At 40.5% G+C, this 142629-nt stretch overlaps 8 protein-coding genes across 26 annotated transcripts in view; 3 read left to right on the plus strand and 5 right to left on the minus strand.

Annotated features, from left to right (window-relative positions):
- Window positions 1–25470: 25470 nt before the first annotated feature.
- On the minus strand, window positions 25471–35776 carry LOC113421765 (mitogen-activated protein kinase 1-like). 2 transcript variants are annotated; one of them, XM_026682342.2, is made up of 9 exons: window positions 35336–35776; window positions 33549–33731; window positions 32782–32971; window positions 32535–32651; window positions 31866–31980; window positions 31548–31679; window positions 28436–28545; window positions 28128–28270; window positions 25471–27103 (listed from the first exon to the last, which is right to left on the minus strand). In XM_026682342.2, the coding sequence occupies exons 1-8, from the start codon at window positions 35497–35499 to the stop codon at window positions 28151–28153; spliced, it is 1131 nt and encodes a 376-aa protein (XP_026538127.1). In that variant the 5' UTR covers window positions 35500–35776; the 3' UTR covers window positions 25471–27103; window positions 28128–28150. The 2 variants fall into 2 exon arrangements, with proteins under 2 accessions (XP_026538127.1, XP_087801129.1); XM_087945003.1 differs by having other exon boundaries at window positions 27017–27145; window positions 35336–35545.
- Window positions 35777–43437: 7661 nt separating this feature from the next.
- Window positions 43438–67018, plus strand: CORO1A (coronin 1A). Of its 2 annotated transcripts, none has more exons than XM_087944994.1 (11): window positions 43438–43544; window positions 52649–52851; window positions 55703–55825; window positions 56712–56841; window positions 56937–57121; window positions 59739–59858; window positions 61319–61423; window positions 61546–61691; window positions 62015–62072; window positions 64574–64789; window positions 65376–67018. In XM_087944994.1, exons 2-11 carry the CDS (start codon window positions 52654–52656, stop codon window positions 65478–65480), a joined length of 1386 nt encoding a protein of 461 aa, XP_087801120.1. In that variant the 5' UTR covers window positions 43438–43544; window positions 52649–52653; the 3' UTR covers window positions 65481–67018. The 2 variants fall into 2 exon arrangements, with proteins under 2 accessions (XP_087801120.1, XP_026538031.1); XM_026682246.2 differs by lacking the exon at window positions 43438–43544 and adding an exon at window positions 51024–51535.
- A 1246-nt stretch (window positions 67019–68264) lies between these two features.
- On the minus strand, window positions 68265–86854 carry LOC113421709 (bolA-like protein 2). The gene is made up of 3 exons (XM_026682251.2): window positions 86700–86854; window positions 84952–85049; window positions 68265–68552 (listed from the first exon to the last, which is right to left on the minus strand). Exons 1-3 carry the CDS (start codon window positions 86772–86774, stop codon window positions 68450–68452), a joined length of 276 nt encoding a protein of 91 aa, XP_026538036.1. The 5' UTR covers window positions 86775–86854; the 3' UTR covers window positions 68265–68449.
- A 50-nt stretch (window positions 86855–86904) lies between these two features.
- Window positions 86905–92390, plus strand: LOC113421707 (structure-specific endonuclease subunit slx1-like). 3 transcript variants are annotated; one of them, XM_087945017.1, is made up of 8 exons: window positions 86905–87150; window positions 87728–87858; window positions 88464–88671; window positions 89062–89113; window positions 89746–90072; window positions 90349–90482; window positions 90782–90869; window positions 91144–92390. In XM_087945017.1, the coding sequence occupies exons 3-8, from the start codon at window positions 88499–88501 to the stop codon at window positions 91171–91173; spliced, it is 804 nt and encodes a 267-aa protein (XP_087801143.1). In that variant the 5' UTR covers window positions 86905–87150; window positions 87728–87858; window positions 88464–88498; the 3' UTR covers window positions 91174–92390. The 3 variants fall into 3 exon arrangements, with proteins under 3 accessions (XP_087801143.1, XP_087801142.1, XP_026538035.2); XM_087945016.1 differs by having other exon boundaries at window positions 86913–87168; XM_026682250.2 differs by lacking the exons at window positions 86905–87150; window positions 87728–87858 and adding an exon at window positions 87866–88058.
- Window positions 91431–104752, minus strand: LOC113421744 (zinc finger and SCAN domain-containing protein 31-like). 8 transcript variants are annotated; one of them, XM_087945000.1, is made up of 7 exons: window positions 104663–104752; window positions 103014–103084; window positions 101679–102588; window positions 100076–100196; window positions 95843–96154; window positions 95674–95758; window positions 91431–93483 (listed from the first exon to the last, which is right to left on the minus strand). In XM_087945000.1, the coding sequence occupies exons 3-7, from the start codon at window positions 102489–102491 to the stop codon at window positions 93468–93470; spliced, it is 1347 nt and encodes a 448-aa protein (XP_087801126.1). In that variant the 5' UTR covers window positions 102492–102588; window positions 103014–103084; window positions 104663–104752; the 3' UTR covers window positions 91431–93467. The 8 variants fall into 8 exon arrangements, with proteins under 8 accessions (XP_087801126.1, XP_087801122.1, XP_087801127.1 ...); XM_087944996.1 differs by having other exon boundaries at window positions 101679–102615; XM_087945001.1 differs by lacking the exon at window positions 104663–104752 and adding an exon at window positions 104062–104089.
- Window positions 104753–109209: 4457 nt separating this feature from the next.
- LOC148129309 (uncharacterized) lies at window positions 109210–122983 on the minus strand. 6 transcript variants are annotated; one of them, XM_087947164.1, is made up of 6 exons: window positions 122688–122963; window positions 120598–120673; window positions 118443–119542; window positions 115275–115401; window positions 112552–112653; window positions 109210–111704 (listed from the first exon to the last, which is right to left on the minus strand). In XM_087947164.1, the coding sequence occupies exons 3-6, from the start codon at window positions 119319–119321 to the stop codon at window positions 110482–110484; spliced, it is 2331 nt and encodes a 776-aa protein (XP_087803290.1). In that variant the 5' UTR covers window positions 119322–119542; window positions 120598–120673; window positions 122688–122963; the 3' UTR covers window positions 109210–110481. The 6 variants fall into 6 exon arrangements, with proteins under 6 accessions (XP_087803290.1, XP_087803287.1, XP_087803291.1 ...); XM_087947161.1 differs by having other exon boundaries at window positions 120052–120673; window positions 122688–122947; XM_087947165.1 differs by having other exon boundaries at window positions 122645–122706.
- A 10480-nt stretch (window positions 122984–133463) lies between these two features.
- Window positions 133464–141818, plus strand: TACO1 (translational activator of cytochrome c oxidase I). 3 transcript variants are annotated; one of them, XM_026682247.2, is made up of 6 exons: window positions 133464–133636; window positions 134855–135090; window positions 136266–136372; window positions 137886–138016; window positions 138614–138791; window positions 140830–141818. In XM_026682247.2, exons 2-6 carry the CDS (start codon window positions 134874–134876, stop codon window positions 141028–141030), a joined length of 834 nt encoding a protein of 277 aa, XP_026538032.1. In that variant the 5' UTR covers window positions 133464–133636; window positions 134855–134873; the 3' UTR covers window positions 141031–141818. The 3 variants fall into 3 exon arrangements, with proteins under 3 accessions (XP_026538032.1, XP_026538033.1, XP_087802419.1); XM_026682248.2 differs by lacking the exon at window positions 133464–133636 and adding an exon at window positions 133710–133805; XM_087946293.1 differs by lacking the exon at window positions 133464–133636 and adding an exon at window positions 133771–133979.
- The window catches only part of TBRG1 (transforming growth factor beta regulator 1), a 16784-nt gene continuing 10796 nt past the window's right edge, over window positions 136642–142629 (minus strand). Inside the window, exon 3 of the mRNA XM_087946290.1 lies at window positions 136642–139011. The gene's annotated coding sequence lies outside the window, so the exon portion shown is untranslated. The remainder of the gene's footprint in view (window positions 139012–142629) is intronic.

Here is a 142629-nt window from a genome sequence, read left to right on the forward strand (position 1 = left end):
TGCAATCGAGTTTGGAGCCATTTACATTGAGTTTGTATCTGTTGTGTGCTCTTGTATTGTTGCAGTTGAAGCTGAAGTAGTCATTGACCGGTAGGACATTGTAGCAGATAATTTTATGTACTACGCTTAAGTCCAACCGGCGGCGTAGTTCAAGGTTGTCCAACTAAAGTCTCAAGCCTGGTGATATAGGGTATTCTGTTGCGAGCAGAGGAGTGTAGTACTCTTTTCATGAAATACTTCTGGACTCGCTCAACTATATTAATGTCCGATATACAGTGCAGATTCCAGACTGAGGAGCTGTATTCGAGTATTGGTCTAGCAAAAGTTTTGTAAGCTCTAGTTAGCAATTCAATATTTCCGAGGAGAAGCTTCGTAAGATTAGATTTACAACTCTTAATGCCTTTTTGGCAATGCTGTTACAGTGAGATCTGGTGCTTAGGTCATTTGATATGAGTACACCAAGGGTCCTTAACATAATGAGGATCGTCAATGAGGTCATATCTGCCTAATTTGAATTTGGTGTACTGATATTTTTTTACCAATGTGTAGGACGGAGCATTTGTTGGTTGAGATTTGGAGTTGCCAATTGTTTGACCTTTCAGACACATAATCAAGGTCGCTTTGAAGGACAGTAGCATTGTCAATGGTGTTGAATAGTTTTACGACTTACAGCAGTTCACATAGTGTCCATTTGAAGTTACAACAGCAGGAAAAAAAGGTATTTATGACTGTTTTTCACAATTACTGTACAACAATTGCAACCTCCCCATGGTCATGTGATCAACATTCATGTGATCAACCGCTGTCAGCTTGACAACTGGCATGTATTTATGACGGTCGCAGTGATCAGGGGTTCATATGATCCCCTTTTGGCATGTATTTATGACATGTATTTATTTGGCATGTATTTGGCATGTATTTATGGCATGTATGTATTTGTATTTATTATATATATATATAATGTATTTATTATTTATTGTATTTATGTATTTATTGTATTTATTATGGCATGTATTTATTTTATTTATGGCATGTATTTATTTGGCATATATTTGGCATGTATTTATGGCATGTATATATTTGGCATGTATTTATGTATTTTTGGCATGTATTTATGACAGTTGCAGAGTCCCAGGGTCGTGTGATCCTCTTTTGCGACCTTCTGACAAGCAAAGTAAGTGGGGAAACCAGGTTCACTTAGCAATCGAGTCACTAACTTATCAACTGCAGTGATTCACTTAACAACTGTGGCAAGAAAAGTTGTAAAATAGGGCAAAATTCACTTAATAAGTGTCTCACTTAGCAACAGAAATTTTGGTAAGTCGAGGGCTACTGTTTCGTATCTCACCACTTTTCATAAAACCTTCCCAGCCCTGAGAAAAAATAAGCCATCCTTCATCAAGCAACTTTTGGAAGAATAAGATGCTACAGTGACCTTTGGCTGGACGTTTCAAGTATTTTTTTTGAAGTTGATTATTTTGTCCAGTCCAGCCTGCTCCAATACTACATTAGCTTGTGTGCTGATACGATGTTAGTTGCCCTTGTTTCTGTTTATATTCTATTTGCTTAAGGGAGTAGGTAGGCAAGATATAAATGACAAAGCTAAATAAATGGAAAATAGGTATAAATAAGTGGAAAACAGTAAAGATCATATTTAAAAAGCACCAATCCAGTTAAAAAACAATGAACCACAATAATTAAGGACTATTAAAACATTAACAGTCTGATGGAGCCCAAAGGGCTTTGGGACTCCAGAACACATTATTATTAGTAAAGAATATTTAAAGAAATATTACAGAATAACAGAGTTGGAAGGGACTTCGGAGGTCTTTAGACAATTTCAGACAAATGTTGTCCAATCTTTTTTTAAAAAAAAAAAAAAACTTCCAATGTTGAAACATTCACATAATACTATTCCTTTGAATTGTCATTACTGGGTTATTATTTGTTGGGTTCTCTGGATGAAGAAAGTCCACCCACAGAGCACAAGCACTGAAAAAGGAACCTCGCATGCCATTAAGCGGTTTCCTCTAACCCAGTGTTCATCAACCTTGGCGGCTTAAAAATGGGTGCCTTCAACTTCCAGGCTGGCGAATTCTGAGAATTGCCAAGGTTGAAAAATACTCTAATTTGATACCCTTCGGGCAGGCTGACATATAACCTTCATTGCCGCCAGACAGTTCTCGTGTATTGCCTGTTGAAATTGCTGCTTTTCAGTAATTAGTTACATTTTTCTGAATTATCTCTCAGGAGTAGGCTAGATTCTTGATCTCCTTAGGCCTGAAGGTTCTCAAGGACGGCAATTTTATCATCTACCTGAAACTCTTGGATGACATCATTTAGGAGTGATAAATCTGTGGGTGTAAAAAAATATGTAGATGATACCGACACCTCTCTTGAAAAGTGTCAGTGTTCCTGCTGCTTTTCCCTATTCCATTTTCCCCTCCCACTTGCTGGCAAGAACATCTGCCATCAATTCCTCTCCTGAACTTGTAGCAGGATGGAGTTGGTGATTCAACGCTGCATTAATATTATTTCTTTGAATTGTCAATCATCCCAAAGATTAATAATTCTGTAAAATACTTCTGTGGATGATTCCACCTAGATGTCATCAAATTGCAGCAGGTTGGAATCAAAACAAAATTCCAACTTGCAATAATTGAGACACTTTCAACTTAGTAGTATCTATGAAATATTTCATCACAGTACAGGTAGTCCTTAACTTATGACCACAACCGAGCCCAAAGTCTCTGTTGCTAAGTGAGCCAGTTGTTAAGTGAATTTTGCCCCATTTTACGATATTTCTTGCCACAGTTGTTAAATGAATCGCCGCAGTTCTTAAGTTAGCAAGTTAGTAATATGGTTGTTAAGTGAATCTGGCTTCCGTATTGACTTTGCTTGTCAGAAGGTCACAAAAGGGGATCATATGATCCTTGACACTGTAACCGCCATAAATATGAATCAGTTGCCAAGCATCCAAATTTGATCATGCGATCACGGGTGCAACGTTTGGGTGAAAAATGTTTTAAATGAGGTGTGAAAAAAATCATTTTTTCAGTGCATTGTAACTTCAAATGATGGTTGTAAATTGAGGACTACCTGTTCTGATCTGATGTTAGGGAAAAATGTGTTATATCTATGTAAGATGTAAGATCTGGAGACATTATTTGAATTCCTGATTTATTTATTTTTTGACCAATGGGAACATTGGCCTTTAAGCCCATGTCTGGTCATCCATGAGATATCGCAATGCCCAACTCTTCCCAAAAAGAAGTAGGCTGTGCAAGTGAGATGTTCTGTCTCTCTTGTAACCAAAACCAGATATTCAAGAAGGCTCAATAGCCAGTGACTGGACCGAGTGATCCCATAGTCCAGGGGTAGCCAACCTTTTGGACCTCAGGGACCATCAAACTCATAATTTTAAATCCCAGGGACCACTAATTGGTTCTGAGGTGTGGCCTAATTTGTGGGTGTGGCTTAGTGGTCATGTGACTGGCTGGGCATGGCTTGTATATAAATTTTATAAATATTTATATAAATATTGAATTTTTTTATTTAAAAAAGAGCAACTTTTACCCAAAATCAGGCAAAGCAGGCAGGCAGATTGAGTTGCTCACAGAATCACAGATTCACTTAGACAGTGATCCCCAACCTTTTTTATGCCACGGCCCGGTACCGGCATCAGCTGGGCGCCGCGGCCCGGTACCTCACCGGAAGCACTTTTTCATCAAAAAGATGGCGGCGCCAAGCGCTTCGGTGAGCTTTTCCGGTAGAAATGGCTTTCTACCCGGAAAAGCTCACCGGAAGCACTTTTTCATCAAAAAGATGGCGGCGCCCAGCAACCAGCGGCCCGGTAGGACTTGTTCCACGGACGGTACCGGTCCATGGACCGGTGGTTGGGGACCCCTGCACTTAGAGATCTGTGTTTCTGCCATTGGCTAGCTCAGACTGCACTGCTTCAGTCCTAACAAAGATTTGGCTCATCTAAAGATCCAATGATTTCCTGCATTCTAGCTAATCTAAATCTCCCAGCACAGCAGAACAGCTGATGGTCAGAAAAAGGAAAAATAGCAATTTAGGAGGCAAGTTTGCCAGGTAAGGAGTGAGTGGGCAGAGAGGGTTCCCGTGGGCCATGGGGGCAGCGCAGCCTTGTGTTCCTGCGCAGCCTGGATTAATTGCTTTTGGGGTGGTGGTCTGGGGGTGACATTTCTCTGCGGACCACCAAATTTTTCTCGCGGACTACCAGCCACGGCCCACCGGTTGGCAATCGCTGCCATAGCAGACCTGATGTACAATTGGAACCAAGCAAATTGCTGATCTTGACTGCATCGTGCCAAGGCTTCTCCCTCGCCATGCCACCTAAATGGTCCATTGGGGATGTTTTCTGCTAGGATGAAAGGGAAAACACTACTTTCATATTAGAAGACCTTAAACTGACTTCAGGTTACCTCAGAGATGAAGAAACACTGTTTGGACATGTCCTCTGCAAACAACGAGGAATATTTATGGCATGGCAAACAAGACACCTGGATGAACCTTAAAGATTTGTCTATGGAGATTCTCGGTCATCCAGGCCATGGTTGTCCCAAATGTGCATTTTCAAAAGGCAACTGGATTTCCTTTGGTTTTTTTTCCTTGAAAACATTTTGCTTCTCATCCAAGAAGCTCAGAACTGAAGAAGCTTCTTGGATGAAAAGCGAAACATCTTCAAGGAAAAACAAAGGAAATCCAGTTGCCTTTTGAAAATGCATCTTTGGGACAGCCTTAAAGATTGTTCTCCTCCTCTGATAAACAGCTCTGAACAGATGCTTATTGTCATCTTTTCTGCTGCTACTGTTGATCTGTATATCTACAGCCTTCTTCCTTTCCCAAGCGGCATTACTACACTTCTTCTAAGCATTTCCATTTTGACACCTGCACATCTGTCCCCTTCCATCTGCACTAATTTTCCTCCACCCCTTTTCTGATTCTCATCTCCCCTTGCTGTTGTCCCTGTTTGATGATGCTTCTTACTTGGATTAGTAAACCTGGGAGGTGGAGGGGGGAAGGGATGATAAGAAAGTTTTGGATGCACAAATGCAGTTGCCTAGCAACTTTGGGGCCTATGATTACCCTTAATTCACTGTCTTAGAATAACCATAATGTATTCCCTTGGAAATTGTGAAAAATTAAATGAAACTTAAGATTGCTAGAAACATAACATGGGGATATCTTTTTTCTTACTTTAAATTAATTTAAACCTCCAAGATTAGATGAGGATCCTAGTTCTGAAAAAAATAACAGATAGCCTGACCAAGCTCTTATGTATTATGATCAGATAATATCTTTTAATCAAGGTGAACTCAACCTCGAGTTTAAAGAAGAGCTGAAAGCAGAAGGGTGTGTTTGTCAGTGGCTTATATACTTACAATGAAGGAAAGATTTAATTTAGGTTTAAAAAGTTACAGGTTAAACTAGTAAAAAATTAATTTGAGATTGTACTGTGCCCCAGTGATGAACATGTGTTTATAAAATACTAACATTTAATTTGGAAAATGAATATGTGAAACAGTATGATTAGATGATCAAGGAATAATGGGAAAACATGTGGATGAAAGATTTAAAATTTATACTGAATTATAATTTAAAAAACTGGAAGCTTATTAATATATATGCTGACTGCAGCGAGAATTCTTTATGTTCAAAAATGAAAAGATACAACAACCCACAATGGATGAAGAGATGGAAAAACTGGTGGACTTAGTAGAAATGGCCAGATTAACTGCTTTAATTAAAGAAAAGCTATGATGGCTGGGAAATTCTGGGAATTGAAGTCCATTCATCTTCAAGTTGCCAAGGTTGAAAAATACTGCTCTAACTTTCTTCAGACATGTTGATGTATAACCCTTATTCCAATTGTGGCATTTGATACACACACACACACACACACACATATATATGTGTGTGTGTGTGTGTGTGTGTATCTTTGGTTATTCGGGTTTCTCCGCGTAAGATTGGAAGTATCTAGGCAACGTTTCGATGAAGTCTCATTCATCATCTTCAGGCTTGTGTCTTCAGCTCTGTGCTTCTCAGAGTGAGATCACTCTGAGAAGCACAGAGCTGAAGACACAAGCCTGAAGATGAGGAATGAGACTTCATCAGCGTTGCCTAGATACTTTCCAATCTTCTGTGAGAAAACCCAATAACCAAAGATCCACATACTAATACCCGCGAAAACCTCAGAAAACAAACAAACAAAACAAACACACACACACACACACACACACACACACATATATATATATGTTCTGTCTCACCTTTCTTCTTTCCCAAAAGATGAAAGAGTACAAACTCACACAAACACAGGCAGGCAGGCTGGCACGGACTTCATAGAGTTAATTCTTTGGAACTGATAACGTCCTTGGCATTCCAACACGCTCTGCCTGCCAAATCCGAACTGGTAACAAGTAAAAAGCTACTTACAGAAAATTACAAGGCAGACCACAAAAATCATTCAAAAAGAAAACCTGAAGTAAGATCAAACTTTGTCCCATTACAAAGTTCCAGCCAGCTACACCCACTTTTATCCCCTGTGGGGTGTGGCTCAATGACTCAGTTCACTCTCTGACCCTCCCATGCTTCCTACGTTGCTGCTCACGTTTCTCCCTACGACGCTGCCTAGGATCAAGCCAACATTCTTCCTCTTGACTCCCTGTCAGGGGCTGCTCCGATATGCCTTCCTCCTGATTAATCTCAGGCTGTTCCTCTCGGTTGTCTGATGAAACCTGAGGCATTATCAAGGAGGAAGGCATTGCCAGAGAGGAAGGTCCTGGGGAGGAAGGCATTCCCAGTTCCTCCTCCTCATTTTCCAAGTCCTCTTCCTCTAACAGAACAGGCCCGGGAATCGAAGCCTCAAAACTATCCCTCACCGCAGGGCCCTTCCCCCGAGTCTGACAGTCAGAATGTGGTCTCAAGGGGAAATGGTCATGGAACATCTGTATAAGGTCCGGAGCATGGATCATGGAAGCATCCACCCAGGAAAGGGCCTCTGCCTCTCGATCAAATACTGGTACCACCCTTTCAGCCAGCGGGAATCCCTAATGCTGGCCACGTTGCCGTCTACTGCATCATCTTCACCGGGCACAGGTGGTGGATCATCAGCTGTGGGATGTCGGAGATCACACGAAGGGGCATCAGGGACCAAAAGGGAATGGTGGAAGACTGGATGAATTTGCATGGAGCGTGGTAGAGTCAGTCAATAGGCTACGGGGTTGATTACCGCCTCGATGGGAAATGGGCCGATGAACCGATGATCCAGCTTCTTTATCGGGTGGTTGACCTGAAGATGTTTTGTGAACAACCACACATGGTCTCCTACAGTCAGTGGAGGCATTGCCTGTCGAGAGCGATCTTCAAACTGCTTGTAATCTTCCTTGGCCCATATCAGTTGCTGCCGAACTAACTGCTGAACTGAGTGTAGTTCCGAAAGGAATTCCTGAGTCTCGGTAACAGGGGAATCTAATAGTGTCAATGGAAAGAACCACGGATGGTACCCCACATTAGCATAAAATGGTGTCATTTGGGTGGAGGTGTGCTGGGAGTTGTTGAATGCAAACTCCGCCAGAGGGAGATAATCAACCCAGTTGTTCTGCCGTTGGTTTACAAAACAACGCAAATATTGCTCGAGAATGCCAATGATCTTCTCCGTCCCACCATCAGTTTCTGGATGGTGTACCGACGACAAGCACACCTGCACCTGTAACGCGGTCATCAGGCTTTTCCAAAATTGGGCTGTAAATTGTATACTGTGGTCAGAAACTACCCTGTCTGGCAGATCATGGAGACAAAAAACATGCTGCAAGAACAAATGGGCAGTTGTACGGGCCGATGGCAATTTATGACACGGAATGAAGTGGGCCATTTTTGTCAATATGTCGACCACCACAAGCACAGTCGTAAATCCCAAGGATGATGGCAAATAAGTCAAGAAGTCCATGGAAATCGCTCCCCATGGTCTTTCTGGAGTCGGCAGAGGTTGGAGGAGACCAGGAGGCGCACCCGTTGCGGCTTTCGTTTGCCTGCATGGTACACAGGATGTGACATTAGCGTGGACATCATGCTGTACTCGAGGCCACCAAAAATTCCGCGTTACAAGATGGAGGGTCTTAAAAAACCCAAAATGGCCGGCTGCAGTGTTGTCGTGACACTGAGTCATAATAAGGGCTTGAAGCGGCCCCGTGGGTACGTACAACCGGCCCCGTTGCTTGAGTAAGCCCTCCTCCAAAGTCCATGGGGATTCGGGTCCAATCTCCCCCATCCTCTGCTGCGACCAAGCGTCTAGTCACTGCGCCTCTCGCACCTGAGTCCGCAAGTCCACCGGTTCCTGGACTGCAGCCAAGGATTCTGCTGGCAGCACTGTCTGTGGAGGAAGGGGGTCCTCGGGGCAAAGGTACTCAGGTTTGTCGGACAGGGCAACCGCCCTCCAATTGTGACCACTGGGGATATAGGTCACAGAAAAATTGAATCGGGCAAAAAACAATGACTACTGGATCTGCCGCTGGTTCAACTTTCTCGCCGTTGACAAATGTTCTAAATTCCGATGGTCCGTCCGGACCTCCACCTTGTGTTGGGCCCCCTCGAGATGATGTCACCAAGCCTCAAATGCAGCCTTGATAGCCAGCAACTCTTTTTCCCAGATGGTGTAATTGCGTTCGGAAGGAGTGAGTTTCTGGGAATAATAAGCGCGGGGAAAAAGAGTGACGCTATCCACTGGGGCTTGCAACAGCACCACCCCAATAGCCACGTTGGACGCATCCGTCTCCACCACAAAACGACGATGCGGATCAGGGTGCCTCAGGACGGGTTCTGCGATGAAGGCATTCTTGAGGGCTGTTGCAGGGGGGCCCATTGGAACGGGACCTTCTTTCAAAGGAGCTGGGTTATTGGATCCGTCAGCTTGGCAAAACCTGGGATGAAGGTCCGGTAATAGTTAGCGAACCCCAATAGGTGTTGAACGTCCTTCACGCCATGAGGGGGTTCCCAACTACATAAGGCCTCCACCTTACGTGGGTCCATGGAGATACCTTTGGGAGAGATGATGTGCCCAAGGAACTCAATGAAAGTCTGGAAGAAGAAACATTTCTCCAGCTTCGCATAAAGTTGGTGCTCCCGAGGGCGTTGCAAGACCAGACGAACGTGTTGAAGGTGGCAGTCCCTGGACCTGTAATAGATCAGAATATCGTTCAGGTATACCACCACGAATCGATCTAACATATCCTGAAACACATCATTCATCAGGTGCTGGAAGACTGCGGGGGCATTGGTCAACCCAAACGGCACCACAGTGTACTCAAAATGGCCGTATTGGGTGCCAAATGCTGTCTTCCATTTGTCCCCCTCCCGCATCCACACCAGGTTATAGGCCCCTCGAAGGTTGAGCTTGGTGAAGATAGTGGCCTCCCTCAACCTCTCCAACAACTCCGGAATGAGCGGCAAAGGGTAGCTATTCCGTACCGTGATGGCGTTTAGTTGACGGTAATCATAGCACAAATGTAAGTCGCCTGTTTTTTTCTTGACAAAGAGGACTGGGGCTGAGAGAGGGACGACGAAGGCCGGATGAACCCTCGAGCCAAGTTTTTGTCCAAAAAGTCCCATAGTGCGGCCAGCTCGGGCTCAGACATGGAGTACAAATGTCCCTTTGGCAGTGGTACATTGGGCAGAAGGTCCACTGGGCAATCATAGGGCTGATGCGGGGGTAACCGGTCCGCCTCCTTCTCACTGAACACATCTGTGAAGTCCGTCAGTTCAGGAGGTATGGAGATGGCAGAGGTGGTGATGTCCTGGCCAGCACAGGTGTGGCAGAAGTGGTCCATGCACTGCAGACTCGGAAAAGAAATGGCATTCCGTGACCATGCCACCTGTGGATCATGAATCCTAAGCCAAGCCATGCCGAGGACTAATGGGAAATGGAGGTCCGCAGTGACATAAAAGCGGATCACCGCCTCATGTTTTCCAATGACTAGGCGCAAAGGCTGGGTGGCGAATTTAATGGGTCCTGCAATAAGTTCCCGCCCATCAATAGTCTCGACCCTCATCGGAGGTTCTACCGGAACCAAGGGGACATCAAAATGGGCCGCAAAGGTCTGGTCCATAAAGTTAGTCGTGGCCCCTGAGTCCACCAGAGCATTCGCTGGAATCCCTTCCGACTGGTTAGCCAAGAAAACCCGAGTGTCCAAAATCAGATGACGAGGGGGCCCAGAGTCAACCTCCGCTAATTCAGGCGGGTGTTTGATATGTGCCCGGCCTAAGGGTTTCCCCTAGGTCGGGCCTGCCCTGTTTCCCAACTGATCACGCCGAGATTCAGGCACAGGCTTGAGCGACCCACCTCACTTTCAAGGACAAGAAATAGGGAAATGTCCTGCCCCCCCCACAATACAAGCACAAACCCCTTGGCATCTTCACGTTCGCTCCTGGGCCGTCAGGCGAGGTCTAACCACTCCTAACTCCATTGGCTCTTTGGCCATTGCCACAACACGTTGGGTGACCCGGGCGCTGTTAGCACAGGGTGCTGCGGTACAGATGCAGATGGCTGCTCCTGGATGGTACGATGGTTCTTTCGCCATTGGAGACGTGCGTCGATGCATAAGCATTGCACCACCAGAGCATCGAGGGTCGGGGCCGGTTCCACTCGAACTAACTTGTCCTGCAGCTCATCTGACAGGCCATCCTGGATGGCATCCATTAACGCTGCATCATTCCAGTTGGAGTCCAGGCATAAAAGCCGAAATTCAGAAATAAATTCTTGCAGGGGGCACTTCCCTTGTCGAAGATCCTTAAGACGCCTGGCTGCCATCTGCACTCGTATGGGGTCTTCATACATGTGGCGCATGTGTTGCCAAAAACCCTGGTAATTAGTTAATAACGGGCTGTTCTTGAGCAACAAAGGTGTGGCCCATCTGGCGGCTGAACCAGAAAGGAGGCTTATCACAAACCCTACCCAAGCCCAGTCATCTGGGAAATCCTCTGGCCTCATAGCCATAAATAACTGGCACTGTCCCATGAAAGCCAGGAACATCTCAGGCTGCCCAGAAAACTTATCCGGCACAGCCACTGGGCATTTCCGACGGGGAGGGGGAGGAGGAGGAGCATGAGCCTGCAGCAAAGCAAGTTGGGCTGTTAATTGAGCCACTTGCTGTTGTAGAGTTTGATTTTCATCTTGCAGCTGTTGTTGAAACTGCTGCTGGTGGTCCATCTTAGGTAAAAGATGGTTTAAATCAGGTACGGGACAAAAATGTTCTGTCTCACCTTTCTTCTTTCCCAAAAGATGAAAGAGTACAAATTCACACAAACACAGGCAGGCAGGCTGGCATGGACTTCACAGAGTTAATTCTTTTTTTTTAAAAAAAAACAAATTTTATTAATTTTACAATTAAAAACAAATCAACAACACATACACAAATAGAAGAGCAAAAAAGAAAAGAAAAAGAAAAAAGAATGGGAAAAAAAGAAAAAGAAAAGAAAAAGGAACACTTAAAAACATTCTCATTTTCGACAGTTTGTAAGACCTTTTCTCTTCTTGATTTATGCCATATACGCACACCTCATCCATGTGTATGTTTATATATCACTCATATAGATTTGTCCTATTCTTTTTTTGCCTGTCTTTGTTCTAACCATTTATAGCAGTAATTCCAATTGTTATAATATATTGAAGAATCTTTATTTTTTAAGGCTAAAGTTAGTTTGTCCATTTCTGCACAGTCTGAGATTTTTTGGATGATCATCTGTTCTGTAGGTATATGAGGTAGCTTCCAACATTGAGCAAACACTAGTCTGGCCCTGTTAATATGTGTATTGTTATGTACTTCACTTTTTTTTGATAGCTGTTTATCGAAAATCCCTAACAGGAAGGACTCTGGTTTATACTCAATCTGTTCTTTTGTTATATCTTCCAGCCAATTTCTAATTCTCTGCCAGTATTTTTGGGTTTCTTTACAGGACCACCACATATGAAAAAAGGTTCCATCTTTTCTTTTACATTTCCAGCATTTCAGACTCATGTTGGGGCGCATCTTCGCTAATCTCGAGGGAGGAAGGTGCCACCTGTAAAACATTTCATAAGCGTTTTCTTTATATGCTGCCGATTTTGTGATCTTATTGTTTCTACTCCAGATCTTTTCCCATTCTATTAAAGTGATACTCCGTCCTACGTTCCTACTCCAGGCTATCATATTCCCTTTAACTGTCTCGTCTTCTAACTCTACTTCTAATAGATAGTTGTAAAATTTAGTTATATTTTTCTTGTCTGATCCTAGTAAAATTTTGTCTAATTGCTGGAGTTTATTGTTAATTCCGAATTCTCTCCTATCCTGTTTGTATCTCACAGAGTTAATTCTTTGGAACTGATAACGTCCTTGGCATTCCAACACGCTCTGCCTGCCAAATCCAAACTGATAACAAGTAAAAAGCTACTTACAGAAAATTACAAGGCAGACCACAAAAATCATTCAAAAAGAAAACCTGAAGTAAGATCAAACTTTGTCCCGTACAAAGTTCCAGCCGAAAACACACCCACTTTTATCCCCTGTGGGGTGTGGCTCAATGACTCAGTTCACTCTCTGACCCTCCCATGCTTCCTACGTTGCTGCTCACGTTTCTCCCTACGACGCTGCCTAGGATCAAGCCAACATTCTTCCTCTTGACTCCCTGTCAGGGGCTGCTCCGATATGCCTTCCTCCTGATTAATCTCAGGCTGTTCCTCTCGGTTGTCTGATGAAACCTAAGGCATTATCAGGGAGGAAGGCATTGCCAGAGAGGAAGGTCCTGGGGAGGAAGGCATTCCCAGTTCCTCCCCCTCATTTTCCAAGTCCTCTTCCTCTAACAGCACAGGCTCGGGAATCGGAGCCACAACATATATATATAGGTATTTTCCCACATAATTGTAGTTGTGCTTTTAAAGTTATAGCAACGTTTCGGCAGAATCTCATCTGCCATCATCAGGCTTCTATATTGTGTTCGTCTGTGAGTCAGACTTTTACAGTTGTTTCAGTTTTAAATTTTTAAATTTTAAATAATCAGATTATCAGAGAAGCCATAGAGATTGAAAAAAGACCTGAAAGCATGAATAGAAGAGATGATTCCACCAGACTGTCAATTATTTGAAAGCCTGCACTCACAAACAAAAAAGTCTCCACACCACTAGCCAGGCAAACACCTGCGCACAAACAGATCCCCCCTGATACCTCCAACTCAAACATACCCCAACCAGGCACCCAGATGAAACCTAGCTTCCTAACAAATGATAGCCATCCATTTACTCGGAGCCAAGTACTGCACTAAAAGCCTCCAATACAGGAACACAATGTTGCCAGCCAATCAAGACACAAAAAGAGCCACAAAACAGACAGAAGATGTTAGAAACACCAATCAAGCAGAACACAGCAAACTCCAAGACCAATAAACACAGACCAAGACCCAACCAATCAGGATGAAGAAAAAAACCATTCTGGCACAGCAGTAGGCTAGCACCAAATTTAAAACTGAAACAACTGTAAAAGTCTGACTCACAGACAAACACAATACAGAAGCCTGATGATGGCAGATGAGATTCTGCCGAAACGTTGCTATATATATATACATATACATACATATATATATATATGTTTTCTTAAGTTTTTTGTGGGTACTTACATGTATGGTATTCAGCTTTGTTCGGGTATTTTCCCACGTCATTGTAGTTGTGCTTTTAAAGTTGTAGCAATGTTTCGGCAGAATCTCATCTGCCATCATCAGGCTTCTGTATTGTGTTCGTCTGTGACACGAGTATGTATGTATGTATATATATATATATATATATATATATATATATATATATATATATATATATATATATATATATATATATATATACATATACATATACCGCTTCTACTGGCCGATCAAAGTGGCTGGTGACTGCATTTGGGGAGCTTCCATCGCCCGAAAGAGACTGCCTAATGGCGAGGGGACACGGGCAGCCATGCCTCGGCCTGAAGCAGCTGGGGACTCTGCCTTCGGGGAGCTTTTGTCGGCTGATAGAAGTGGCCTTGCAGCGAGGTATGTGCGTATGGGCCGCTCTAGGTGGGGGAGGAAATTAAGTCACCCCCGAAAAGACGGCCTATATTGAAATTCAATCCCTTACTTTTGAAACTAATTACTACCCAGCGCTTCCCACACTCATTTTTACATGAGTAAAACAAACCCATTTAAGACTATGTATCCTAGATTAATCACCTCTGACATCTGTTTTGTTTGACAATGGATTCTCTTCCTTGTTTTTTTTAGCGCCCACACAGATATATGGAGGGTGAAGAGGTTCAAGCACCAAGCTAGAAACCAGGAATTGGGCTAGTCGCTCTCTCTCTCTTTTTCAGATACCATCTCACAGAAGTATTATTGAAAGGAAAATATGAGTCAGAAGTATTAAATATGATTGCCACTTTGAAATGACCAAAAATACCCAGTGAGATAGAATAATAATAAAGGTTGTTCTTGACATATGACCGCAATTGGGACCCAAATTTCTGTTGCTAAGCAAGATGGTTTTTAAGTGATTCATGCCTGATCTTAGGACGTTGTTTTTTTCCACAGTTGCTAAGCAAATCTCTTTAGTTGTTAAGTGAATTATGTAGTAATTAAGTGAATCTAGTTTCCCCGTTGGCTTTGCTTCTTGGAATCCAGTCGAGAAGGTTGCAAATATGACCCTGGGATGTTGAAACCATCATAAATACTTGCCAGTTGCCAAGCATCCAAATTTTGATAATGTGACTGTGGGGATGCTACAGTGGTTGTCAATGCAAAACCTGGTTACAGGTCACTTATTTCAGTGCCTTTGTAATTTCAAGCAGTTGCTAAATGAAAGATTGTAAATCAAGGACCTTCTGTATATAAATCTATTCTGTTCCAGTCCATGCACACATACACACACACATACGTAAGAGTTTATAGGTTTATATGTGTCTAAAGTATTTACACACATATGTAAATACTTTATTGAGGCACTGCAAACCCCTAAAATTATTCCCCAGATCCCACTCACAAGAAATGTAAAGTCCCAGTAAGCCTGAGTTTGTACAACTAAGGCACAAAGTTAAAGGCAAGTACAAAACCTAAGGGCAAGGGAGAAGTCTGCAAACCCACACCTGAAGTCTGAAGCTCGGGCACAGTCCAAAGTCAAGTACAATAACCAAAGTCAAGGTCCAACTCCAAACTACAAATTCAAAATCCAGGGGTGGGCTTCCAAAATTTTAGCAATGGGTTCTCTGGTGGGCGTGGCCTAGTCTGCATCCTGCACCACGGCAGGGGGCGTGCTTTTCTCGAGCCTCCAGGAGGGTGAAAACGGCCTCCTTGAACTCTGGAGACTCTCTGGAAGCCAGAAAAGGGCCCATTTCCGGTTTTCCCGAACTTCCAGGATGCCTGTTTTTCGCCCTCTCCGAGCCTCCACGCGCGCCCTGCACCTATCTGCATCCCAAACAGGCCACATGGGGATGCATGGGAGGGGTGGGCGGGGCCAGCCAAGAATGGGATTTGGGGGTTCTCTGAACTTCACAGAATCTTAGCTAGGGGCTTTCCTGAACCCCTGCAAATCCCACAGCAGCCCATCCCTGGCAAAATGCAAGGTCCAATCACAAGGTCAGCAAACAAGGCACTGGTCTGAATCACAAAAGCAGGAGTCACAAAGTTGGAACACACGCACAGCACGAACAGATGGCGGACTCCAACATCACTTTGCTCCACATGCCGAGCTGAGTAGCCGCCAGCCAGTGCAGGTCATTAGGAGGGACGAGGTTGCCTCCTTGCAAGTAGCCTCACTGACCTCTATTGCAACTCCCTCCATTCATCCCTGCGTGCCCTGGGATGTGATGGAAGAGTCAATTCTTTCTCATCCCCGCTAACCAACTGCAACAGCGTTTTTTCTCTCCATGTTGTGCTTTTGACTGGTCACCTGAGCCTCCTGGCAGCAACTGCATGTCTTTTCTCTCCTCTTCAGCCAGGTGCTCATCCGGTCATTCCTCTGACAACCCTCGCAAGGTTCCTGGCCTTTCCTCTTCCTCTTGCCATCCCCTCCTAGTCTTCCTGATGCTCCTCCATGCACCCCTCCAAAGTCTCGGGAGCTGGTTCCTCCTCATTGTCTGAGCTGGCATCCAGGGAATCCATCATATCTCCCCAAATTAGTGGCTGCATAATCTGTCTTAGTGGCTGAGCCAGAACTTTGAACTGCCCCCACTTAACAGTTTTGCCTTTATACATTATTACCACAAGAATATAGATATGGAGCCACCCTTTCTGATTTAGTTAATTTTATTATTCTTTAGGGGCGTTTAAAGATGCTGGGCTTGTCAGATGGAAAGTCGACAGCCCAGGTTTGAGACACGAGTGCTGTGTGACAGGGTGACCTCCCGTTACTCTCCACAGCTCCTGCTCACTTAGTAGTTCAAGCATGCAAATGCAAGTAGATAAATAGGTACCACTTTGGTCCTGCCACATGACTAGGGAAGCATGTTCTGACAACGAAAGATCCTTTGGCTAAGAAATAAAGGTAAGTATGACCCCTAGAGTTGGACATGACTGGGCAGGGGAAACATTTACCTTTATTACTCCTAAGGTCTAAAGCTATGCAATTTAGAATGGGAAGCAACCCTGTGTTATCTTGAATTCTACTGAATAAAGAGTATGAATACCTCACAGATACCCTGATCCTTTTACATAATCCTTGCTGATCAGAGGCAGTAGCAACTCTCTGGATAATGAAATGCTTGGGCAAGAGGGGATAATGTTCCTATGCTCCTATCACAGCTAGTTTAGAACAAGAGAAAATCTCCGCCTACGATCACCTTTGTAATGCAGATTGGTTTTAATGCTATTGTCAGGTTTGATTTGCCTCTTTGATGGCTACATAGGCTAATTAATGTTTTAAGAACTCTAATAGCAGTGGGAGAAGAATACAATAATACTTACACAATAATGTTAGCCATTTATTTATACAACATAATTCTCAGCTTAGCTGCACTCGCTGGGAATAAATAGATGTTATTGCTTTGTCCATACGCTAGAAGCAATTTGATTAACCGCATGGGAGTAGGAATAAGGAGACTTGAGTTCTAGTCCTATCTTAAGCACGGAAGTGAATTAGGCGATCATGGGCCAGGCAGTTTCTCTCAGCCCCAGGAAGAAGGCAGGGGCCGACCAATTGCAAAGATTTTGCATGGATTTTCCAATCAGCAATGTGCATACAGTATGTCTTCACCCACCCCATGCATTCAGAGAAAGATAGATGGATAAAAGCTGATATACATTTAAGGGTGAAAGGTGCATCCTTCTTTCAGATATGATTAATGAATATTTTAAACTTTTAAATAAGGACCTTTTTCCTATCTGACCATGGGCTTTCTGTAACAGTTGCTTTGCTTTCATAAGCACTGCTATCAAATCAAGATATTTGAATGAAATTGAACATCTCAAACATATAGAAGATATGCATGTTTGTTTGATGTCCTTTCATTCTTTTCAATATCAAAACCTCAGTTCTCTCCCCCGCCCCCATTCAGTTGTTATTAGTAACACAACTGTTAAGTGAATCAGGCTTCCCCATTGACTTTGTGTGTCAAGAAGGTCACAAAAGATGATTTCATGACCCCAGCATGCTGCAACCATGATAAATATGAGTCAGTTGCTAAGAGTCTGAATTTTGATCATGTAACCATGGGGATGCTACAATGGTTGTGTGAAAAACTGTCTTCAGTCTTTTTTCCCCCAGTGCTGTTATAATTTTGGGCAGTCACTAAATGAACTGTTGTAAGTCAAGGACTATATTTAGAGATGCAAAACTCTATGATCATATAGGAAGATTTTCAAGGACTTCCTCATTATCTTTACAATAATTCAGCCTACAAAGCAGGCCAGTTTCTGTCAGCTCAACAGCTACCTCAGTGTTGAGAGCTAACACTCCTGAAGTAGGCAAGGTAATTTCCCTTTTGACGGAGGAGGAGGTGGGTAGGGTGTTTAAAGGTGGAGTGAATGTCTTTCTGCTTTGCTTCTTAACACTTTCCCAAAACAAAAACAACAAGCAAACACTGAAAGCTTAAAAGAGGCCAAATGCTTCCTTCCCAAGCCATGTTTTTTGCACCCTGAAGTTACCCAAAGAAACCTTGAAGTTATGAGGCTCAGTACTGTTAGAACTGAATGTTCTATATAAAATAACCACTGCTATGTTTCTATATACACAGAGGTGGAAGGATATAGGAATTCTCACAATGAAAAAATGGTTTGTGAAGTTAATGGACCTGGCTGAGGGGACAAAATGGACCATTTTGATGAAAGATAATAAATTGATTGCTTTTATTCTATATGGAAACCATTTTTGAACTTTTTCCCTGATAAAAATGAAGTTCTGGCTTTGGGATTTGATGATTAGCTATTGTTGGATTATAGAAGTGTTGCATGCTATTGGAAATTAATTTGTGTGGGTCTTTATGTATTTGTTTAAAGTGCACATTTGATAATAGAAATATTTACTAGTAAGTGTTATTTATGGATTGATATTAATGGGTAATGTTTTATTTAGACTGGGAGTATGATATTGTATGTTGTTATTGATTGATTGGTATGCACTCTATATCTTTTATATTCTTAGTTTTGTATCTTTTGGTTTAAACTTAAAATGAGTGTATTTTATCCTATAACTTCAATCCGTATTGAAGAGAGTTGGAAGGAACTTTTTAAAATGTTATTTTGGATGTGGGATTTTTAATATCACTTTTTCAATTTTCCCTGTGGTCCCCTTTCTCCTTTTCCCTTTTTGTTGTATGATTTTGAACTTTTACTTATTTTTGAAGCTTAACAAAATTCTTTTTATAAAAAAAGAACTGCTATGATTTCTCAGGGTTTTAGAAATTAGAATAACAGAGTTGGAAGGCATCTTGGTGGTCTTTTATTCCAACCCTGCTTGAGTAAGAGACCCCATACCATTCTGGTTAAATGGCTGTCCAATTTCTTCTTGAAAACTTTTAGTAATAGAGCACCCACACCTTCTGGAGGAAAATCATTTTACTGTTCAATTGTCCTCGATATCATGAAATTTCTCCTTAGTCCTAGGTTAGGGTTAGGGTTAGAATGTATATTTTCTTTTTATGTACACTGAGAGCATATGCACCAAGACAAATTTCTTGTGTGTCCAATCACACTTGGCCAATAAAGAATTCTATTCTATTCTATTCTATTCTATTCTATTCTATTCTATTCTATCCTATCCTATCCTATCCTATCCTATCCTATTCCGTTCCGTTCCGTTCCGTTCCATTCTGTTCTGTTCTGTTCTATTCTATTCTATTCTATCTTTGATAATCTTCCACCATTACTTCTTGTATTTCCCTTAAGTGGTTTGGAAAATAGGAGAATCCCCTCCTCTCTGTGGCAGCCTCTTAGATATTGGAACTCTGCTATCATGTCACCCCTTATCCTTCTCTTTGTAGACTAGACATATCCAGTTTCTGCAACCATTCTTCACATAGAAGAATGGTTATTTTAGCTTCCAGTCACTAATCATCTTTGTTGCTCTTCTCTCTACTCTTTAGTCTCACGATCTTTTTTGTATTGTGATGACCAGAACTGGGTGCAGACTATATTCCAAGTGTGGTTTCATCTGCGCAGTATAAAGTTATACTATCACTTAGTGTGTTTTTGATACTATCTTTCTGTTGATGCAGCCTAGGTCTGCACTGACTTTTTTCGCAGCTACAGCACACTGTTGGCTCATACTTCAGTTAGTGGTTGTTAAAGAGGACTTCTAAAAAAAAGCTTCCTCTAGAAGTGTTCTGAATCTAACCTAGCATCTTCTGCACACTTAACATGTGCTTTGCCACTAAGTTGTAGCACTTCACACCTACAGCCTCTTATTTGCAGCCCAGCCGAGGCAAGAGAGAAGAGAGTGATTTACCCAAAACACCCTAATGATCACAACATCAGTGCTAAACTGCCCTCCGTTTTCTTAAGAGACAATAATAATTCTACAAATGAGTAATGCATTTAAGCATTGTTATGCTAATGATAACCAACCTACCAACCAGCCAGGTTTGTGGAGGAGAAACATACATTCTGTCTTGCCTCTGAAACAGGTGGACTGCAAAGAAATAGACATCTGCTCAAAAAACACCCTGTACTGGCTGTTAAGAAGAATGTATCTGATATTAAGAATGTATCTGATATTAACACAATTGAGAAAGTCCAGAAATATTTCACAAGAAGAGTTCTCCGCTCCTCTACTCATTGCAGAATACCTTATGCCACCAGACTTGAAACTCTAGACCTGGAAAACCTAGAACTACGCCGCCTCCGGTCCGATCTAAGTATAGTATATAAAATCATACATTGCAATGTCCCACCTGCAAATGAATACTTCAGCTTCAGTCATAACAATACAAGAGCATACAATAGATACAAACTCAAGGTTAACCAGAATAGCTAACACCCAAGAAGATAGGCTCAAGATCCAGATGGATCTTGACAGATTAGAACACTGGGCCATATCTAATAAAATGAAATCCAATGTAGAGAAAAGTAAAGTCCTACACTTAGGCAAGAAAAACCAAAAGTACACATATAGACTGGGTGAAACCAGGCTCAATAGCAGTAACTGTGAGAGGGATCTTGGAGTCTTAGTGCACAACCAACCAAATATGAGCCAGCAGTGTGCAGCCGCCGCCAAAAAAGCTAATGCAATCCTAAATTGTATTAACAGAGGGATACAGTCAAGATCAAGGGAAGTACTAATATCATTCTATAAAGCCTTAGTAAGACCACACCTAGAATACTTCATCCAGTTTTGGTCACCACATTATAAAAAAGATGTTGAGACTCTAGAAAAGTACAGAGAAGAGAAACCAGGATGATTAGGGGACTGGACGTTAAAATATACAACGAACGGTTGCAGGAACTGGGCTTGGCTAGTCTAGTAAAGAGAAGGACCAGGGGACACATGATAGCGGTCTTCCAATATTTGAAGGGCTGCCACAGGGAGGAAGGGGTCAAGCTATTTTCTAAAGCATCTGTAGGCCAGACAAGGAATAATGGATGGAAACTGAACAAGGAGAGATTTAACCTGGAAATAAGGAGAAACTTTCTGACAGCGAGAACAATCAACCAATGGAACAGAAGTTGCCCTCGGAAGTTGTGGGAGCGCCATCACTTGAGACTTTCAAGAAGAGATTGGACTGCGATTTGTCAGAAATGGTGTAGGGTCTCCTGCTTGGGTGGGGGGGTTTGGACTAGATGACCTACAAGGTCCCTTCCAACTCTGATTATCTGTTATCTGTAAACCGCACCAAACTTGACTGCAGGAAATACGACTTCAGCAACAGAGTGGTCAATGTCTGGAGTACTCTACCTGACTCTGTGGTTTCTTCCCCAAACCCCAAAAACTTTAACCTTAGACTGTCTACTATTGACCTCACCCCTTTCCTAAGAGGTCTGTAGGGGGCGTACATAAGCGCACCAACGTGCCTACCATCCCTGTCCTATTGTTTCTTTTTATTCTTCTTATACGTATCCATCTCATGTATTCAAAACTATGTTTATACTTATACCTGTTATCTTGTAAGCAATTGACAAATCAAATAAATCAAATAAATAAATAGAAGCTAAAACTCCTCTTGCCTTTTCTTTCTGCCAACCTTCCACACTTAGTAAAAATATTTTGCAGGCTACTAAATGTTGCAAAAGTCATTGACCAAATTTTTCTAAGAATTTCCCACAAAGCATCAGCATTTAGAACAGTATTCCTCAATCTTGGTGACTTGAAAGTGTGTGGACTTTAACTCGCAGAATTCCCCAACTAGCATAGCATAGCTGCCTGGGGAATTCTGGGAGTTGAAGTCCACATATTTTCAAGTTGCCAATATGGAGGAACATTGGTTTTGAAGGTCTGTATAATTTTTGCCTCTTTCAGTGTTAAGTTTGGGAAATAATGGAGACCAGACATCTGACCAGTGACTTCAACTCTTTAATAATTGTAAATAGAATAGAACAGAGCAAGGCTATGGGCAACAGCAACCCTTTTATAGGGTTATCTGCTACCTTGTTAACCAATGACATGTGCAATAAGTTCAAACTTATAACCAATGAGAAGTGTCAAAATAGTGGCCAATCAGGGACTACTTATGGACCAATCCCTAGTTGTTGTATAAGGGCCAATCAGGTATGCAGGTTTCCAAACCCTGATTTGCATTTATGCTAGTAACTTTTATTGATTCACAACACTCAGCTTCTTTCCCTACCTGCTGGGGTTATGGGAGCTATAATGCCACACACCTGGAAAATTCTTGCTTCTGAAATGCTACTGAATTTCATTTCATCTAAACCTTTTTCTCTTGCTCTCTGCATTTGTATATATGCCTGCTTCTTGTTGAAGCTTAATTGAGACATAAATCTCAAGCTGTTCTGCAATAAACATTCTGCATGATTTCCTCTTATTGTTTAGAGAAACAACAGTAATAAATGCTCCCTCTGTTGTGTTGCATAATAGAATATCTGTTTACAGGCTTGCTCCACTCAGCCTAGTGAGGTGACTGCCTTTAAAAGGTTCACTTCAAATAATGCACTTTTAATATTAATAGAGGAAAACGACTCATTTCCTGGCTGCAGAAAACTAGTTCTGAAGCTCCCAAATTGTTGGGAAATAAATTCTAGTGTATCTCATAGTATGTTTACACAGCTAAAATGGAAAGAAGATTCTTGGAAGAACACAAAGGACTGATGGTCCATATTATTTCTAGCATAATGGAGCAGAAAATTTCTGGAAAAAGCTGCCAGGAAAACAGCAGGCACTAGTCTCTGGCTGACTCCAAGGCATACACACACACACACGTATGCACACAGAGAAAATAGAAAGTACTGTATTATTTGCTATGTTGGTGGCGATGTGCAATAAATGCCTCTTTTATAAGGTATATATACGTGTGTGTGTGTTTGTGTAAAGATGTGCAACGGCTTTGTATACCACAATATGCTAACAATCTAACTGTATAGTTTTTTTTAAAAAAATGTGAAGCATTCAGAAATGCCTTGACTTAGATGTATGTCTGTGCAGGTACCTTGTGCACTGCCCAGATTTGCTAAGTCTGGCAGCGTACAAGTTTAATTTCAGTGAGGTTTTTTTGCCTGTTTCTGATCAAATCCTTTGGAGAGCTGTGAAGGCTGCCAGCAGTTGCTTTTTCTATCCTAACCCTATGGCATCAGAGATTTTTTTTTAAAGCATATATAAAGAAAACACCTCAACTGGATGGTAATAAGGAAGGAAGGCAGCAAAATGGAAGCAAAGATACAATTTGATTTGTTATAATTGATGTCAACATTAGGAAGTGGGATACTCTTTGGTCACCGTACATAGTCTAGATATGTTTTGAAGCAGATGGCACAAGCTTGGAATGTCATCAAATACTAATGAGTGAATTATAATGACCTGCAAAGTAATAGCCACAACCACAACCCTATAAACGTAATAATCTAGCTAGCAGACAAGATTGAGATCTGCAGGTGATGAAACTACCTTCCAGGCTTTTCCTACCTTAATGATCGTCTCCTTATGGATAAAATGCTTCGCATGATTTAAGATCCATTTCTCAAAGCACTGCAATATGGGTGGGTCTATCAGCATGGCTGACTGGGGAATTCTGGGAGCTGAAGTCCACACATCTTAAAGCAACCAAGGTTGGGAAACCCTGACTTACATGAATCGGCTGTTATTCTTCAGCTTGTGAAGGAAACTATTTAGATCACCGAGTTTGATTGCTTTTGCACACGAATATGCTGCTTGCGTCCTGTTGTATATCAATCTTTAAGGGACCCTTAGCTGTGGCAATGTTTCAAGTATTTTCTAAAACTTTTGTTTAAGCCATGGCTCTAGAACATAACGCTTGTACGTCATGAAAAAAATGTCTCATATTTTGTTGCTACCATCTTCAGATAGGGTTGGAGGAGCCTTATGGATAGCTGAACAGCAAAGGATATGGCAGCATGCAATGTTTTGGTAATGTATTAATATTTCTTTGTGGCTTGGAACTCAATCATCTTTCATTCGATCAAGGAAGCTGTGATGCCCAAATGGTAAAGCTCACTTCACCAAAATACAAGGCAGTAAGGATAATACTTGGAATAAAAGTATTCCACGAATAATGGTAGAGTAGGGCAGCCAGATTTAGGCTAAAAAACAGAGTTTTCTGTACCTTTTTGGCTCCTATCTAGTGGTCCTCTGGATGGATTTGGTTTTAATTTAATAACCTAACACCAATTACAGCTTTTGCATTACAGGAAGTATTTCGTTTATACAAGTTTTCTAGTTCTCTGTCACACGGGGAACACAAGTTTATCAACCTTCTACAGAATCCAAATTGAGAAACAGTGGAGCCAAGGTCTTTATTGTTGATTATCCATTTTTGCCAGTATATCCTGTCTTGAAACCCTTGCATCACAAATAGCTTCCTCTTACAGTAATTAGTAACAATCCCAGTTAATCATCACTGTAAATTTCCTAAGAAATTGCCCTAACCATTAGATAAGATATGCAGGTATCCCCAATTATTCTATAAACCACATTGAGCTGACAAACCAGTTCTTAATTCTTATTTGTAGCCTGACTGTTGTTTAATGTGTTTATTTTGTATTTTATCTGGGAACCTCATTCATGTTGACTCTGAAATAACTAGGGTATTCGCAGAAGGGGGATCACTTTGTGATGCAAAGGATAGCACTTGCACTGTGATGTAGTGATGCTTGTTCTGTTACTTTGGCAACATCATGGTATGATGTAAGAGACCGTATTACATCCCAGATAAAAGCATTGTTAGTTGCCGTTTTGTCTCTAAGGAAAATGCAAAGTTGATTTTAAAAATACACAGCAAAGTTGACTACACTTTTCTGAGGTTTGCTTACATTGCCATGAGTTTATCTGTAGCACCTTCTTTAAGTAGTCCTCGACGTATGACTTTATTTAGTAACCATTCAAAGTTACACAACACTGAAAAAAAAAAATACTTAGGACCATTTTTCACTCTTCTGACAACTGCAGCATCCCTACTGGTCACGTGATCCAAATTTGGACACTTGGCCATTGGCATATAACCGTTGCAGCATCCCCCTCTTGTGACCCTCTGACGAGCGAAGTCAGCGGCGAAGCTAGATTCACTTAACCAGGTTACTAGTGTAACTGCAGTGGCTCACTTGACAACTGCGGCAAGAAAGGTGGCAAAATGGGTGGAAAACTCACTTAACAACCATCTTGCTTAGCAATGGAAATTTTTGACTCAATTGTGATCCTAAGTTGAAGACTATCTGTATTTACTTTGATCTCTGAAATATGATGCCTGCTCAGATTGACTGACCTTGTAACTGTTTTTTTGAAAAGGGCTCTAGTGTAACGATCCATTCCCCCCAACCGCCCCCAAATTAAGACAAAGCAACTGCTGAAGGAATAAAGGAATGATTTATTTTAGGGTTTTTATACAATCCAAAGCAGGGAAAGATGGAGAAGCATTAATTCCCTTTAATGCAAGTTCCTTCAAATGGCTACACACCCTAGGAAGAAAGCTCACTGCATATCATCACAGCTAGGACAAGCAGGCAATGCTGTCTGAACACAGAAGCTTCTCCTTCATTCAATGGAAGGGTAAGGGAAACAAACAGAACACGTCCCAAATCCCATTGTTCTGCTTAGAGCATTTTTCATCATTGAGAACTAGAAGTTTCAGGGAAAAAAACCCGTCCAAACTGGTTCTGAAACATGGCACATGTGGAAGGGAGGGGAGAGGTGGGGCCATCTGAGCAGCAATTTTCCTGCAAGGCTAACTTTCAAGTGGGGGAGCGGTTCATTTCCACTCAAGACAGTGGACACCCAAATAACCCCCTGTATAACCCTTTCTACCTGGCACATTCTGGTGGTTTTGGGGTAGCAGGACTATCCCTTTAGAAAACAGAACTTTGATTAGTGATTTTCCACTTCCCAATTCATTCTTGCCCCAAACTGTAAGTTCCATTCCTTGAGGAACTTTGCTTTGCATGATGAAGAGCTGGAGTTAAAAATTGGCATCAAAAATATTGAGAAAGGAATGGACGGCAGCCATGTTAGTTCGTAGCAGCAAGAAGACAAAAGTGCTGTGCCATTGCAGAGGACAACTGATTTCTCAAGGTATGCAGCAGTTTACACACACACACACACACACACACACACACTCACTCAATTTATTAAACGCAAGGGCGGAGAAGGAAGGCAGACAACAAAAAATCTTATAGTCTCTAGGTTGAGGAAGCAGAAATGTAAGGACTTCCTTCTCATCTGCACAGTTTCTTACAGAACAGTTAGAAGCGGAGGGAAAGATATTTGTCTCTCTCAAACCAGACACTTTTTTCATCATCACAGGATCTTTCCTTGCACTGCATTTCAGAAGTTCCTGAAAATGACCGCCAAGGTCGGATGTGCATTTCAGGTGTTTCAAAAGTGGCATAAATCAGTTGATAAACACCAGCACAGACATGCCCTCTATTTGTGCAGGAAGGAATCAAGGCTCCTGGATTCTTAAGGAGTGCAGAAAAGTTGGGCAGTCAGAAAGTTTAAGGTTCTGCTCCCAGCGTTCAAAATGTAGTGGGGTTCAGAGGATTACAGGAGAAAGATACAAAGTGTACGTCCAGGAACCAGGATCTGATTTCAGTTGCCCTTGCTAATAATGCCCAAGGGATCAGAAAATGGCCCTGCTAAAGTATTAGTTTATTAATTCATTGACAAAAACAGTAAAATGCCCAAAAGGAGACGACACCCCTTTTGTTGCTTTGAAAAGGATAAAGGGAGGGGAGACTGTTTTCTTTTCCCTCCAATAGGGAGGGAGCAGCTCCCCCTCCCCCAACCAGGGTCTAACCCCAACACATCACATTAAGGGGGTCCAGAGGTGGGTTACCAGGGTTCACAGCCACGTAGCAAAGCGCAGTTGTACAGCAAGTCTACAGGGGCACCCTGGAGTTGGTACCCCTGAATCCTGTGCTCCCCTCGACATTCCAAAGGGGGAGCTGGGTACAGTTCCAAATCATCTCCCGGTGAAACAGTGACCTGAAAGAAGAAGAGATCCCATGAAGATTCACCTGCTGGTACCTGGGAGGCCCTGACCACAGTGCAGTTACCTATCTCGTACGTTAAGATGTAGCCACATTTAATCAATGAATAACAGTATGTTATAAAACACAGGCTTGTCATAGGCGGTTCTCTTCTCTTGCCACAAAGGATTATCAGTCCAGGAGAAGATCTGTGGCTTTACGCCCCCTGGAATATTGAATTCTTTGAGGCGAGATCAGTCCCCAACATTTTAGCCTTCCAGAAGGGTCTTAAAGCCTGGGCCTGTGGATTGGCCTGGGTCCCGATGCGGGGGGGGGAGGGCATTCCCGATTGAAGGTGGATAGAGAGAGGATTTCAGCTCCGCTCTGTTTGTATTTTGCTCTCTTCCTTAACCATCTTTCTTAATTTTGATGTTAATATCTGTCATTTTAATATTTTTTATGTTTTATATTGTTTTTATTTATTGTAAGCCACCTAGAGTCACCAGAGGGAAAGATGGACAAGCATGCACATTTAATAAATAAATCCATGGGGATTACCAGGGTATCTGATGATCTTTTTGCACAGGGCTGCTGTTTAATCTCATTTGTTCAGGAGTGAAATCGGCAATGGATGGAAACTAATCAAGGAAAGAAGCAACCTAGAACTAAGAATAAATTTCCTGCCAGTGAGGACAATCAATCAGTGGAACAGCTTGTCTCCAGAAGTTGTGAATATTCCAACACTGGAAATTTTTAAGAAGAGATTGGGTAACCTGAAATGGTATAGGGTTTCCTGCCTAAGCAGGGGGTTGGACTAGAAGACCTCCAAGGTCCCTTCCATCTCTGTTTTTGTGTTCTAAATGGATTCTTCCAAGGCAGAGGTTTCTGGGAATGGTGCCTTGCTTATGAAACCCCTTCCTCAGATTTATAAGTAATGTCGTAATTAGGGGATGGGATTCATAGGTAACATCCCAGGTTGAAAGGTTTTCTTGGGAGGGGAGGGGGCTAAATTAGCCACCCTTGAAGATGAACGGCTATACCTGCCACTGGCCTGGACAGGCTCTCAGGGCCCTGGATAGGCAGGCTGGAATCGTGCAGTTTCTTCAAATATCAGTTCTTTCAGCTTCTCTTTGGGCAAGTCATCCAGTTCCATGTCGAACCTGAACGGTTCCTCAGCAACTGGCTAGTGTGGGGGTAAAGAGAGAGAGAGAAAAAAAAACAAAATGTAGAAATTCTGCTTCCGAGCTGCGTTAAGGCCATATGCCAATTTCTGGCTCCTTCTCTGGTCATCCTTTTAAAAGATTCCCACACTCCACCCCTTCAAAAAAAAAAGAAGAAGAATCCACACCTCATCTGAAGGGTCGTAGTACTGCTCGAGGTAAGAGTGTGCCAAAGACTCCTCCACTGTGATACGCTTATTGGGGTTAAAGGTCAACATTTTATCCAGCAGGTCCAGAGCTGAAATGGATAAAAAAAGGTGAAAGGGTGCAGGATCAATTGCTGGACCACACGTGGCAACAAGAATATTCCCTTTGTTTAGGAAAGAGGTGGTTACGATGCATCCCCCAGTGGTAGCAGAGAGCAGTGCAGGAAAACAACTGTCTGATTTCTGAGATCATTTATCTCAGCAGGTAGATGAAATCTGAAGGCTGAATCGGAGGGCTCATCCTCCCCATAAGAAAAACGCTGCCAATTCAGACCAAGGATTTGGGCCTGCATCCTCTTGTAAGGTAGAGAGCCTTGGTGGCGCAGTAGTTAAAGTGCAGTACTGCAAGCTACTTCTGCTGCAGCTGGCTGCCTGCAATTTGGCAGATTGAACCCCACCAGGCTCAAGGTTGACTCAGCCTTCCGTCTTTCTGAGGTGGGTAAAATGAGGACCCAGATAGTTGAGGGCAACAGGCTGACTCTGTAAATTGCTTAGAGAGGGCTGTAAAGCACTATAAAGAGGTATACAAGTCTAAGTGCTATTGCGAAGTCCAAAACCCTCTCACATAACAAAAGCAGGATGCCTCCGAAGTGGATGACAGTCTTTTTCAAACTTGGCAACTTAAAATGTGTGGACTTCAACTTCAGAATTCCCTAGCCAACCTGCTGGAAGTTAAAGTCCAGGTATCTTAAAGATGCCAAGACTGAAAAACAGTGGCCACCCCTATCAGAAGAAACATAGTCATTACAGTTGTTATAAGTTATCTTTTATTTGCTTTCAGTATGATTGATGTTACTGACTTCTCATCTCTTCTCATGTGGCCAGAAATCTCATATAAATTATAATTTTATATGAAGCAGAATTTCCATTTCTTTATTCAAAATCTTGGTTGCCAATTTAATCTACTATCTGTATATCAGAGCACTGCTCAAAAAAAATCAATTCACCTTAATTCAAAGATCATCTTCCTCAGCTCACTTTTTTTCCTCAAGAAATCCAATGCTTTTCCTAATCCCCCACCCTTAACCAATTCTGTTGTCTTCTCCAGCTGCCATTTCAATTTTTGAAATGAGACAATTCAAAATTACAAGGTAGTATAAACCTGGATACCCCTAGTAATACACTTACATGCGGCAAATACTTATCTATTTTTTAAAAATAATTTGAAGTTTTTCATTAATATAGCAGCCTGAGTTTATATGAACAGTATATTTAATAGAAATTTTCCTGGTTATTCACAGTCTATTCAGATCCTTAATTCTATTTATCTTAAGTCTTATTTACAAATTAAATAAGTCTAACAGGATACCAATGTTTACCACTTTCTACTAGCGGTGCTGTCTCATGTCTTGCCTGGGAAAGACATATACATAAAAGCTAGATTAACAGATGATGGCCAGAACAGACAATAAAGAATAAAGGAGCTTTTAAAACTGATGGAAAGAGGTGATTTTGGAGAAGAAATACAGAATTGGGCAACATAAATTGGGTGGATCAATGGAAATAGGTTTCTATACACATGTTATTTACCACCTATAATTTCTTGCATTTTTTACTCTGAAAGGATAACATAAACCGGAGACATTGTTCTGAAGCTTTACAACCTAACTTGGTGTGTGTGTGTGTAATTCTGAAGGTGGTTAATGGACTAAGATCTCACCTCCTCCCTTTGTGCATCTTCTACTTTCCTTCCCATTTTGTCAATTTTAAATAAATTGTAATGTTAATATTTAGTGTTTTAACATTTTAATGTTTTATCATGTTTTTATGATTCCAAGCTGCCTTGAGTCACATCTAGAGAAAACGGGCAGCATATAAGTTTAATAAATAAATAAAAATATACTAGTATATAATATTATTATATATCATATAATAGTATAATGTAAGTAAGGTAGTACATCAGGGTACTCCTAGTCTACTAGAACCCCCTTCTATTGCCAAAGCAATACCATTGATATCTGAAGCTTAATGCAACATTTTGTCCAAAAAAAGGAACAAAACTTTTGACCCTCTTCCAGTAATATTACTTCACCATCACCGCATACCCTGCATCCTTCAACCACAGAAAAATTGCCTGCTTCTGTTTCAGATTAAGCTGCTCTGGTAACCAGCTGTATTTAAACAACTGCACATCAATGTCACACAGAAGAACTTTTAAAAGCCTTTAGAATTAGATACTGTTTGTATATCCATCTCTCTCCCCTTCAGCATGTATCTTCCACTGAAAGCTGGGAATGATATTGACTGTAGCATACCCATTTAGTTGTTATCATATTGAGGAAGGCTGATTTAAATGCATATTTTCAAATTGTGAGGTACAACTGAAGAGAGTGAAAGGAAGCTACTCTTCCTGCACTGAGTTACAGAGAATGCACATTTCAGCACAGACTGTTTAAATGACAGAAGAATTATCTTTTCTTGCTAATCCTTATTGGAACCCTAACCCTAATTAAATCAGGGGTGGGGAACCATGGCCCTTTTATGACTTATAACTCCCAGAATTCCTGAGCCAGCCTTTTAGACCACAATTCCCCACCTCTAACCTAAATGAAAATAGAAAGTTCTGCCTATACAGTATTGTGCCACATATATTGTTTTAGGCAACTGAATTTGCACATCATTCAATTTTTGCATAAAGATCTCCAACCACATTAAAAAGGATAACCAGTTTCTAAATGATGAAGTGTACAAATAGTCTTCACTCAAACTGGGCCCTACTAGTGGATGGATGGCTTGGTGAAAGTTTTACAAAATAGTTGAGGATACAGAAGTTTAACTTTTAAATAAAATAATAATGGGAAGACTGTAAATAGCACATACAGATGGGCTCCTCCATTTCTAAAATGTGCAATTAAAAAACCCTCTGATGTCAAAATATTGATTTTGATGGAACATTAATAGTGCCTACCAAGCTACAAAAGGGTGAAGAATTCTGGCTTGTCAGCCAGTAGCTGAAGACTGATTTATCAATAAAGAGCCAAACATGCCAGGTAAAGGATGAAGCCATACATTTTCAGCCTTCTTTCTCCCTTACCTTTGGAATCAGCCTTTGGGAACAGTTTAGCCCAAGGAACTTTGGGCTTTTGAGGCAATGACTGGAGATAATTGCGAGCCTTTGTATTAATGATGCAGTTCAGGTCATCCTGTGACGGGGAACCCAAAATACCTGTAGAGAGAGCCATTGCATATCTATGTAACTGCAAGCCCCGGAGGAAAACGGGCATTAAAGTTATAATGAGGGGGCCTTATGAGGAGAAAGACAAAATCAGCTCCCAATTCAAGAAGCTGCTCAGAACAAGACTTTTACTAGGCCACCCTGTCAAAACCTTTGTTCAGTCGCCTTCCCTCTTACCCAGGATGTGATTCAGCTGATCCAGGTAGTGCTTGCCAGGAAAGATAGGTCGATTTGACAGCATCTCAGCCAAGATGCAACCCACTGACCATATATCAATGGACTTAGTGTAGCCCTGGGAAGAGGGAAAAGACACAGAAATAAAAGCTAAGAATTTCTGACTCTAATCCACTCTGCTTTTAGCTGTTGTTAAGCCATGCACAGTCATCCTTTTATTGACATAGATATGTCTCCTTCCTAGCAAATAAACTTCTCAGTTTAATGTAAGAGAGGCATCTTAAACTGCATACTCAGCAAAGGAAACATTTTCAGGAAAACTTAAGTTCCTCCAGTTTAGCCTATGCAACAGTCTTCCTCATACTAGCATCCTTCAGTTGGGCCTCTGTGTGGGTTAGATATGCTAGAACTGTTATGGTCATTTGTACAAGTAAGTGAAAGAAAATATAAGAATTGTGATACTGTGGTTCTGCTGCACATTGAAACTTTATAAATATCAATTTGCCAAGTTGATCTGGGCTTCAGAATTGTGTTACAGCTTAATAATGTTTCTTAGGCATTATCTTTCCTTTTTTTGAGAAGCTGGGAAACTTTACACTGAACTATTGGAGGTATAATCAATGTATTTTGGGTGTTCTGGCTAACATGTTCTATCCATCCTGCTTAATTTACCTTGGAATTAAGCATGATTTCAGGAGCTCGATACCAGCGAGTGGCAACATACTCTGTTAAGAATCCTGTGTGATCGTGGTCTGGATCAGCAATTCGGGCTAAGCCGAAATCACAGATCTGTAAGAAGAGAGAGAACCATGGAGTAGCAACCCGCCAAATAAATGGAGAATTAATTGCCCTGCAGAATGAAGCGGGAAGAGATTTGTTGCCAGGTGCAGAAGGCCTAGCAAAAGATTTAGAACGCCACCTTCAGGTCACATGTGGTGTTGATGAGAAGATTGCTTGGCTTCAAATCCCGGTGAAGCACATTGGCAGAGTGAATGTATTTCAGCCCTCGAAGAATCTGATAGAGAAAGTAGCAGATGTGGTCGTTGCTGAGCTGCTGGGTCTTCAGAAGCTTATAGAGATCCGTCTCCATCAAATCCTGAACTATATATCTGAAATAAGACAAACAGTACCCCTCTCCACCAGGAAAGGGGAAGGAAGGGAAACTGTCAAGGAAAGTAACTTCCTGGAAAGAATATAGAAGGCAGTATCTCTAGAAGTGGCCAAATAAATGACAACGGTGGCCACAAATTAAGTTTCCTTTTAATACCTCAAATAACTGAAGCCAGGTTCAAACCAGGTTCAATTCATTTCCTGTATAAAGTAGATCATCATCACTTTACTAGCTGCTGTATAAAAATAAGCAAAGGGGTGTGATTGAAAAAAAACATAAATTTTAGAGACATAAGAGAAGCAGAGAAACTGTTTCATAAGTTCAATTATTAAGAAAGCAACACCAGGAGCCACGCCAGAAGGCAAATGGAAGCCAGCCCAGATGCTGGCATAATCATATCCTATTTTACATCATTATATTCAGAATGAGCTAAAGTTTCTATGCAGTGCATTTAATTAAAAATGGACCAGAATAAGATTGAATAGATAATAGAACATTTTCTCTATGCATACACCTTTCTCCAAGCAGATCTCCTTCCACAAATGAAATGACACAAGACTCATCTGCAAGGATACACATCACGCATCTGATCAATGGTAGGTGCACGAAGAATGTCATTAATGCCAATGACATTTTCATGCTTGAAGCGTAGGAGTATCTTGATCTCTCGCAGTGTGCGTTGACAGTATGTCTGGTGCTCAAAAGGACTGATCTTTTTGATTGCAGCTCGGATCTTGTTGACATGATCATATGCTGAGCTGTAAAGAAACAAATGCAAAATACACACTGGAATCCTCAGTATATTTTTATTTATTTTGACTTCATTTCTGCCCATCTCAGACAAGTGACTCTACAATTGTTTGCTACCAAAACTGATAAACTATTTCACTCTCCAATAGAAGAGGATCATTCTAGAAACTCAAAAGAAGAAACATTCTATGCACAAGATGAACCATCAGAAAGATTGAATGTTTATTTTAATTTTGGACTGCAACAAAAGAGCAAAGGAAGGAACGAGAAAACACTAATAACACATTATACCAATGTGGGACAACAACTATTATAATCTGAGAAAGAGCTGGCTGTTGCCAAGGCTACCGAACAGAAGTGAAACCTTTGAGATCTCAACAGCAGATAGGTTTTGCAAATCTAGAAAACTGGGTTGCTTTATAAGTATATCATGCAAATACAATTACCACCATCAAATATACATTCTACCACAGAAACATGGGATGTATATGTGTTGCACTGACTAATACAAAGTATATTAGTTCCAAATTTACAGATTGGATTATAAGCAATAAAAAATGGGAGTATTACAGAATATGGAAAGTCTGATACGATACTTGGGTTACGCATGTTAAATGAATGGCAGTTTGGAATAAAATAATTCTCAGTAAACATCTTGAGAATAGTTGTAGTAACAGTGCAGCACTGATGATAGTCTTAGCTTTAATGTAAACCAAAGGCTGAGCAGAGCATAGAAGCCAGCATATATTATAATTAGATCAATTAGTATCTATATGATACTTAGCCTAGTTAGTGAAGATATATCTGCCCTGAAGGAATAGTGATCTAAACAAGCCAGACGCCAGGCTGAAGTTGACACCCTGATAGAAGCTGCTGTGCAGCTTAATAACTATAATGCAGGAAGAGTTAATGGAGTGATACACACTTCAGAGAAATGCTGGTGGGGGGGGGGAGCTGTGATTTGTGGTACTAAATGAAGTTCACCATCAGGATGTTTTACTGAACCTGCTGCGCCCACAGAGGAAAGGAATGTGTTAACCTTCGCGGTGTTTTATTTTGTTTTGTGTTGGCACCTCGATACCGACAAGTACAAAAAGTATATCTGTTAACAGGTAAAAAAGCAACTCCCAGCTGCAAGGCACCCTAAGCCTTTCACAGGAAATCTGCAAATATTGGCACAGGAAGATAACAGGCTGCGAAAGCCGCTTTCGGGGAGGCGCTCGGAATACAACAATGACTTGGCAGGGCTAGTTGAGACGACCGTTTTGGGCTTTAGAAGCCAGATTTGACAGACAGCCACTGCAAACGCCCCCTTGCAACGGAATAGCTCCGAAGTCGCCAGGTGCGGTAGGGAAAGACCCGGCGGGGCAGGGACCCTTAAAGGAGTTTGTTTTGGGGGGGGGCGTGGAGGGGAAGCAAGTTCAAGCAAAATAACGTGCATCCTTGTAGGACTTTGGTAACTAAGAAACAACATGGCGGAAGCTTTTAAAGGGAGGTACGGTGACCGCGCGAAGCCAGTTTGCAGGAAGAGGCACGCCAGACAACTGTTGGGACGTTTCGCCCAGGTATGGTTCCCGTTCAGGGCCAATCTGCAGGGCTCGCGCTCACTTACCAGACCATGCCGTACGCTCCTTCGCCGATGTATTGCAAGTCTGTATAACGTGGTCCCACGTCAAATGCCTGACCTTTCACAGTCTCGACTCCTAATCTTGGCACTCCGGACACCGGCACGGCTCCCGCCCCACCCGGGGCCGCTGTCGCCGCCGCTGTAGCCATGGCTGATCTAATCAAGAAACTCCCGCAGCTGCTCTTATCCCCGCTTTACCCGGAACCGACACCGCCCGACCACACCGCGCATGCGCTCGTTGAAGAAACAGAGAGGAAAGCGCTGCCCATGCGCTCCTCGGGAGCTGCGGCTGGAGCTTCTTCAAACAGCGCATGCGTCCGTGTTGCCTACTGACGCTGTGCGGACCGCGGCGCGTCTGGATTGGATAGAAATGTCAGGAGCCCAACCCGGAAGCGCCGCGCCCAAAACATTCCAAACCACGATGAGGTCCCACCCTCAGACTCGCGCGCGCTTGACTCCCATTGGGCCCCGCCTTTTGGCTCAGCGCGCTTCCAATCCTTGATGCTGCGCATCTAGGCTTATTTTAAGGGATACTTTCCCTCCATCCAAATCATAGTTCGAATCCCGCAATGGGCATGGAAAGTAGCTGCGCGAGACGAGTTCCCTGGTTAACTTAGCCACGGTTCATTTAAGCCAGGTTTTTGATTTCGCGAAACCCACTGAACCCAGGCGCTAAGTGCAGCGATCCAAGTTGGAAAACAAAACGACGGTTTAGGAGTGACGCCTGTCGCACCTGTCGATTGCTCCTTCCATCAACATTTGATGGAAGGAATAGTTGCTGTAGGTTCTCCTTCCTGCGCCTTGAATCCGGATCGTTGCAAAATGCCTAGGTTTACAAAATCTTTTAGACTTCAACGAAGAAAAGCGCCTTTTGCAGACGGGCGAAGAGGCGATGCTGGGTGCCGTAGGATGCTTTCTTTGGTGGCGGGGCGGCGGGGTTTACCCATTGCAGCACTGCAGTTTTCTGGGGTTTCAACCTCGAAAGGTGGGAATGGCGTTGTAGATTTCAACAATCTGCTACGAAAAGACGGAAGCAGGTTTTCCACCCCTAAGTTAAAGTAGTGGTCCAGTTTGTGGCTTAGTGCCTTGTGGGAATAAAGTCTTTAATTCTGAACAACCAGTCTTATTTCTACCCTGTTCTTAATGTAAATAAACAAAGAAGCACTTGAATTTCAATTGTGCAGAGGCAAGAATCCTCCCCAGGCTGCTTTTATTTGCTATATTTATTAACCTTCCGCCTTCCCTTTTAGCTAAACCTTTGAAGTACATTACAATAAAAATAAACCCAATCCATTTTCTAAAATATGTCTGGCTGGAAATCAGCAAGCACATTTAAAATTCCACCAACTGAAACAGCATTCAGAATAAGCCTGTAATAGCAAAAACCACATGCTTAATCTTTTTGCTGAAGGCATAGTGAAAAGGGTAAGATTTCACTCCACCCACAGGAGAGAAAAAACAGACCTGCAGCTGGGTCAGTAATCAGAACTGGATTGCTGATAGGCCTTAATGGCTTACTTTGAAAAAAAATCTTTTCCCAATATAGCTCTCCTGAAAACATCAAATAAATTGTTTATATCTCTGCAATTTAAAACTATAGTATGGTTTTTATTGGTCTAAAAGTATACATTATTATCCAATGTACTCTGTAAGCATTTACACCCTCAAAACTGGTTGTGGTTACATTAGTTAAGGATTGGGGAGAAAAAGTAACAGAACCATTGCTAATTTGATTCTAAATTGAGATCGGAGTGCAGGAACTAAAACTTCAGGTTTTAAGGATTTCTCCTTCAGATTCTTGGATTCAAGTTGTTTAAGAGGAAGCTTGTCGGGTTTGCTGGGCTTCGGCGGCAGCAGGAATCCACAATCGTGCACAGTTTCTGCTTGCGCTCGCTGCTGGAGTGCCCCGAGCCAGCCGGCTTTGGGGCTAAAGTCACCCCGTAGAGGTGGATGAAGACAGGGGAGACCGGGCAGGGTTTTGAGGGGAGTCCGAAGGCGGTAGAGCGGCGGTCAGAAATGGCCGCCTCAAAGAAGCACTCATCCGGAAAAGAATGTGCAGGAGGAAGTTAAGAAGTGAAAGTTTTGGCTGACTGGGATAAGAAGCAACATTCAAGATATCCTGGAATTTAAACCTCAAAAAAGATTCATCGTTCCCAAGGAAGATCCGGAAGCAGCGAATGAAAGTGAAAAGGGAAAGTTTGTTTTTTCTCACTCTCCTTCCTTACGGTGACAGCAGATGAATGAGAAATCGGAAAAACCCTCTTTGGCATCAGCAGGTAATTAAACTGAAAATCAAAGCCAAGGGGATAATAAAGATTTCTGAACATTGAAAAAACTTTTTTTTCGCTGCAAGTGGGAAGGGAGAGGAAAAGAGTAAAGAGTAAGATTTGGCTGGAGGAGATTGCTTGGAATTTAAAAGAATCGAAAGTTAAATTGTAACAAGACTTCTAAAAGATACATTTTAATTGGAACTTTGTAACTGAATTGTAACCCCAGGAAGAGAAAGTGAAAAAAGAGAAAAGTGTTAAATGAAACAGCTTGTGTGTATTTGGACTGCTTGGTGACTTTGGGACTTTTGGAAATTATATTTTAATGTTTAAAAATACTTGGGTGGTTGTTTAAAAATCTTTTTTATAATGGCATCACTTGTGGATGAACTGAAAATTGAATTTAAAAAATATAAAGAAAAGGAACAAGAAGGGAAGGGCTCTTTTGGCTCTGTTTTCAACTTTTTAGAAATGGCGATTTCTACCTATGAGAAACTACAAGAACAAGAAGATTGGGACAAAGAATAAGCCATCTTTAATGAACAAGTAACTTCATCTGGGGAAGGAAGGGGAAAGAAGGGAAAGAGAATGGAGAATTTAAGACCTAAAAAAACAACCAAAAAAGGGAAAAATAAGGTGAAAAGTGGATATAATGTCAGAAAGCAACAGAAAAGAGGAATACAGAAGAGGGAAATGGAGATGGAGAGACAAGGGGGTTAAAAGGGCGTGAAGAAGCAAGGGAGGAAGGAAGGGAAGAGAAGCTACAAGGGTTTGAAACAAGATGTAAAGAAACAGGATTTATTTAGAGATAATGGGTAAAAGTATAACTGAAAAAGAGATTCTGCAAAGATACATATAGACTGTATTGTTGTATTTGTATTAGAAATAATGTTAGAAAATTGGAACAACATATGATTATAAAATGGGATAAAATATTCAATGTAATTTAGTGAAACTTTCTCTTTTTTGAACAAAATAAATGAAATGAAATATGAGAGAATTGAATTAAAAAGGAATGGGAACATTTTAATTACATAATGTTTTAAAATATAAGTGAAATGGGGGGTAGGAAGTAACTAAGCAAAATTTATAAGGGTTCCCATAGAAGCATGATACTTATTTGAAAAGGAATGTGTAAAATGTTTAAGATTTAAATGAATATTAATTTTAACGATAGAGTTTAACTGGTAGGGATTGTTGTTTTAATTATATTATATATTTATAATTTTTTCTTTTTTAAAAATATAGTGTGTAGCTTTAGAATGTACTAAGCAGAATCTGAATGAAAGTTATGTATTATATTAAGTGTTAAATTTAGGGGAAAGATATAAAGGCGTCATACTTCAATCAGTGATTACAGGAGAAATTTTGTGTTAATGAGAAAAGATAATAGACAGTTGAAACAGGACAGACAAAGGATATAAGTATAATGATTTAAATTGAGATGAAATAAATAAAATAGAATTAAGAGAGTGAAAAGAGGGGAGAAGCTATATAGAAAATGTAGAATGGTAATAAGATATGGAATGGTATATAAAAGTGAGCATGAATTTGAATTTATGTCTGTACGAAGAGATGTAACCCGGGATCAAGCTGCTTTCAAAAAAGATGTTTTATGTTTTTATGTTTTGTGTTTGGTCTGTATGTTTGTTTTTTAAAAATTAATAAAAAATTTTGGGAAAAAAAGTTGTTTAAGAGGAAGCACTAGTATTTGGGGTTGAGATCAAATCCAGACAATTAATTCAGTATTTTAATGAATAGCCACAATATACATAAATCAAGATATGCTCACCCAAAAACTAGCCACCACATTCTACCCAAATGGAAGGTTATGAATCATCTTTAAGGGCTGATTGTAATGGAAAATAATGCAGTAGCCGAAGCAACCTATATGTGAGGATTTGAGTAGGCATCTATTTTAAAGGTATTTATTGTAAGAAAGTTTTTTCAATGAAAATATCCCACTTATGGAATTCCATCACTCAAGGAAGATTGGGAGACATTTACTTCAGAATCTTATTTTTTTAAGGCTGTTTCCATCCATTACTTTTAACTTTGTGGGTTTGCCGTTGATATATTGATTCTAATGTTTCATTTATTTAATCCAATTGGATTAACAGTCCTGGTACTCAGACCGCTGCAGAGAGGAGAAGCTTAGTAATTCTGGAGAAGGATCTGGCCTGAATTTTGGATGATTTTATGTAGGTCAGAGATTAGAAAAAAAAAATTCAAATTCCAAAAATAAGGTAAATACTAGAAAATAAAAGTGAAGTAAAAGAAAACAACAATAAAATAAGATATAGATGTATGCCTAATATATAATGTATAAGAGATATCTAAAGTTTAACAATATCAAAAGCTAGTTTAGTTTATTGTCATTGCATCTCGTACAACAAACACCATCTTCAATGCACATCATGACCATGAAAATAAACACACAAACACACATCCTTCACACTCTACACATTGAATTGAAAACCCCCAATTTAATTGATTTTATTGTTTATTATGTGCCATCAAGTTTTGACTTTTAGTAATAATTTTTTTCCAGGTTGATCTTTCCCAAACTTGGTCCTTTCAACAGTGGACCAATTACCATTCTATATTTGATTCCATTCTCTTCTCTTCCACCTTTCCCAGTGTTAAACAGGACATTCACTATCTAGCACAGGGTGTCCAACCTTGGTAACGTTAAGCCTGGAGGACTTCAACTCCCAGAATTCCCCAGCCAGCTTTGCTGGGGAATTCTGGGAGTTGAAGTCCTCCAGGCTTAACGTTACTAAGGTTTTTGAACTAGCAGGTAAGAAGATTAAAGTGTTGATTTCCTCATAGTAATAGCAATTGCATAGAATTTGGTTACTTTCCTAGATACTAAAAGCGACATCAATCAGAAAAAGGGGAGCTGGCTTAATAGATCAGTGTTTACAAGTGTTACTGTGTTCTTAAGGCTGCATGGCAGTGCAGTAGTTTGATATCTCCTAGTCAGTTAGCTTTTCGTATTATTGTATCTTCTCTCTGTTAGCAGAGATAGTAAGGGTTAAATCTTGTCAGAGAAAAAGCTCTTCGATGGGGCACCCTCGAGAGGTTCATTAAATAATTAGCTGGGATAAGTGGTCTTCCATCCAAACCATTCCCATGGGAAGGGATGAGAGTGCTCTGATGAACACCAAGGCCAATATCAAAGCCATACTGTCTGGGTTTTGCATTGCCTGCCTCAGGCCTTTATAAAATAAACAGAGGTCAAATTGCTTGAAATTTAGCTCTGTGCCTTTTCCAGGCTGAGTGAAAATTGTCCATAAGGCTGAACCAGGTGAAGCTTCCTCTGTAAAGGTTAGTTTATCTTACAACCTGAGGGAAGGATTTGTCTTAACATCTATATTTAGCCATTAAAATCTATTGGGTAATCTAGATCTAGTCACTGGCTGGATTCATACATTGTGTAAACTCTAAAAGTGTGAGATTGTGGTTTAGTTTACTATAGATATTGCTTAATGACTTTGCATGTATGACACCAGTTAATTGTGATTTATCCAATAAATCTTGATTAAACCACTGTGGCTTAACATAACAGCACATAAATTGAGCTGCAAGCAACTCAAACCATTTGGTGGTAGCCCACAAAACATCACAATCTGCTGTCATAGAAAGAAAATGATCATAGTCATCAGGAGAAATATATATATTCAGCTATTTTTCTTGTAGTTATACATAGGTTAATCAAATGTAACAGTTGACCTAGTCTTCTGTTTGGGAGTGCAGCTTCTGGTAAACCACTGAAAGAACCAAAACTGGTTTAAAACATATTGTATACTTTTGGCTTACCGTAGTGTAGGAAGTTAGCACTCACCCCTCTCCTAGAAAATTGAAATATCCGAAGAAATATTAAAAAGGCAGAATATTTCCTCTAAAAAGAGTAGAAACTCAGAAGCAGAAACTCACCTCAGAAGTAGAAGCTCACCCCCACCTTTGTTAATGGGTGGGCCATTAAGGCCTGGGTCAGAATACTTTACATAACAAAGATCTCCAGGTAAAACTATAGCAATTGCCCAAAGCCCTTTCAGTGCATCATCCCGCAAGGCTCAACCAAGTCTGGAACTCAGGACAGCCTACAGAGTTGCCCCTGCATGGCCCATGGGATTCTGACAACCAATCAGAATACAAACTGCAATTCAAACCCCAACAAAGGTTATAAAACCCAGGCACTTGCAGCATATCAGTCCTTTCTTGATTTCTTCCTTCACTTTGAAGCATGTGAGCATCCTTCCTTTTCACTCTGGGGCTCCAGGCCATGTGGTCCTGTCCACCATTAAACCTTCCAAACAGCCTCCATTTTTGCAGTGTCTTTTCCCCCAATTGGAACTGAACCCAGAAGGATATTTCTTCCAACAGTAGTATGAAGCACAAGTTATCCTTTTCAGGATTTAGAAGCAACAGAGATGGTTGTATGCAACCTGTATTCTACCTTGAGGTTCTTGAAATACAGTTAGTCCTCAACTTAAAGGACTTACTTACTCATTTAGTAACTGTTCAAAGTTACAATGGCACTGAAAAAAGTGACTTGTGACTGTTATGACCTTTGCAATATAATGTGATCAAAATTCAGATGCTTGGTAACTGGTTCATATTCATGACCACTGCAGTGTCCCAGGATCATGTGATCATTTTTGTGATCTTCTGACCAGCAAAGTTAATAGGGAAGACAGATTCACTTAACAACCAGGTTAGTAACTTATCAACTGCAGTGATTCACTTAACAACAGTGGCAGGAAAGGTTGTAAAATTAGGCAAAACTCACTTAACAAATGTCTCACTTAACAACAGAAATTTCGAACTCAATTGTAAGTCAAGGACTACCTGTACAGAAATATAGGATAGTCTTCATTGATGTGAGCTGTTGTAAACAGTGGATATAAAGCCTGTCAGATGCAACGTGTTGAGATTTTTTAGTTAAACAAAGATAAATATAAAAATGTTTAACTTTATACAAGAAGTTCTTTTCCAAATTTGGTCTTTGATAATGAAGTTCTTCTAACTTCAATGTATTAAGTGAATTTTAGTATCCATAGTGCTAGGAGTATTCTTCATTCAGATTGATGATAAATATTTTTCACTTTGATAGCATTATCTGAGATAGAATCTAATATAGTACACGGAAGGCAATTTGATGTAAAGGCATCAGGCTAGAAAACCAGAAGATTGTTTTGCTTTGGACATGAAGCCAGCTGGGTGGCCTTAAGCCATTCACTTTCCCTCAGCTCTAGGAAGGAAACAATGGCAAAATACTTTTGGAAAACCTGGCCAAGAAATCTGTAGGGATGTCCAGGCAGTCTCCAAAAATTGGACCTCTGTTAAACAGGAAAAAAAAACCACCCCATACATTCAACCATAATTGAATTTAAAATGTTCTTTTTCTTTCTCTACTCATCACTCACATGATTGCTTAACAGCAAATGCAAGCCAGATGTCACACAGAAGACATCAATTGTTTTGATGTGATATATGTGGTTGAAAGACTCTCCATACTAAACATGCAGCCTCCAGTGTCTTTTCCTAAGTTAAGACTTCCCAGCAAATGTCTACTGGATTGCAACGATTGTACTTGCAGTTTTCAAACAGAGTAAAGTTTGGTTTGTGGTTTGTGCTGCCAGGCACTGAAGGTGATTCATCTGGAATGATTGCCTAACTGTTCCTGTTTCTCAAGGCTGAACTTAAAGACAGAAAGGAAGATATTCGTCTTGGCAATCTGAATCCAATGCCAGGAAAAGATGGAGTTGATCCAGATACTGTTCAACCCTGGGGCTGTATTTCCAGACTCAGAAAAACTGCTTTGTTTTCCACCTTGAAATCTTAGCTCTGTCTGAGGTTCCCAAGTTGTCAGTTCTTCCACCAATAGTGTCAGCAATTGTATGTTTAAATTTTCTTTGCAGGTGAGTACTGTGTTTATTCATGTTCACTGTAAATCTATTTTCCTGTTATTTTACTTCAATGCCTTCAATGGTTCCTGATGATTCTGGGTGCTATTTATGACCTGCAAAGCTCTTTCTGGTTTAATATCTCAGTCATGCCACCTCTTTTAGGTCAGGGTGATCAACCCATGGGCTTCAGCCTTCCCCTGCCTGCCCCATTTACACAGCAAATCCTTTCACTACTACAATTTCAGGTTGTTGTTTTTTAAAGAGAAAGCATCAAAATGCAGGCAGTAAAGCATCTGGAGCATTTCATCCCTATTTGGCCTTTAAGTTTTCCCTATGACCATATAAAGCAGGTTGAAAAGATAAGCCCTACCCACTCTGATGATGTCACTGATCCCACACCCCACACATATAAATAAATAAACAAACAAACAAAATAATAGTAAAAGCCGATTTCCCTCCTGCCATGTCCTCTCCTTTGAAATCTTCACAGGCTCTTTTTTTCAATTCAACCCACAATCTGAGTTGGAGAAGATGGCTAGAACATTAAAGACAAGAAAATGCAGGCCAGACAAGGCTGTTCATATTGAAAATGCGTTCTGCAGTGAACTCTACTAGAATCACTATTTGTCAATGACTGCTTAAACAGGTTAAATATCTAGAGGCTATATGTCCCAAAGGTGCTTTTTTTAAAAAAGGCTATATCAGAGGTGGTATTCAGCAGGTTCTGACCAGTTCTGAAGAACCGGTAGCAGACATTTTGAGTAGTTCGGAGAACAGGCAAATACCACCTCTGACCCCATCTATTCTCTGCTGCCTGAGTCCCAGCTGATCGGCTGAGTCTTCTTTGGTTGCCCTGCACAGGAGAATGGAGCTGGAAAGCAGGCTAGTGGGGTGGGGAGGGAATGGGGATTTTGCAGTATCCTTCCCCTGCCACACCCACCAAGCCACGCCCACAGAACCAGTAGTAAAAAAAGTTGAATCCCACCACTGGGCTATATCTATATAAATATATAGGGGAGAGGTTGTGACATACAACTTGCTCGCCTAGCTTACGATTCAGTATATTCTACAAATTCAATAAATAAGTTAATTCAGAATGAGCCTAGCTGTTTTGGGGGAAGCCAGTAGTACAGTTGGTCCTCAACTTATGTCCACAATTGGGGCCAGAATATCGGTGCTAAGCATAGTAGTTGTTAAGTGAGTCACACTGAATTTTATGACCTTTTTGCCACAGTTGCTAAATCATTGTAGTTATGGAATGAATCATGCAGTTGTTAAAGGAATCAAGCTCCCGTCATTGACTTTGTTTATTGGAAGGTGGCTGGGAAAGTTGTAAATTATGATCACATGACCTCAGGTCACTGAAACCATCAGAAATACCTGCCAGTTTATAAAGTATGTGAATTTTGATCATGGGACTGTGGAAATGCTGTGACCATTGTAAGTACAGACTGGCCATAAGTCACTTTTTTCAGTATTGTTGAAACTGAATGGTTGCTAAATATATAGTTGCTAAGTCAAGGACTACCTGTAGTAGTAGCAGCAGCAGCAATAGCAATAGCAATATCACTTAGACTTATATACTGCTTTATAGTGCTTTACAGCCCTCTCTAAGCGGTTTACAGAGTCGGCCTATTGCCCCCAACAATTTTGGGTCCTCATTTAACCCCCCCGGAAAGATGGAAGGCTGAGTCAACCTTGAGCCTGGTTAGATTCAATGTGCTCTAACCACTGCGCCACCAAGGCTCAGTAGAATAATAATAATAATAATAATAATAATAATAATAATAATAATAATAATAATAATAATAATAATAATAATGTAGAAAAACTCAAAAATAAGGTGGAGATCTTGTGGGACTTTCAAATACAGACGGATTGTCACTTGGAACACAACACGCAGTTGTTCAAAACCGAAACGTACAATTTATTGATATCACTGTACCACTGTGCAGAGTCAAAGAAAAAGAACTGGAAAAAAATCACGAAATATTGTGACATGGCCATCAAAACTACTCAATTATGGATGAAACATGTAACAGTGATACCCATTGTCATCGGCACTGGGTAACATGTCCAAGAATTTTGCAAAATACATCAAAAAGTTGCAGCTTCCTGCTGTAGTACCAACGCAGCTGCAAAAGAGTGTGCTACCTGGAACAAAATACATTTTAAGAAGATACTTGGTTGATACCTAAGATGGTGGCAGCAACCCATATCAGCCATCAGAGCCAGTCAATGATATTTGTGATATATTTTTAAATGTTCAGTTGACTTTCATGTTTAATGAATAAAAGTTTATAATAATAATAATGTTATTTATTTTATTTATTTGTTCGTCAAACATGTACAAGGTAACAAGTGTAGGTATGAACATAAACATGAACAAAGGAAGTAAATACAGATAAATGGGGACAGTAAAACAGGGATGGTAGGCACGCTGGTGCGCTTATGCATGCCCCCTTTAAGGACCTCTTAGGAACGGGGTAGGGTCCACGGTAGACAGTTTGAGGTTGAAGCTGTGAGGGGTTGAGGCTGTAACAACAAAGTCGGATAGAGCATTCCAGGTATTGACCACTCTATTGCTGAAGTCATATTTTCTGCAATCAAGTTTGAAGCGGTTTACCTTGAGTTTGTATTGATTGTTTGCTCATGTATTATTGGGATTGAAGCTGAAGAAGTCGTTGACAGGCAAGACGTTGTAGCAGACAATTTTGTGTACTATGCTTAGATCGGACCGCAGGCAGCGTAGCTCCAGATTGTCCAGGCCCAAAATTTCTAGCCTGGAGGCATAGGAAATTCTATTGTGAGTGCAAGAGTGGAGTACTTTTCTCGAGAAATACCTCTGAACCCACTCAATTGTGTTAATGTCCAATATACAGTGTGGGTTCCAGGAGGATGAGCTGTATTCAAGTATTGGTCTGGCAAAGGTTTTGTATGTCCTAGTTAACAATGCAATGTTACCGGACAAGAAGCTTCACAAAATAAGGTTAACAAATAATAGCAGATATGAAGCTCGAATTGCAAATTATAGGCAGAACCTCCAATTTCAACCTAATCAGAAACTTTTCTATCAATTCATCAATGGAGAAACTGCAGTGAATCAGTCACTACCTGACAAGGTTCTGGGCGCAGATATGGGATAACCCAAAGAAATACAACAAGAATGCAGCTTAGTTAAAAGAGGTGGATAAGAATAAAAAAGAAGTTTAAATGAAAAAACTAGTAATAGCAGCAGAAATGGTAGAGAAAAGAGCAAAGAAGATCAAGAATTGGTCAGCACCAGGTAAGATGAACTGCATGGTTTTTGGTTGAAACATCTTACTGGTTTATTCCCACTCATTGCCAAGCTGTTTAATAACATACTACAGGGAGGTGAAATTGAAGAGTGGCTAACATCTGGCAAAACCTACCTGATAATGAAAGATCTAGTAAAAGGGGCAGCAGCAGGCCACTACAGGCCAATTATCTGCTTACCAACAACTTTCAAATTGTTAACTGGTGTGGTAGCTGATGCAGTCCAACAGCATCTAATTGAAAATCTCTTTCCACCTAAGCAGAGAGGAAACTGCCCCAATAGCAGGGGAACAAAAGATCAACTCCTAATTGATAAAATGATTTTGGAAAATTGCAAGAGAAGGAAGACCAACCTGAATGTAGCATGGATTGACTACAAAAAGGCATTTGACTCTCTGCCACATGACTGGATAATCATAGAAATATGAGAAGCTTTGTGCAAAAATCAATGGAAGACACAGTTGCAGGTCAATGATGAGAGACTTGGAGAAGTTAATATCAAGAGAGGAATATTTCAAGGAGATTCACTAGCACCACTATTATTTGTCATTGCACTGTTTCCTCTGTCAACAATACTGAATAACTCAGGCCATGGCTATCAAACATCAAAAACATCTGCCAGACTATCTCACCTCCTTTACATGGATGATCTAAAGCTGTATGGAGAAACATAATCTGAAATAGAATTGTTGCTCAACATTGTTTGTATATCTAGCCAAGATATTGCATTGGAGTTTGGATTGGATAAATGTGCCATACTCACTACCAAACAAGGAAAAATAGTGAAAACTGAAGGAATCAAAATGCCTCATGAAAATAGCATTAAGAGTCTGGATGAAGATGATTACTACAAATACCTGGGTATCTTTCAAGCTGACAACATCAAGCACACTGAAGTTAAGAAAAAGATTAGAGGTGAATACATCAAGAGAGTGAAAAAGATCCTAGAGTCAAAACTCATTGGAGGAAATATTTATTTATTTATTTATTATTTTATTTGGTTTGCCAATTGCTTACAAGATAATAGGTATAAGTAAAAACATAGTTATGAATACAGGGATACATATAAGAAAAATAAAAAGAAACAATAAGACAGGGATGGTAGACACGTTGGTGCGCTTATGCACGCACCCTACAGACCTCTTAGGAAAGGGGTGAGGTCAATGGTAGACAGTCTAAGGTTAAAGTTTTTGGGGTTTGGGGAAGAAACCACAGAGTCAGGTAGAGTATTCCAGACATTGACCACTCTGTTGCTGAAGTCGTATTTTCTGTAGTCAAGTTTGGTGCGATTAACCTTGAGTTTGTATCTATTGTGTGCTCTTGTATTGTTATGGTTGAAGCTGAAGTATTCATTGACAGGTAGGACATTGCAATGTATGATTTTATATACTATACTTAGATCGGACCGAAGGCGGCGTAGTTCTAGGTTTTGTAGGTCTAGAATTTCAAGTCTGGTGGCATAAGGTATTCTGCAACGAGTAGAGGAGTGGAGAACTCTTCTTGTGAAATATTTCTGGACTTTCTCAACTGTGTTAATATCAGATACGTAATGTGGGTTCCAGACTGATGAGCTGTATTCGAGTATTGGTCTAGCAAATGTTTTGTATGCTCTAGTTAGTAGTGTAATATTACCAGAGAAAAAGCTACGTAAGATTAGGTTAACAACTCTTAATGCCTTTTTGGCTATGTAGTTACAGTGGGCTCTAGCACTTAGATCATTAGAGATGAGTACTCCAAGATCCTTGACAGAGTTAATACCATCAAGGTAATACCAGTCATTAGATACAAACTGACAAACCGTACTCAACAAGTAGTCCTTAATGGGTCTAAGTCTACATCGAGAGAAGTAAGCAGTGGGGTGTCACAAGGTTCTGTCTTAGGCCCAGTACTCTTCAATCTCTTCATTAATGACTTAGATGAGGGAACAGAAGGGGAATTTACCAAATTTGCAGATGATACTAAACTGGCAGGAATAGCTAACACCCAAGAAGATAGGCTCAAGATCCAGATGGATCTTGACAGACTAGAACACTGGGCCGTATCTAACAAAATGAAATTCAATGTAGAGAAAAGTAAAGTCCTACACTTAGGCAAGAAATACTTTTGGTTTTTCATATAGATTGGGTGAAACCAGGCTCAATAGCAGTAACTGTGAGAGGGATCTTGGAGTCTTAGTGGACAACCAGCTAAATATGAGTCAGCAGTGTGCAGCAGCAGCCAAAAAAGCTAATGCAATCCTAAATTGCATTAACAGAGGGATACAATCGAGATCAAGGGAAGTACTAATACCACTCTATAAAGCCTTAGTAAGACCACACCTAGAGTAATTTTGGTCACCACATTATAAAAAAGATGTTGAGACTCTAGAAAAAGTGCAGAGAAGAGCAACCAGGATGATTAGGGGACTGGAGACTAAGGCATATGAAGAACGGTTACAGGAACTGGACTTGGCTAGTCTAGTGAAGAGAAGGACCAGGGGAGACATGATAGCAATCTTCCAATATTTGAAGGGCTGCCACAGAGAGGAAGGGGTCAATCTATTTTCTAAAGCGCCTGTAGGCCAGACAAGGAATAATGGATGGAAATTGGACAAGGAGAGATTTAACCTGGAAATAAGGATAAACTTTCTGACAGTGAGAACAATCAACCAATGGAACAGAAGTTGCCCTCGGAAGTTGTGGGAGCTTCATCACTTGAGACCTTCAAGAAGAGATTGGACTGCCATTTGTCAGAGATGGTGTCGGGTCTCCTGCTTGGGCGGGGGGGTTGGACTAGATGACCTACAAGGTCCCTTCCAACTCTGATTATTTGTTATCTGTTATCTGTTACACAGTGGAATAGTGAACTGGGCTCAAACAAAAAAAAGAAATGGATAGGAAGACCAGAAAAATAATGACAATGAATCATGCCCTTCATCCTCGCAGTGACATTGACAGACTGTACCTACCAAGGCAAATAGGTGGGCGTGGAATGTTGCAAGTACATCAGATAATTGAAGAAGAAAAAAGGGCTTTGGAAGAATATCCGGAGGACAATGAAGAAGATGCACTGAAGTTACTATGCCAGGAAGGCTTCCTGACTACTGAAGAGACCAAAATATCCTACAAAGAAAGACCAAATGAAGAACAGAATGGAGGCACGGGAAAACAAAGCACTACATGGCCAGTACATTAAAAAAAAAAATAGGGAAAGCAGATAATAATAAGACCTTGCAATAGCTAAGAGCAGGAAAGCTAAAGAAAGAAACAGAGGGATTAATTCTGGCTGCACAAGACCAAGCCTTAAGGACAAATTTGTACAAAGACAGAATTGAAAAGATAGAAACCTACAGTAAATACCACTATGCAAAGAAGCTGAAGAAACAGTGGACTACCTGGTAAGCTGCTGCAAGAAGATTGCACAAATTGGCTACAAGCAGCGGCATGACAAAGAAACAACAATGCTGCATTGGAAGATCTGCAAGAAATATAATTTGCTTGTAAGCAAAAACTGGTGGGACCATAAAATAGAAAATGTCATAGAAAATGAAGAAGTTAAATTGCTCTAGAACTTCAGAATCCAGACAGACAAACAGCTGCCACATAACAGCCTGGACTTAACAGTTGTCGATAACAAAGACAAAAAAAAGTCTGGATAGTGGATCTGGCAGTGCCTGGGGATGGCAGAATAGAAGAGAAAGAACTGGAGAAGCTAACAAAATACAAAGACCTACAAATAGAATAGAATGACTATGGCAAAGGCAAGCAAGGGTAGTACCAACAGTAATAGGTGCCTTGAGTGCAGTCCCAAAACAACTGGAGCACCCCTTGAACACCATCATTGTCATTGACAAATTTGCCATCAGTCAATTGCAGAAGGCGGCTTTACTTGGAACAGCTTCCATCCTGCGACGATATCTGTAACACTGTCAAACATTCAGATCTGCCTATCCCAGGTCCTTGGTAAGGTAGACAAAAATGCCAAATCCAGTCTGAACATGTGGCTGACTGTGCGATGATTAATAATAATAATGATACAAACACTCAGGTCCTTATTAATGTAATTAGCATAGTCTCTTTTTAAGATGGTGGGTTTCTTCTATAAGCAGACACTCATATACAAGTCCCTTTGTGGTTTGACCAAGATAGCGACATACAGGAGGACTAAAAACAGGTGCTGCTTAATGCTTTGGGGGGAAGCTCAATTTTGCAGCTGGTATCATTTTCTGAAACTGATGTGGCCCTGCTTATCAGGGAAGAAGAGAGGCAAATATTTGAAGTAGTGCTTCACATTACAATGGTTACAGAAGGGAAACAGAGCATCGTAAGATTTTTACGTAGCTATTTAGGAAGCCTCTGGGCTCTGCCAGGGTCTTCTTCAAGCAGGAAAGAAAAGATCTTTTGATGCCGGTACCAAATGAAACCTGTGCACAATTCTTTTTAACAGGTGGTCATTTCCTCTCTCATCTCGCGTGCCCATACAGTATTTTGTGCAAATAAAGCAGCAGTTCTGTGCCATCATCAGATTGAAGGATGCTAAAGAAAAGGGGGAGGGGGGGGGAAGAGAGGAAGTGAGAAAAAGTATGACGAGCAGAGGTGGTGAGCTTTCTGTGTGCTGGCCCTTTAAGAGATAGCCCTCCCAGCGCTGTTCCTGGGCGATGGCTTTTAAAAAGCCTGAGCGCCCTATTCCTAATGCATTGTGTGGTACATCAGCTACGGAAGGTGCAGGTGAGTGCTCAGGATGTGTGTGTGTGTGTGGGTGGGTGTAACCAAAAGGATTGGAGTGTGTCTCTGCTTTGTTGATGGGGCTCTTGCTGAGAGCGCTATGGGTTGCAAGGAGAGTCTTGTGCTGTTGATTTTATCTTGGCTTTAGAACTTCGATGGGCAAAGCACAGAGCCCTGTGAAGTAGGTCCCTAGGGAGAACACTTCTGTATTAGAGTTCAGGCAGCCCTTCCTCTCTGATTTAACTGGCACTTTGTCTCATTTGGAATTGGGAAGGCATTTTCTTTCCCACCCACGTCAGCCAGCAGCCTGGGAAGTGGATGCCGTTTTGTCATTTCATTTAAATGTCATACCCAAGAGAGTAGCTTTCTCCCTCCTGATGCCCAGCTGTCCTTGCTGGGAATGATGGGGGTTATAGTCCAACACGCGGAGGACCTCAAAGAATGGTGAAGTAAAGCCTGGGGTTTGGCCAGAGAGAACTGCAGTCATATTCCCCAATGGTGAAGCCAACTAGCTAGTCTTTTTGAAATGTTTATTCCTCAAGCCGGTGTACTTCTTAGGGAGGTTGTGAGAATAATATAAATTATCTCATAGATACAATATCCTGAGCTCCATGGAGAAAAATGCGTGGATTTAAGGGTTGCATGTGTGTTATTTATTTACAATTCTGAGATCTGGTGGAGCTAATTCATGAATAAATGACCAGGCTGCAAACTCATCTTCTGGGATCTTTGGGAGGGTTGGCCTGTGTAAGACTTGAACGCAGCACTTTCCTCAGCGTTACTGTATTCTGAAGAGCTCTCCTATTCTGTGGGAAGCATTTGGGCCTTGGAGGGTCTACTCGGGGCAGGGGATGTACAATGATCTTCTGCAGCTGCATGACCTTAGAAGGTGCAAATTTAATCAAATCTTCTTGATCCCAGTTGGTTCTTCTGTGTGGAGTTGGTGCTGGGCTGAGACAGAGAGGCTTTAGCGTGTTGGCGGGAGGTGAAACGGGGCTCAGGGCCATCATCGACTCACATGGGCTCAAGGTTTCAAGAAGGAAATGGTGCTAGCAGTGGGGTGGTTGCATGCTCCTAGGGATGACTGTATGGTGTTAACAATGTGCTGTTTTGCAGGAACCATGAGCCGCAAAGTTGTGAGGTCCAGTAAGTTCCGCCATGTCTACGGGCAACCGGTGAAGGGTGACCAATGCTATGATGACATCCGTGTTTCTCAAATGACATGGGATGGGAACTTTTGCTCTGTCAACCCCCAATTCTTAGCCATCGTCGTGGAGGCCAGTGGTGGAGGAGCCTTCCTGGTCCTGCCATTGTCCAAGGTGCCCTCCCCCACCTTCTTAAACCCCCCCACCCCCACTTTTGAGACCTCTTTCAAAGCTTTTCTGGTTTATCCCAGGTCGTCTTCCCAGCAATGCTCAAGGCAGTTTCTTGCCAAGGAATCCCATAGAAAACTGCGAATCTAACTTCTGCCTTCTTCCCCGTCCTCTGCTTTTTTGTGTGGTTTTCTGGGGACTTGCACAGCATGCAAGAAGGGGGCAGGGATTGGTGGAACTGCTGATTTTTTTTTACCTTAAATGGTTAGGACCTGTTACGGAAATAAGATGAAAAAAAAAAAAATGAAGAAGAGGAAGTGGCTTTGGGGGCAGCAGGAGGAAAAAGAACCGACATCAGTTAGCAATAATTAAAGTTCTCCTCTGTGCTTTCTCACGATGCTTCTAGTTTCACACTAAACTCCATTTCTTCAGTGGTTGATCCCCCAACTCAGCAGTCCTGGTTCTCATCCCTGTGGCCTCATCCATTCAAAAATGGAAGCTTGCGAGTTGGTTCCTCAAGGTCTCCCATCCTCTCTGTCAATCTGAGCTTTATATTTGGCAGCAGGGGACTGGCTTCCTCTCCTGCTTTCTGTAATGTGTAACTTCTCTTCCCCACAGCCAGGTTGCATGTTTTAAGTGTCTCCTTGAAAGGCCACAGTAGCTACATGAAATTTCCTCCAAATTTGATGACTACCGTTGTTACGAATTACTCTAGCCGTTATATTTTTTCCCCCTTTCAAAATCAAAGTTTAGATGTAGGTCAACTCAGTGGATGGCTTTTCCAGACATTCCTGGCGAAGACCTTGTGCTTGCCCCCAGGACATATCCCATGATTTCAGCGTGACATGGAGGAGATTCAGAGGCAGCAAGCAATAAATGGTGTGGGAAAGGAGAGAAGGAGGCTATAGAACAGCACGTAAACCAGGCTGGTGGCCCATAAAACCTCCCTTCTTTTCCCATTTGGATAAGTGGCAGTAGATTCAACCCGCTGGCCTAACATTTTTTCCTGGATTCCAGTCAGCTCTTCTTGGAGGCAATGGATGGGAAGGTCACAGAAGGAGAGAGAATAGAAATCTTAAAACCCAAATTGTGGGAATTCCTGAAAGGATAGTGAATGGTTACAAGTTTCTCAAGTCTGTTGCTCCAGGTGCTTTAAGACAGGGGTCTCCAACCTTGGCAACTTTAAGACTTGTGGACTTCAACTCCCAGAGTTCCTCAGCCAGCAAAGCTGGCTGAGGAACTCTGGGAGTTGAAGTCCACAAGTCTTAAAGTTGCCAAGGTTGGAGACCCCTGCTTTAAGGCCTTTGCCAACCGATTAAAAAAAAAGAAGTAAAAGCAAACTTAAAAAAAAAATAGACCTCCCCCCCAGCAGTGAGTCCAGCTTCCAACTCTCTTAAAAGAGATTGGTGTCAGCAAGAGAACATTTTCACAAGTGAAAAGTTGTGATTTGCTACGAAAATGATTCAGCATGTTAAGTGTCGTATCAACTTGAATAGATAAAAATAGGGATAGCAGTAATGTCTGTGGATCCAACTATGGTTAAAGGCACAGAAATAGTGCCTTGGTGAAAATTTGGCAACTCTATTGTTATTTTCCCTGAATGCAGAAAGATGTGGGATTCTGGGAAGGGGGTGGGTTAGATGGCACTGTGGAAACAGGGATCTATAAACATGTGCCTGCAAAAGAGCTAATTAAAGAAGGAAAGTGAGGTGGGCGGGAAAGAAATTAAGAAAGAGATGGAAGGATCTTCCATCTGGAAGTAAAAGAGGAGGGTACAAAAATCCAGATGCCTATTAGCTCTGGATGCTAAAAGTTTAGGTCTGGCAATTAATCTGCTGCATGGTTTGTTCTGTTTTAAACTTTTAACATTTCATGATAATTTCTCTTCCTGTAATAAATTGTTGGGCAGCAACATGGTTAGGCCTCTACCTTGTTCCCTCCCTGCTAAGGATCTCCCTCTGGCCCCTTCGTTTCTCTCCCACTTGCCCACCTTCTCCAAATGCAAATGGCATAACTCAGTGTTGACCTTAAGCAAAGCTAAGGTAAAGATTTCTCCTCCAGTTGTGACTGACTCTAGGGAGTGGTGCTCACCTCTGTTTCCTAGCCGAGGAAGCCAGCATTCTCCAAAGATAATTCCATGGTCATGTGGCTGGCATGACTATACACCGAGGTGCACGGAACACTGTAATCTTCCCACCAATGGAATCTATTTACTTGCATTTGCATGCATTTGAATAACTAAGTGGACAAGAGTAGGGTCAAGAACAGGAGCTCGCCCTGTTATGTGGTGCTTGGGTCCTGATCTGCCAAATTTCCGGTGGACAAGTCCAGAGTCTTAACCATTAGGCCACCACGTACCTGACCCGTGTTGACCTTAGCACCCTCAACTTCTGAAGACAGAACTAACTGAGAGTGATTGATCTGATTAATGCCTGTGTTTTGTTTTATAAACCAGGGTTGGGGTTTTGTGTGAAGTTACCCTTTCTATTTCTCATCTGCTGGTAGAGCCAATGGAGATTAAGGAGATTGGATGATGCCGATCAACTTGTACTTGTGATAGGCCTTAAACTCTGAAGGCATTCTTCCAGTTCTGGATGTTTATCTCAAGGTTGGGGGAAATGAATGTGGTCAGCCTATTGCTTGCTCTTCACTGATCATCTACACCAATTCAGTGAGCCCAGGAATAATTGGGTCTCCTGGTTCTCATCATATGGCTTCCTATGGGCCATGTTCTCAAAGTAAAATGTCTCTTTTATGGAATACAGAAAAACAGCACAAGCGCTGGAAAGTAAGAGTCGCCATTTGAAATAAACCCCTGATGCATCGAAACAAACATTCTATCTTCCTTTTTTTGCAGACTGGTCGCCTGGATAAAGCCCACCCTGTGGTCTCGGGGCACACAGCTCCTGTGTTAGACATAGAGTGGTGCCCCCACAATGACCATGTTATTGCCAGCGCATCCGAGGACTGCACTGTTATGGTAAGTGGTCAAATTAATAAAAGGGAGAAGGAGAGGGAAGGGACAGGGCAGTTTGCCCAGGCACCACAAAGCCAGGGGCACTTTATGTTCCTGAGGACATCACTGGTCACAACCTTGCCTTGTTGCTTACAAGAATATTTTTTGTGCATAGTTTTTTTTTTTTTTTTTAAGTAGCAGTAAGCTCTCTGGACCTCTCTAGGATTTGGGACTAAACTCTTTGTTACCCTGGGCCACCAGCATTTTGACAATGCATTTTGGAGAACACTGAGTCTGTTAGCCCTCATCTAACCTGCTGTCTTGTTTCTTTCAGTAGTAGCTCCTGTAATCCCCTCACCAGAGGCTTACAACTGGTAGATAACAATTCTTGCTGGAATTGTTTTCCCTCAGAAAAATCAGGATCGAGCAGAAAAAGGGAAGAAAAGAGAAGTAGCAAGCTGAACATCCCACTCTGGGAGATAAAGAGGAGTCTGAGAGGGCAAACAGCAATGAATTGTGGGAAAAACGAATGACATATAGGCAAGGACGCTTAAAGAAGTATCAAATGAAGGGAAATTTTATCCGAATGGGGAATTTGGATGGCAGACAAGCAAGGTTATCTGAGGATCTTTTACCATCTCCAAGTAATATGCCTCACGGTTTGCCTCCTGTGCTCCAGAGTCACTTGCATGCAATCTGTTCTCTGCACCAGTTCAAGACATCAAATTTGATCACCTCCAAAATATTAAAGATATGCCCATTGTTGTCTGGGTTGTTTTTAGACCTTTGACCACCCAGGCAAGCAGGCAGGCAGACATAAGACAACAGAATCATTCTGGCAAAATAGGGGGTGTCTTTTCTTTCCAGTTCTCTCACAATCTTCTTTAATTCTTGTCTTGCATGTTTTTAGGTCTGGTCGGTGCCTGAAGGTGGTCTTACAAGATCTTTGAATGAACCTCTGGTGACTCTTGAAGGCCACTCTAAAAGGGTGGGGATTGTGACATGGCACCCAACAGCCCAGAACCTCCTGCTGAGTGCAGGTAAGGAAAATCAGGCCCAAAGGTGGGCCCAGGGCCACAACCGCAATCTGCCACCTTCCTAATCATGACTCTTGTCTTCTTCCCATCTGCTACAGGCTGCGACAATGTCATAAAAGTCTGGGACGTGGGTGTTGGACAAGCGGCCATTTCCTTGGATGAGTTGCACCCAGATGTCATCTACAGTGCAGCTTGGAACCAGGACGGCTCTTTGCTCTGCACGGCCTGCCGGGATAAGCACGTGCGGCTTTTCGACCCCCGGACAGGAGGCACCGCAGCAAATGTAGGCAAAACTTTCACCTTCTAGAAAGTCTAAAACTGCCAGGTCCAGAAGAGGCTGATTTTTTAAAAATCAGGATGCAAATTAGATGAATAATTGCCTGTGTTAGCAGATTTGTCTGGTCCCCAAAATGGAGTGTCTGCTATTCTTCTAATGTTGTTTACTTTTGGCTGCGTTGGCTAATAGGTATTGACGATCAGCAATGTGGAGAGCCAAGTTTCCATCCAGCCATGAATTAATTCAGTGATTTATATTTCAAAGTATATAGTCAAAAGTTTGCAGAAACATTGCCATCACTTTATTCCTTGATTTGTATCTTTAAATTCAAAAGCACGCTGCTGTTGATTCTAGAGACTTCCTCGTTAGCATTTATCTGTACCATGATCTCTGAGTCTTTTGGTCCTCATTTAATCAAAGTATTCATGAGAAAATCTCTGAACAACTGTAGAGAAAAAGAGAGAGGCACCCCCATAACAAGCTAGTGAGGATAGAATCAGCTGAGTAATCACAGAATACTAATTGACTGGTGCAAAATCTGAAGATTCAGTGGGATAGAGATTGACTTTGGAATGGTTTATGTGAAGCAGTGGTGATATCACCAGGCTCAAGGTTGACTCAGCCTTCCATCCTTCCAAGGTGGGTAAAATGAGGACCCAGATTGTTGGGGGCAATATGCTGACTCTGTAAACCGCTTTGAGAGGGCTGTAAAAGCACTATAAAGCAGTATATAAGTCTATTGCTATTGCTATTCTACCGGTTTGGCCCGGTTCTGGTGTACTGGTACCGCCGAAGAGCAGTGGAGACTGAACTGGTTCTCTAAGATGCTGTGCTATTGGGCCCGTTTGCCTGCCTGAGCTCCCATATTGACCTTTACGTCCTGATTTTGAAGCGTGGCACAACAGATTGCTGCGTGTCAGCTGCTGAAGTGACAGGGAGCGTACAGGAGGTGAGTTGGAAAGCCTCTGCACCTGCACAAAGTGCGCGTTTGGCACATACGCGTGTGCAAAGTGTGTGAGTGCATGCAAAGCATGCCCACCAAGCCATGCCCACCGAACCGGTGGTAATCTTTTTTGAAATGCAACACTGATGTGAAGGCCATAATAGAAACAGTCTATACAGATAGACCTTGACTAGATTTGTACGTTGTGTTTGCTAGGCAGTGCAGCCATTAAGGATGTCGTCACAAGGCTGGATCCATTTTTGCTACCATTTTTATCATGGTTATTAAGCAAGTCATGGTTGTTAAGCAAATCATGCAGTCTTTAAGTGAGTCCTGCTTCCCCAATTGACTTTGCTTTTCAGTAGCCGACTGGGAAGATTGCAAATTGCAATCATATGCCAGCAAGACACTACAACCATTGTAAATGCAAGCCAGTTGCCAAGCCCCAAATTGCAATCCCATGATTGCATAGGATGGGGTACAACAGTCATAATTTTGAGAATGAGTCACAAGTCATTCTCTCCTTGGCCTCCGTAAGTTCAAATTGTCATTAAACAATTGTAAGTTTAAAAGAACTTGTACCACAGTAGATTTTTGTATTTCTTACATGCCTTGGTAAATTATTCCTAATGCAGTCCTGGATTTACGGTTTCTGTTGCTAAGACAGTTGTTAAGTGAGTTTTACTCCATTTCCTTGCCACAGTTGTTAAGTGAATCACTACAGTTGTTAACTTAATACAGGTAGTCCTCAACATACGATCACAATTGAGCCCAAAATTTATGTTAAGCAAGAAATTTGTTAAATGAGTTTTGCCCCATTTTATGATTTCTCTTATCACATCTATTAAGTGAATCACTGCAGTTGTTAAATTAATAACGTTGTTAAGTGAATTTGGTTTCCCCGTTGACTTGATTTGTCAAAAGCCGGCAAAGATGATCACATGACTCTGGGACACTGCAACCGTCATAAATGTGAGTCAGTTATAAAGCATCTGAATGTAAATCATGTGACCATAAGGATGCTATAATGGTCATAAACCTGAAAAATGGTCATAAGTCCCTTTTTCAGTGCTGTTGTAACTTTGAATGGTCACTAAACAAACTGTTGTAAGTCGAGGACTAACTTTAGCATGGCTGTTAAGTGAATCTGGCTTTTCCATTGACATTGCTTGCCAAAAGGTCACAAAACATGATCACATGACCCAGGACACTGCAACTACACATAAATATGAACCAGTTGCCAAGTATCCCAAATTTGATCATGTGACCATAGGAATGCCACAACAGTTGTAAATGTGAAAAACAGTGATAAGTCACCTTTTTCAATGCCGTTGTAACTTTGAACAGTTACTAAAATAATGGTTGTAAGTTGAGGACTACATGTGTTTCTTGTTACTTGCATGCCTGCTTTTAAAGTCCATTTCCACTGGTGGGCATCCTCCTCATGTCTTCCAGATTGATTTATCATGGAGAAATGTTTCCTTTTGTTCAGAGATTATTCCACTCTTCCCTGAGTATTGATATGGGCAAATGAGATATTTTGTGCTGGGAGAGAAGGCTGGAAAATGGCCCAACAAAATGGGATGATTTCTCACTGTCCAGAAGTGGGCAAGACCTGGTCATTCATTTGTGGTTCACCTTCCTTCTGCTCTTACAAGTCTCATTTTGTCTCATTTTCAGGAATTGCCCCGGGCCCACGAGGGATCTCGTCCCGTTCGGGCCACAACTGTGAAGGATGGGAAGCTTTTTACAACAGGTTTCAGCCGCATGAGCGAGCGACAGGTGGCCCTGTGGGATCTGGTGAGCAGAGAGAATGGACATCTTTACAGGTGGTATTTGGGCAACGTCTTCCAAAGATTTGAATGGTAGAGGCCACCTGCTGTCCAAGGGATTTGAAAAGTGGGTGGCCCTTACCGCTCAAATAAGGCCAGTGAGGACAAATGAGGGCAAGGCTATTGCCAAAGCCTTGCGTTGAAGAAGGTTGCAGGAAAGCCCGTTTCAACATCAAAGTCCTCTCCCTTGTGCATATTGTAATTCTTTTACAATAAACAATTTATTAAAGGACACAAGGTAGACCCAAGGACATTTCAAGAGGAAATTCACTCTGGTGTTGTAGGGATCTTCTGTATTTTGTATGGGGATGTTGAATGCTTAACACGTTTCATTTACTATCGAAGTCTTTAACAACAACCCTGTAAAACAGATCAATTATGATGCCCTGTTTATTGATGGAGGGGCAGGCTGAAATTCTTCCCAGAGAATAAGAAGTTCTTGTTCAGAAGTCTGGATAATTGTTCTTTTTGGGGTGGGGGGATGGGGTGTTTACTTTTAAGCCAGTCTTGACTCCTTGTGACTGCCTAGACAAGCCCTTCAGTTTCCTTGGGAAGATTTTTCAAAGTAGTTTGCCCTTCCTTCCTTCCCAGAGCTGAGAGTGAATGACTGGCCCAAGGTCAACCTGCTGGCTTCATGCCCAAGGCAGGAGTAGAACTCATGGTCTCACAGTTTCTAGCCTGGTGCCTTAAAACCACTACACCACACTGGCTCTTTCCATTGTTCTTTAGATCACAGAAACCCACAAGTATGTTTTGTAAGAACTTTATGCTTTTTCAGCACGTGGAACTATAAAGGAGTTTATAAAGGAGAATATTTGTAGCTTAGGGTTGCAATGAGTCCTTGGTGCTCTCTGAGCTTGCTTTCTTGCAGACATTTCATTAGTTTCAGGTAGGACTATGGCTAAACTACGAGAGTCTGTGAGGAACTGGGAAGGAACTGGGGAAGAAGTGCAGTTTGGATGAGACGAGACCACAGAGCCCAAATGTAGGAAGGAAGCAAACAAACATTTCAAAGAGATTTTGTCTTAATTAACTCAGTGTAACTCTGACTAGGAAGTTACTCCTAGGCTTTTATTCCAGACTAACTCTACAACTGTATTTCTGAAATCCTTCCTTCTTTCTTTCCTTCTCTTTCTCTTTCCCTTCCTTCCTTTTTCTTTCCTTTCCTTTCTTTCTTTCTTTCCTTCTTTCTTTTCTTTCTTTCCTTCCTTCCTTCTTTTTCTTCCTTCTTTCCTTCCTTCTCTTTCTTTCCCATCCTTCCTTCTCTTTCTCTTTTCCTTCCTTCCTTTTTCTTTCCTTTCTTTCTTTCCTTCTTTCTTTTCTCTTTCTTTTCTCTTTCCTTCCTTCCTTCCTTCCTTCCTTCCTTCCTTCCTTCCTTCCTTCCTTCCTTCCTTCCTTCCTTCCTTCCTTCCTTCTTTTCCTCTATAGAGAAATCCTGAGGAACCATTGACCCTTCAGGAGCTAGATACAAGCAGTGGCGTACTCTTGCCCTATTATGATCCAGACACCAACGTGGTTTACCTGACTGGCAAGGTGAGTCCTGAGTGAAGGGGAAATGCTGGCAATGCCAAATCTAGAAGCAACATTTTGGATGAGCTCAGCGGGGGAAGTTCTTTAACAAGCAGAAATTAAAAGAGCCTCAACATCCACTGCAGGGTGACAGCAGCATCCGGTACTTCGAGCTGACTGGCGAAGCGCCCTATGTGCACTATTTATCCATGTTTACTTCCAAGGAGTCGCAGCGAGGAGGGGGATGGATGCCCAAACGAGGGCTGGATGTCAGCAAGTGCGAGATTGCCAGGTAGAGAACGTGTGTTTTGCTCCCCTGCTTCCTGCAAGAGGTTCACAGGGATGTAACTGGTCTCCCATCCTATTTATAACCCCCCCCCCACTACACTGGTATCAAGTGAAGGTGACAAATAGCAACAAAAGGTACAAAACCTCTGCAAGCTTCATCCCTGAATAGAAACCTGACACTTTCTTATATTCTGTTGCAATCCCAACACTCAGATTCCTTGGGCCAAGCATAAATAATACCTGGGACTTTTTGTTTTTGTTTTAGAGGAGACCCTTCCAAAGATTTTTTTCTCTCTCCTTCCTAGAATCATTTTTTATTCCTTCTAGATTTTACAAACTACATGAGAGGAAATGTGAACCCATTGGTATGACGGTGCCCCGGAAGGTAAGAGTGGACCGACCCTTTACGGTCGGTAGGAAAAGGCATTGGGAGAACAACTGAAAAACAGTTCATAGCAGGGAAGGAAAAGGGCTGAGGCTCGTTTCTCCTTGAGCCTAAGGAACCATCTCTCTAGAAAGCTGCATTGGCACCATTCAGCCATTTAGATGGGCATCATCTGCTTCAGGATGGCCAAGGTTGAGTTTCTTGTGGATAATTTCTTGGGGAATTGCAAACGGGCAGGGACCAACCTCCTCCTCCTCTTTTTTCCCTGTCCAGCAGCTTGCCAAGAAGATGAACTGATTGCTTTTTAAATTAGGCTGAAGGCCACAGGTTGGTCAGTGCTGCTCTGTAGCTCTCCAGAGTTTCAGGTAGAAGCCTCACCTGGATATGAAGTGTTGGAGAACAGTTGCCCCTTACAATGATTTGCTCTGCTTTTGCTTCTTCCTTATAATCAAATCTCTGCTGCAGAGGAATAACCTCGCTGCCTCCATTGTCTGGATTGTTTATCATTTTGGATACAATAAAGAGTACAGGTAGCCCTCAGCTTGTTTTACAAAGGTTGCAAAATTGGAGCATGGTCACAAGGTGACTGTCACAACTTACAGTCAAAATTGTGAGCTCAATTGTGGTAGTCAATGATGGCCGTAAAGCAGGTGGCCATGTGACTGCATCTGATTTTACAACCTTTTTTTTGCAGAAATCATTAAACCAATGTGGCAGTCATTAATGGAACATAGGGGTGGTTGTGAACCCATTGGTTGCTACGGAGCATTTTTTTGCAAGACTCGTGCTGGAGTCCATCTTCAGGGAACGTCTGGTCCCAGTGACTGACCCAGACTGGATTCTGCAACATTATCCTGGGATACATACATTCGCCTACATCTGAAAAACATTGTAAATCATGGTCATGTGACCATAGGCTATTGCAAACTGTTGTACAGGTGGCCTGGTTGCCGAGTGGCCCAAATGTCACTTGATGTGCGGGAAAGGATGTTAGAGCTTTGCATTTGGATCCTACGTAGCTTTTTCAAGGTCTTTTGTAATTTTGAATTTTTGCTAAGCGACAGGGTGTAAGTCAAGGCCTACCTGTATAGAATTACATGGCCTCAGATAATTATGGAGGAAGGAGAGATTTCTTGGGGATCTAGCAAACACAAGCTAGGAACCTTAAGGAGACAGCAGCAAAGCTGACCACTGAGAGTCACAATTGCTTGATTTACTTGGAAGAGTGCAATAGAATGGGTGCATGTGTCATGCCAAATCGTGGCTTTGTTAATGAGGGTTCATTGAGCAAATGAGAATGGCCCAGTGCACACTTAATGTGAAACTAACTTTGATAGAATGAATCAGAACTGCTGGTTCATGCAATGTGCTAAGCTCAAACTCAGAAAACATATAATGCACGGTATGTGGCTTTGTGTAAATCCAGCCATTGCAGTAAAAGGAGCCTTGATTTATGAAGCCTTCGTATTCTTGATTTAGGAATGTTGTAGTCGTAAGATGGGGAGTGGATCACCACACTAATTTTTCACAACCCAATACCATCCAAATACGTTGAATTTCAGATCTAATAATCTTCTAGGCAGCCTCTTTATTTAGTCATTGTTGGTAAAGAGTTTGCTTGTTTCTGGGACAATATAGTGCTTGGGAGCCTCTGCTAGCATCTAATCTATCACTGGATCTCCTGGGTTGATCCAGTGTGCTTTTTTCCTACTTTCGATCCAGTGACACAAATCATTTTAAATAGATTGTGGTTTTCTCAAGTCTGCAGTCCTTACAGAAATGTGGTAAATGCATCGATTCACTGAGGGAGCTCATCCGTTCCAAAATTATCAGAGTCTTGGTTTAACACATGTAACTTTAATCCCGGAATAAAAGTTGCAAAGCCACCTTCCCAATTTCTTGAGATAGCTGTAGCCATTTGCCCACTGAACAAGCAGTTTCCTTTCTGTACCTTCACAATCTTTTGGGCAATTGTTTAATCAGGTTGGACTTGGCTCTTGGAGCCTATACAGGTGGTCCCAACTTACGACAGTTTGTTTAGTGACTATTCAAAGTTACAACAGAACTGAAAAAACTGACCTATGACCATTTTTCACTTACAATTGTTGCAGCATTCCCCCGCCAGTCATGTGACCAAAATTCAGAAGCTTGGCAATTGATTCATATTTATGATGATTGCAGTGTCCTGGGATCATGTGATCACCATGCAGTCAATGGGGAAGCCAGATTCACTTAACCGTGTTACTAACTTAACACCTGTGACAAAAAAGGTTGTAAAATTGGGGGGGAAAGCTCTCTTAACATCTGTTCTGCTTAGCAATGGAAATTTTGGGTTCAATTGTGGTCATAAGTCAAGGACTACCTGGACAAAAGCTTGCCCCGTATAGAATGCTGACATTTGGGATGTGTAGTGAGAGGTTGAACTTCTGTTTTTAAATCTGGAGGGGAGAGGTTCTTCCTTGCTGTAATGCCGAGACTGTGTTTTTGTATGGTTTCTGCAGTCAGACCTGTTCCAAGAGGACCTATATCCTGACACACCTGGTCCAGATCCTGCCTTGTCCTCAGAGGAGTGGCTAGCAGGCAAGGATGCAAGCCCCATCCTCATTTCCCTCAAGGATGGCTACACTCCCCAGAAGAGCCGAGAGTTCAAAGTCAACCAGACGCTCCTGCAGGGGCCCAAGAGAAGTCAACTTCCACATGACAGGACACAGCAAGGGGTAAGGAGGAGAAAACCCAAGGTCAACCCAAGATTAGGTCTTCTGGGCTATTTGGTCTTGGATTGGCCTTGACAACCCATTGACCTTCATGGTCCACATCTTCTCCTGGAAGACCACCCAATGTTCCATACACCTTTGTGGACAGCGGGGAGGGCGTGTCTTTAACCCTGAGAGAAACATTTGCCTTTTGTGGTCCTTCAAGGCTTTGGGAAGGTATACCTGAGGACCTGACATTACTGGAACAGGTGAAGCCTAGCTTTTTAGCCTTTGCCCCTTAATAGTCTTATAAATGGGAGAATCTGGCCTAATTTTAACGATTTTGAAAAGATCCTTATTCTCTACTAATGATAGGGACATCGTGATGTTCTAGTTATGCACCCTGCAATCAAGTTTTTTTCAGGTGACATTATGCAGGAATGAAGATTTGCATAGAGTTGGTGGGGAAATTTTAGAGCAGTGATAAATGCTTTGAGTCAAAACTAGATTACTTTAAGGGAGTGATAACGCATACTTTTTCTAAATAAAATCTGCTCTTCCAGTCTTATCAGTAATTATAATAAAGTTTACCACATAATGTATCCTTTAGGGTCCAGCTTTAGATCAGCTCTCAGAGGACCTGAAACGACTGCAGGCTACTGTGTCGGAACAGGAGCGACGCATCTCAGAGCTGGAAAGGATTGTGAAGAAATAGCTTCTCTCTCTTCCTAGCCAGTCTGGTTCTTCATGAGTCACCATGGACTTCGTTTCACTGGCCTTTTAAAGCCCCTTTGATTTTTTTTTAAAAAAATGGGTGGATCCTCAGGGCATTATAAAGATTCATCCACCCTAAGCTCAGGGCAGAAACTCAGTTTGTCTGTTCCAGACAGAGCCCCTTTTCTGAGTTAACAGATTCCACCTGCAAAGATATGAAATACTTCTTCGCTTTGCCTTGGTGAAAGCATTTGGGATGATAGCCCATCTATTTACAATCTGCAGGCTTTTATCTCCTAGGCTTCCAGTTCTGGATCTTTGCTTTCTGGTTCCTGCTCTGCTTTTCCCCTTAGAAAACAAATGTTCTTTCTCTGGATTTTTTTTTAAATGCTGCATTTCCTCTTACTTAAAATTTTATTTCTGAGGGACTTTGTTTTAATAGGGCTAAAATATTTAACTGATCATCACCCAAACATTTGGATCAATAGGTATGCAATTTTAGTTAGTTGGTCAGTAACCCAACCCAAAATTGCAGGGAGCAAATCCTTTGGAAGGCAGATTCCCCACCTTTGTGAGAGGGAGGAAGGGAAATCTACCTGCTTAATAAACTATGCTTGTTTATTTGGAACAATTTTGCATCTATGTATTGAATTCAAACCGTTTCATTCATCTGAACTCATCTGAAAGTTATATAGCAGACCTTTTTTATTCAAGTTTTAAACTTGATGGATATTCTTGGGATCAATTCCCCCTTCCCGCTAGGAAGTTCTCCCCCACGTCTGGCATTGAAAGGCTCCCAATGCCTAACAGAGCTATTTAAATCCTCTTTACCACTTTATCTTCCATGGAATGGTCTACCCATCTTAGATATAGATATTTTTTTCACCCATGTATTCATCAATGATTTGTAGCCAATCCTTTAAATGTAATAGAATTAATTAATTAATTAATCCTGTTGATCTAGGTGGCCCTTCTCTTGATTAAACACGGGGCCCAATTTGAATAGTTGACCAATGGCCTGTAGTGGCTTTTCCCCTCCAAAATGAAATCAGAGTAAGGAGCAAAGTTTTCACCTCCCACGAAGGGAGGACTTTTTAACACTGGGAGGAGCCCGGAAGGATCTTTTCCAGGTAACCAACGTTTTATTAAGACATTAAAAGCTTTGGTGAGCTGCAGCTCACTTGGTAAGTGGAGTGGAGTGTTAAGACCAATTTAAAATGGAGGGAGATAGAAGGGTAGAAAAATCAAGTTGGTTATGCAGATACAGATGATACATGAGAGGTTACAAGTAGCCTATCAGTTAACAATTCTAATACATTAAAAATTTATTGCTGAGAACTGAGATTGCTTGAATGGTTTAGAATTTCTCATTCAATGGTGCTGATAAAAATTCGGTTTTTTTTTTAAAAAAAATACTTTGAGATATCTCATGGTGTCCTGGCAGGTGGAATCCTTGGTATTATTGTGTCCTTATATTGAGTTCTGATGTCAGTGCCTATTAAGCTTATGCCTTTTAATAAAATGTATTGGTTGGAAAAACTGTTACGAGACTCCTGGTTTTTGCCACCACAGACTAACCTAGTTCTCCCCCTGCAAAGGACATTTTAAGAAATGGAAAACAGGGACAGATAGTTCCCAACAAGAACTGGTTATGCTGGTTTTTTTTTTTTTGGATCATCATAAATGATATATTTTTTGATGCATCATTTGATCCCAACCAGCAGCCAACATTCAGATCAGCAAGTCTCAACACCAAACGATCAGGCAGAAAGTACAGATAGTCCTCACATAACAACCTATTTAGGATGGCAAGCAACTCTACCGCTAAATGAAACGCTACTGCCTTCCCACTAGAAAATCAGTTTCACACCTTCCACTTTTATTTGCCTTCTAACCACCCCTGCCTTTTTTAAATGCCCGCTTACTGTCTTGCATGCAATGAAAGCAACGCAACTTCACTGGCAGCCCAGTGGACACTTTACACAAACAGCTTACAGCACTCTCTTGAGATCTCTTCCTCTCCAATCTCTCTGCTCTGCCAGGGTTAGGGACAGTTGAGGGAAGCAAGCAATTTCTGGGGGCAATCTCCCCTTTGCCTGATCCTCCCATCTCCAGCAAAGAAAGATTGGAAATTGGATTTCAAGAAAACAAACTGCTATACATCAAGAATACTGCGATCACATTAATGGTGGGGAAAAGTCAGGCAAAGGAGAGATTTATACAACTGCATTGCTTCTGATATATAGAACAACAAAAGGCTTCATTTCCTTGCAATCCCTTTATCTAATCAATTTGCTCTACAAGGCGAGGGGAGAAATAAAGGTAGGCAAAGGACAACGTCTATTGACTGTAGTGTTGTTCGTATGACTGAGGGACACCATTAAAGTTGTAAATGTTGTGCAAAGTTAGTTTTTTCAACACCGTCGTAACTTTGAATGATCACTGAATGATTAAGTGAGAACTGCCTGTACTTTCATCAAAGAATCACCAGGGTGGAAACTACACACCTATCAACAGGCAGGGAAACTATTGCAAATAAACAGCAAACCTCACACTCACTGATGATGTTATCTAGCTGACTGATAAAATGTCTGCAAGCGAACAACCAAATTCATAGTATAAAGAACTCAAAAAGTGTTCATTTTCAAGATTTAAACAATGAAAATGAAGAACATTGCCTTAGTAGGAGAAGGGTACCTTTCCCCCACCCAATGCAAATCTCAATATTAAAATGGGTCTCCAAGATACGTGGTATGGGAATAAACAGATGATACAAATAGTCATCTCACAATCTTTCTCCAGTTTTTATTTTCTGCTTCATACTTTCTCAAACTTTCACAGTGTTTCTCCTGAAGCAATTCCCGCATTGCTAAATTTAGTTCACAGATGCTTCTCTTTATCATCTTGGAATTTTTGGTCTCTGTAGTATTTGCTGCTTTTGTTACTGAAGAAAAGGAGGAAGCTTGTGCCTCACTTAGCTTCTTGTTCCTTTGCCCACTGTTCAGGAGTCAGTGTTCTCTGCTCAAAGGCATGAATAAGCTTCAGTTCTTCAGATAAGAGTTCATTGACCAGTCTTAAGGAAGGCAAGACAAAAAAAGAGAAAGAATACAATTGGGAAATGGGAAATGGATATCAGGAAGAACAAATGCATTCCACCCCCATATCTTTACACTTGAATTGCTAATTGTTTCAAGAATACATTGCAATTAGTTTAGTTCACACAAGATGCCAAGCCGAACAGGCAAAGCTCACTTTGGCCTAATGCAGCCTTATCTTCTGCCTGCATTGGAGAAGCCCCTTAGCCAATAATGCATTTCTCCTAGTTCCAAGCTTTTTTTTTTTTTTTCAAATTTAAATTCAACCTCTAAGATGCATAATAAAAATAGATGGATGTTAAAAAAAACCAACCTTGCATATTTGGCTTAACCATAATTTAATTAATCATCATGATTTATTGAATTCATATGCCCCTTCCTCCAAAATAAACTCCATTATGATTTTGCAAGTAGTTCTCCACTTGCAACCATTTGTTTGGCAACCATGTGAAGTAACAATGGCACTGAAAAGTGACTTACAACAGTCTTTGGCCCATCGCAGCATCCCCACAATTACATGATCAAAATTTGGGTGCTTGACAATTGGCATGCATTTATGATGGTTGCAGCATCCTCGGTTCATATGATGAACATTAAAAAAAAAATTTTTTTATTCTTCATATGATGAACATTTTTGACCTTCCCAAATAACTTCCAACAAGCAAAGTCAATGGGAGAAATTGGATTCAATTAACAAGCGTGTTATTCACTTAAAAACTGCAGTAATTTGCCCCATTTCCAGAAAGATTTCTAAGAATGAATCTGTTCATAAATTTAAAAGCAATGCTAGCCTAAAAAGGATGGAAGTGCACTCCCATCTCTCAGGAGGAGCTCAGCTGATGGCAGGTTCATCCAGAGTTCCTTTTACAGAAAACTCTGCTTTACTAAACGTGCCCATTAGAAAGAAGAGCCAAACAGGACTTCTCAGTTAACTGAGACTGAAGCTGTGTGTCAGGTGCAAAAAACCAGAAATTGTAAGATTTTAGCATAACATAGATTTATTCAAGCCTCTACACAAGAATCTGGTCAACTAAAGTTCAGCACTTAACAACTGGTGACAGATAAAAGTCAAAGAAATTCAAGAGGGCTGGGACTTAAAGCACTTGTGGGAAAGCAAGAACTTTAAACTGATGACGTGCTTAACTCTGCCCCCAGCTCTGCCTGCTCTTCCCCTACACTGTGATGTTTGTTTATTTCAACAGACGTAATATTTTAAAAGAAACAATATTAGTTAAAACAATGCTTTACCCAAACTGGTAGAGGGTTACTTTTCTCCCACTTAGCCACTGCTGAGAACCCTCTAAATCAGGAATATCCAACCCTTGGGCCATGGACTTGTACCAGTCCATGGCCTGTTAAGAACTGGGCTGCACAAAAGATAGGCGAGCAAGTGTATACGCAGGATCTAGGTTGCACACCAAACCATACCCCTCCCATACCGGTCCGTAGAAAAATTGGCTTCCCCAAAACTAGTCCCTGGTACCAGAAAGGTTGGGGACTGCTGCTCTATATGGTGGGAGACATAAATAAATAAATAAATCATACGTGTTTCCTTTTGGCATTAGTAATAAATAGAAATGATACCATTCTGGTAATACGAACAGGTAGTCCTTGCTTAATATTAAATGAATATTCGAAGTAAGATGGTGCTGAATGAATGGTATTTATGACCAGTCTTCGTAGTTAAGGCAGTTCCAGTATCCTTGCAGTCATGTGACCAAAATTCGGGCGCTTGGCAGCCTGCCTGCATTTACAACTGCAGTGTGAGCTTCAGCTCCACCTACCTGCCTATTCTGTACCCCTTCTCTGCCCTTCTGACCACTTTACTTCACTCCATTACTCTGGACTCTACTCAGCAAGGCAGAGGACAGGGTGGCAGGGTAATCAAAAGGGCAGAGATGGGAGGAGGGGTGATAAGTGAGTGGAGACAAGCATGACTGGGCAGGAAAAGCATGAAGTCCTCACTTAATGACAGGCAGTCCTGGCCTAACAACCGCAACCAGGTATACTGGAACTAGGTGGTGCGGTCACACTAAAATTTACTCAATAACAGAAATTCTGGTCCTGGAGAGGGCAGAGCTTGCGTTGCAGCGGTACAGCATGCCATCTTTAATCTCTAAGATCGCTGCTGATATCTCCATTGCAGGACGGTCTCAACGGACCTAAACTGTCCTGAAGAGACGGTGACAGAGGAGGGCACATCCTGTCGATCCCAAGGACATCGCAAAGTCCCTGGTAGATCCAGGAGAAGCCCTTTTTTCCCCACGGTGGAGAGGCAGCCATTAAAGCTGCTGAAGCTGGGGCCGCTCCGGAACGGAAGAAAGCTGGAAAGAAAGTGTGTCAGTTTGGTGAGATAATTTTCTACTTATTTTTTTCTGGAGAGAACACCCTAAAAGACTAAAAATTAAATTTAAAAGTGAAGATAAAAGTGCTCAAGCGGTGAGATTAAGCACAAATTAAACCTGTAGGTTTTTTCTTTCTTCTTATTGGAACTTTGGATTTTGTTAAAACTTTTCAACGTTTCAACTGGACTGGTCTTTCCTTTTTAATTTTTCCTTTCAAAATAACTCTTTGGAAAAGTTTTTTTTCTCTTGTTTTTTTCTTTTTAGTAATTTTAGATTTTTTTTATTCTTTTTATTCCTGATTTTAATATTAGAGGGGAAGGGAAAGGGAAATAAGTAGCACTGCCACCTGGAGGCTTGGATACATTGTTTTTCTTTCTTGTTGATACATTTGGTGTTATATTCAAGGACTCTGTGCTTTTCATTGAAAAGATAGTGGGAAGAGCATGTAGATTGTTTGCAGGTGCTCTTCTGTGGAACTACTGATAGCTGGAGTCTGGATTTGAAATTGAAGAAAGAAGATTGAAGTGACCTTGAAAAGAGAACTGGAAATTTTGTTTTTTGATTTAGTAAAGAGCCTCGAACATATAGTGGCAGTGCTTTGCTTATTGACAGAATTGCATTTTCTCTTTCCTTTTTTTTTCTATTCCCCCCCCCCCAGTTGGATTTTTATATTTGGACTTGAGTCCTTTGATGCAAGAATAAGACTACTTTTTCCCCCTCCCTCCTCCCTTTGTTTTACCTTTTTAGCAAGGGGAATATACAGATTTCTGTCTTTTTAAATTTTTTCCTATTTTTTTTTCATCCTTTTTTCATTTTATATATTTTTTTCCTTTTTTCCTACATAATTGGAACCAATTGGATTAAGGTATTCAAGTGCCTGAAGATTTTTTTCCCTTCCCTTTTTCATTTTTATCTTTTGCTTTTATTTATTTATTATTATTATTATTTTTTACTGGAGTGGCAATTGGCTGCTCTTGCTTTTTCTTTTCAATTTTTCTATTGTACTCTAAGATGAGCAGAAAAATACCAGCCTCAGCTTCTTCAATCCCGACTTCTTCTTCCTCACCATCTGGAGGACAACGATCAATACAGGTGATGTTACAACAAGAGAAGGAGAAAGAAGTGACACTGCAGATGATTATGCAAAGAATTCAAAAGATACAAGTAAAAACAGATAATATTGAAAAGGGAACGGAGAATATTGAGCAAAGAACTGAAAAGACAGATGAGAAAATTGAAAATATTCAACAGATGATGATGCAATACGAGGATAGAATCAAGACAATTGAAGAACAAGATGTACAAAGAGATAAGAAGATTGCAGATATGGACACCTGACTGAGTGAAGTGGAAAGAGACAAGGGCAGATCTCTGCAATCATTGGGATGGGAAATTGATAGATCAGAATTCTATCTTTGATTTCAAAATACAGAAGAAGAAAAGGGTGAAAACCTTGCTGAAATGATGACAGAAATCCTGGCAGAAGCATTAGAGGTAACTAAAGAGAAGATCATGGATGGAATGGACGAGGTTTTTCGTGTGTATACAAGATATGCGATGAGAAATAGGGGACTTCTGGTTTGAAAGGCTTCGGCGGCGGCAGGAATCCGCGATCGTGCGTGGTTCCTGTTGCGCTCGCCGCTGGCGTGCCCCCGATCCAACTGGATTTGGGGGTTAATAGTCACCCCGTAGAGGTGACTGAAGATAGAGGAGGCCCAACAGGGGTCCGGGGGGATTGTAACCCCCCTCCTCAGCTGGCTCAACTCCTTTCTCCAAAAGCGGTGGAGCGGCAGTCAGCAATGGTCGCCACAAAGAAACTTTCATCCGGACAAGACTGTGCAGGAGGAAGCTGAGAAAGTGAAAATTTTTGGCTGAACTGGGATAACAAGTAACATCTAAATACCCTGGAAATTCAACTTTCTTAAAGATACATTGTTCCCTAAGAAGATCGTAAAAAGCGGCGGAAGAAAGTGAAAAGGGAAAGTTTTTTTTTTTCTCTCTCCTTCCCTACGGAAATAGCAGAAGGAAATCGGAAAAAACCGTCTTGGCAACAGAAGGTAATTAAATTTGAAAAATAAAACCAAGGGGATATTAAAGATTTCTGAACATTGGAATCAAAAATTTAAAAATTCTTTTTTTGCTATAAGTGGGAAGGGAGAGATAAAGAACTTATATTAAGACTTTGCTGGAGGAGATTGCTTGGAGCTTATAAGACCAGAGACAAACTGTAATAAGACTTCTAAAAAATACATTTTGGAACTTTGCAATTGATTCTACCCCAAGAAGAGAAAGTATAAAAAGAAGAAAGTGCTAAATGAAACAGTTTGTGTTGATTAGGGTTGCTTGGTGACTTTGGGACTTTTGGAAACTATTTTTTAAAAGACTAAAAACTTTTGGGTTGTTTAAAAAATCTCACAATGGCATTATCTGTTGAAGAATTGAAAATGGAATTTCAAAAGTTAAGAGAAGAGGAACAAGAAGGGAAGGGCTCTTCTGGATCTGTTTTTCACTTTTTGGAAATGGCAATTTCTACCTACCAGGAATTACAACAACAAGAAAGCTAGGATGATGAAGAAGAAGCCATCTTTAATGAACAAATAACTTTAGTTGAGGAAGAAAAGGGAAAGAGGGGAAAGAGAATGGAGAATTCAAGACTTAAAAAAACAACCAAAAAAAGGAAAAATAAGGTGAAAAATCGATACAATATCAGAAAGCAATAGAAAAGAGGAATACAACAGAGAGGGGAGATTAAGAGGGTGGAGATTAAGAGATGGGGGGGTAAAAGGCTAGATTGGACAAGAAAGGAAGGGAAAAGGGGAAGAGAAGTTACAAAGGCTTGAAACAAGATGTAAAAAAACAGATCTTTTTCAGAGACAAAGGGTAAAATACAATTAAAAAAGAGATTCTGCAAAAGCATACAAGATTGTGTTGTAGTATTGTATTTGAAATAGAGTTAGAAAATTGGAATATTATATGATTTAATAAAATATTAAAGGGAATATGTAAAATGTTTAAGATTTAATGATAGAGTTTAATTTGCTTTGGATTATTGTTTCAACTATATTATAAACGTATTATTTTCTTATTTTAAAATGTATGTAGAATGTACTAAGCCAGGCTTGTCCAACCCGCGGCCCGCATGCGGCCCAGGTCACCTCGTAATGCGGCCCAGTGCCCACCCCAACCTTCTGGCAAGAGCCAGCGAGGAGGAGGAGGAGAGGCAGGCGCGAGGCGGGGCGAGGTGAGCGCCACGCCAAGCAGCAACAGAAAAGGCGGGCGCCGCCTTTGCTGCTTCTGCCCCCGCTGCCTCTGCCCCGCCGCCACTGCTTCTGCCCCCGCCGCCGCCCCCCACCCCGCTGCCACCCCCGCAAAATTTGGCCGGAAAATAAAAAATAATTTTTAATAAATAATTAATAATAAAAATAATTTATAATTTATTATATAATTTTATAATATAATTATTTTATAATAATTTATTATATGTGCGGCCCAAACCAAATTTTCATCTTCTAATGTGGCCCAGGGAAGGTGAAAGGTTGGACACCCCTGTACTAAGCAGAATCAGAATGGAAATTATATATTATCTTAAGTGTTAAAATTAGGGGAAAGATAGACCCCAGGAAGAGAAAGTTTAAAAAGAAGAAAGGGCTAAATGAAATAGCTTGTGTTTACAGAAGAGAGTGGAGACCAAGAGGGTGGAGATTGAGAGACGTGTGTGTGTGTGTGTGTGTGTGTGTGTGTGTAAAAAGACTAGGGTTACGAAAGAGATTCTGCAAAAGTACATAAGATTGTATTCTTGTATCTTTACTTGAAACAATGTTAGAAAACTGGATCTATATATGATTTAACAAAATACCAAAAATGCATAAATGATAAAGTTTAATATACTATGGATTATTGTTTCAATTATATTATAAATTTATTATTTTTCTATATTAAAATGTAGTAGGTAGTTTTAGAATGTGCTAAGCAGAATCAGAATGAGAATTATATATTATTTTAAGTGTTAAATTTAGGGGAAAGATATAAAGGCGTCATACTTCAATTAGTGATTACAGGAGAAATATTGTGTTAATAAGAAAAGAAAAATAGATGATTACAGAACGGACAAAAGATATCAGTATAATGATCTAAATCGAGATGAAATAAATAAAATAGAATTAAGAGAGTGAAAAGAGGGGAGAAGCCATACAGAAAATATAGAATGGTAAATAAGATATGAAATAGTATATAAAGTGAGCATGAACTTGATTTATGTCTGTACCAAAAGATGTAACCCGGGACTAGGCCGCTTTCCAAAAAGAAGTTTTATGTTTTTATGTTTTGTGTTTTGTTTGTGTATGTTTGTTTATTGAAAATTAATAAAATTCATTAAAAAAAAAGATATGCGATGAGAAATAAACTGCCAAGAGAAGTTCATATCAGATTTACTAAGAAAATAATTAAATCACAAATACTGCAGGCGGCAAGAGAAAAAACACTAAAGTACAAAGATAAAGAAATAGTGGTACTGAAACAGGTACCGAGAAGAGTGAGAGAGATAAGAAGAGAATATTTATTTTTGACCAAAGAGTTACTTAAGAGAGGAATAAATTACAGATGGCTGATACCCAAAGGTCTCATGTTTACCTGGCAGGAACAAAGACACAGAATTGATACAGTTGAAAAAGCTGAGTTATTCTATCTGGAATATTTTAGAGGAAGATACAAGAAAAGAAGAGTCATTAATTGAATTTCAAGAGGAATGTACAGCAGTAATTGAAAAAGGAGCCGTAGGTGGTGAACAACGAGAACCAAGATCTACTAGAGCAACAAATCCTTCTTATAGTCTAAAATGGATGAGAAAAAACTGATTACAATTAATATAAATGGGCTTAATTCATCTATTAAAAGAAGAAAAGTATTTCATAAATTAGAAAAATTAAAATTTGATATAATCTGCCTACAAGAACTATATATTAAAAAACGTGATTGTATATTGAAACAACAAAAATTAGGGAAATTATTTACAGTGTTGACACACTGTAAAAAGAGAGGAGTGGTTAGAGATAAGAGATACAATCCTACATACAAACATTAGAGATACAATCCCTGTGGAACAAATATATACAGATGATGATGGAAGGATTTTGATGGTGGAGATAACGGACAATAATCTAAAGACACTTTTAATAGCAATTTACGCCCCAAATGATAATCAAGAAGATTTTTACAGGAAATTACATAAGAAAATAATTGAACTGGACTATGATAATATCTGTCTGATGGGAGATTTTAATGGAATAATAAAAGACAAATTGGATTATAAAACACAAAAAACAGCAAAGAAAACTAGAAAGACATTGCCAAAATCCTTCTTTCGAATGTAGATGAGATAAACTTAAAAGATGCATGGAGGGAGAGAAATGCGGAAAATAAACAATATACCTTTTATTCAAATAGACATGCATCATGATCTAGAATAGATATGATATGGATGTCAACAGAATTGCTTTCTAACATACAAGACATTGAAATAGAAGCAAGTACCTGGGCAGATCACAATCCAATAACACTTGTATGGAAAGGACAAAAAAGGAGATCTAGATGGACTTTAAATAATACGATATTAAAGGAAAAAGACTTTAAACAGAAAATTGAGAGAGAATTGACTTTTTTCTTTAAAGAAAATACAAAAGAGGATACATCATTACCGAACCTCTGGGACACGATGAAGGCTTATACAAGAGGTTTGATAATGGACTATACAAGGAAAAGAAATATAAAACAGAAAAAAATCCTTAAAATATTGGAAGATGACTACAAGAAGTTGGGAAAAGAACTACAGAAATTTCCACAAAAAAAGGACATTAAAATTAAAATGGACATAACTAAGCATAAAATGGGGCTAATGGAAAAAGAAGAAATAGCACAAAAAATTAAAAATGCTAAGCAGAACTATTTTGAAGATGCAAACAAACCAGGTAGATGGCTAGCATATAAATTGAGAAAGGAAAGAGACTCGAGAAGAATAAATCAATTGATAAATGAACAAGGACATGTATGCTATGGAAATGAGAAGAAAAAAATTATTCAAGATTACTATGGAAAACTGTACCATCAAGAGAATGTTCAGAAAACAGACTTCCGGTTTGTCGGCTTCGCAAGCGGCAGGGATTTGCGAAGCTGCGCGATCCCTGCCGCGCTAGCCGTTTTTGGGGCTCCGACCCAGACGGGTGCGGAGCTAGGCTGCCCTGCAGGGGCAGCTGAAGGTAGGGGATCCGGAGAAGGGACTGGGGTGTTGCAGACCCCCTCCCTGGCCGGCAGAACCCCCTTTTCCCAGGACGGTGCAGCGGCGGTCCGTAATGGCCGCCACAAAGAAGCTGGCAGCCGGGTAAGAATGCGCAGGAGGAAGTGGAGAAAGTGCTTGAGAGGAGAAAGTTTTTCTTGGCTCCTAGGACTCTAAGACATATTTAATAAAATTCCTGAAAAGTATGACTTTCTGAATAATACCTGCCAGAAGAGGAAAAAAGCGGCTGTTTGAAGGTGCTGAAAGGATAGCTTTCCCTCTTTTCCTACGGAATAAATAACTGGATATTAAGAAACCTATTTTTTTAGGTGAAAAGTGGTTTTAAGCGATGAGTGGGAAGAGAGAGGATTAAAGAGAAAATATTTGTATGCTAAGACTTTGTTGGAGCAGATGCCTTAAGGATTTGAAGACTAGAATATATTGTAATAAGATTTTAAACAGATTTGGACTTTCTTTCTCTTTGATTGATATTACCCCAGAAGGAGAAAGTGAGAACTCTGCCTTGGTTTGGACTGATTGATAACTTTGGGACTGTTTTATCTTTTTATTTTCTTTTGAATATTCTGGTTGTTGTAAGAAGAAAGAAGGAGAAAAGAAAAGAAAAGATTTATAATGGCTCTTTCTGTTGAGGAACTAAGAAAAGAATATGAACAAGCAAAAAAAAATGGTAAAGATGGTGTGGAAGAAGCTTTCCTTTTCTTAGAAATGGCGCTTACTAATTATCAACAAACATTACAACAGATGAAGACAGCAGAGGAACAAGAAAGAAAGGAAAGAGCCATCTTTAATGAATCTCAGAATTTGATCCAGAAAGAAGGAAGAGAGAAAGAAAAGAAAAGAAGAGAAAAGAAGAAAACTAAAGGACTTAAGGACTTAAGATCTAAAAAAACATTTAAGAAAGGGAAAAATAAAGTGCAAAACCAATATGATGAGAGTAAACAAAAGGGAAAAGGAATACGACAGAGAAGGGAAGCCGGTAAGGCAGAGGCTAGAAGAAGGGGGGGGTAGAAAGGTTTGTTGGGAGAAGAAAGAAAGGGAAAAGGTGGAGAAAAGCTACAATGTTTTGAAATTAAATGAAAAAAAGGAATTTTTTATGGATAATGGATAAAGTATAATTTTTTTTTTTAAAAAAAAGATTTTGCAAGGTACATAAGATGAGATGGTAGTATTGCAATGGTTTAAGAGTTGACAAGAGATTAAAATGTTAAAATGTTTAAAAATGATTGGCTTTAAAACTTAATAATAGGAGAGGTTTAGAATATTGTTTTAATTAAAGAGTTTAATAAAACTATGGTATTGATGTTATTATAAAATTTTTATTATAGTATTTTTTTTTTAATATTTGGATTTATTGTCTAATTATGTACTTAATTGTGTTGGATGTATTAGTTAGATAGAATGTACCAAGCAAAATCTGATTGGGTATTAGATATTATTTTAAAGATTAATTTGATTAACTTAGGAGGGAGATAGAAAGGCATCATACTCTGATTAATGATTTCAGGAGAAACTGATTTTCTTTTTTTTCATAAGGAATGAGACAAAGGGATGATAAAAAATGGACAAAAGATACAAATATAATGATTTAAACTAAGATGATTAATCAAGGTAGAATTAAGAAGTGTGAAATATGTGGAGAAGTTAATATAGAAGGCTTAGAATGGTAAATAAAATAAGTAATGATATGTAAGATGAGCATGAATATAATTGAAGTCCATGAAGAGAGAGACACCTGGGTCCAAGTTACTTTCCAAAAAGATTTTTTTTATGTTTTGTGTGTTGTGTGTATATGTCTTTTTTGGGGGGAGAATTAGTTAAAACTTGTAGAAATATAGAATGAGAATAATGGTAACTAAGTCAGAAAGAAACAGATGAAATAATAATAATGATATTGAATAAGAGTAAAGAGAAGTAAAGAGAAATTGAATAAGAGGTTTTGGTATGTTATATGGAAATGGTTTAAAACAGAATCATAATTTATCTGACTTGTTAAATTTACAATGGAAAAAGGTTTAAACATGTAATGAATAATGATAATTTGTGTGTTTTAAAAATTAATAAAACTTGTTTTAAAAAAAAAAAAAAAAAGAGAATGTTCAGAAAGAAAGAATTCAACAATACTTAGAGGAAGCAAATTTGCCCCAGATACCCAAAGATATTGAAACAATGTTAGAAAGTAATATAACAATGATGGAATTAACAGAAGCTTTAAAAAAGCAAAACGTTGGGAAAGCACCAGGTCCGGACGGTTTGCCAGTGGAATTTTATAAGACATTCCAGGAAACATTGAATCTTCACTTATTAGAAATTATGAATGAAGTTATGACAAAGAAGAGAACATCCGAAACATGGTCAGAAGCATATATCACACTTGTACCGAAGGAGGACACAGACCCATAGCAAGTTAAAAATTACAGACCTATATCATTATTAAATTCAGATTATAAATTTTTTGCTTCAATTCTGGCAGAAAGACCGAAAAGATACTTAAACAATTTTATTCATCCTGATCAAAATGGATTTCTGATGAAGAGACAGATTAAAGATAATATGAGAATAATTTTAGATACACTGGAATACTATGAGGCACATCCTGAAAAACAAATGGCTCTGATGTTTATAGATGCACAAAAAGCCTTTGATAATGTGAATTGGCGTTTTATGCTGTTACAATTGGACCAAATGGGCTTTGGTAAAAAATTTACTCAAGCCATCGAAACGATATATCATAAACAAACTGCAAAGGTTATGATAAATGGAGAGTTAACAGACTTTATAGATATAAGAAAAGGGACCAGACAAGGCTGTCCACTGTCGCCTCTGTTGTTTGTGTTAACACTGGAAGTGCTGAATAGGAACATCAGGGGAAAAAAAGAAATAAAAGGAATGAAAATTAAAAAAGAAGAGTATAAATTACAAGCTTTTGCAGATGACCTGGTATTTATATTAGAGGATCCATTGGAGTCTGCACCTAAACTGATAGAAAAGATAGAAGAGTATGGGAAAGTAGCAAGTTTGAAAATAAATAAAGATAAACAAAGATTTTAGCAAAGAACATGTTAGTAAGACGAAAGAAAGAATTGGAGGAAGTTTGGGGGATCCAGGTCACAAACAAGGTTAAGTATTTAGGGATACATATAACACCAAGATGTAGCACACTTAAAGAGGACAATTATCTTAAACTTAAACAACAGATTGCGACAGATTTGATAAAATGGGAAAATTTACAATTATCACTGATTGGGAGAATATCTACAATTAAGATGAATGTATTGGCTAGAATCTTATACTTATTCCAGACAATTCCAATCAGATTAGGGAAAGAATTTTTTGAAGATTTAAACAAAATAGTGCTAAAATACATTTGGCAGGGGAAGAAAGCGAGAATAAAACTTAAATTGTTACAAGATGCAAGAATAAGAGGAGGATTTGCTTTGCCCAATTGGGAATTATACTAACAAGCGACGAGTCTGATGTGGGTAAAGGAGTGGATAACACTAGGGAATACTAGACTTTTGAATTTAGAAGGACATGACCTGCTGTTAGGGTGGCATGCCTTCCTCTGGTATAAGGGAACTAAAACCCAGGGGTATTTTAGAAGACATTATATTCGAGAAGTATTGTTTCTAAACTGGGAGAAGATAAAAAAGCAATATTATTTAAAAATTCCACTATGGTTATCTACTATTGAAGCTTTTTCCTATCCAATAATATATAAAAAGGAACAAACAAACAGTTAGATATGGTGAGATATTGAATGAAAAGGGTGAACTTATTTCTATGCAAGCGTTGGAAGAACAAGGTGTAAAAATGAATTGGTTTTCATATTTGCAAATACAATCTAGGTTTGATAAAGATGTTCAAACAGAAGGTATCTATGATAAGTTGACTGATTTAGATAAAATTTTGACAGGTACCGATGAAAAAGTAAAAAAACTTTATGGATATTTGCTAGAGTTTAAATTAGAGGAAGAACAAATAAAAGAAACAATGATTGCGTGGGGGAAAAATTTCGGATATGGGATTGATTTAGATAAATGGCAAAAATTGTGGTCTCAAAATTATAAAATGATGTCAACTGCATATAAAGAAAATTTGTATAAGATGTTTTACAGGTGGCACTTACCCCTGACGAGAATTGTGAGGATGTTCAAGAATAAATCGGATAAATGTTGGAAATGTCATCAGATACCTGGTTCATATTACCACATGTGGCTGACATGCTTGGATGCAAAAAGATATTGGACTATAATCCACACATGGTTGGAAAAAATGACAAAACAACAAATAGACTTTAAACCTAAGATATTTTTATTGGGAATTATACCAGAAATATATTGTAAAGAATTGAAATATTTGATTGTAAATGTTTAACAGCGGCTAGAATTGTATTTGCTAAGAATTTGAAAAATAAAAAAATACCTATGCAGGAGGAAATTATTAAGAAAATCATGGACTGTGCTGAAATGAGTAAATTGACATTTGAAATTAGAGAACAAGAGGGTAAACAATTTTATATGATATGGGACTTATTTTATCAATGGTTAGATAAAAAGACATGGTAAAGAAATAGATTAGTAAGCCTTACAATAAAAGTTAATAGACTGATAAAGAATACAATATAAAATATATAACCATTGGATGAATGTATAAGATTAAATCATAATGAAAATTAGAATATCTTGTATAAAATGATGTAAAAATAGTCCAATGAATGTTTAATAATTGATATTATATAAGCACAAGCTAGACTGATAAGGTGAGAATTTATATAACTTGTGAGTAATGGTAAAAAAAGGATAGCACAAAAGATTGTAACCAACTGACACACTGTGTGTATATAATTGAAAGAGGGCTTTATGTTTGTTGTAAAAAATAAAAACTTTGTAAAAAAAAAAAAAGAAATTCTGGTCCCAATTAGGATTATTAAGCAAGACCTACCTGTAGTTTTTTCTTAACGAACCCAATTGGGATGGGCAATTCTGCTGCTGATGCAGTCATTAAGCAAGACAGCACATGACCACAATTTATCACCTCACTTCTGCTACAATTGTTAAATGAGATATCACATGACTGTGACTTGCAAATTTACCTTGGCTGTCAGAATCCAGGTGTGAAATGCTCAAAATGGAGATCACCGTGACCACAGAACACTGGGACACTGGTAAATGCACATCGGTTGTAAAATGCCCAAATCTTGATCACATGATCATGGGGACACTGCAACAGCTAGAGGTGTGAGTATTTTCAATCACATTGTAACGTTGAATGGTACCTAAACAGGCCTGTTGTTGAGCAGGGACTACTTGTAGATTCAAATATACACTGCTCAAAAAAATAAAGGGAAAACAAAAACAAGACATCCTAGATCTGAATGAATGAAATATTCTTGTTAAATACTTTGTTCATTACATAGTTGAATGTGCTGACAACAAAATCACACAAAAATTATCAATGGAAATCAAATTTAGCAACCCATGGAGGTCTAGATTTATAGTTACTCTCAAAATTAAAGTGGAAAAAAATACTACAGGCTGATCCAACTTTGATGTAATGTCCTTAAAACAAGTCAAAATGAGGCTCAGTAGTGTGCGTGGCCTCCACCTGTATGACCTCCCCACAATGCCTGGGCATGCTCCTGATGAGGTGGAGGATGGTCTCCTGAGGGATCTCCTCCCACACTTGGACTAAAGCACCCCCCAACTCCTGGACAGTCTGTGGTGCAACCTGGCGTTGGTGGATGGAGCGAGACATGATGTCCCAGATGTGCTCAATTGGATTCAGGTCTGGGGAACAGGTGGGCCAGGCCATAGCATCAATGCCTTCGTCTTGCAGGAACTGCTGACACACTCCAGCCACATGAGATCTAGCATTGTCGTGCATTAGGAGGAGCCCAGGGCCAACCGCACCAGCATATGGTCTCACAAGGGGTTTGAGGATCTCATCTCGGTACCTAATGGCAGTCAGGCTACCTCTGGCGAGCACATGGAGGGCTGTGCGGCCCCCTAAAGAAATGCCACCCCACACCATTACTGACCCACTGCCAAACCGGTCATGCTGGAGGATGTTGCAGGCAGCAGAACGTTCTCCACGGCGTCTCCAGACCCTGTCACGTCTGTCACATGTGCTCAGTGTGAACCTGCTTTCATCTGTGAAGAGCACAGGGCGTCAGTGATGAATTTGCCAATCTTGGCATTCTCTGGCAAATGCCAAACGTCCTGCATGGTGTTGGGCTGTAAGCACAACCCCCACCTGTGGACGTCGGGCCCTCATACCACCCTTATGAAGTCTCTTTCTGACCGTTTGAGCAGCCACATGCATATTTGTGGCCTGCTGGAGGTCATTTTGCAGGGCTCTGGCAGTGCTCCTCCTGTCCCTCCTTGCACAAAGGTGGAGGTAGCGGTCCTGATGCTGGGTTGTTGCCCTCCTATGGCCTCCTCCTCATCTCCTGATGTACTGGCCTGTCTCCTGGTAGCGCCTCCATGCTCTGGACACTACGCTGACAGACACAGCAAACCTTCTTGCCACAGCTCGCATTGATGTGCCATCCTGGATGAACTGCACTACCCAAGCCACTTGTGTGGGTTGTAGACTCCGTCTCATGCTACCACTAGAGTGAAAGCACCGCCAGCATTCAAAAGTGACCAAACCACCAGCCAGAAAGCATAGGAACTGAGAAGTGGTCTGTGGTCACCATCTGCAGAACCGCTCCTTTATTGGGGATGTCTTGCTAACTGCCTCTGCTTTCCACCTGTTGTCTATTCCATTTGCACAACAGCATGTGAAATTGATTGTCAGTGTTGCTACCTAAGTGGACAGTTTCATTTCACAAAAGTGTGACTGACTTGGAGTTATATTGTGTTGTTTAAGTGTTCCCTTTATTTTTTTGAGCAGTGTATAATTCATTTTCTTCACACAACTATACCATAATTATGCATTTCTTTGGATGTTCAACTATTTTTTCCTTATAACGTTAATAATGTAATCTGTTAATAATTTAATAGAAAATGACGCAGATAAATTGTTCATTTGTTATTAAAATATTTGGAGGGATTCAAATAAAAAAGGATGTCACAGAGAAGCTGTGAAGTAGCCTGAATACAATTTTGAGGTACTAAAATGTAATTGTTGATCTCTCATAATCATATGAGATTAAGGTAGCATGTAAAATTAACACAGCATATTAAAAAACAACTTTTGTATGATCTATGCTTGGAAAACCCCCCACAATTTTAAATGCCCACTTTATTTTTTAATAGTGATTTAATTTATGCTACGGGTTCAATACATTTCTATTTCTAAACTGGATCTATACATCTAAATCATAATAATGAAAGTATGAGAAAGTATTTAATAAATAAACTCCAGAAGAAAGGGCATATCTATGTATAGAGAGCATTTATTTTGCTGGATAGCCTAAATCAATGATTACCTCACAGAACCATTGCTGTTGTAAGATCAAATGGAGGAAGTTAACATTATCTACTCTGTTCTGAGCAATTTGGGGGAAGGGAGGGATTAAAAATTAAGGATAGATTAAACCAATAGGAGCAAAAGACAAAAAGGAAGGTGCCAGAGGAATCAAGAAAATATGGAAAATAAGTATAAAGAATGCCTGATTTTTGTGGTCCTTATTTCCTAACATTGTAAAGTTTTGGAACACTATTAAGATAATTCCAACCATTAAGAAAATAAAAGACTGTTCAGTCCTTCTGTAAGTTAGCTCTTCTTACACTTACTTACCGGTGTCGTTGTAACAGTGCTTTTCCTCGGAAACATGGAGAAACGACCAAAACTTTGAAGCTTGTAGCACAGCGCCCAGGAGTAGTATCTTCTACCTCCTTAAAGTGTATAAAATAAAGAAATTATATTGATATACTATTTAGAATAGGGCTGTCAAGCTCCCAGCCTGTGGGCCGGATGTGTCATGTGCTGGCCACACCCAAGCCCTGTTTAGCGAAGGGGAAAAAGTCCCGATACGTCATGGGATGTTGCCGTGATGTGAGTTTGACACCTTTTATTTAGAACAGGGGTCAGCAACCCGTGGCTCCGGAGCCACATGTGGCTCTTCATCCCTGTGCTGCGGCTCCGTCTCTCAAAATATGCATCACAACTACCAATGTGTGACATCCGCCGGCACGCGATTTATTGACCTTTTCGACCCCCCGATAAGCTAACCATGGATAAATTCAAGAAAAGAAGTTTCAGAAGAAAATAGAAACTTTAATTCAACTATATATGCTAGTTTTGTGGCCGCTCAGGAAATAGTCAGGCACGGGAAGGGTTTCCCGTGTTTTCTTTTCTGTGGGAAACAAGTCCAAATGGGTCTTTGAGTGATTAAGGTTGCCAACTCCTGATTTAGAACATAACAATACATTTACATTACAACAATACAATACCTGCATACATTTTATTTATTCCAAACAGATAATGGGGAAGAAAACTTTGAAAGGAGATGTTAAAAAGCATATGGAAAGCCAGTTTATTGCCAGGAAATTACAGGGCATAAAAATGCAAATAAACTCAGAAAAGAATGCATTAGATTAACATTATTAGAACACTATTAGAAAATGAAATGTGCACCAAATAAGCTTAATAAGCTTAATAAAAAGGAAAATCAGTCTCAAAAGAAATCAAAATTTAGGATAAAAATATCCATAACATCATAATCTTAGATATGCCTATTTAAAAGCAATCTCCCACTGAATTTAATGAAGATTACTGAATACTTAAATGTATCCTAAGGATCAAATTGCGCTGAATTTCTGTATCAACAGTGAGAACAGATCTGCAAACAGGCTCCTGTCATTTTGGCCTGGCCTAATTTTATAGGCTGCTCAGCATCTATTATTTCTCTTTCTTTTATCTTCATTCTTGTGTTGAAAGTATGTTGTTATTCCTGGCCTAGGAAGACATTTTTAAATTAGTTGGTATGACGGCAGCCTATTAAAACAACAAACACATTCATACTCCAGCAAAAAGCAAGATTTGGAGCTTAAACTTAATAATGCAAAACCGATACGGAGAATAAAACAAAATGCCAATTACTTCTGAAAAAGGGAAATTTTAAAGCCATCTTTCCTCACCCTGGTGGGCTCTAAAGACTGCTCGCTGGGGATAATGGAAAGCCCATTCTGAAAACACCAAGTCATGAAAACTGGTTTATCCTATCAGAGAAGGAGGAATATCCTGTAGCCATTCAGTGGAAGAATTGTTTTTACAAAAGAAAGAGAGGAACGTTTGCATTTTTCAGCAGAACGTAGATTTTAAAGCAGCTCGTAACTTTAAGCAACAATAGCACCCTATGAATAACGGAGACGAAAACTAGCTGAAAAATGATTAAGGGGTGTACTTGAAAAAGCAACGTTGCAAAGGAACAAGCAAAGGTCGCTACATCCTTCAGAGGGGTTTTTAAATCAAACTTTAGAGGTGCCAACCATTCAAACCGAGCCCTTTGAACTGCCAGCTTTCGGGGAAGCTATCCCATTTACCACGTGCTCAGCCTCAAGTCCCTGAAGCAGCCTCTCCCGCAAGGCCTCCGCGCTGAGAACTCTGGACGGCTCCATCCTTCCCCGAAAAGCCTCCCCGAATGCAAGAGGACCCAGAAACCAAGCCTTTCATTTCCGCCTCTGGGTGACGTCACGTCCTCCTCGTTGCTGTCTGTAGCTCATGTGGCCAATCAACTTGCAATACGTCACTCCGGTGGTTTCATCCCTAGAGCAACCAAAAGAAGAGTAATACAGCAGCCCAACCCGTCCCAAAAGTTATCCCGAAAACCTTCTTTCATACAGCTAACAGAATAACGGAGTTGGAAGGGACCTTGGAGGTCTTCTAGTCCAGCCCCCTGCTTAAGCAGAAGATTCTATATACCATTCTTCGAGGAGTCCTTGGTGATCTTTGAGCTTGGTTGTTTTCTTGCAGACGTTTCACCACCCAAACTGGGTAACATCATCAGTGCTAGTAAGGAGTGGGGTTTTTTTCCAGTTTATATTCTAGTCTAGTGGCTTACCTGTCTGAGTGGGTGAGGGTGGTCTTAGAGATTCTTTGGTTGGGCTGTTTATTCATGGCTTCTTTGGTAGTTTCTTGATTGGGGTGTTGGTCTGATGTTAACCTTGGAGTTATTCTATACTGATCTGGGTGCTGATTGCTGGTGGAGAGATGCTTGTGTCTTTTTGTTCCTTTTTGGGCTGGGTAATAGTCCCTTTTGCATGGTTTATAGATGCTGTTAATGTCTATGTGTCTTTTGATGCGTGATTTGTCAGAGTGCCAGGCTTCTAGAAATTCTCTGACGTTTTGGGACTTGGCTTGGTCTAAGATGGAGTAAACCTTCTTTGCAATTCTATGTAAACGTATGCACATAGAGTACAAAAAGTATAGAGAACACATACGTATAATTTGTTTTTTTTAAAATCTAAGTTTCTACTTTGACTTCAAGCCATACTTTTTTAAATGCCACCTCTATTCGCATGTCTAGAACTCATTCCCCCTCTTCTTACGTCATCCATCTGTTACTGCATAGTTTTCCCTATGTGGGTGGGGCATCTCGCTGCCTTCACCAATAGAATGTAAGCAAGGCATCGTTTGAAGAAACGGGAGAGGAAGATTGCTAGGCAACGGTCTACCGTCTGCTGTGGTCGCGAGTTAGGCGAGGTTCGAAAGGGGCGTGGCGACGCAAACGGGGGAAGCTTGGGCTGGAAACGTGCAGGGTGTGATGACGAATGCCTGCTTTATGGGTCGCTCGAGCCGCATCCGGAGGGAAAGGGGACTCTGCTAAATAGTAAAACCCACTATATGCAAGATTAAGTTTGCATGCGAGAGTCTGGGTTGCACAGCAGGCAGAAATTCAACAGGTACTGTTTTCCCCCCCTTCCACTTGGGAATGCAGGAATTTTAATTTCAGATATTTTGGTGGGGAATCCCGGTGGTTGGCAAAAATGCACACGCCTTCTTCCTGCCACGAAAATACAAAGGAATCGAACTTGTGATTCGCGTGTCAACGTCCAAGCGGAATGTCTCGGAGGAGAATTAGGGAAAATAACACTAGGGAGGGCTTAATAACAATTCCAGCTGCACCAGTCAGATCAGGGGTCTCCAACCTTCGCAACTTTAAGCCTGGAGGATGCTGGGAATTGTAGTTCGAAAACATTTGTCAGCTACTGATTCCCTGGCAGTTATCAGTCCCATTTGTTGGATTCTGATGATGGATGGTTATGGGTGTTCAGCTTTTCTAACACTGGATTTCTTCTTTCATGTAGGTTTCTTCGGCCTGTTCCCTCCCTCTGGGAGAGAGATGGTGGTGGAAATACGTGGCTTCTTTGGGGTATATCTACTATACTGCACCAACCCCCGTTACCAGGGGCGGACCTACATTGGCTTCACTGTCAATCCTGAACGACGCATAGACCAACACAATGCTGGGAAGCAGAGTGGTGGGGCCTGGAAGACAAGTGGACGTGGACCATGGTAATTCACAAGTGTGTAAAAGATGCTATGTTTGCAAACCATTTCTGAAGTTTACAACCGTTCCTTCTTACCCCCAAACAGATGTAGGTGGAAAAACTTGGGAAGCTCCACAGGCGTGTTTCTCAATCTTAGCCATTTTAAGATGTGGCCTTCAACTCCCAGAACACTCCAGCCAGCAGGTATTCTGGGAGTTGAAGTCCACACATCTTACAATGACTGGGTTGGGAAACACTGCTCTACAGGGAACCATTTTTGCACTATCTGCCCCCCCCTTTTGGGATGAGATTTGAGTGAGGTGAAAATCCAGTTTCTTGAAGGCTGAAATTTGAACTTTCTGCATCAAATGAGTTGCTATCCTTTTGAGCTTCATGCATTCCTTTCTTCTTGCAGGGACATGGTGTTGATTGTCCATGGTTTCCCCTCTGATGTGGCTGCTCTGCGTGTAAGGCACTTATTTTATTTTCTCTTTCTCAAGATTCACAGAACGTGGCAAGCTAAAATGTGGTTAGCTAGCTTGAGATTCTGTGCGTTCACCCAACGTAATTGATTTGGGGTTCAGTATGTTGTGGGAACCCAGCCAGTTGAGTATAGATTGTCTTTGACTTACAACTCATTCATTTAGTCTGTCCAAAGTTAAAACAGCACTGAAAAAAATAACTTAAAACCAATCCTCAGTTACTCCTGTTGCAGGATATGTGATCAAAATTGGATACTTTGCAACCAGTATGTATTTGATAGTCACAGTATGCTGGGTCATGTGATCATCATTTGCAACTTTACCAACTGGCTTCCAACAAGCAAAGTCAATGTGGGACTCACTTAATGACTGCATGATTCACTTAACAACTGCAATGATTTGCTTAACCATGGCAAAAAAGGTTATAAACTTGCATGTGACTCAGCTGCCTTGTTTAGCAACGGTCCCAATTGTGGTTGCAAGCCGAGGACTACCAGTTACTGAAAAAGCCATAGTTAAACCCTAAGAGTAGGTGGGCAGATCTTCCCTTTCTCTTCATTACTTCCTAAGTTTCAGCAATCCCTTTTGATTTAACACCCCCCCTTGCCAATTTACAGTTTGAATGGGCCTGGCAACACCCTCACTCGTCCCGCCGTCTCACCCATGTCACCCGCCGCAGAACACGGGAGCGTCCGTTTGACTTCCGCTTGCGTGTCTTAGCCCACATGCTGCAAACCGCCCCATGGTGCCGTCTGCCACTCACCATACGATGGCTCAAGCAGGAGTACTGCCGAGAGTTCCCCCAGGTTTGGAACCCCTTACACATGCCCATAGCTTTTGGGCCCGTTCGAGCTGTCAAAGACTCCAAGCGTGCTGAACCATTATCTCCAGAGGAACAAGTGGTGACCACAAAACATTGTAGTGTCTGTCTGAAGACCTTTCAGGTAACAATCTGGGATGCTCTATATTCTTTCCACAACTGGAAAGGCTAGAAACTGAGTGGATCCTAAGAGGCGAAATTGCTCTAATAAAATGGGAGCTGAGCTTCTAAGATGCCTTCTTTAAGGCAGAATTGGATATGAACTGGAAAAAACAACTTTGACCAAGGAAGAGTGGGGAATAACTGGACATAGAATCAGAATATAGTGGCAAAACCCTGTATTTGTTTGAGGAGCAGCAGGTTCCTCTGTATTGAAGTGCACTTCTAAAATTCTTTGCAGGATGGAGATGAGGACATTCCCTTGCACTGTTTTCACCCAACTTGTACCATGGCTGCTCATATGTTTTGCCTGTCTCGCCTTTTCCTGGAAAAGGAGCCTAATCATATTCTGCCCATCGAAGGGCAGTGCCCGGGGTAAGCAATTTCTCCTGCGCATTAGGGAATGTGGAAGGGATGTAGATGCTAGTATTCTGCCCTTGCACCTGTTTCCCAATTAGCTCCATTTATTTATTGGTTTTTGTCCCACTTTTATTTTTTTATAACTAACTTAAGGTGGTGGTGAACATACCTAGCACACCTTCCTCTTTCTATTTTCCCCATAACAAGTTCTGTGAGGTGGGTTGAGCTGAAAATGTGACTGGCCTAAAGTCACCCAGCCAGCTTTTATGGCTTGATGTGACCCTAAAACTTTGTGGTTCTCCCCTTTTCCTCAGCTGCAAGAATCTTATCCTTTGGGGAGATCTGATTCGTCACCATAAAGGGTGCTATGGTAACTTAGAGGCCGATCCTACCTCCTCTCAGGTAAAGCTCTTGCTGTTCTTCCTAGACTAGGGTAGTTTATCTTGAAATGTTTACTTCCTGAATTAAGTTCAACTGTTTTTGTGGTTTTATGCCCTGTTTTAATTGAAACTTTGAATTCTAAGTTAATATTTTCTTATCTGGATCAATATTTTTCCTCTTTTCACTGATAATTTTGGTTATAGACAGGTTGAGACTTTTTATTTTTCATTATATATATATATATTGTACTTGCTTTACTTATGACTTCACCCATATAATCACTTTTATGCTGCAGAAACATTGGGCTGATGAACTGCAACCATGAAGGAGACGCTTAAAAAGTGACCTAAGACCTATTTCCTTGCTGAGCGTGGATCAGAAGATCTCAACATGGTGTACAATTCAGTTTCTCTTAGTCTGATGTCCAAAAGTCTAAAAAAAACAGCTTAGGGCTGGAGTCTCTGCTTATATGCCCCCCCCACACAATCATGTAACAAACAATATTTAATGTTCATTAAGTGGAATAATTAAATTGAAGGACCATAGTCATGCTGGATGTTTATGGATTGAGAGGTAGGAATGCTTGAGAAGTGCACAGAAACATTAACTAGGATGAGAAGAACTAGTTCCAAGTTTCCATTTCCAAAATTTCTGGCTGCAAAGTATGTAAACTTGGTGTTTTGGACTGAAAGAGTCAGTAAACTTAAAATGAGTATGTAAATAATATTGCTATTTTATATTGTAATTTGTACCTGTAGCACATTGAATGCTTAAATGGATTGTAAAAAAAGACACTCTGAAGTGCAGAGATATTCTTCAGATAACACATTTCTGATTTTATGTGGCCTTTTTTCTCATTTATGCAAAGCATTTAACAAACACTTTCAGTGATTCTTACAACTCTGTTTTTAGCTTGGTATTAACTAAATATTGCAGATGAGAGGATTGGGTGCATAGTAGTTTGCGTAAACCCTCTAAATAAATTCATGCTTCTAAATAATGGGTTAAAAGTTTATCAGTTGAACTATTATGGTAGCATGTTTTTAATGAAGTTAACTGACATGAGTCTTTGTTGATTATGATAGTGTACAAAATAAACTTGGAAGTCTATTATAAAGATAGTTATCCTATAATGCTAAAAAGGCAGCCATAGAAACTGAAGAGTATATAAAAGATCATTCCTAGAAAATAAATATTCCTCACATAAGGGCCACATGATCAAGCCGTAGGATTTGAAGTTACTCCAGATTTTATCTGGTGTACTGTTTTTAAAATGGACCCAGCTTTGAAGCAAAATCATTTTTTCCTCTTATGTGAAATATATGTACTGCTGTTAGAATAGGATTTTAAGAAGCTTGAAAAACCAAAATGATTTGACAATACATTAAAACAGATGTCTGTGAAAATTAATTTATGAATTCTGTAATCAAAAATCTCTAAGCAGTTTTCAGACTTTGTAAAAAGGGGGAAATAGCTTATGTCAACAAATGTTGCACTGGTTTTCTACTGTACAGAATAAAAAATGAATCATTAAATAACCAAGTCATTTTCACTTCACATTATTCCAGTATTGCCAGTTGTGAGGAATGCTGGGAGCTGTATTCGGCAGCCATTTGAGGGCCACAATTTTCTAACTTTGTGATCAGCCCTAAGGACTTGCCACAGAGCAATATAAAAATCCGTAACAGCAAGCACAACATACCATGAAACCATTTTGCTTCCTGTTTTCCTATCTGGCCTTCCCTCCCCAAATTGCATTGCCAAACGTATACCTACATCTGGGCGGCTTGACATGCAAAAGTCTCAATGATGGGGACATATTCTGGATATAAATTTCCATTTAAGAGCATACCAGGTCAGTGCCTCTTGGTCAATCAATCAGTCTTGTTTCTTACTTAAAACTTGGAATTTCTTTTATCCTGAATTAATGGTTAGTATCACTTTTTCAGAGAGCTCCATCCCTTCATAGGTTAAATCTATGGACTGCCTTCCAAAATAGTTGGCAAGGATAATTTTGCCAGTCTTTATTGGCAGATATTACTGGAAGATGTTTTGCCTTTAAATCTTACTTCCTTAATGAGCATCATTTGTTTTTGGGCATGGGTACAGCAAAGCAGGTAAAGGATTTAGCTTTAGCTGATACAAAAATACTGATCAAAATTAGCAATTTCCCCAGGAGCATCCATTCATCTATATTAAGGGCTAAATTAGTAGCATGATGATATACTCATCTGTAGCCAGCAAGCAGTCCAAATAATACAGAATAAATAAACAGGAACTCAATCTCTCACTGCCGCTCTGGATCAAGTAAAATGTGGATAAATTACTCTTTTGACTTGGATGGAGTCTTAGTTTTTCTACTGTTACTGAATGGCATAAATATGTACAGGTTTTCCTTTGTACTCTCAACAGAATGGATGCCCCTGAGAGCTGTGTGTCCTTAGCACATTTTGATCATATTCAATATGTGGATAAATAGCAAATAGTCAATAATCCACATCACTCCTACCCTTGGTCTAGTTTCCAAGCCCTGCAGGACACAAACCGAACTACCTTTATTCCCCCGTCATACAGGACTTCTCAATCTGTTGCTCAGACTGGAAGCGGTAGATCCTTTTGTCAAGATCTTCCTTGGCTGCAAACAAAATAGAGGACAGATAATCAGAATCATAAGGAAATCAAGACCTGTCTTCTTTCAAATGAGCCACAATTTAAGCTGAAATTGGACAGCCTTCAACATTTAGAAAAGGATTGAAGAGGACATTCAGAAAAAAAATGATCCAGTCATTTAAAATGAAAGTGAAAAATTGGTGTGCATGTCATTCATTTATATACATTCCAAACTAATAATATAGGTCCTAGATATAAATAGTCATTGATTTACAGCTGGTCACTTAGTGACTGTTCAATTTATGATGAACCCTCCAAAAGATACTTACAACCCAGTTTTGAAGTTCTGACGCTGGGTTCCCCCTCCTGTGATCACATGACGGCATTTTGTGCACTCAGCAACCCTCTGCATTTATGGCTGTTTATAGCACTCCATGGTCACATTACAATTTATGATGTTTTTGCTGGAAACTGGAGTTTAACTTCTGAATTCTGGCAAAAACCTGCTCCATAGTGAACAACAGGTTCACAACGACTATGGTGTTCGCTTAATATCCACATGAAAAAGGTAGTAAAATTGGATCTGGGCATGTGATTTGCTTTATGACTATCATGACTTACAACTATAATTTCCAGGCTCAATCATGGTCGTAACTTGTGGACTACCTGTCCTGTTGGGTCTTTAACCAGATGCTCTCTCATCGGTTCTCTGATTGTAAAGATGCCAGAGACTGAAACTAGGATGCAGAAGTCATTTTAGAAGAAAAGCCACTTGCTCTGCCATACTTTTATCACAGGCTGCTATTAATCCAAGTTTATAGACAGATTGGAAGTAGGCAATCACGTTAATAGGACCCAATGGGAAAATATGGATTCCCTAATCTCTCTTTATGGTTCTGCTCAGCATCCATGATCCTTGTACATAGAAAGCACTGGTAAGGGTTCTTTTCATCCAGGACCCAGTAGATAACCAGGCAGGAGGCAGATATGATGATTTGGCCACAGCAGCTAATCCCTTTTTGGGGTGACAAATGACTGACTGATAGAGCATAGCTACAAATTTTGTAATCCCTTGTCTTGTATTTCCAGTTGCTGTCCATCACATAGTTTCCTTGCAAGATTAACTGGACAATGGCTTAGACAATTAACTGGACAATGGCTTAGAAGTGGCTAGTGTTCTGCATTGGATGATTTTTCTGGCCAGAAATTTTATCTAACAACTGGCTTAGGGTGCTTTGGAGTTAAAATGATTCGTCTCCTGAATCTGAGTTGGCTAAATTTCTGGGATGTATCTAAGAGAGTATTTTTCAACCTTACCAACTTAAGAGTGTGGACTTCAACTCCCAGAATTCTTCAGACAGCCATGCTGATCAAAACCCACGCTCTTTGAGGAATTCTGGGAAAATCCCCATCTCTTAAAGCTGCTAAGGTTGAGAAACAGTGTTTTAATATGTTGTACTCAAATAAGTGTATTAATCAGTCATAGTTCCTGTGCCCAATGAGGCTGATTTCTGGATAATTGCAAAAGACACTCAAGTAAGGCTGTCTGATTATATAGTAATTTACCTCCTTCTTTAATCAGACAACAGCCTCCATCTCCTTAAATCAGGAACAGGAATGCTGTAGCCCTCCAGTTGTTGCTGATTTCTACTTCCAGCATCGCTCACCATTCACAATATTAACTAGATTATGCTAGGACTGTAGTTTGGGACTCTGGAGGTCACCGTATACCCCATCTGTTTTTGTTTCACCGTATATCCCATCAGGTGTTTGTTTCAATGTCCAGGCAACTTCGTAGCTCCAATGAAAATGTTTTTTCTCCACCCTAATTAGTACAGCTTACCTCCTTTCTTCTGCAATCTGAACATTTGTTGCAGTATTTGTCAACCTTAATACAAATAGACTTCAACTCCCAGAATTCCCCAGGCAGCATGCTAGCTAGAAAATTCTAGAAATTGAAGTCTATATATATTAAAGTTGCCAAGGCTGAGAAATACTGATTTATTATGATCCTTTAAGAAGCAAATGTCAATAAAGATTTCTTAGATCATATCATGCTCCTCCTGCCCACATTTCCTTTCAACTTGCATATCTATTTTTTTTCTTAGTTTTAGCTGTTTCTTTTACCCCTAAGAGCCCAAGATGGCCTACAGGGGGATTTAGTGAATTATGAGTTTCCCAACCACACAACTAAGAGAAACAGAGGGGTACCTACCACGAGTGGCGTCTCTGGTGATTCACAACATGTGAACGCCGTGTGAACCTCCTTCCACAGTACGTGCACTGGTGAGGCTTCTCTCCTGAATGAATGAGGAGATGTTTTGTGAGGGTTGTATTCCGGTTGAAGCTATTCCCACATTCTGGACATTGATACGGTTTCTCACCCGTGTGGATCCTTTCATGCCTGATGAGATCCCACTTCTTCCGAAACCTTTTCCCACATTCCTTACACAGATGTCGTTTCGTTTCAAGGTCGGTTGGAACTCCCCCAAACACTTCATCCTTAATCATTCTTGTGGAAAGGCTGCCTTTCTGTGGCCTTTCTGAATCACACTTGCTCACATGTGATCTTCTGGGAAGATCACTGCTTTTTGGGAAAAGGACCTCCCCGAATTCAGGAGACCTCCATCCTCGTTCCTCTGCCTCCATCTCTCCCTGGTGCAGATCCTTTGTTCCCATTCTGGCAAAACTGCCTTCTGATTGAGGAAAGACAAGTGATAGGAAAGACCAAAATTTTATAGTTTCTATATTCAGTTTATTAAGGTATGTAGTACAGGTAGTTCTTGATTTACAACAGCATCTCCATGCTTGGCAACTTACTCATATTTATGATGGTTGCAGTATCCCAGAGACATGTGATCAGCTTCTGACAAGGAAAATCACTGGGGAAGCCAGATTCACCTAACAACTATATTACTAATTTAACAACTGCAGTGATTCATTTAAAAACTGTGGCAAGAAAGGTTGTACAATGGGGCAAAACTCACTTAACTATCAAGCTTGGTAACAGAAATTTTGGGCTCAATTGTGGTGTGAAGTTGAGGGCTACATGTAATGTGGAAAGGTGTTGGAGAACTACCACCAGCCAGGATTAAACTGAAAAATTAAATTGCAGAGGCAGAACACAAACATATTAAGAATACAAACATATATTAAGACATAATGTGACTTACTTGATTTAGGATAACACGAGACAGATGTTTAAAAGGTTGTGAAATGGTACTTTATAATGTAAAAACTCACCCGTAGTCCCCACATTGAACTAACGCAAAACATGGTTATCTGGTTTTAGCTTAACATATTTAGTGATTGTGATTTACACATATGGGTTGTGCCTAGCTTATGGGAATCTAGATCATTTACTTTTTAAATGATTAGAATAGGTCATGTTTTGGCACACTATAAAAGATTGGCCATAATGCAGTCAAATACAAAATAGTTTTCTCTTTTTCTTGCTTACAGAATAAGCAAGGACATCTCTCTATTTTCTGATTCCTTAAAAACTGTATTCTAATGGCCTTTCATTTGTTGAATGCTTCTTCGCAGTCAACCAGAAGTACTTCTGAGTTTTGACAAATGACTTTTTTGCCAGCCTTATATTTATACTTCATTTCTACCAGATACTGACTATTCAGAGTTCCATGGCATCACCACCTGAGAAATTTGCAGAGGGCTTCCTCGGCTGTTTATGTAAAAAAACAGATTGCAAATATTCATTTACAAAAATTACGTTTAAAATAAAAATTATTGAAATACAGGCAGTCCTCAACTTACAACCATTTGTTTAGTGATTGAAGTTACAATAGCACTGGAAAAAAAATGACCTTTTATTGTTGCAGCATCTCCATGATCACATGATCAAAATTTAGATGCTTGGCATCTGGTATGTATTTAGGATGGCAGTGTCCCGGGGTCATGTAATCATGTTTTATGATCTTCTGAAAAGCAAAGTCAATGGGGAAACCTGATTCAATTAACAGCTGCAGTGATTCATTTAGCAACTATGCTAATAAAGGACATGAAATGGGCCAAAACTCACTTAACTATCTTGCTTACAGGCAGAAATTTTGAGCTCAATTGTGATCATAACTCAAGAAGTACCTGTCCTAACATTATATCTATGGAATATCGTTATCAGCATTCCAGAAAACCTCAGCTCCAACAAATAACTCCGAGACAAACATCTTCTCAAAGGTTCCTTTTATTACAGTAGTAAACTGGCACATCTGGAAAATCCTGAACCTGAAAGTTCCAGGTTTCCCTTCAATAAGTAAAATATTAGAAATCCCCCCCGCCCGCCCGCTCCCCTCATTGCATCACATGCCCCAATCACCATCCGTCCCAACCTGAGATATCCCCTCAACCACTCCTCAGCCAGGTGCAGAAATAATATGACCTTGACTTAGAAGAAGAATGCTATTATGTCTAACCACATACGCTCCAAGGAATTCCCCCCTCCCATTTTCCCAGGCTCAAGAATGTGGTCTGGTACTAATACGGTTTCCAAAGCTGACAATTATTTCAGCTAATCAGAATGATATATGTTGCCTTAGCAGAGGATGTGATTCCTAAAATAAGTAAGTTGTGGCCCCACTGTTAAATTCAGCATACTGGGAAGCTCAGCTTAATGGTGCTTGTACATATAATCATTTCAAAAAATAAGGGCAGCATATAACAATTTAAGCTTCTTCACATTTTACCCTGGTAAGTCAAATTTAAGTCAGAAGGTCCCTACTCCTCATCCAATGTATTACATCAAATCTGTCCTCTTTTAAAAACAAGGCATCCTTTCTTCATCTTGGTGTAATTTTTACCCTTAACGTTCATCTCACTTCCATTCCACAGTCTTACCTTCACTGTTTTATCTGCCATTCACCCTGCTTGTTTGGAGAGAACAGGAAACAGGTAGAGAGGCAGTCCCAATTATACTTAAGATTGGCTCATTTTTTTCTTTCTTTCTAGGGTTGAATATCTCAAAACCTCTCTGAAAATCTTAAGGGCATGATGAAAGTTCTCTATCCAGAGTCCTTTGGATGTTTTGCATTAAAACCAGGTGGGAGAATTTTATTAAGAGATTAAGACAAGATTTTTCCTCAATATTCTCATGTAATTTCTTCCTTTAATTGCTCTTCCCTCTTGCTTAATACAGGTAGTCCTCAACTTACGACCACAATGGAGCCCAAAATTTATGTAGCTGAAACATTTGTTAAATGAGTTTTGCCCCATTTTACGATCTTTCTTGCCACAGTTAAGTGAATCATTGCAGTTGTTAAGTTAGTGACACGGTGGTTAAGTGAATCTGGATTCCCCATTGACTTTGCTTGTCAGAAGATCACAAAAACTGATCACATGACCCTGGGACACAGCAACCATCATAAATATGAACCAGTTGCTGAGCATCAAACATATGACCCCAGGGATGCTGCCACAGTTGTTAAGTGTGAAAAACAGTCGTAAGTCACTTTTTTCAGTGCTGCTGTAACTTTGAACAGTTACTAAACGAACCGTAGGACTACATGTACTGGCAATAAACTACTTTATTCCTTAAAAGCAAGGTTACCTTTAATTTTTTTTGTAAGATAAGAGTCAGATACATATACATATGGCTTATTATAATTGGGACCAGAATTTCCATTGCAAAGAAAGGTCATGAAGTGAAGCGTGCTTAATTTTACTACTTTTGCCACATTGTCACTGCTGTTGTTAAATGAATGAATAAATCTGACATCTCCCATTAACCTTTTGTCAGAAACCAGCTAGGAAGAATGCTGCAACTATTGCAAAACAGATGCTGGTTTCCAAGCCCTCGGAATTTTGATCACATGACTGCAAGATATTGTGATGGTGGTAAGTGTGAGCATGGATCATAAGTCACTTTTTAGTGCCATTGTAACTTTGAACGATTCCTAAAAGAATGGTTTTAAATCAAGCACTAATATTGGGTCACATTTTTTGATCCATTTCCTTTCTCAGAAGGTTTAAGGGAATAAATTAATCCAGGATCCAAGTTAAGGGTTAACAGAAGTCAGATTGTAATACAATCTGTAGTACAAAACTTACATAATAAAAAAATTAAGCAACAAATCCTTTATTTCTGGAAAACTTTTATTATGATTATTTTGCAAAATTCCCTCTTTTTATAAGGAAAAAAGGGGCTAATTATATTTTCCAATTATTTATAAGTTCCTGAATAATCAGACTGACTTATCCTGCCTTTATAAAGTAGAAGGCTGCTTTAAGTAACATGAAATTCATTTCCTATTATATTAAAAATTGCATATGAATTGCATGGTGTTTTTTTTTTTGATAATATCTCCAATATTTGGAAATCAAGAATCATAGATTTTGGAGGCACAGGGAAATAATAGACATGGATTGACTTGTAGAAGTAGGTTGCTGAAATGTGTTTCTAGACAGTCTGATTTTTTTTTCAACCAAGAGGCAATGAAGAATTTTGAGCAACGTGGTTGAATCTTTTTGGAATTCTTTTGTTAAAACTTAATTTTTCAGGTTTCCCCTGCTTTTTATTATAATGACTGAGCACTGCATTATGTAACAACACTGTGGAATATGTAATTTTTCTTTTCATATATAGTTTAAAAACATAAAACAGTTACCTTGAGAAATACTATTTTCATTGTCAACCTGTTGGATTTCTTTGTGGAGATATTTTGCTTCTGTCTGGGCCTGATCTACAGTCGGAGAATTAACTATCACCATCTCAATTGGTACAGCTACCTGAAACAAAGATAAAGAGACATGGTTAGAATTATGCTGGATACAATGGGTAGGCCTTTGAAATTGATGTAGAGTGCAGATGACATGTTAGTCAAGTTTCTAGTCCATATTGATACAAATAAAAGTACTGCCCATACAATAAAAAATAAATAAAACTAGAACAGAAAATATAGCATTTGCAGCGTAATATGTGATTCCTCAGTAGTCAAAACAAATACTGATTGCTGTATTCCAATGGCAGTAACAAGCACTGCAATCATCCCACTGCAATCATCCCAACCCAGTTCCTTCCACAATCTATCCAACTTGGCTCATTTACACAGTAATGGTGGACATAACCTACAACTTTAGTACAGAGTAACCATATATATATATGTCTCTGTATATCTGTTTGGGGGTGAATACTCTTTTTCAGAATAGACATATAAAAGGCCATAATTTATTATACACTTTCTGAAATAGGGATAGACCTCAAATTATAACTACACTGGAGTCTGTCTTTATAGTCCTAGACTCATGATGGTTCTAAAGCAGATTGGTCAGATGACCAACTTGATCTTATAACCTTTTTTGTGGTGGCCATTAAGTGAACCAACAGTTTTGCTATGAGCACAGTTTTGCTAAAAAGTGAAAGTAAATGCCAGTGTTTGGCAAAACTGTGGTAAAATGCAGTCACATGACCAGATGCTGCAAATGTGGCCCAATTGCTGAGTGCCGCAATCACATGACAAGTAGAGGATCAAATCTGGGTTGTAAATATTCCCAAGTAGTTCCATCAGAACTTGGAACAGGTGCTAACAATCAGTTGTGAGTTGAGGACTACCTAGATTGACGGTTTCAGGGTATACGTTATTGCCTAATTCGTTAGCAACTTATAAAGGCTAAAACAATGCCCATGTCTACATATGTGTATGTATATGTATCTATAAATATTTTATGCATGTTTATGTATAAAAATTTTAAAAATCTCCTATGAGCTGAACTTTACTCCTGGCAACTTCATTAAGTTTTCTTACCAAGAGAACGGGAGTGGTCTGTCACTGCCTTTTTCCAGGCCACGGGTGTCAAACTTGATTTTAGTGAGGACTGCATCAGGGTTGTTTGACCTCAGGAGGCCGGGGGGGGGCACGAGGGGAAGGTGTATGTGGCCAGCTTGATGTCACTCATATCTAGGGCACCTATGGTGGCCCAGATGGCCCCCCAGGCTACATTTTTGGATGGGAATAGCCTCCTGTAGCACTCTGCCAGCAAAAAGGGGGCACAGCCCCCTCGAGCTGTTTTCACTGGCAGACCTGCAGACCAGATCTAAGCACACCAAGGGTTGGATTCAGCCTGCAGATCTTGAGTTTGACAGTCCTGTTCTAGGTGTTATTTTAAACTCACAGCCCTGACTTTTCTTGATCTCCCAAGATAGCAAAAGAGAGTCTTTTGCCTATTCTGGAGGATCCTTCATCCTCCCTGGAAAAACTAGCCAATCCTCACCTGTTGGGCCCATTTCTCTGTCTCCTGCTGCTCCTGCAGGTATTCCTCTGCCAAGGCCACCGCTCGATCGCACGTCTCCGGACCGCGCTCCCTAATCCAGTCCTGCATTTCCTGTGGAAGTATGACAAGGAACTGCTCCAAGATGAGCAGATCCAGGATTTGCTCCTTGCTCTGGCCTTCAGGCCTCAGCCAGCAATGACAGAGCTGCTGCAGTTGCTGACATGCCATCCGAGGCCCATCAGCAGCTTGGTAGCAGAAATGCCTGAAACGCTGGCGGTGTGCCTCGATGGCGAGGTAGTCATCCAGCCTCAGAATGGCCACTTTCACCTTCCCATAATCAGCTTTGTCTTTTGCATCTAGGCTGAAATAGGCCTGCTGAGCTTGTCCACTAAGGACTGGCACAAGGTGAGTCACCCACTCTTCCCGTGGCCATTGGGAAGCATCCGCCACACGCTCGAAGGTGGCCAGGTAGGCCTCGGTGCTGCCCCCCTGAGTCAAAGGAGGCAACTGCAGGCTGTCCCAGACTGGAGTGATGAAGGGAGCAGGCACCACCTCTAGCACCCTTTGCCACTGACACTCCCAGCTCTGTGGTGGCTCTTCGGCCAGCTCTTGCTTCACCCTGGACACTGCTCTTGTGAAATCTTCACTGGTTGCAGATGGAATGATGGCAGGGCTATTTCCTTCTCTCTCTTTTGCACTGTTATTTACTTGGCATGGAGTTTCTATTTTCACTGGGACCTGCAATGGACATCTCATGTCCTCTACCTCTTTTGAAAGAGCAGCCATCTTGTTTGGGTTTTGCTGTGCCGCCATTTTGTGGCCCGAAGAGCTACCAATGGAGCAGCTGTGTCTCTGCTGCAGATTCTCTCAAAGTGCTCTGGAGCCAGACTTCGGCAAGGGTTAGTGAAATCTGGAACAAGGCAGTGTGAACATACTCCTGTCAGAAAAAATGGGAGACTCATAGTATCCCTAAAAGAAGTCTTTTAAAGTAACATTATTTTTAATCTATGCCACCAAATTTCCTTGGTTACTGTTTTGTTTGAAGTTTGCATTATAGCTTTGATGCAATGCTTTGATGTCAACATTCTCTTCATACCTTCTTTTTTTTAATGCCACTTGATTGTATTTGGTAAGATTTATTCCTAATTATCTCTCAGGCAAAAGTGTTCAGCTGCCATTCTTACCATAAAGGCAGTGTTGGTTAAAAAAATACTTTGCTGGGAGATAAGCATAAACATTGACAAATTTATACAGCCTTTTAATTATTCTCAATGTAGTAGCCATTCATCAAAACTATTTATCAAATACAGTCCCTTAGGTGCTCTGATTACATACCCAAAATATGTAAATAAAACTAAGTGGAATTTATCCTTCTTATCAGCACAAAAATACTGGAGAAGAATGAGCTGCAAATAAGAGAGAAAACAAACAATAATACTGTAGACATGTCTCATTCTTTAAAGAATGCAAATAAAGATTTAGACCATCAGAGAAAACGCTGCTGGCTTTCTATTTGCATTTTTGCAGTCTCTTCTATCGCCTTATTCTGCTTCCTATTTATTCTTTTTATCTTTTTTATATCAACGATCCATGTAGAGATTATTCATAAAGAATGAGGTCAGTTCCCTGTCCCAAGGCTCTTACAATCTAAAAATAGGAAGGAAGGAAAAGAACTAGGAAAAGAAACAGAACAAGAAAACACAAGAAAGCAATATGAAGTTATTTCAAATGTAGATAGATGATCTTAGTTACATGACTTAGGGGAGGAGAGTCTTTTCCCAAAGCTTTTAGAAAAGAGCTGAAGAAAGAGAAGCATCCTGAGACGCAGATTCTGTCACAAGGCAGAAAAGGTGAAAGCATCTGAAATGGCTCAGAGGAATAAACACAAGATAGGCACATCTTGAGAGAGGAAAGGAGTAATACTGGCAAGTCCAAAATTACAAATAATAACAACAATAATAATAATTTTAAATATTCGTTGACTGAGTCACATGCTTAATGAACAAAAGTTTATAATTATAGTACTTATTATTATTAATAATATATAATATGCCACACCCTCTTTCCCATGCCAAAATGAAAGAAAAAAATGCAACATTATTTTCAGGGCAACGAAATACACAAGGAGAGCAGAAAATAAAATAACCGGAGGGCCTCGTGAAGGTTATCACGACCATTGCCAGCTACCATGAGCTCCGGGCTGGCCAACGAAGCGATCAGAGATCGCCGTCCCGTGTCTTCCTCTGACACGGACGCGACCCCTTTAGCAAAGCAGCTCTGGGAGGAGAGGGGTTAAATAACGAAACACGCACCTACCCCCCACCAAAATAAAGAATCAGTGGAAGGGCCCTGCTGGCTCACCTTCCGCTTTCATGCAGCCTACCTCGCGCTTCCCTCTCGCCTCCGCGCGCAGCGGAAGAGCGGACTGCACCACTTTCAGGACACGAATGGGAAGCGCACGGTTTTTAATGCTGGCGCTGCCAAAAGCAGCTCCCCAAGCCTCCCTGCAAGCAGAAGACTAACCCAACAAGGAGAGAAAGCGGGGGGCAGTGTGGGGGGGAAGACCCTTGATTTCCGGCTGCGGCGATGCTCGACTTGCAGGGAGCTTCTTTGGGTTGGTTTTCAAAGCAAAAGCATGCCAACATCCTCCACCTGCATGCTTGCACTGTACAGCGCGGTTCTCCCCTCCCCTCCCCTCCTAAAACTAGCGCGAATCAGCCTAGGAAGATCCGAATCTTTCGTGCACGCCCTTCCAAAAGGTGGAAAGGCGCGCGTGCATTGACCAGGGCAAGCCCAAAACCAACTTCAGGCGGGCCCGCTCTGCCCCCAAAAGGTGACCCTCCGGCGATCCAAAAAAGCCTCTCGAGACAAGGAACCGCGTGGCTGGTGGAGGGAAGTAAAGCGGGGCGTTGTTTTCCTAGTTTTTCCAGCCCGAGACTCTCGCGGCTGGCTTTCTTTTCTCTTTCTCCCTGCCCGGGACTCACCGCTGTGAGGCTCCCCTCGAGGAAATAAAGGGGATCAAATCGAAGGCCACGTTCCATTTCTTTCCATCTTTGGACGGAACGGGAAAGCGTGGTCGTATCTTGCATCCCCTCCCTTTGGATGGCGCTCGCCGAGCCACTCTAGGAGCCTGGCTGCGGTGTATATATATTTTTTAACTCTTTCGCGATTGCAACGGAGTATAAAGCAGTGTTTTTCAAACTTGGCCGTATTAAGATGTATAGCCTTTAATTTAGCATCTTTTTCCATATCACTCTATTAGTCTGTCATTTTTAAGCCAACTTTCAAAACAATCTCAGTCTTGTCTAATAAAACTGATGCCTCCTCTATAATAACTTTTAAACACAGGCTATCTATTAATGGAAAGATTTTTTTAAACTTATGGGTCCATTGCTCATGTTGACTGGAGAATTTTGGGTCCTGAAGTCTACATAGCTTAAAGTAGCCAAGGTTGAGAAACACTGGCCCACCATTGTATGTGGTTATCTGGGGAGAGTTTTATCAGTCTTACAGAAAACAGATTCATTATTGTGAAGGCAAGATATAGAATAATGGATACCTAAAATACCAGAAGCAGATTCCAATCAAATGTTAACATTGTTAAGCTGGAAAAAGTTATTTACACCACTGATTCCAGATTCACATTCAGGGCAGGAATCTGGTTAAAGCAGGGGTTGCCAACTTTTGGACTCCAGGGACCACCAAACTCATAATTTTAAATCCCACTAATAGACTTGCTGACGGTGGGAAAGTTGGTCCCATATTCCAGAGCTGCAGTAGTCACAAGACTGGCCCTTTGGTCATCCAGGAGCTGCAGAAAAAGCAGAAGCAGCAGAAACCCTAGGAAATCCCAAAAAAGTCTGCAAAAATCCCCGTTTTCCTACCGATCGATCGATCTTTATTTGGGACCGCAGGATATCGCCTCCAGTTCTGTTCTCAGGGGGAGGGAGAGAGAGACTTTTGGCTTCATGCAAGGAAAGCAGCAGAAGTCTTTCTTTCTCTCCCCCAAACTCCGCCAGAAATGAGTCTTTGCTGGCACAGCCTCTTGGAGCAGGATGCCTTGCAGGGTCCCAAAGACTCATTTCTGGCGAAGCTTGGAGGAGAGAAAGAAAGACTGTTGCTGCTTTCCTTGTGTGCAGCCAAAAGCAGAAGAAGAAAGAAGCAGAAAGAAGCAGCCTGGTGGCCAGGGGAGGCATGAGGGATGACTGGGGCAAGTTCCCCCCGCTCTGCCCTTTCCCCCCCCCTCACTACCTCATGTTGTTCGCAATGCAAGCGACGCAAGCCTTGTATTCCCGGTCAATTCATATCCCACACAAAATTATGTAATAGTGTGATTTGTTCAGTTCATTTAGTGACTGGCCAAAGTTACAACAGTACCGAAAAAAATGACTTATGACTGTTTCTCACACTTAATGACTGTTTTTCACATTGTGGCATCCCCAGGGTCATGTGATCAAAATTTAAATGCTTAGTGGGTTTTGTCGGCTTCGCGAGCGGCAGGGATTTGCGAAGCTGCGCGATCCCTGCCGCGCTAGCCGTTTTTGGGGCTCCGACCCAGCCGGGTACGGAGCTAGGCCACCTGCAGGGGCAGCTGAAGGTAGGGGATCCGGAGAAGGGTTTGGGGGTGCTGCAGACTCCCTCCCTGGCCGGCAGAACTCCCTTTTCCCAGGACGGTGCAGCGGCGGTCTGTAATGGCCGCCACAAAGAAGCTGGCAGCCGGGTAAGAATGCGCAGGAGGAAGTGGAGAAAGTGATTGAGAGGAGAAAGTTTTTCTTGGCTCCTAGGACTCTAAGACATATCTAATAAAATTCCTGAAAAGTATGACTTTCTGAATAATACCTGCCAGAAGAGGAAAAAGCGGCTGTTTGAAGGTGCTGAAAGGATAGCTTTCCCTCTTTTCCTACGGAATAAATAACTGGATATTAAGAAACCTATTTCTTTTAGGTGAAAATTGGTTTTAAGCGATGAGTGGGAAGAGAGAGGATTAAAAAGAAAACATTTGTATGCTAAGACTTTGTTGGAGCAGATGCCTTAAGGATTTGAAGACTAGAATATATTGCAATAAGATTTTAAACAGATTTGGACTTTCTTTCTCTTGGATTGATATTACCCCAGAAGGAGAAAGTGAGAACTCTGCCTTGGTTTGGACTGACTGATAACTTTGGGACTGTTTTATTTTTTTATTTTCTTTTGAATATTCTGGTTGTTGTAAGAAGAAAGAAGGGGAAAAGAAAAGAAAAGATTTATAATGGCTCTTTCTGTTGAGGAACTAAGAAAAGAATATGAACAAGCAAAAAAAAATGGTAAAGATGGTGTGGAAGAAGCTTTCCTTTTCTTAGAAATGGCGCTTATTAATTATCAACAAACATTACAACAGATGAAGACAGCAGAGGAACAAGAAAGAAAGAAAGGAGCCATTTTTAATGAATCTCAGAACTTGATCCAGAAAGAAGGGAGAGAAAGAAAAGAAAAGAAGAGAAAAGAAGAAAATTAAAGGACTTAAGGACTTAAGATCTAAAAAAACATTTAAGAAAGGGAAAAATAAGGTGCAAAACCAATATGATGATAGTAAACAAAAGGGAAAAGGAATACGACAGAGAAGGGAAGCTGGCAAGGCAGAGGCTAGAAGAAGGGGGGGTAGAAAGGTTTGTTGGGAGAAGAAAGAAAGGGAAAAGGTGGAGAAAAGCTACAATGTTTTGAAATTAAATGAAAAAAAGAAATTTTTTTTGGATAATGGATAAAGTATAATTTTTTTTTTTAAAAAAAGATTTTGCAAGGTACATAAGATGAGATGGTAGTATTGTAATGATTTAAGAGTTGATAAGAGATTAAAATGTTAAAATGTTTAAAAATGATTGGCTTTAAAACCTAATAATAGGGGAGGTTTAGAATATTGTTTTAATTAAAGAGTTTAATAAGACTATGGTACTGATGTTATTATAAAATTTTTATTATAGTATCTTTTTTTAATATTTGGATTTATTGTCTAATTATGTACTTAATTATGTTGGATGTATTAGTTAGATAGAATGTACCAAGCAAAATCGGATTGGGTATTAGATATTATTTTAAAGATTAATTTGATTAACTTAGGGGGGAGATAGAAAGGCATCATACTCTGATTAATGATTTCAGGAGAAACTTATTTTTTTTTTTTATAAGGAATGAGACAAAGGGATGATAAAAAATGGACAAAAGATATAAATATAATGATTCAATTTAAGATGATTAATTAAGATAGAAGTAAGAAGTGTGAAATATGTGGGGAAGTTAATATAGAAGGCTTAGAATGGTAAATAAAATAAGTAATGATATGTAAGATGAGCATGAATATAATTGAAGTCCATGAAGAGAGAGATACCTGGGTCCAAGTTACTTTCCAAAAAGATTTTTTTTTATGTTTTGTGTGTTGTATGTATATGTCTTTTTGGGGGGAGAATTAGTTAAAAATTGTAGAAATATAGATTGAGAATAATGGTAACTAAGTCAGAAAGAAACAGATGAAATAATAATAATGATATTGAATAAGAGTAAAGAGAAGTAAAGAGAAATTGAATAAGAGGTTTTGGTATGTTGTATGGAAATGGTTTAAAACAGAATTATAATTTATCTGACTTGTTAAATTGACAATGAAAAAAGGTTTAAACATGTAATGAATAATGACAATTTGTGTGTTTTAAAAATTAATAAAACTTGTTTAAAAAAAAAAAAAATTAAATGCTTAGCAACCGACTCATATTTATGATGGTTGCAGTGTCCCAGAGTCACATGATAACCTTTTATAACCTTTTGCTAAGCAGAGCCAATGGGAAGCCCAGATTCACTTAACAATTGTGTTACTAACTTAACTGTAGTAATTCACTTAACACCTATGGCAATAAAGATTGTAAAATGGGGCAAAACTCACAAATGCAAATGATATAAATCAGGGGTGGGATTCTATCAGTTCACACCTATTTGCTAGAACAGGTTGTTAACATTCTAAGCAGTTCAGAGAACCGGTTGTTAGAAGAAATTACTGGCCTAATCCTGTAAGGAAGGCAGGAAGGAAACATTCTGGTGTTGCTTACAGAAACTGCCTCTCCATTAACCCTTATCACATTCTTGGCAGGACTCTGGAGTTTTTCCTCCTCCTTTGCTGGTACTTTGCTTGTGTGAAGTGATCATTCAAAGTTACAATGGCACTGAAAAAAGTGACTTACGACCATTTTTCACACTTACGACTGTTGCAGCATCCCCACAGTCATGAGAGGCCAGGTGAGGAGATGCGTGCCTCGATGTGAGTGATATTGAGTTGGCCACACCCAGCCAATAACATGACCACCAAGCCATGTCCACCCAGTCACATGACCACCAAGCTATGCCCACCACCTAAGCCATGCCCACAGAACCAGTTGATAAAAAATTTGAATCCCACCCCTGATATAAATCATTATTAAGGCTTCTCTTCAAAATACTTCTAACATTCCAGCCCAGGATTAAACGTAATAATTGTCAATAATAGTTGTAAATGAAACCATAACAACATAAATCTACTTAATAAACCAAATACTGTAGTTTATTTTAGCATTACACTTTAACACCTGTGGTTTTACAGTTCATTTTATCCATTTGCTTTTCCAGACTCCATGTACTTCAATGTTGGATTGAGCATAGCTTTAAATAAAGGATTTGGCTCTTGCATATAATTCAGCAATAAATAAATAAGCTGCTCAAGGAACAAAATAGATTAAAGCCAGTCCATTCAATGAAGGGAGCTTTGATTGCCCATCTCACGGTTCCAGTCCATAAGAGGAGAAAAGAATTTCTATAGTAACTATGTAGTGGAAGATTTTCTCCCAATGACACATTTTAGAAAATAAATATTTATTTGACCATAAAAAACAGCCAAGCAGTTACTTTTTAATCTTTACATTTAACTAATATTTGGACTGATTTTTTTTAAAAAATAATATTATCTCTGGCTGGCTGGGAAATTGAAGTCCACGTGTCTTGAAGTTGTCAAGGTTGGGAAATCCTGGTGTAGAAAATTCACTGCAATTCCAGAGGTAAGAAAAATGGGGAAAAAAAAATGCTGGCATTTCAAAATTTCTAACGTGTCAAAAGTATCTTGGCTCTGCTTTCAAGTAGCTCTTTTTTTGTCTCCAGAAGCCTCTCTGCTCATTTCTTTTTCTCATTTGCTCCAAACTTGGGACCAGCTACTGAATATTGTTGTTTGCAAACACAGTACACTTTCCTTACATCTTACAAGAAGCTTTTTCCTGCCTTTTTCTATGATAATGACTAAGGGAGCAAAGATGTCTTGAATTTTCCACCTTTGTCTGTTTCAAATACATATGCAATGTTAATCTCTGGAGATGATGGCAACAGAAAAGACTTGTGAAACAGTTAGGAATGAGAACACAAATGTTTAAAAAGGAAAAAAATGCTTGGGAAAGAGAACTTTGCAAGAGTATTTGGGTTGTTTTTATAAACAATATAGCATACCGGGACTATTTTTTTCCAGATGTTTCCCTGAATGCGATAATGAAGTCTAGCTATTTACAGCGGACTGATTGCAAGGGAGGCTTCCAGCCTTAGCAATTCTCTCACCCCTTTCTATGTTTTTTGTTACTACTTCTCTGCCAGCCATTTATTTTGCTTATCAAAACTCTTAGTTTCTCTTTTTTCTTCCCAATATACTATCCAGCCACCTCTATGTAGTGGTGCAATTCTGCTGACCATTAGCCTTGGATGAAGAAGCCCATGTTTTTGAAATCCAGGCAAGATTCTCAATTGATGCAGTTGGCTTCTCACCCTTCATTCAGAAAGAGGCTTTTCCACGAGGTGGCGTGAAGACCCTTTCGGATGTGTTGGAAGATGGCTCTTCAGTGGGCCCTGCTGGGTCACTGGTATCTGGATGCATGCGGCCATGCTTCATGAGGTGAGATATCTGGCTGAACCTCTGTCCACAGACCACACAAGCATAGGGCCTCTCACCTGTGTGGGTCCGTTCATGCTGCACCAGGGTAGACCTGTCACTGAAACGTTTGGAGCAAACCGAGCAAGGATAAGGACGCTCTCCAGTGTGTACTCGCTGATGGATGGTGAGATTGGAGCTATGGCAGAAGGACTTTCCACAGACAAAGCATTTGTATGGCTTGTTACCCGTATGGATCTTGCAATGAGTCCGAAGGTTGCAACTTTGGGAAAAAGCCTTCCCACACTCGGGACACTGATAGGGCCGTTCCCCGCTATGCGTCCGCAAATGGATATGTAAATTGCTTGGATGCCTAAAACACTTTTCACACAACGTGCAGGCATATGGCTTCTCCCGGGTATGGACATACCGGTGTTGGCGCAGGTCAAACCTCTGCTTGAAGGACCGTCCGCAATCCAGGCATGTGAGATCGGAGACTACAGTGGCACTGAAAGGAGGATTCCACGTGGTGACCGGGAGAGGGGCTTCGTTGACTTTTACTTCCAGAAATGCCAGCTGATGCTCTTTGTCCTGGACAATATTTTCACCCAAGAGGGTTTCCTTGTTCAACATGGGTGGTTCACTCGGAACTTTAGATTTCTTCTTCTCTTTGGGGTGCTGCCCTACTGATGCAGTTGGCTTCTTCAGCTGTGATGATCTAGCACCCTGAGGAACCAGAGTCTTCTTTTGTTTACCAGCTTTGGCAGTCAAAATTTGGCTTCCTGGTTCCTTTTTTCCAGATGTTTCCTGCAGCAATGATGGTTGAGGCCTACCTTTTGTGGAAGACAACTCCTCTGTTCTGGGTGGCTGATGCTTCCTTCTTTTGGAAGATTTATGCTTTGTGGAAATCAATGGCTTTTTTAGGGGGAGAGTACTAGTCGAGGGCACTGATGTCGCAGCCTCTTTTATAGAGTTAGAAGATGGCTCTTTGACAAGTGTTTCCCCTAGACTCACACTGTGCTGAGGTACTTCCATTGTGATGTCTTGTACCTTAACTGTCTTTGTGGCTCTCTTCAAAAAAGAATGTTTTCCCACCCCTTGGATAACAGTTGGTGACAGTTGGCTTCCTGCAATGGAAAGAAGAAAGAGCAGTTGCTTCTGAAGGAAACTAAATAGTTTGTCTCCCTTTTTCCCCAGGCCCACTATTTAACTGAGAAATAGGCTTAAGGAAAGGAAGTAACGAAAGCTCTCTCTTGATTCCCAAACTGAATATTGCTGAGGTAGGCATTGCTCTGATTCATAGAAAAATAACATATGGCATACTTTTCCTATTCTTTCTTTGGGAGGCATTCTTTGAAATCTGATAGCAGTGGGTTGACTGGATGGAGACAGGGAAGAAAACACGACTTTTAAAAAAAGGTTAAAGGTGTGTTATGTCCTGGGAAAGTCTACTACGTCTACTCTGTCTTTTGGGAGATGAAAAAGTAGAAAATTGGTACAAATTTTGTTATCAAATTTTGGGAATGTAACCTGAATGTGTTCCTTGGGACTGCAAATTGGCTCTGGGGGCTCCACCCAGTGGGTTACTTACCCCTAAGTACATGGATAGCTCCTTAAATAACAGTGGGTCAAAATCACTCAATGGCACTCTTTATTGTACTATTGAAGTCTCACCCCTTTTACATGTTATGTGAAACAGGTTCAAAAGTTCAAAAGTTTTAATCAGAGTGTTGTGACCGCCATCTTATAATCTTTGACCCTCTCCTACAGACATCCCTGGAGAATTTGCACACACATATTCCCCCAGTAATTTAAATCGTAATTCCTGCTGCTAATAGCAGAACAAACAGGACTTATTTAGTATGGCTGTCTATATGTAAGTGTATGTGTGTATTATAAAAACTAGGCTATAAAGAACTAGGCAACAGGTTAGGTGGATCATCACAAAACTCCCCGTTCAGTCTTCTTCCTTACCTATGAATTGAACTTTTGGAGAATTGATAGTATTATTCTGAAAATACAGATCTCCCCCTTGCTGTGTCCGGGTGATTATCTCAGGTTTCTCCAGAGGAATTCCTGCCCAAGAGAAAGAAGCAGAGCATAACTAAAGATTTATGGCTTCCCAATTTCTCAGTGAAAAATTCTGAAAGTCAGGTCAAACACAAAGAGGCACCACATTGGTTTAAACATTAAGAACAGGCAGAAGAAGGGAGAGTTGATCTAGATCAGAACCAGAACAAGAGATAAATAAGGATCTACCAATTTCAGTCCTATTCTCTTTCCCTTGAATATCCCTGATTAACCTGTACAGCCCTGTACGGGGCCAGTTAGCACAGCAGCAAAGGTGGTGGAATAGGGGCAGGCACACACAATTCAAGCCCAGATTCAACCCCGGAAGTTCACTTAATGATTTTGGGTCAGTAACTCTCTCTTAGGCCAATCTAACTTCCAGGGTTGCTATGCGGACAAATAGGAGGGAGGGTTTGCTATGTTTAGGTAATTCTCAAATTACAATGATTCATTTAGTGAAATTAAAATAGTACTGAAAAAAGTAAACTATAACCAGTAGCATCCCCAAGGTTATGTGATCAAAATTTGGGTGCTTGGCATGTATTTAATGATGGTTGCAGAATCCTGGGATCACATGAACCTGACAGTTTGCAACCTTCCCAGCCACTTCCAACAAGCAAAGTCAGTGAGAGAAACCAGGTTCACTTAATGATATAATTAATTTAACTGCAATGATTTGCTTACCAACTGCGGCAAAAAAAGTTGTAAAATTGGGTCTCAATTGAGTTCATAAACTGAGGGCTACATACACTGCTCAAAAAAAAATAAAGGGAACACTTAAACAACACAATGTAACTCCAAGTAAATCACACTTCTGTGAAATCAAACTGTGCACCTAGATAGCAACACTGATTGACAATCAATTTCATATGCTGTTGTGCAAATGGAATAGACAACAGGTGGAAAGCATAGGCAGTTAGCAAGACATCCCCAATAAAGGAGTGGTTCTGCAGGTGGTGACCACAGACCACTTCTCAGTTCCTATGCTTTCTGGCTGATGGTTTGGTCACTTTTGAATGCTGGCGGTGCCTTCACTCTAGTGGTAGCATGAGTCTACAACCCACACAAGTGGCTCAGGTAGTGCAGTTCATCCAGGATGGCACATCAATGCGAGCTGTGGCAAGAAGGTTTGCTGTGTCTGTCAGCGTAGTGTCCAGAGCATGGAGGCGCTACCAGGAGACAGGCCAGTACATCAGGAGATGAGGAGGAGGCCATAAGAGGGCAAAACCCAGCATCAGGACCACTACCTCTGCCTTTGTGCAAGGAGGGACAGGAGGAGCACTGCCAGAGCCCTGCAAAATGACCTCCAGCAGGCCACAAATGTGCATGTGGCTGCTCAAAAGGTCAGAAACAGACTCCATGAGGGTGGTATGAGGGCCCGATGTCCACAGGTGGGGATTGTGCTTACAGCCCAACACCGTGCAGGATGTTTGGCATTTGCCAGAGAATACCAAGATTGGCAAATTCACCACTGGCGCCCTGTGATCTTCACAGATGAAAGCAGGTTCACACTGAGCACATGTGACAGACGTGACAGGGTCTGGAGACACCGTGGAGAACGTTCTGCTGCCTGCAACATCCTCCAGCATGACCAGTTTGGCAGTGGGTCAGTAATGGTGTGGGGTGGCATTTCTTTAGGGGGCCGCACAGCCCTCCATGTGCTCACCAGAGGTAGCCTGACTGCCATTAGGTACCGAGATGAGATCCTCAAACCCCTTGTGAGACCATATGCTGGTGCGGTTGGCCCTGGGCTCCTCCTAATGCACGACAATGCTAGATCTCATGTGGCTGGAGTGTGTCAGCAGTTCCTGCAAGACAAAGGCATTGATGCTATGGACTAGCCCACCCATTTCCCAGACCTGAATCCAATTGAGCACATCATGTCTTGCTCCATCAACCAACGCCACATTGCACCACAGACTGTCCAGAAGTTGGGGGATGCTTTAGTCCAAGTGTGGGAGGAGATCCCTCAGGAGACCATGTGCCACCTCATCAGGAACATGCCCAGGCGTTGTAGGGAGGTCATACAGGCACATGGAGGCCACACACACTACTGAGCCTCATTTTGACTTGTTTTAAGAACATTACATCAAAGTTGGATCAGCCTGTAGTGTTTTTTTTCACTTTAATTTTGAGTGTAACTCCAAATCCAGACCTCCATGGGTTGTTAAATTTGATTTCCATTGATAATTTTTGTGTGATTTTGTTGTCAGCACATTCAACTATGTAATGAACAAAGTATTTAATAAGAATATTTCATTCATTCAGATCTAGGATATCTTATTTTTGTGTTCCTTTTATTTTTTGAGCAGTGTATATACCACCTTAAACTCCTGAATGAAAGGCAGTCTCTGAACCAAATAAATAAATACCTTTACAGAATATTAGAAGGTTCAGATAATAATACTATGCTAGAGAGGAGACAACCATTATTTCCCTAAGACCTCCAGGGTCCTGCTAACCTAATGATCCAAAGAACATGTCCTCCAAATGTTGTGGACCATAAGTCCCCCCTCCAGTCATTTGGGCCCTTGATCAGAAGCTAGATTCATCATGAAACTAGAAAAGCATTGTTCCTGAGTTGCCAGGGAAACAAGGAGGGCTGAAGAAAACTGGCCAATCCTCACCCAGAGTGGACAGATTCTGAAAGTTCTCCTGCGTGACATCATCATACAGGGCTCGTTGCTCCTCAGTTAGCAAAGCCCACTCTTCATTGGAGAACTTCACATCAATGTCTTTGAATGGCACTGGTGGCTTTGGAGGTGGTAGAGAAAGGGGATGAAAGAGACACATTCAAAAATAAGATGAGGAAAAAAACGGAACTCCAAACAGATTAATCCTCAAATACACCAATTGGAAATCTTTCATGAACACTTAAATCCCTTCAGTCAGTTCTCTCAGCATAAATATTGTTAGAAGAAAGAGGGCTTCCATTACAAGCTGGGATTTGCAAGAATGATGCTGGACGTGCTGCTTGGAAAAGATGTAATGTTATTCTTTTATTGAGGAATATTTATTCCTTTATTGAGCCATGGTGGTGCAGTAATTAGAATGAAGTACTGCAGATACTTCTGCTGACTGCAAGTCTGCCTGCAGTTCAGCAGTTCGATTGTTACTGGCTCAAGATTGAGTCATCCTTCCGAGGTTGGTGAAATGGGGACCCAGATTGTTGAGGGCAACATGCTGACTCTGTAAACCACTTAGAGAGGGCTGTAAAGCACTGTGAAGTGGCATATAAGTCTAAGTGCTAATACTATTTGAGAGCATAACAGATGGCACACAAAGGTAGACTACCACTTAAGGTACAGAGGCTGATAATGTTTATAGGAAAGCCAGTCCTTTGTGAAATGTGTGTGAATGTGCTCTTTGTAATGTTTAATTTGGTGGACATGTAGCTCTGGAAGTGGAATGTTTTATTTGACTTTTATTTACAGATCTTTTCTTTGATATGTGTTTATGTGCTGACTTTGGGCACCAGCTCTGTGTACCCAGGGAAACTGTATTGTGAAAGGAATTTCCCTGTCTGCTATTATTTATTTATGTAGGTTAATCAGTTTAGCCTGGTCATTACTGTGATTATCAATGGAGGAAGTGGCTTAGTGATATTTGCAACTTTGTATTGACTTTGTTTGCCATATAATTTTCTAGTTTCAGTTACTTGCGGATTGTGTTAATGATTAAAAGGAAGGATAGAGGCAGCACAGGAATATATTAAATTTCTGAATTAAATTTCTTCCAACACTATGGAATTCAAATGATCTCTCTATTTTACTTTGACTCTGATTCCAGTAGTGTGATGGAATATGCAACTGAAGAAGTGGGGTGGGAAATGTCAGCAGTGGCAATGCGGTTTCCCAGGGAGAAGGCAGATCATTCCAGTGGGGGGGCCAAGATAAGAAAGTGCTGAACTGGATGAGGATGGGAAAAGGATTAGGATAATTATACCTTAGAAGAGGGGTGACCTACCTTGGCAACTTTAAGACATAGTGGATCTCAGCTCCTAGAATTTGCCATGCTGGGAAGTCCACAAGTCTCTAGAATCTCTAGAAGTCTCTAGAATCTCTAGAAGTCTCTAGAATCTCCCAGGTTTTATTTACTTATTTATTTTGTTACATTTATTTGCTGCTTATTTTGCCATGGGGCTACTCTAGGCAGCTTACAACAATAAAAACAGAGAAATGAAAAGAAGTGTAGCATAACTGTAGTAAAGTAATGGAACAATAGAATAAACAATGAAAAAAGAAACAATCATACTGTCTGTCTGTTAGACTAGAAGGTTATAGCTTTAGCCTGGCAAGATTCTGTCCGTCAGGTATAACAGTATCAATATTTGTCTATTAGGTAAAATAATATTCTTTATATCAAACTAATATCAAACTTTATATCAAACTAATTAAAGAACTGGATTTAATTGGATTTATATCAAACTTTATATCAAACTAACTAAAGAACTGGATTCAACTGGATTTCATCTTAGGTCTGACAAGTACTTACAGCTCCCATAGCCACCTCACCCATTTCAAAATGTTACAAGGAATGTAGAAGAAACAATTTTACCACTCAGGAGCGCTCTATGAAGGAGATCATGGGTGATTTATAAATATGATATATAAATAAAATAAACAAATACACTTATTTCCTGCATGCATTATACTATATAATGACCATGCACAGACATATTGATTCCTAATCTGGTGCCAAAACTATTACACAGTTTTATTAAAAGCTATAATACATGTGAGTTTTCTTCAAGCAATAACCACAGGTTATGTATGATGAGCCAATTTAGAGGTCTTAGAGGCAAGAATCTTAACATTGCCTGCACCATCACATTGAGGTGACTGTTGTGACTTTGCAAACAGAAAGAGAAGCTACACATTTTTTATATGTGGAAAAGGCACAAATGCAGATTTAAGTTAGAATGCTGACAATTGGTTAACAAATGACAAGAATAAAGTGCCTATCATCAATGGCTCAAAACCATCATATAGTTTCTATTTCTGTTTGCAAAGCTGCAACAGTTGCCTCAACCTGATCTTCATTCCCCTCATCTGTGTAGTGAACCAGATGAATGAGGGAAATCTGACATCAGTGAGATTTACCATATCCAGGCTGCCAAATCTAGACAACTACTAGATGGCAACAAGGCTTTTGCGGACCTCACTGCTGGCATCTAATGGTGTCTGGATTTTTTTACAGCCCAGTTAGGGTATGCCTGCAAATGAGCAAAGCACCCTTGCCACTATATTGAAGAGAGTCAACTAATGTGGGATGATGGAAATTAAGAGAGTTCTAAGAGCTAGATAATCTTACATTTTCCAACCTAGCTTTGCATCCATTCATTCAGGTATTTAGCATATTGATACAGGTAGTCCTTAACCTATAATCAGTTGTTTAGCAACCATTTGAAATTATGATGGACACCCCCCCCCCAAAGAAAGCTATTTACAAACTGGTTTCAACATGTTGGTGTCTCCCCCCAGTCACATGACTGCATTTTGGGCTCTTGGCAACTAGGACGTTTTTACAGCTATTGGCAGCACTCATCACCAAGATTTACAACAGTTGTTTTTTTTTGAAACCAGCATTTTAGATTTACCTATAGTGACCAACAGGTTCATTTAAGAACCTCCATGAAAAAGGTCATAAATTCAAATTTGGTCATGCCCCATCACAACTTAAGACTGTAATTCCCAGGCTCAGTTGTGATTGTAACTCAAGGACTACCACCTGTACAACTAAACTCAGCAGCTTCCTACATCAAATTGTTTTTCCACCACTTACATCCCTCTCACCTCATTTCCCAGCTGGAAACTTTCAACAAGATCCACAGCCTGAGCACAAGTCTTTGGACAGCATCCTCGAACCCAATCTTGTATTTCTGGGGGCAGGATGGTGAGAAACTGCTCCAGTATTAGTAACTCCAAAATCTGCTTTTTGGTGTGCCTTTCCGGCTTCAACCAGCGCTGTCCAAGGGCCTGGAGAATTTGGCAGGTTTCTTGGGGGCCTTTGGCTTCCTGGTATCGGAACTGCCTGAAGCACTGGCGTTGCATTTCACTTGTGATACCATATTGGTGCAGGATGCGCTCTTTGACCACATCATAGTCATTAGCAAGACTACGTTCCAAGATGTTGCAGGCTAGAAGAGCTTTGCGGCTCAGATATGGCTTCAGTTTAGCAACCCACTCTGCCTTGGGCCAGCGGTTGGTGTAGGCCACGGACTCAAATCCCTCCAGGTAGTCTTCAATGTCATCCTCTAAGTGGAGTTGAAGCATCCATGTGTTTTTCAGTGGAAAGAACAAGGGTGGCACAACCTCAGGAACAGTATCCGCACCCGCCACAACCTCTTCAGATGAAGTTGCTAGCTCTGAGCTCTTCAAAGGACTATCTGTTTCATTAGATTGCAGCTTTTCACAGTTTGTGGCATCTGTACATGACTGGCTGCTCATTGATTGCAATACTTGAGTGACCACAAGGGATGACCCATTCCCAGCATTTTTCCAGCATTGAGATGTTTTGGGAGGACCTTCCTGTGATGTCATCTGATGGAGCAGTTGTTCGGTATTCCCACAATGCACTAAACTTGGTAGTTCAGTTGCATTTGTAGAATGGTAAGTCTCTTTAGAAGTTGATTGTAATTGGCTCTCCCTGTCAAAGGTCAATCCAATCTCCATTGTAGTAGCTATTGTCTTCAGCTTTCCAAGAAGCCAGTGATTTGGATCTAAACAACTTTCCAAGAAGCTGTTGAGATGTGCTTAACAATCAATGCAGTCTTCTAGAGCCAATAAATAATTTGCTAGTACTTAAGTTGGCTGTGAAATACTTGTGATAACAGAAGGACCAAGAGATACGGCAGCCTTCTAGCCTGAAATCGCAGTGCTTCCAAGGAATCTTTCTAAACAGAGGGTGGGGGAGTCAAAAGCTTATGGTTACATAATTAAGATTTCTCCTAATTTCAGAGAACAGCTTAGCATCAGAATGTCCAGGAAATAAAAAGCAAAAACAAATCAGAATATCCTTTCCATGGAGAGTTTGGATAGGCAGGATGTAGTGAATTGGTCAATTTTTATTTATTTAAATCATTTGAATTTTTATTTTATTAACCACTGATATCTTCCAACCCTTTTAAGTCTCTTCTAGTAGTACAAGGTGTTTTTTTTAATCAGGTTAAAAAGATGATATATAAATTAAGTATTACTTGCAAGTATTGTTTGTGGGATCGCACCATATTGAAGAAAGACTATTTAAAATTGAATATCAATCATGTGTTTCTCCCAACTAAACTTTCAGGTGCAAAATTTCAGGATGAGGTACTTATTTCAGGAGAAATCAGGCTGGCACCTACTTGCCCCTTCGTGATGGAAAATTAGTGCTAGAAATTTAGAAGAAATTTGTTTAGCTCACCTTTTCAAAGTTGACTCAGCCTTCCATCCTTCCGAGGTGGGTAAAATGAGGACCCAAATTGTTGGGGGCAATATGCTGATTCTGTAAACCGCTTAGAGAGGGCTGTCTAAGTGCTATTGCTATTTTAATATGAAGCCACCTAATCTATACATGAGAGACAGTTTGGTGCAATAGTTAAGGCATCAGGCTAGAAAATGGGAAATATGAATTCCAGTCCTGCCTTAGGCACAATGCCAGCTGGGTGATCTTGGGCCAGTCACATTCTCTCAGCCCTTAGGAAGGAGGCAATGGCAAAGTACTTCTGAGAAGCTTTCCAAGACAACTACAAAGACTCATCCAGGCAATCTCTGAGAATTATACATACATACATACATACATACAATTGTGTGTGTGTGTGTGTGTGTGTGTGTGTGTGTGTACCAGAATAAAGCCTTGCGATCTTACTCATTCTCTAGATTTTGTGGCACTATCAGCACATTTTTAAAAATGTATCCAAACGCATAAATTAGGCACAAGGAAACAATGTTATAGAATTACAATACTCACCAACCATTCAACTATCATAGTAAAGGGTTAAAATGTTGGCATTTGCTGATAGCAACAACAACAATGCATACAGGTGCTGAAATAGATTACAAGTTTGGAAAAAGTGAGACACTAAGTGAAACAGATCTTAATCCTGCAGGTAGTATATCTGTTCACTCCAGTGGTGGGATTCAAATTCAAATTACTACCAGTTCTGTGGGCGTGGCTTGGTGGGTGTGGCAGGGGAAGGATACTGTAAAATGTCCAGTCAGAGGTGGTGTTTGCTGGTTCTCTGAACTACTCAAAATTTTCACTACCAATTCTCCAGAACTCTTCAGAATCTGCTCAATACCACCTCTGGTTCACTCCAGTTCCACTCCAATATTGACTGTTAAATGTCTCCTGAAGTGGAATGTCCTTTATTGATGCAATGTATTTTATTCATCAAGGTTTCAAAAGTCTCTCCACGAACAGCATGAAATATGGATTACTCCATCAGAATCTGCCTCTGGCAACGTTTGTGAATATTTGGGGTTGGTAAAGCCAGCCTTGTTCTAATCTCAGAAGCCAGGTCTGAATGGATAGAACCCCTGGCCTCAGGGGATGGACCTCCAAAAAGTGAGCTATGATCCAGTTTTGAAGTTCTAATGTCGCCCACCCCTCCACAGTCACATGACTGCATTTTGGGCACTTGACAAAGTTTGTATGTATGGCCATTTGCAGCCCCTTGTGGTCATGTGACCATGATTTACGACATTTTTGCCAGAAACCTGGCATTTACAATGGGTTCCCTTATCAAATGTCACAAAAATATATATATTATAAAATCAGAAATGGATGTGTGGGACTCACTTTACAACCATCACAATTTACAACTGTAATTACAGAGCTCACTTATGGCTGTAAGGACTACCTCGATATTGTGGGTATCACGGGTTTCCTTTCCCTGTTTCAGAGGAACCTTCCTCAACTGTAGTCTTAGAACTGAGATCCAGATTCTCCAACCTGCATGGCTGTGGCTGATTCATCAGAGGAAATGACCAGACTTACAATCAGGCAGGCAAAAGAAGAGATACAATAGCTGCAATCCTGCTAGGAATTAAAACAGTCAAAATTCTAGGTTGGGGGGGGGCGGGGAGAGAATTAGTAGTCATCTATTGCTTCCCCTTTAGGGACAGGGCCTTCTGCATTGTAGGAACCTTTGCACATAGCCTCAATTTGCAGCTTTGCCACAGGCCGGCTGAGTTCAGAACAGAGAATCACTTGCATTTAATATGCTGGCCTATATTGTTCCTTAATATTAATGTACTGTTTATTCTTTTTCTTCCTGATATTTTCCCCCAAAAGTTGAGCTTTATTGAATGTGTTGATCTATTGGTTGCAACAGAAATTGACCAACCAGCTTGTCACCCAAGCCTAATGTCATAGGCTCAGAGTGAGTGACTGGCTCAAAGTCACCCAGCCACGTTTCATGCTTAAGGTGGCACTAGAACTCACGATCTTCTGGTTTTTAGCCTGGTTCCTTAACCACTACACCAGACCAGCCTTCCCATTCATATACTGGGTATAAGGCACCTAAAAAGGGTTTGCAGTTGTTTCATTTTCCTCCCTTTTGTGGTAGCTGCTTCGGTTTCATCATGATGCAGCATTTTCTTTTGTCAAACCTGCCTCTTCTTCCCTAAGAGAACCAGGACTTTCCCATCATCTCCAATCCAGAACCTCAAGACCTGCTTAGGTGCCATCTTTTACAGCAACTTTCATCCCTTCTGAGAGGTAGAAGTGTATGTCAAGCTTAGAGGAACCTGGCCACTAGCTGTTTGTGGTTGTGAGTGCATGTGTTTTTTTTAATACACATGTTCTGGATCAAGGTCCATCTTTTCATGGAGAAATGAGCTCAAACAGCCAACCCACTGCCTAACTCCTCCCCACCTTTTTCAGCCGGCAGCCCCCTCCCTGCTTTTTGGGGTCAGCAGACCACCACATCCTACATGTACTTTGCCTCATAATCCACATCAAATAATGAAATCTATGACATAATATATTCATGACTCACAATCAAACAACCTACCTTCTCCTATTTCCTACTCCACTGAAGGGATTCCTTGACTTACCCAGATTTTTTTTGCCAATGCCTCTCTTCCTGCTCCTTCTATGAAATCTTCTTCCTGTACCCCATAGATCCACAAATATTCTCTCTTCACTTTCCCTGGCCTCTGAGGTCACACCTATACGTGGTGCAACATTCCTCTAGACACCCTACCGAGCTATTTCTTCGACCTGCACAAAACCTTCCTCTTGCCCACCAATTGTCCGGATTCTTCTTCTGCTGTCTTTTGGCGTCTGCTCCTTAGATCTCGCTGTGTCTTTTCTCACAGTCCTATTTGCTCAGATGGGCTGTTCTTGCTCTGTGGCTATCCAATTATAAACATCTGGAGGCTATTTTTAAAACACTGAATTAAGCATGAGATAGGCAGGAAAGCCTGTCACTCAGAAGACGTAAGACTGACGCATCGGGTTTTTTTTCCTCCCTTCTGCCTTCACTCCCAATTCTGATGTAACTAACTCCTCATTTTGCATTTCCTTGTGGAGTAGTAATGCAATCCACAAACCTTAATCCAATCCACACATCCTTTGCTGATTAGCCAATTGCTGCATGCTTATAAATTCTTCTCCCCAATGTGACAATCAACCAGGCAAGGAACTTTGAAAACCACTGATTTCCCCCCCACCCCAAAATAATATTTGACTCTTATTCTAGCAACACTAAAATGCATTGCCATTTTTCAGTTCCTTCTTCTCCTTTGATGAAAGAGAGACTGCAACATCACTGGAGAATCTGGGGAAACATTTGCAGAAGTTTGTGCTGTGTTGTTTCTTTTTTTTTTGAAAAAGTTTTTTTAAAATTTTTTAATTATTTAAATACATCTTTGAGAGAACAGTGTGATTCCAGATGTTTTACATTTTAAACCAGCCATATCCATAGTCACAGGTACAGCTTTCTAACATCACATCATTATTTATTACCAATTTTTCTTCTTTATATTCTATGAATTACTTTATATCAGTCAATCAATCACTATCTTCCTTGATCATATACTTATATTCAACAGGTTTACAGTTTAATCTATTCATATCATTTCATTGATCATTCAATGTTTCATCTTAATTTATATTATCCCCTATTAAATCCCCTTTCCAATATTATTACATATGTTTTTATGTGTTTCCTTCCCTCTAACTTCTCATTTTTACGCAAATATATTGTCCATCTTATTTTCTTTAGCCAACAATATAACAATATATCCTCATTTCCTTGTTCAAGTGGATAACAAAATATTTAATTCATTAGAAACATTCTAATCAATCCCTAACTTCCTTTATCATATATTCTTACGGTCACCATGTTTGCAATTTAATCTATTCATACCATTCATTGACCATTCAAAATTTCATCTTAATTTACATTATCCCCTATTATGTCCCCCCACCCCAATATTACATTTGCCACTGTTGCATATATTTTATTTTCTATATGTTCCCTTCCCTCTAACACAGTGGTGGCTAACCTTTTTGGGCTCCTGTGCCAAAAATTGTGCTTGCGCCCCCGTGCTTGCATGCCACCACCCAGAAGGCAATGCATGCGGCCCACCACCACCTGCACATGTGGGCGCAATCCCTTCCTCCCCCTTACCTGCACTGTGCCTCCCACCTGATTTTAGGGCTGTTTGAGGCCTTTTCGCCACCCAGAGGCTTGAGGGAAGCCTCTGCAGCCTGGAAATGATGAAACGGGCCTATTTTGAGGCCTGCAAAGGCTGCAGAGATTTCCCTCAAGCCTCTGGAAGGCCGAAAAAGGCCTCAAACAGACCGAAAATCAACTGGGAGGCACACGCATATGTAGTGAGGTAAGTTTGCTTGGGGCTCACGTGCCCGCACAAATGGCTCTATGTGCCACCTGTGGCACGTGTGCCATAGGTTCACCATCATGGCTCTAACATTGCATTTTTATCCAAATACATTTTCTTTTAGCCAATAGTATCAAATTTATAACATTATAACCTCGTTACCTTATATACATGAAAAACAAAATATATAATTCATTAAAATATTATTTTACTATATGGTTATGTCTATTCCCTGTCGAGCTCCACATAACATTTCCTTTCATATCTTAAATATTGGTCACTTTTATCTTCCATATACATTTATCTGTCTTACTTGGTTAATCTATTATAAATTCTTATTTTCATATCTATTCCATTTTAATTATTCCTTTTTATTCTTTTTCTAGTTCTTACTCCAAGTTCCTCAGATTGTGTTTTACATATTTTACTGCTAAAATATCCCTTCTTTTCCATTTCTAACCATTATCTCTAAGTCTCCTTTTTATATTGATTCGTTGTTTCTTTGCTTACCTCCCGTTTTCTACCATTTTTTGGGCTTTTTCCCTTAATCCTTCCTCTATTCTTTACCATTTTCTGATATTTTTTCTCCCATTTCTCCAAGTTTATCCCCACCCTCTTCTGATCTCCCTTCTGTAATTTCCTAACCATTTCATTTATCAGCATTCCAATCTCAGTATTCCCCCCCCCCTTATTTATTGCATCTATCATTAATATCTCAAGTTCAATTTCTCTTTTCTTCTTTTTTATTATTTTGTTGCTCCTTTTGTTCCATTTCACTGGTTTCTCTTTCTTCTAGCTCCTCCCCCTTCTTTGTTCTTTCTTCTTCTTCTGCTATCATCACCATTTCCGATTTTTTCTCTATGTTTTGTATTTTGTGCATAAATCCAACATTCTGTCCCACATCTCATTCATGGCTCAAAGGTCCATCTTTATTTCTTTACACATTTCACTCATCTTTGTATTACTTATTATTCCAATTGTCCAGTATCCAGTAAGTTTTATTTTATTTGAACTAGTGTCTCTTTTTTAATATCAATATTCTCAAATCTTTATTTCCCAATGTTAATCAATCCAAATCACCAATAATTCCATGGGTAATATCCTCTTGTATTCCTTAGTTATAATATATTTCAGCTTCCAGGAGTCTTATTGTAGTGTCTTTCTTTGATTCCTTTTTAATTTATTCTTTTGATTAAATTGTTAGTTTGAAGGGATTTGCAGGATTTTTCTTTCATCAACAAGTGGCACTTTTAATCCAGTTTCACAGCCACCCTTTTCCTATTTCTCTAAATTAGCTTTGCCAATTTTTAAAAATCAAATATTATTTATCTTTTAGAACAATTATTTTCAGCATTCAAAATAATGCCTTCCCATGAAAAATCCTGTCCAATTGCCAATTCTGAATTAGTGTTCTTCTAAATTTATTCCTTTTACAATTTTAAAATTTTAAACTGTTTATATTTCCTAATTCTTCTTCTGTCATCCAAGCCACCGCTAACACAATTCTATAATCTTCTCTGCTATAGTCTTTTTGGGGTAGGTAAAAATAAAATTGATTCTTCTCACCCTTCTCCAGGCACCGTTCCCAATCTCCACTCCAGCACTGTGCTTAGATGTTCCTCAGCTGTCCCAACACTGTAGCGGCCATCTTGGCCCACTCTTCTCTCCGTTGTGGCATAGAGACCAAGCTTGGGGTTTCCACAAGGGAGTTGCGTTCTCCCTCGGAACCTCACCGGGTGCCTCTCCTTAGCTTTGCCAGCCCTCCAAGGCGGCTTTCGGCTCTATCCGGAGCCCACATGCAGCGAGAAGCTAGCGTAGACATGGAGATCTCTGTCTGCTGCTTCTGGTCTCATCGTGACATCACCTGGAAGTCCGTGCTGTGTTGTTCCTTAAAGTCCTAAGGCTGCCATCTACTGCTTAGTGACTAGGTTGGAAATACGCATTAAAAACATCTTCCTAGGTGTGGAGTAGTACAGTAAATGATATATACATTTAAAAAGATCAGTTATATCTATCATAGTTGTCAATTTGAGGCCTAAATTATGAAAGCTCATTTCTGTGGTAAATGTACTGTCTGTTTGTAAGCAAAACCACTCCCCATCTCAATGCCTTTGAAAATCTGGGGATAGGTGCAGACGTTACTGGGCTAAGTTTTCTTCTCATCCTGTGCAAAAGGCCTTTCTTAGCCCTGCTCCTTGGAAAGCAAATTTGGTAGAGCAAGACAGAACATAGTTACAGGTAACTCTCAACTTATGATTACAATTGGACCAGAATTTTTTGTTGCTAAGCAAGGCAGTTGTTAAGTGAGTCATGCCTGAATTTACAATCATTTTACCATGGTTGTTAAGCAAATCACTGCATCTGTTAAACAAACCATGCAGTCCTTAAGCAAATCTGGCTTCCTCCATTGATTAGTCACTATGGAGATTCTCATCCAGGTCATGGTTGTCCCAAAAGTGCTTTTTCAAGAGGTAACTGGAGCTGAAGAAGCTTCTTGGATGAGAAGCGAAACATCTTCAAAGAAAAACAAAGTCCAGTTGCCTCTTGAAAAAGCACCTGTGGGTTCCCTCACTGATGTTGCTTGTCAGGAACCCCCAGGATGCTGCATCCGTCATAAATACATGCTGATTGGCAAGTGCCCGGATTTTGCTCAAGTAACCATGGAGATGCTGTGACTATTGTAAGTGCAAGGACCAGATCTAAGTCACTCTTTTAAATGTTGTCATAACTTAACTTTTTCAGTGTTGTCATCACTGAACTGTCGTAAGTTGAGGGCTACCTGTATTAAGTTGTTTTTGAAAGCAATGTTTATACTCAGATTTTCCATTTTCTTTTCATCTAGTAAATGATCTGTAATCAAATCAAACTACTCTTTGTATATTGCTTCTAACTTGCAAACCCCTCTCATCATTTTTAATTTTTTATTTTTATTTTTCACAACAAACCTAACAAATAAAACCTCCTTTTCCATTATACAGTGTGTCAGTTGGTACATATGTCTTGTGCACAATATCAATAGTCTTTTCCTCTTGGCTTTACATTCACATTGTATTAATTGACTTTCCATAACATATTGTATTGCCATTACATCAGGGGTCTCAAACACAATTTACCTGGGGGCCGCTGGAGGCAGAGGCTGGGTGAGGCTGGACCACATAATATTATACTTTATATTATACTTTATATTTATATTATACACTAATATTATACTTTCATATCACGGTGGGGGCCACAGGATATCGTCCTGTGGGCCGCAATTGGCCCACGGGCCACGAGAATGAGACCTCTGCATTACATCATCTTTAGACTTTCAATTTCAAGTTCATGTTATCCTTTAGAGCAATCCTCTGTTCTTAATAGTTTTTATTAATATTATAACTTATTCAAAGATAAAGATAACCTCTCTTATTGATGTAGAGAGAAATACAATAGCTATGAGCTTTTATGTTTCTGTGCTACCATCTGCTCTCTAGAAATTACACCTTTAATCTCTTCTATACCAGAATAGATGAATGAATCATTTTAATGCCATACAATTTGACCAAGCTGATACTAAAGTCAAGATAGTGGCCACAAAGATGTGATTGAAATTTCACTCTTTTTAATGGGTGATACATGTGCTTCACATGTATTTTTACACAACATACTACATAAAAACAGAAGTTCAGTTGCAACCTCATGCCGACTAGGTTTTTTAACCACACCCTGCAAACTCCCCAGCACTCTTGCAAAATTCATTTTAATCATAGTTCATTTAATAGGTGTCAGCCCAGATGGACCAGACCAGGAAATCAATACCACAGGAAGATTAAAACTACTTTTATTGAGATTGGCTACATTACAATAATAGAAAGTCTGGGGGTGCTGTGACTCCCCCTCTACCTTATAGTTCAATAAATTAAGGAGGTGTCTGCCTGAGTTACTTCTAAATGTCATTTGACTGTTCCAGCCTTAAAAATGTTTCCACCCTGTTTTGCTTACATAACAGTTCCTGTATATCTCTATCCAGTGTCACCTTCTTTGCTTTCTACAGTAAGTTTCTGTTAGTTGTGTTTTGCCCACCACCATTATATTATGAATGAGCTCAATATATGATAGATTTCAATGGGAGCTTCTTTTTGACTTCTAATAGAAATGGCATAGTTACTTGCCACAGTTACTAACTGAAGCTACAATTAGTTGCTTAAGACAACACGCTACAAACTGTAACCACGCAAATACTTTCCATCTGAACCACATCAATAATTCAATTACTCCACAGTCTTGTCCAAACATTAAGAAACACTAAGATATAATATAATGCGTCCTTTTGCATGTCTCTTAATCAGATAGATTAAGCTCTTTGCATAGTAACCTATCTAATAATAATTTTTGGTCTTATAAACCCCATTACAGTGGTTAATTTATACTTTCTTTTTTACTCAATTATGCAACTGCCAATGTTCACATAAATGTGTTTGTGCACTATGTATGTAGATGGATAGTTTTCCCAGGTCCTTTTATAACGTATGAAGCAGGTTTTTCCATTATGGCAAAGAAACCTCCTTTTGATGGAGTTTCATTTCTACAACCAATACTTGGAATCACAGGTTTAGATTGGGAATTTCAGAAGGCGATATGCATGTTATACTCCTGAAAGACACCAGGCTGTCAAGTGGAATCTTGTCCAGGGAGGAGAAAAAGTAGTTGCTGAAAATTATGAGGACTGGAATTTCTGGATTAAGACAGATTGCATGTGTTAATTAGTTTATCAGCACCGGATGTCTGTGGCTACAATATATTGTATTGTACAATAGATATTTACAGTGTATGTGATACTACAGGTAGTCCTTGACTTATTACTGTTCATTTAAGTTATTTAAGTTATTACAGCCTCAGAAAAAGTAATTTAGCAATATCAATAGCACTTAGACTTATACATAGCTTCACAGTGCTTTACAGCCCTCTCTAAGTGATTTAGAGAGTCAGCATATTGTCCCCAACAGTTTGGGTTTTCATTTTACTGTCCTCAGAAGGATGGAAGGATGAGCCTGGAGAGAATTGGACTGACAAATTGTAGTCAGCTAGCAGTTAGTAGAAATAGCCTGCAGTACTGCATTCTAACCCCTGCACCATCATGGCTTTTTATGACTTATCCTTGAAGTTACAATCATTTCATCATGTTATGATACGTACAGAATAACCCTTGAGTAACAAGGATATGCACATAGAAACGTTTATGGGAGTAATTATGAATAATTATTCAGCCACACACAGATACACTAAATTGAGTTAAAGTTTACTTTAAGAAATAGCACAGTCCAATAAACGGTCCAGGTCATATACGTTTTACAGTCCAAAGAATATTCAATTACAAAGTCTTCTTACCGGTTGCCTTTGTCATTTACAGTAAACAAAAATATCAAAGTATAAGCACAACAGAGAACCTTAGATAGCCAACAGAATGTCAGAGAAACAGAATGTCAGAGAGACAGAATGTCAGAGAGAACAAACTATGATCTCTAGCTCTCTCTTATGGCAATTCACAACACAACCAACCAATCGGAATATAGTACAAATCAACACAGTGATTTTGTCTTAAAGCTACAAACATACATTGTTGGTTTATATATTGCCAACCCAACTAATTGGTGGACAGATTCCTAACACATCACCCCCATGATCAAGTGATCACAATTTGGGCCCTTAGCCACAGTTCACAATTACCACATTTGCAGCATCTTGCAGTCACATAAACATAATTTGTAATCTTCCAAGCCCGCTTCCAACAAGCAAAGTCAAAGTATAACATGGTCATTAAGTGAATCTGGGAAAGCCAGATTCACTTAATGACCACATGAATCACTTAACCATATGTTTCACTTAACAACTACAGTAAAAAGGTTATAAGATTGGATCCAGTCACATGACTCACTTAATGACTGCACCACTTAGCAACTGATGTTCCAGTCCGAATTGCGATCATACATTGAGGACTACCTGTACTTATGCATTCCTTCCTGATATTGGTGCATCAATCTAAAAATCTGAGTAACACTTTCTATGTCTAATATAACAGACCCACATACAGTTTATATCAGTTTTCCCAGCATGCGGAATTCTTGGGAGTTGAAGTCCACATGCCTTAAAGTTCCCCAGATTGAGAAACACACTGGTTTATACCGCTCCATCAACATCTCTCTCTTTTTTAATTCCTGTGACAAAATAACACTACTCGGTCCCCTCTGGGAAGAAAAATGAATAGTTAATATGGGGACAGGGGAAAAAAGCAGAATAAATTGTGAAAGGAGTATGGGATTTCTGTTTCAAACCTCTGTTTGTGGTCTTTTGTGTTGCATCCAGTTGTCAGGATGTCTCCTTCACCTATCTGCAGGATTATGCTTCCTATCTGACGAAGCCTCTGGCAAGAATGGGAAATGTATCCTTGGATAATATATAAACCCTTAAGATAGACATTTCTGCTTTCTCTTGTGTAGGATAGCAAGATTTATTACCCCCAAATCAGTGGTGGGATTCCAAAAGTTCTACTACTGGTTCAATGGACGTGGCTTGGTGGGCATGCTTTGCGGCGTATGCACACACTTTGTATGTGCACGTGCACCAAACAGACACTTTACACAGGAGCAGAGGTGTTCCAACTCACTTCCTGCAAGCCTGCACTCTCCCAGTTGCTTCAGTAGCTGCTGCGCAAAGCAGCTGCTCTTCAAAAGCAGAGGATAAAGGTGAATGTGGGAGCATGGGCGGGCGGGTGGGCCCAACAGCAGAGCGGTGGAGAGAACTGGTTCCATCTCCACTGCTCATCGCCACTACCGGCTCACCAGAACCAGGACGAACCAGTAGAATACCACCACTGCCCCAAATCCAAGAAAATAGTCAATAGCCAAGTTTAGAGAATAGAACTACTTTAGGAATAAAATGAATTCAGGATATGCAAATGTAATGTTTTTAATTGAGGTAGGGAGTTAAAATAGTTTCTATAATTTTCTTAGCTACTTGGTTCAATATATTGAATACGTTTAGCTTTTAATGGTTACAGTACTTTAGTACAGTATGGTACTTTACAGTGAAATGTACTGTGTGAATCAAAGCAATTGAAAGAATTCTGTAAATCATAGTTCAGTTAGCCATGGATAATTCATGCTGCAAGTCCAATAAACAAATTTCAATTATACTTTTTTTTTGTTCACTATAGTTTTTGCAAAGATATTTGTTTCTGTGTATTGTACATGAAAGTTCATTCTCATGAAATCTAACTTTTTTGAGTATTCTAAAGGGCAACACCCCTCTACTGCTTTGCACACAGAAAAAAAATGCAAGTTGTAAGAAAAACATGAAACATACTCTTAGTGTGATTTTTACAATGATGTATTGTTAGAATATTCGTAGGCTACAACTGTATTGTTTAATAGTTCTTACTAAATGATTCTAGTAGCTATATTGATTGGGACAAGTAATAAGCTACCTTTTTTGAATAATCTAAAGAACAAACATTCAAAGAATATATTAAGCTACTAACATTTGTGATCTGAAAGTTAGAGATGAATCATAAAAATTAAGCTAGCACAAATATCAGTCACATCCCAGATAAGTTTTTATTGCCTGTCTTCAAAGATAATTAATTCTTCTCCATTCTTCTTTTTTTTTAAACAAATTGGGGAAATTATGTAACAGGTTTGTATGAAATGTATTGGTGGAAACTGAAGAATACTGCATCCAATTTTGGTCACCACATTATAAAAAAAAAGTTGAAACTCTGGAAAGGTTGCAGAAAAGAGCAACATTGATGATTGGGGAGACAAAACATATGAAGATATGTTGCAGGAATTTGGTATGTTTAATCTACTGAAAAGAAGGAGCAGGGCATGATAGCAGTGTTCCAATATTTGAGGTGCTGCCACAAAGAAGAGGGGATCAACCTATTTTCCAAAGCACTTGAAGGCAGGACAAGAAGCAATGGATGGAAACTAATCAAGGAGAAAAGCAACCTAGAACCAAGAAGAAATTTCCTAACAAGAACAATTAACCAGTGGAACGGCTTGCCTTCAGAAGTTGTGGGTGCTCCATCACTGGAGGTTTTTACGAGGAGATTGGACAACCATTTGTCTGAAACAGTATAGGGTTTTCTCCTTGAGCAGGAGGTTGGAAAACCTCCAAGATCCCTTCCAACTCTTGTTATTCTGAAAAGAATCATTGCAATCTTATTGAATTACTGTATTTCAATTAAAGCAAAGATTTCAAATAGAACGACAAGCGCATCTTGGAGGCCAGTAACCCCAGTATACTGGCTGGGGAATTATGGGAGTTGAAATCCACAGGGCTTATATACTGTAGCTGTCAAGGTTGAGAAACAGAATTTTAAGCAAAGAATAGACTGTAATGTTTTCATTTGTGATTCTAAAAAGTGATGCTTAGCCTGTCATTAAAGACAGGCTGTATTCTTACACAGCCTTTGTGGCTTTTGAACACATTATTTGCACCCCTTAAAAATGTGTCAAAAAATTAACAGTGTGGCATTTTATGCCATTGTAAGGCAGGAAAGGTATGAAATATACCAGGAAGCCAACTTAAAGAAGTATTAAATGGGGAATGGGGAGAGAGAGAACATATCTGGAGGAAGAAAAACCTTAACATTTTGCACATCACTACCCAGCATTGCCCCGAGCAACCCCTGTCTGGAAATCTGCTCATGGCATATCATGAACTGCACAGGTATCAGAGAACCTGGGGTGCACCAGTAATTTTATTACTTCAGTAATCCCCACCCGGCATTCCCCATTGTCAGATGCTATGGGAATTGTAATCCAAATGACAACCAATTGCCTACTCCTATGTACAAAGTTGCCATTAGAGGAAACTGCGGTGCAAGAAAGATTTTTATTCTTTGGAGCAACGAAGCAGACGCCAGCCATTATCACAGATATTTCCATTGCTAGCTAGCGGTGAAATACTTTTGAGGTGGAGGACTCTGCACATGCGCTGACGTTTCACTTTGCCCGGGCGGCCCAAGTCCGGAAGTGACTTCACCCACGAAGTCGCTCGCTTTCCTTTTCCCTCCCGGTCTTTTCCTCCCTTGTCTCTCATCTCCTTAAGGTTCAGTGCAAGGAACGCTGGTCTTTGCAAAGCGGCTCAGGGGATCTTTCCAAGCGAAGGACTGGGGAGTGAGTTTCCACTGAAAAAGAAATAAAGGACGGGGGGGAAAAAATCGGCATTGGAAAATTGACTTGCCGAGAAGAAAGAGTTAATTTCAGGCTCTTGCCCCGACGGGGCGGAGCTGTGAGCGGAAAGATTCTGCAGAATTCTGGGGTTTTATTTCGAAGTTACTCGTGGGTAGGTAAGGGTAGTGGGAGAAATTGATGGAGAGGGCGGAATAATGGCCTAATTTCAGCAAATGATGGAAGACCCCCAACCCGACCTTCTCTGACATTTAAGTCTTTCCGCCTATGTATAGGATCGCAGGGTTAAAACTGTCTTCCCCGACCAATCGGGCATATTGAAACCAAGGTTAGGGCAGGCAGGTTTATGCCATTACCATAATAAATGGTAAATGCCGAAATGGGGAGCGTGGCTCGTCTTGCAGACGTTGTCCTGTACGTGTGAAATAAAGAGCAAATCAACAAATCAAGGGTCTTCAAACTTGGCAGCTTTAAGACTTGTGGGCTTCAACTCCCAGAATTCCTGAGCCAACATGACTGGAGGAGGAATTCTGGGAGTTGAGGTCCACAAGTCTTAAACCTGTCAAGCTTGAAGACCCTCGAAGAAGAGGATCCTTGAAAGTATAATCCATTTTTAAAAAATATTAATAATGATTTGGACCTTATTTTGGTGTTCTTTTGATAGCTATCCTATTCCTTTGGACATAATAAAACACTTTGGACATAATAAATAGATCATTAGGTTTGGTTGTTTTAAGCTTTTTGCTGTTGGCCTGAGAGGGGGAACTTTCAAAATTTACATTTCTGAAATGTTCAGATAAACTATACATGTGGGTTATATCTTTTGGGGAGGGTAGCTGTGATTATCCCACTCATAACTGAGCCGTTTTTTGTGGTGTGGATCCGTTTTTGGAAAATGTTTGGTAAAGGGTTTAAAGGGGCAGCATTTGAACCCTGGAGACTTTTGCATTCCAGTCCTGTCCTAGCTATGAAAGTCAGCTAGGTGACTTTGGCCCAGTCATTCTCCCTCAAGCTGAAGAAAAAAATTAACAGCAAGCTGCATCTGAAAATGTCATCAAGACACCTGTATGGATTTGTTGCTGTGGTCACCAAGAATTAGGACTGATTTAACAGGACACCACCACCCTGTTTATATATAGAGATAATATTTTCTTTGAAATGGCTCCCATGGTAATGTTCCTTCATAGTCTCTTTTGTTCCCAGGTCTTTGGCCAATCCAGTCATGTCCGTGGGCTGCATTTACACACGGCTGAGTCCTCTGCTTCGACCATCCCGTGTGATGCTTTTCCATCATCCCAGTTGTGCCATCCATGCCTCCAGTGCCACACTTGCTGGACACAACAAGTGGTCCAAAGTCAAAAATGTTAAGGGGCCTAAAGATACTGCACGTTCCTTGGTCTTCCAAAAACTTACCATGATGATCCGTTTTGCTGTGAAGGGTACGGATCCAATATTTCACTGGCTTTTTTTTATAATCAAAATAAAGGCTCCTAAGGACTGCTGTGGCTAAGCCATAATATGACATGAAACCATAATGTTGGATATTAGCTCAGCGTGTTGTGTGAAGCCAGCAACTTGTGGTTTGTGAGTTACCATATGGAAAACCATATCCCAGGCAATAGTTGTTGGACAAACCTATCTTAGCTAAGTGTGGTTCATTGATGGTATCCTACCGATTCGGCCCAGTTCTGCCAAGCCGATAGTGGCGATGAGCAGTGGAGACCGAATCAGTTCTCTCCGCCGCGTTGCTGTTGGGCTCACCCACCCGCCCCAGTTCCCATGGTCATCCTCTGCTTTTGAAGCGCAGCTGCTTTGCGCGGCACAGCAGAGTAACGCGCGGCAGCTGCTGAAGTGACCAGGAGAGTGCAGGCTTGCAGGAGGTGAGTTGCAACGCCTCTGCTCCTGCGCAAAGTGCACCTTCCAAGCCGTGCCCACTGAACCCGTGGTAAAACTTTTTGAATCCCACCCCTAGCGTGGTTCTTGTTGTGCTAACTTGTCTGAGTGAGGGGCTTGCAGAAAAGACAGTGTTGTGACATGTACTGCTGTTTTCTGGTGAACAGAACTATCTTTTCTGCTAAGATAGTTAAGACTTAGGATGAAACAGTGACCGAACAGTTTGGTCTAGTAATTAAGGCACCAGGCTAGAGACTAGGAGACAGTGAGTTCTAGTCCCACCTTAGGCACAAACACTGGCTTTCTCTTAGTCCAATCCATCTCACAGGGTTGTTGTGAGGAAAATAGGAGGAGAAAGGAGTATTGTTTATGTTTGCTGCCTTGACTTATTTATAAAAATAATAAAAATGAGCCCTTCAGAGGGTTTTCCCCAGATTTAATAGAAGATGCTCTGCGTTTAAAACTAGGCTGGGTCCTTAATGTTATCTCTTCCTTAATTACAACTGTTTGAAGAAACCATGGTGTGCACATCCTTAATTATGTATAGCTGAACTCAGCACACCTATTTTTTTTGTATAGCCTTACTTCCTGCTATCTGCATTGTTGCTTTTCTTGTACTAACTGAACAAAAATCTTTCTTATTTCCTGTTCTCTAAAATGCAGTGTTGTGTTTCCTAAACAAATGATAATGACCTGCCATCTTTCTACATTGCCTTTTCAGAAGGAGGATCGAACCCACAACTTAACACCAATTTAGCCAACATTATTGAGGTGTGCCGAAGGAAGAGTATGCCAAAAGGCTCTATTGAAACAGCCATCTCTGGTGCGGTAAGTTTCTGAGTTGTTGGAGGTCTACATAAAAGGATGGCTGTAGCCAAAGATGTACAATATAATCTAAGACAATGCCAAAATGATGATGGTGTCATCCTATTGATAAGCCACGTGACATCATTGTCAAAATAAGAATTATATTCTTAGGTCAGGATACAAGACATATATCACAACAAATGTGCCTTCCCCCACACTTCCCTCTGAATGTCCCTGTTGAATCCTTTGTGAGCCAGCAATAGAGGCAAAAAAGAGACATTACAATCTAGGCAATCTAGGTAGTGCTTGATTTATTACCACAATTGAGCCCAAAATTTCTATTGTTAAGTGAGTTTTGCTCTATTTTACGACCTTGTTGCAGTCATTAAGTGAATCATTGCAGTTGCTAAGTTGGTAACATGGTTGTTAAGTGAATCTGGCTTCCCCATTGGCTTTGCTTGTCAGAAGGTCGCAAAAAGGGATCATATAACCTTGGGACTCTGCAACTGTCATAAAGATGAGCCAGTTGCCAAGCATCTTAATTTTGACCACATCATAGGGATGCTACAAAGCTCATAACTATGAAAAACGGTCATAAGTCCCTTTTTTCAGTGCCACTGTAACTTTGAACATCACTAAATGAAATGTTGTAAGTTGAGAACTATCTGTATTTGGGGGCAAAACAGTTACTAGGAACAGCCAGTTTTTGCTTTGATTTTTTTTTTTTTGGTCTTAAATTATCCATTCCTTTGTGGAGCTTGTAGAGCAGAAAAGCGACATAGAAATATCTTCAAGGAATTCATTTTTAAGGGATGCATTGAAGAACACCTGGAAGTTATAACTGGTTTAGACAACAGCAGCATGTGCTATATTAAGTGTTCCTTAGGTTTGGCATATTACATCTCTTGTTAAAGCTGCACTGGCTCCCAACTTCCTCCCAGGTACAATTCAAAGTATTGGTTACCTCTTTAAAACCATACATGGAATAAGACCCAGATATTTGCAGGGCCGCCTCCTGCTGAGAATAGCTGCCTACCCTACCATATCAGATAGGTAGCACGGGCATGTCCCTAGTCCCTTCCCTGAAATCTTGCCATCTAGTGGCACTTCAGAAGGGTACCTTTTCCGTGGCTATCCTACCTTCAGGCACACCCTCTGGTGATTTGGCAGACCCCTTCCCTTTTAGCCTTTTGGTACACCACCAAGAGCTAGTTTGTTACCCAGGTGCTAGGATAGAAGGAAGATACCTAGGCTGGTTGTGGGGCATCCCAAGGAGATGACTTAAGCGCTGCATTTTTGTAATGGTTTTGTGGTCTATGATTTTGAGTTACTGCTTTCATTGTTGTCACCCAGAGTTGTGTTTAAGATAGGTGCCCACACAAATCTTTTAAATAAACAAATGCATTTGGATCCCGCTTTTGTTAAATTGCTTTAAAGGGACAGATGAGGACAATATACTTAATACTTGAAAGCTGAAGTGATGGCAAAGATTTTGTGAGTTGCTGATGGTTATCATTGTTAACTTCTTTGGCAGGAGAAAATGAAATCCATTTATCACCTCTGCGGCATCCGAGGTCCAGGTGGCTCATCCTTATATGTTGAGATACTGACAGACAACTTAAAGAGGACTTCCAATGAAATCCGATATCTTTTAAACAAAAACGGGTTAGTGCAACCTCAGGAGTATTGGCTGGCTAGCTACAAGAGGTAGGGGAGTGGAATGCAAGTTTAACAGGGATGTGCTGAAGAAGATATGGGTGCTTTGTTCCTTGCCTTTGGAAGAACTGGGTTTTCCTGTAAGTAGTCCTTCCATATCAGAGGCTGTAGAAGTTCTGGCAAGCCACTGCTAAAGTCTTAGGCCAGGAGTGTCAAACTCAAGACCTGGGGGCCAGATCCAGCCTGCGGAGTGCTTAGATCTGGCCCACGGGATCGCCCTTGAAACAGCAAAGGACTGGCCCATGGTGCCTCTGCCAGCGAAAACGGAGCTCGTGAGGGCCGTGCGCAGCCCTTCCTGGCTCCCTTTTCACCAACAGAGAGTTGTAAGAGGCCGTTGCAGCCTAAAAATGAGCTTAGGAGGCCATTTTCATTGGCAGAGCGCTTGGCAATCACAGCCCACCCACCCGAAACAAGTGATGTCATGCTGGCCACGTGCACCCTGGCCACACCCACTCCAGCCCCCCAGGTCAAACTTAACTCTGATGCGGCCCTCAATGAAATGAAGTTTGACACCCTGTCTTAGGCTAAATACTTGGTTCCTTGCAGGGGGAGCATTACCGAAGGGATTCACAATCATTTTGAGAAAAAGGGGGTTGTGATTGTCAGCAAGGAAGACAAATCCAGCAATCCTGTCAGCTTGGATCAGGCACTTGACTTGGCAATTGAAGCTGGAGCTGAAGATGTCCAGGAAGAGGAAGAGGAGGATGAGAAGGTGGTGCTCAGGGTAAGTTGAAAGGGTGGGTTGAAATTTAGCAAAGTAAGCCGCGCACATTTTCACTCTTTAATTTTTCTTTAAAAAAATATATGTTGTGTCCCAATTGGTTGTTCCAACAAGAAGGTAGGGACAAACTTCTAGCAAACTTTGAGTGATTTCACAAAGCTTACACAGGTTGGCTGAGTTTGTACTTGAATGGGAGATCCCCAGAAAACCCCCAGGCTATAGGCTGAGAAAAGGAGAAGGAAAAAAACAAACCTCATAAGTGAAAAAAAATGGCAACTAATTTCCATATAATTTCTAGAATATTGCCCATCGTGCCATCATTATTACAGTCGAGGTCAAATTGGGCGGTCTTTATAACAAAATCATTGGCTTGACACTGAGTTTCAGTGGCACTATGTGGAGGGGACAGTGGGCCACAAAAATGAGTGGGGGGGAGGGAAGAGGCAAGAGAATCTTGCCTGCCCTGAATTATAAGTTGGTATCAAGGGTGTCTTTGTACAACTGATAAAATTTCATATGGCTTAGAAATGGTTCCCTGCGCAAGACTATAGGTAGCTCTCAAGTTACAATGGAGCCTGCCCATTATGTCTGTAAATCATAATGGTTGTAAAACTATCTGGTCATGGGATCCACATGATTTCATGATACTTTTTGCAGCAGTCATTAAGCGAATATCATTAAACGAACACTGCTGTCGTTAAATGGGCTCATTGCTGAACATTTTCACTGAAAAGCAGAAGTGAATGCAGCAAAACTGTCATAAAATGTAATGCGACCACAGGGCAGGAGGGACAACCGTTGGAACTTCAGATTCAGATCCTATGTCCCCTTTTCCAAGTAGGTCATAACTTCAGTTACTAAGCCATCAGTTGTAAGTTGAGGACTACCTGTACATTGTGGCTCTTGCCCACCCCTATCCCACCAAGATACTACACCCACCATGGAGATGCATGCCAGAGGAATATAGGGCTGGATCACTGCAAGGTAGCACTCTGAAACCTCTCACCTGGACAGAGGTGCAGCCAATAGGTAACTGGTCATCACCAAGTGCATTCCAAGCTCTGCTAGAACTCACTCCTGCTCAGTGTGAACAAGATTCTTTCTTTGTATACCGGTTCACAGGTACAGTATAGGCGATACCTGGCTCAATAGTAGTAACTGTGAGAGGGGTCTTGGAGTCCTAGTGGACAATCGTTTAAATATGAGCCAGCAGTGTGCTGCAGCGGCCCAAAAAAAACACCAAATTCTAGGCTGCATAAACAGGGATAAAGTCAAGGTCACGTAAAGTGTTAATCCCACTGCCTTGATAAGGCCACACTTGGAATATTCCATCCAATTTTGGTCCCCACGATGTAAAAAAGATGTTGAGACTCTAGAAATAGAGGGAAGATAAGAGCAACAAAGAAGATTAGGGGACTGGAGGCTAAAACATATAAAGAATGGTTGCTAGAATTGGGTATGTCTAGACTGATGAAAAGAGGGACTAGGGGGTGACATGATATCAGTGTTCCTATAGCTCAGGTGCTGCCACAGAGAAGAAGTCAAGCTATTCCCCAAAGTACCTAAAGGCAGAACAAGAAGCAATGGGTGGAAACAATCAAGGAGAGAAGCAACCTAGAACTTAGGAGGAATTTCCTGACAGTTAGAACAATTAACCAGTGGAACAACTTGCCTCCAGAAGTTGTGAATGCTCCAACACTGGAAGTTTTTAAAAAGAGATTTGTCTGAAATGGTATAAGATTTCTTGTCTAAGCAGAGGGTTGAATTAGAAGACCTCAAAGGTCCCTTCCAACTTTGTTGTTCTATTGTTTCTACACACAGAACAAGTGATAACAGCAATCCTGATCTAAATATGTAAATTCTGCAAATGTTTGACACCTGCAGATTTTTTTAGTCTCCCAAAGGGTATAAACCCACCCCTCGGTTTGAGAACTTTGGTGCATGGTTCAAATGGTTTGATCAGGTCTTCTAGATTTCTAGGCACTGGCTATAACAATATCTCCCCCCCCCCCTTTCTTTTGTCTTCTTCTCTACCGCTTAGTTTATTTCCGCTGTGTCTACCTTGCACCAAGTACGTGAAAAACTGGAGTCGCTGGGCCTTTGTTCTTTGTCTGCTGGCCTTGAATTCATCCCAGTTGTCCACGCTCAGCTATCAGACGCAGAGATGGAGGGGGCCGTGAAGTTGTTAGAGGCCCTTGAGAACCACGTAGATGTTGTACGGGTATACAACAACATTGCTTAGTTTTACCGGCATACCTCCAGGAGGTACTGAAGCCTTACAAACTAAATTCTGGTTTTATTTCCCCCCCAATCCAAATCAAGACTATTAATGGTAAATGAGGTTTACTATGTTTCGGACAAGCCTGTGTGCCTCTTTGCCCTCCTTTTCAAGTTTCTTGCCAGAGGACAACCCCATGGCATGTACCAAATGGGGATGCTAAAAGAGTGCTGGAGCAAAACGATAACTTGGACAACTTCTGCCACAAATATCTGGGATTGGTTCCTGACTTCCATTGGAAGATGGGATTGCTGTCTCATTAGCATCTCAATATAACAAAACAATAATGTCCAAACAGATATATTCACAAGCCAATGGAGATACATTAACTGAAAGATCAGTAATCTTAATATAACTGGATACCTTCTTGGTCCACTTTTCCTGAGTTGTTGGGAGATAGTTCTGCCTTCTTCGAGCATGCAAGTTCGTGAAAAATCCTACACACACAAACACAGACCTGGAGGGGAACGCAGGTTTTATGTGTGATGGACCCAGATTGGATACATACTTGGCTCCTTTGAGATATCTCTGTGATGGACATTAAATGCACCCAAATAGCCATTCTGAATCATACTAAAGCATTTGTTCTGGAAAATCATTCAGCAGCAATTCACATCTGTGTGGCTAGGATCTGTATCCCTTCAATCTTCCCCTTAGATCGAATTGTTCAGAAATGCTAATACAGAATGCTGGTATGTAAACGATGTCTACTTACATTGATAATTGGGCATCCAAATATACTTTTAAAAGGCCATTTGATATGGTTCATCAAATTTGAGAAAAAAGTGCATTTTGTAGTTGTGCGGCTGGTGTGTCTCGGATGTGTATCGGTACTCCTCAGTTTATGACCATAATAGGAGCCTGTCATTACAGTAAGTTATGATGGTCGTAAAACAGTTCACCCACGTGACTGATTCAGTTTTTATCTTTTCTGTGGCATTCAGAGGAACGCAATGGTTGTAAAATGAACCTGTTGTTTGCTATGTGCTAGTTCTGCCTGAAAGCACAAAGTAAATACTGATTTTCAGCAAAACTAAACCGCAGGCATATAACAATCGGATACTGCTAATGGCTGTATATGCAGGTTGGCTGCTGAGTACCCAATGTGCGATCACAGGATGGTTTTGGTGGGTGAGGGCAGCTGTCAGAATTTCAGAACCATGTTGTAGGTGATGGGAAGTGTCCACCGTAACTTCAAATGGCTGCTAAGCAACTGGTCATAAGCCGAGGACTATGTATATATGAATGCTGATGAATGTATCTGTAACAGTGGTGGGATTCAATTTTTTTTTACTACTGGTTCTGTGGGCGTGGTTTGGTGGGCGTGGCAAGGGAAGGATACTGTAAAATCTCCAGTCAGAGTTGGTATTTGCTGGTTCTCTGAACTACTCAAAATTTCCGCTACCGGTTCTCCAGAACTGGTCAGAACCTGCTGAATGCCACATCTCTTCTGTAAGCATGTCACAATTGATTTGCACAGGTAGGATTATGAGCCTATGCATTACAGGTTGAAAAAAGAAATCCTTTTCTTAAGAGGAGAATTTTTTTTAATCAGATGAGCAA

The sequence above is a fragment of the Notechis scutatus genome, chromosome Z, assembly GCF_049901735.1.
Source record: "Notechis scutatus isolate UNSWTSFEM ecotype Mainland chromosome Z, rNotScu1.2, whole genome shotgun sequence".
Taxonomy (NCBI): Eukaryota; Metazoa; Chordata; class Lepidosauria; order Squamata; family Elapidae; genus Notechis; species Notechis scutatus.

Coding starts and splice junctions, on each gene's coding strand:
- LOC113421765 (XM_026682342.2), bottom strand. CDS start 35,499: ATGGCTACAGCGGCGGCGACAGCGGCCCCGGGTGGGGCGGGAGCCGTG. Junction 33,732..35,335: donor GGAGCGTACGGCATGGTCTG/GTAAGTGAGCGC, acceptor GTTTCTTTACAG/CTCAGCATATGATCATGTCA. Junction 31,680..31,865: donor TCAGCTGAATCACATCCTGG/GTAAGAGGGAAG, acceptor CTCTCTCTACAG/GTATTTTGGGTTCCCCGTCA.
- CORO1A (XM_026682246.2), top strand. CDS start 51,466: ATGGCTTTTAAAAAGCCTGAGCGCCCTATTCCTAATGCATTGTGTGGT. Junction 56,842..56,936: donor GAACCTCCTGCTGAGTGCAG/GTAAGGAAAATC, acceptor CATCTGCTACAG/GCTGCGACAATGTCATAAAA. Junction 62,073..64,573: donor GTATGACGGTGCCCCGGAAG/GTAAGAGTGGAC, acceptor TGGTTTCTGCAG/TCAGACCTGTTCCAAGAGGA.
- LOC113421709 (XM_026682251.2), bottom strand. CDS start 86,774: ATGGAGCCGTCCAGAGTTCTCAGCGCGGAGGCCTTGCGGGAGAGGCTG. Junction 85,050..86,699: donor GACTTGAGGCTGAGCACGTG/GTAAATGGGATA, acceptor ATACACTTTAAG/GAGGTAGAAGATACTACTCC. Junction 68,553..84,951: donor GCACTGTTACAACGACACCG/GTAAGTAAGTGT, acceptor GCCTTCCTTAAG/ACTGGTCAATGAACTCTTAT.
- LOC113421707 (XM_087945017.1), top strand. CDS start 88,499: ATGGTGGTGGAAATACGTGGCTTCTTTGGGGTATATCTACTATACTGC. Junction 88,672..89,061: donor ACAAGTGGACGTGGACCATG/GTAATTCACAAG, acceptor TTCTTCTTGCAG/GGACATGGTGTTGATTGTCC. Junction 90,483..90,781: donor ATCGAAGGGCAGTGCCCGGG/GTAAGCAATTTC, acceptor CCTTTTCCTCAG/CTGCAAGAATCTTATCCTTT.
- LOC113421744 (XM_087944998.1), bottom strand. CDS start 102,491: ATGGCGGCACAGCAAAACCCAAACAAGATGGCTGCTCTTTCAAAAGAG. Junction 100,197..101,678: donor CAGAGAAATGGGCCCAACAG/GTGAGGATTGGC, acceptor TCTTTGTTTCAG/GTAGCTGTACCAATTGAGAT. Junction 96,155..100,075: donor TGAAAATAGTATTTCTCAAG/GTAACTGTTTTA, acceptor TTCCTCAATCAG/AAGGCAGTTTTGCCAGAATG.
- LOC148129309 (XM_087947163.1), bottom strand. CDS start 119,321: ATGGAGATTGGATTGACCTTTGACAGGGAGAGCCAATTACAATCAACT. Junction 115,402..118,442: donor GTTTCCAGCTGGGAAATGAG/GTGAGAGGGATG, acceptor CCACCTCCAAAG/CCACCAGTGCCATTCAAAGA. Junction 112,654..115,274: donor TCAGAATCTGTCCACTCTGG/GTGAGGATTGGC, acceptor TCTCTTGGGCAG/GAATTCCTCTGGAGAAACCT.
- TACO1 (XM_026682247.2), top strand. CDS start 134,874: ATGTCCGTGGGCTGCATTTACACACGGCTGAGTCCTCTGCTTCGACCA. Junction 138,017..138,613: donor TATCTTTTAAACAAAAACGG/GTTAGTGCAACC, acceptor GGTTCCTTGCAG/GGGGAGCATTACCGAAGGGA. Junction 138,792..140,829: donor ATGAGAAGGTGGTGCTCAGG/GTAAGTTGAAAG, acceptor TCTACCGCTTAG/TTTATTTCCGCTGTGTCTAC.